The following is a 144,179-nucleotide window of genomic DNA, read 5'->3' on the forward strand; positions in this document are numbered from 1 at the left end:
TAAGTGTATGTACTCTAAAGTTACAGTTAGCAGCAGGTGTCCAAATCACACCCGGCTTAGAATTTGAAGCTTGCTATCAGGCACAGTCACGTGGTAACTAAAATTACCCACAGCTGGGTTGAGAAGTGTTAGCAAATGTTGTTTGAATTCATTGTTGCCCTGGATACAAAACTTCCTAACCCACACAGAGTTGGTAGAAAGAAGACTTCAACATGGCCATGACAACAAATTATCCTGTACACTCCCCTATGCGTTTTCAATGAGGTCTAAAATGCCTTTGCAATGGATTATTCTCGACCATTCCATTGCTATCTTGGCCAGCACCCACTTTGCAAACTATATAAATTTAATCTCCTTAAAACCCATATCCTATCTTGAACTAAGCCCAAATCACATTTCACTCTTGTGATCTCTGACCTGCAATGAATTCCAGTCAATCAACACCTTGATTTTAAAGCCCTCATTCGTCTTTTTAAATCTGACTATGGTCTCTCGCTCCCCATCTCTAGCACATAACCCGCCAGGATTCCTGCACTGCTCCATTTCTGGCCTCTGCACATTCTCAGTTCTAATAGATCCATCATTAGTAGTCATGTCTTTGACTGCCTGTGCTTAAAGCTCCAGAATTCCCTCCCTATGCTTCTCTGGTGCTGTCTTTCTTTCATACTTTAATCTGTGCCTTAAAAGTTTTTTTTTAAATTATATTTTCATAGTTCAAAGTTCAAAATAAGGCAAAGTCTGAGAAAGAACCAATCTGCAAAGGAGGACAAACTGTGCAAATTTAAAAAAAATAAGTAAATAATCTCCCCCTTCTGGTGCCCCTCCCTTCCCCCTTATTCCATGGTCCACTGAGAACATGAGTTGTAGAGTCCTTGAAAGTAAGCCTGTAGGTTGTGGTATTAGTTCAGGTGTTGAGGTGAGTGAAGTTATCCACACTGGTTCAGGAGCCTGACAGCTGAAGGGTAATAGCTGTTCCTGAATGTGGTGGTGTGAGATCTAAGGCTCCTGTACCTCCTTCCCGATTGCAGCAGCGAGAAGAGAGCATGGCCTGGATTTTCAGGCACTGCATGACTTAGTACTGGCAATATACTTGGAACAGTCAGATGCTTTGGAGGGTGCTTAAGATATATTAGCACAAACTGAGCTTCAGTGAGTGACCCCAGTGCCAGAATTGGATGCGCCTTTTGCGCACCTAACATTGGATATTGAGTATCACGTCAAACAAAGAACCTGCAAACTAAATAGGAAGAGTTTAGAGAAAGGGGTGGAAGGGGAGCTGATCTGGAAAGGAGCAAGGATGTGGACATAGAAGACAAGGTGAAGCTGAAATAGGGGGCAATCAGAAGAGCAGCTTTCAAGAACATGAAGAGAATGGAGAAGGAGAAAATTATCTGGAGGAGGGAATGATGGTTAAGCTGATTGCAAGAGAATTGAATTCTGTAGAAGAGGAGTCAAGACTGAGTGGGGATTGATGATAAGGAGGTAATTAGGAAAGAAAAACCATTTGTGGGAAGTGATGGTGAGAAGGAGGAAGCAATTGGAAGGGGATGTGGAAAAGTAGGGATGCAGGAAGCCATTGGCAGGGATTGGTGCTTGTGGATGGTCATGGTGGTCCTCATTTGGTAGAGGGAAGTCATCTTCCCCACATTGCCAAAACACAAGCAATATAATTATTACAAAAAGATAAGCATTTCAGGTTTATTGTCCTCATCTCCTCCTTCTGCTGCCACTCCCCTTTCTTTCATGATCCATTGGCCTCCCTTATCAATTCTTTCTGCAGCCCTTCACCTCTTCGACCTATCCCCTCCCAGTTTCTTGCTTCATCCCCCTTCCTTACCCGCCCACCTTCCCCTTCATCTGGTCTCACTTATCACCTGCCAGCTTGTACTCCTCCCCCTTCCCCCATCTTCTTATTCTGGCTCTTGTCCCCTTTCTTTCCAGTCCTGATAAAGGGTCTCAGCCTGAAACATGGACTGTGTGCTCCTCTCCATAGATGCTGCCTGCCTTGCTGAGTTCCTCCAGCATTTTGTATGTGTATTCCAGGTTTAACGTTTGTTTACTACACATAAAGCCACTAATGTGCTTGTGCTACAATAAATAGAATAATATTTCTATTATTCTAAAATTATGGCACCACATTTCTCTGAACACGAAAGTGAAGATACTCCCAACATGTCAGCACAATTATAAGGGGGAGGAACTCTTACAATCATTTATCCTGATTCCCCTTACCTGCAGCGTTCGTCAGATCTCTTGATTCATCACCAATCACAATCCCTCCTCTGATTGCTCACCCCCTGCCAGCCCTCAATGATTGATCTAATCCTTCAGGTACTAATAATTAGACCAATCGTATGACTGGTGTGGTACAGGTATTCCTCAATTGCTGAACATTCCATTTATAAATTCTAATCATAATGTCATGACTTTTGCATGCGCCTTTGAATTATAAATTTATTATTCATCATAATGAATATTGTGTCACTCTCTTCCTGTGGGAACACAGTAACCCTAAAGCAAGCCTTTACCTTTTACAAAATTTTATTTAACTAAATCTTTCTCTTTCATAAATTTGGACCACCTGTACAACTCATGTATTGTTCCATATGTAACATGGAGCAATGGCTGTGTTTTGTCTGTGTCACGCAATCACCAAAAATGAGGAGAAAACATAAATTCAAGGAAATATTTCAGATTTGGCAATTGATGAAATTTCTTCTATCGTCTGTTAAGAGATCAATAATTAACTGGTATCCTGTATAAGCCTTGCAACTTTCACTCATATCTTTTCTCTCCATTTTATTTTATATAATTGCATTAAGATATGCAAAGAATTGCAGAAGTTTTTAAGAGAATAAAATTCAGGAACCGTCATTTCAGGAAGTGACTAATAAGGAAGTTCTGACTTTCTAAGAGGGTAGAGGGTGAAGTAGAGAAACAAGGGGAAGTTCAGGCCTCAGAGCCACAAACAGTAATGTGTCCTCCTGTAAATCAGTGGGATTAGAACCAGACCAGCACTTTGCCTATCTTGGTTCAATACTGTCTCTGGTGGGGTGGTCCAATGCCACAAGGCTCGTTTCTGTGCTGATTTCATTTGATAGCGAGGCCTGATTGAATACTTTTCCAAACGGTACTAATGTACTCATATTTGTACAGTGTATGTGGTGAGGGACAGTAAAACATAGAGCTAAGTCTCCCTCATGTGCTCTCTTTCAAGAAAGCATCACTTGATTGTCATACCTTTTTCTCATGTTCATCTTCCCCCTGTCTTCCTGCAAACATTCCTGTTCATCACCCTATCTATTTCCCTCTGCTGCTTGCAAATGGAGTATCAGGTACAGCGGATCAGCTGTCAGAAGTCTCTACTTTCTCTCTCCCCCTCTCTCTTTTCAATGAGGCATTCAACCTGAAACATCGGCTGATAATTCCCCTCCATAGTTGCTGTCTGACTTGCTGAGTTCCTCCAGCATTTGGTGTGTGTTATCAGTGACATCTTTGTTCCCTTCTAGGTGATCCTATTTTGAAGAAAATAGTGTCCAATCAATATTTCTTGCTCTGTTACATCATTTAAAAGCATAGCTTATCCAGCTTTTGCATACACCTTTGTATGCACCTTTCCTCCTTTGCACTGCTTTTCTTGAGAATTAGCTGTGCAATATTTGGTTGGCATTTTTATTACATTAGAACATTCACTACACTACAAAAACATTTAATAACTTAAGTCATACAAATTCATTCGACCAAAGGAGGCCATTCAGCCCATCCTGTCCATGTCAGCCAAGATGAACTTTAAATTCAAATCCATTCTCAGCTGTTGATCCATCATCTACAGGTTCAACTGCTCATCCAGACTTTTTCTCTAAATGTAGTGAAAAATTCTGGCTCCACCAATCTTTCTGACAATTAATTCAAAATCCTGTCTTCTTTTAAGCTCATTGGTACATTTTAATCCTTTACTAGTTAACTTGTCTTTATCCCCCTACTGTTTCTAGGCTTCACTTCAGTTAAAACTCCATGCTCGAGAGAAATCAACCCCAGCTGGAGGGTCTCAACCTGAAATGTTGATTGTCCAGTTCCTTCTGCAGACCCTTCTTGACCGCTGAGTTCCTCCAGTAGTTTGTTTTCTGCCTCCAGTCCTCGGAGTCTTTTATTAGAATTAGAATCAGGATTGCGTTTATTATCATTGACATTTGTCATGAAAGTGTTGTTTTGTGGCTGCAATGCATAAAATGTACTTTAAGTTATAATAAGAAATATATACTGCATATAAATAAATAAATAGTGTAAAAAGAGAGTAAAAGTAGTGAGCTAATAGTAATAATTATAGCTGTAATTCTCCAGGTGATACAAGGCGGAATGCCAGGGGGATGTGAGGTGGATATAAAAAGACTTGCGGATGATACAGACAGGTAAAGTGAACAGATGAGGACATGGTAGATGGAGTATAATGTGGAAAAATGTGGGACATTGATTTTGTTAGAATAAAAATAGAAAAGTAGATTATTAAGTGGTGAGAATTGCAAGGTGTTCAGAAGGACCTGAGTGTCTGTTTACACAAATCACTGAAAGGTAATGTGCCAGTATAGCAAGCAGTTAGGAAAGTAATTATTACTGTATGTTGGCCTTTATGCAATAATTAAGGCATTTTAGTGCAATTATATGGGCCCTGGTGAGACTGCATCTAAAAATATTGTGCACAAGCCAAGTCTAAGTATCCTAGAAAGGAGATACCTGTGAAAGAGTGCAAAGAAGGGCTACTCATGGGGAAACTTAGTGTTAACTGTATATAAACAGGTAATGATATTTTGAGTCATTTGTAAAGACTCAAATGCCATGATCCTCAATTCTCTACTTGCTGCCACCTTGTTGCCTCCTTGATGCCCTCTTGCTATCTCCTGCTTACTCTGGCCACTGCCTCCTCACTGCTACATACACATCCAGTGATGCTGTCCACTTTCCCATCGACTTAAGCATATTAAATTAAACAGAAAATACTGGAGTGTCTAGCAGATCAGGTGGAATTTTTGAAGAGAGTTAAAATTTCAAATGTATGCCCATTCATCCAAGATTATTGACCTGAAATGTTGACCCTGTTTCTCTCTCCACAGATGCTGGCAGACCTGATGAATAGTTTCAGCAGTTTCTGATTTATCTCAGCATGCAATCTCTCCCATGCTGTTTTTAAAAGCACTTGTGAGGAATTTGAATGTTCTAATCAAAAGTCAACAGTCACAAGGCTTAGAGGCAGAACTAAATTCTATAACAAAAGATTAAGGTTAAGGCAATGCTTAAAGCTATCCCACCCACTGCACCAAGTCAGGAAACTGGGAATTTCCTCTCATTTGTCTCTTGATGACCACGGTACTTAGATGAATCTGCTTTATCTGGGAATCCCTCAAGTTCACAAACACGCAACTGTAGGTGCTGGAATCTGGAGCAGTGCACAATCTAGTGGAGGAGCTCGGCAAGTCAAACAATATCTGTAGGAGGAAAGAAGTTGTTGCTGTTTCAGGTCTAAACCCTACACCAGGGTTTCTGTCCTTTATGCAAGGATTTGATCCAAAAGGTCAACAATTCCCTTCTACCTGCAGATTCTGGTCAACCTACTGAGTTCCTGCAGCAGATTGTTTCTTGTTTCACGAACATATATCTGTCTATAATAGTTTGGTAACATGATGACAGGGTTGGCAGTTCATTCTGTTCGCATTAGTACAGTTGGAGTCAGTGAGAGGTTTGTAGAGTACCCCAATGTGCATCTGGGGTAGTTGATCAGAATCTGGGGAGAATAAAACGGGATAGTGTATGATTACTGTTAATGTCTCATAATGGTTGGTGCAGATTAAGTGGCCAAAAGCCGTGTTTCCGTGCTATGTAACTATCGTACAAATAAATGTGATTCTTAGAAGCCACTCTCAAAAGAAGAATTTCCTCATTATCTGTACTTTCCACTTAGTGATAGCCTTGAACCCCAGTGTAATGCAATGACAAGCCTGTTTCCAAAAATAGTGTTCAGTAACATCCCAGTGTCCAACAGTACTGTGCCCAGAGTAGTACAGTACCATGGGTCAGTCTGGGTTGGGAGCTGCTGGAGCTGGAGAGGATATCATCTGGAAGTTTCTTCGGAAGTCAAGAATGAGGTACAAATCTTGTGGTTACAGCCAATTTGTTAGATACTAATAGCAAAGAAATAACAGTGAAGCACTGCAAGCAAGTAACACAACTGCAGGTAACTAACCCGAACTAACCAATTCACCCTAAAAAAAGAACCTGCCTCATGCTATCTCTTTATACTGATGGATGAAGATGGATCAGAGAATCTGCTCTGATAAGGACAGCCTGTGAAACAAGGGCTACTATGACGTCTCAGGTTCACAGACAAGGAACTTCAGAAGTACAGAACCAGCTATATTACTGAAGATTCACTAGACATTTACAGACAGACAGGTGATTATACAAACATATAAGCATGCATTAATAAGGTTAAACTACAAGAGAAGTAACTTGTTAGACCGTAATCCAACGGAGCCAAGTTGCAGAATACCAGCACTAAAAGATAGTCTGCAATTCCTGGTAACCTTAGAGGATTTGTAACTCTGGACTACCTCTTCACCCCCGTATTATTAAACAGTTGCATATGACCACTTGTAATGTACCTGCTTTTTCCTTCCATGGAATTCCCCACTGCCTTGCTGTGTAAGGGGAATTCGTTGGTGCATTCGAAGAAGTTGGGACAGTTTATCTTTCTACAGTTAAAACCAACTTCCTCTCAGAAAAACTTGAAATTTCAGTGAGCCCTCTATGCTGTGTCAGCAATAACTTCAGTTGGTCGCACTTAGACCTCTGCAGCAGTACGCCAGAGACTTGGGTACAAAAGTTTGGGTTGATATTCCAGTGAAGTACAAAGAGAAAGTTTTATATTCAGAGGTGCTATATTTTAGATTTTACATTAAACTCAGAGTCAGAATCAGATTTATTACTGGCATATTACATGAAATATGTTGTTTTGCAGCAGCAGTATATAGTGCAATACATAAAAATTCCTATAAATTACAATAAACAGGGCAAAAAGAGAGTAAAATAGTGTGATAGTGTTCATGGGTTCATGGACCTAAGACGTCGAATGTGAGTGTTCACCTCCTTGATGGTAGTAATGAAAAGAGGGCATGTCCTGGGTAGTGAGAGTCCCTAGTGATGGATGTCAACGTCTTGAGGCACCGCCTTTTGAAGATGTCCTCAATGGTAGGAAGCTAGTACCATGAAGGAGCTCACGTTTGCATTAGTGGTGATTTACGGTGGCCAATCAACCTACCAATCCACACTGGAAGACTCTGGAGCACCCAGACGAAACCCACATTTTCACGGGGCAAATGTGCAAACTCCACACAACAGTGTTTGGGGTAGGGGGATGAAACCTGGGTCTTTGAGGCTATGAGATAGCAGATTTATTAGCTGTGCCAGTGCCCTGGCCCCTAATGTCTCAATGTTGAGAATGAGATGTTAAAAATACTTGCCTGGACTTCACTAATGGCAACTAGCTCCCTAACCCTGTCAAGTTGTCTATCTCTTTATTTAACATACTCCTTAAAAGGCTAACACTCGACCAATTTTTGGTCACCTTCCCTCATATCTCCTTATTTGCCCCTGTAAAATTTTGATTGATTTTCCATATATGGATGACCTTTCACTACACTAAATGCACAACATTTTTATGGTTGATGGAAGAACAGATAAAAGGAGGCACAAGAGCCTGCAGATACCAGAATCTGGACCAACACGCGAAAGGGTGGAGGAACTCAGCTGGTCAGGCCGCACCTATAGAGGGAAATAGACATTCAATGTCTTGCATTGAGGCCCTTCACCTGGACTGGAGACAGCCTGTATTAAAAAGCTGGAGGGAATCTGCCCTGGGAGTGTTTCTGTATCTAAACTGTGCTGTATATACCTTGGGAATGTTTGATAAAACAGTGGAAGTTGAACTGTGTCTAACCTATGCTCTGGGAGGGTTTGATGGAGTAGTATACAGGAATTTAATCTGTGTCTAGTCCTTGCGATGACTTCTGTGTAATTTTTGATGTGACAGTGAGGATGGACAATTACACTGCAGGTTTGTAGTCTGTCTCAGCCTTGCTATAGTTTAGTGATGGAGATACATGTCACAATAAAGTTCAAAGTAAATTGCATATATGTCACCATATACAAACCTAAGATTCATTTTCTTGCAGGCATGCTCAGTAAATCCAGGAAATATAATAGAATCAATGAAAGACCACACCCAACAAGACAAATACCCAGTTTGCAAAAGACAGAAAACTCTGCAAATACAAAAAGAAAGAAATATTAATAATAAATAAATAAGCAGTAAATATTGAGAACATGAGATGAAGAGTCCTTGAAAGTCAGTCCATAGGTTGTGAGAATAGTTCAGGCTTTTGGCCCATCAAGTCTATGCTAACCCATTTACACTGCTCCTACATTAATCCCATTTTTATTCTTCGGTCTTATCAATTTGGCCAGATTCTACCACTCACCCACACAGGAGAAACTTACAGTAACCAATTAACTTACCGACCCACATATGATATAGAAACATGGAATCAAAGGGAGAACATGTAAACATGTAAACTGCACCCTAAATCAGCACTGAACAAGGCTGTCTGCATGTCAGCTTCTTCAGGAGTATTTAATGGGAGAATGTAAAAGGACCATTACAACATATTAAACCTGTGCTTCCCCTCCCTTACAAATATTTAATGGGACACGATAGCAGAAGATATTGAAATATTGGCAGTATAGGAAAATAGAAATGCATAACATTTCATCTTGCTGTTACTGCCTATTCTGGTTGTGGTTATTTTTAAGCTAATGGTTTGGATGAACTCTAGCATTTATTCCAGTAACAGTGAAGTGAGGTTTTGTGTAGGAGGTGACCTTTTCACTTCTTATTACAGCTAGTCTTTGGCAAGATCATATCTACCAAGCTGTTGTCATTCTGAGTGCTGAGCTGTTGGTCAACGAGCTATGACATAGCCTAGTGGCCAGGAACATCTATTATGTGGCCCTGGGAAGACAGGATTGTCCTATCACCAACTGTTAAGGAAGCTGGATCTGTATTCTTTGGAGAAAAATTAGGGGTGATGTTACTGAAACATGCAAAATCCTAAGGGGGTCATGTCAGGGTAGATGTTGAGATTGTTTCAACTAGTGGGAGAGTCTGAACCAAGGAGAAATACATACAAGATAAGGGGATGGCATTGAAAATTAAAACATGTTCAAGGTAATTTTATTTTCAAAGTATGTATATGAGATTATACATAGGAGATTAGTGGGCAAAATTAGGGCACATGGTATTGGGGGCAGAGTACTGACATGGATTGAAAATTGGCTGGCTGACAGAAAACAAAGAGTAGCGATTAACGGGTCCCTTTCGGAATGGCAGGCGGTGACCAGTGGGGTACCGCAGGGTTCAGTGCTGGGACCGCAGCTGTTTACAATATATATTAACGATTTAGATGAAGGGATTAAAAGTAACATTAGCAAATTTGCCGATGACACAAAGCTGGGTGGCAGTGTGAAATGTGAGGAGGATGTTATGAGAATGCAGGGTGACTTGGACAGGCTGGGTGAGTGGGCAGATGCATGGCAGATGCAGTTTAACGTGGATAAATGTGAGGTTATCCACTTTGGTGGTAAGAACAGGAAGGCAGATTATTATCTAAATGGAGTCAAGTTAGGAAAAGGGGAAGTACAACGAGATCTAGGTGTTCTTGTACATCAGTTACTGAAAGCAAGCATGCAAGTACAGCAGGCAGCGAAGAAGGCTAATGGCATGCTGGCCTTCATAACAAAGGGAATTGAGTATAAGAGCAAAGAGGTCCTTCTGCAGCTGTACAGGGCCCTGGTGAGACCACACCTGGAGTACTGTGTGCAGTTTTGGTCTCCAAATTTGAGGAAGGACATTCTTGCTATTGAGGAAGTGCAGCGTAGGTTCACAAGGTTAATTCCTGGGATGGCGGGACTGTCATATGTCGAAAGATTGGAGTGACTGGGCTTGTATACTCTGGAATTTAGAAGGCTGAGAGGGGCTCTTATTGAAACATATAAGATTATTAAGGGATTGGACACGCTGGAGGCAGGAAGCATGTTCCCGCTGATGGGTGAGTCCAGAACCAGAGGCCACAGTTTAAGAATAAGGGGTAGGCCATTTAGAACGGAGTTGAGGAAAAACTTTTTCACCCAGAGAGTGGTGGATATATGGAATGCTCTGCCCCAAAAGGCTGTGGAGGCCAAGCCTCTGGATGCTTTCAAGAAAGAGATGGATAGAGCTCTTAAAGATAGTGGAATGAAAGGTTATGGGGATAAGGCAGGAACTGGATACTGATTGTGGATGATCAGCCATGATCACAGTGAATGGTGGTGCTGGCTCAAAGGGCCGAATGGCCTGCTCCTGCACCTATTGTCTATTGTCTATTGTCACCGTATACTACCTTGAGATTCATTTTCTTGGAGGCAATCAAGTAAAACAAAGAAATGCAATAGAAGAGGAATATCAACAAAATGTCGACTGTCCAGTTCCCTCCATGGATGCTGCTTGACTTACTGAGTTCATCCAGCAAATTTTTGTTCCAGAAGAGGAGCTGAGGTCTGGGGCAGATCCCCCATTTTCGTACTGAGTGAACAAAAGTTCCTATTTTCTTCACATCTTGTGTTCTGAACAATCATTCTGCCTTAAATCCTCAGCATATCTGCTTCCTGAGTGCCCACTGCAATATCATATGATCTTATATCATCAGTTTCCCTACTCCTCTGCTTCCAACATTGGGTCAACCCTCTTGGAACTATGGTTGCTACAGTATCCACAACCTCTGCCTTTCCGTTCTATCCAGTGCATGGTTTTAGGCAACATTGCTTTCTAGGTGTGCTGCAATCTTTGCTTGAGATGAGTCCAGATGGGATGCAATGAAAGATAAAAAGAGCAACACACACAAAATGCTGGAGGAACTCAGAAGGTCAGGCAGCATCCATGGAAAGCAATAAATAGTCGATGTTTTTGGCCAAGACTCTTCATTAAGACTGGAAAGTAACGAGGCAGAAGTCAGAATAGGAAAGTGGGGGTTAGGGAAAACAGTACAAGCTGTCAGGTGATAGGTGAGACCAGGTGAGTGGCGGGGTAAGGGGGATGAAGTAAGAAGCTGGGAGGTGGTAGGTGGAAGAGGTAAAGGGTGAAGAAGGAATCTGATAAGAGAGGAGAGTGGACCATGGGAGAAAGGGCACCAGAGGAAAGTTATGGGTAGATGAGAAGAGAAGGTATAGGAGAGGAGCCAGAATGGAGAAAGGGAAAAGAGAGAAGTGGGAGGGAGGAAGAAATTACCAGAAGTTAGAGAAATCAGTATCCATCTCTTGACTTGTGCTTTTCAATAACCTTTTCACGGAGTTGCATGGAGTGTTCTTTTGTCTTCATGGTGTAGTTTTTGCCAGGACACTCACTCACCAGCAGTTGGACCTTCCAGGTACAGGAGTATTTTTACTGCAATCAATTGAAACACCTTGACTGTACACCGGTTTATATAGAGCTAGGACATCTTAACTAATTATGTGGCTTCTAAATCCAGTTGGCTGCACTAGTGATGATTTGGTGTGACTATTAAAGAGGGGTGAATACTTAAGCAATCAATTATATTGTGTTTTATATTTGTAATTAATTTAGATCAGTTTGTAAAATCTGTTTTCACTTTGACACGAAAGTCTTTTTCTGTTGATCAGTGTCAAAAAAAGCCAAATTAAATACACTGTGATTCAATGGTGTAAAATAATAAAATATGAAAGCTTTGAAAGGGGGAGAATACTTTTTATAGGCACTGTAAGTGCAATTATGAAGAAGGCACGGCAGTGCCTCTACATCCTTGGGAGTTTGCAAAAGTTCGGCATGGCTTCTAAAACTTTGACAAACTCCTATAGATGGAGAGTATGTTGACTGGCTGCATCACAGCCTGTATGGAAACACCAATGCCCTTGAATGGAAAGTCCTATCAAAAGTTATGGGTATGGTCCAGTCCATCACAGATAAAGCCCTCTCCACTATTGAGCACATCTATACAGAGCATTGTTGCGGCATTAGGAAGAAGGTACAAGAGCCTCAGGACTCACACCACCAGGTTCAGGAACAGATACTACCCCTCAATCATCAGGCTCTTGAACCAGAGGAGATAACTTCACTCAACTTTACTTTCCCCATCACTGAACTATTCCCACAAACTATGAACTCATTTTCAAGAACTAATCATCTCCTGTTATCAGTTTTATTGCTTATTTATTTATTATTATTATTATTATTATTCCTTTATTTTTGTACTTCCACAGTCTGTTGTCTTTGCACATTGGGGTTGAACACCCAGTTGGTGTGGTCTTTCATTGATTCTATTATGATTATTATTCTATTATGGATTTATTGAGTATGCCTACAGGAAAATGAATCTCAGGGTTGTATATGGTAACATATATGTACTTTGATAATAAATTTACTTTGATCTTTGATCTTGCACTTGTTGTCTACCTGCATTGCACTTCCTCTGTACCTGTAAAGCTTTATTCTGCATTGTTATTGTTTTACTTTGTGCTACCTCAGTTCACAGTGCAATGAATTGATCTATATGAGCAGTATGCAGGATAAGATTTATAATACAAAGAAAATAATAAATCAATTCCAGTTCCAATTTCTCCTTGTGGTGAATTGTGCCACCTGGTGGTGCAAATGAATGAATAATTATTACAGCCTTGGTGCTGGCAAACTGAAATGTAAGAAATAGAAAATTAGAGATCTGTGCAGAGAAAGCATCAGGCTTAATATTTCGGCTTTGGCACTTTTCTTCAGACATTACCAAGTCTAATAAATTGTAGACCAAGAAAATATGGGAGAGAAGGAAGAAATTGAAAGGAAAATCTATGATAGAGTTGAAGGTAGAAATGATTAAAGGAATGATGTCACAAAGCAAAAACAAGAAGTGATGGACATAGGAAATAACCAATGGTAAATCCAGAGGTATTGTGTTTGCTTAAATTTTAAGTTAACTGTAAGTATTGTGGTAATGATTACCTAAAATAGTTGAGAAGCTAAAAATGGGGTTCAGGAGGTGCCTAGTGATATTGTTGCTGGCTCTTCTTTCAACCAAGTGACTCAGGTCCAAATCTCAGGATAGCAAACTGAGTATCAAAGTGTAGTTTAACAGCTTGGCAATGCAGCGCAAGCTGCACTTCCAGAGATGCTAGCTTTAGAGTGTGATATTAAAGATGGGCAGAAATCTCAGCAGTGAATCTGTACACTATGATCTCCCACAAATAGTGACAACAATAGCCAGATAATCACTTTGTAATAATGCATCTCAGAATAAATATTAACCAGCAAGGCACTCCTGCTCAACAGCAAAACACTTAATATCCATCTGTGAGATGCAGCCAGGTGCTCAGTTTAATGTTACCTTCCACTGAGTCAGAGTCATACAGCACAGAACTAGGCCTTTGAGACAACTGGTCCATGGTGAATATATAATGGATTTAAGCAAGTCCCATTTGCCTGCATTTGGCCCATAATCTTGTAAACCTTTCCAATCCATGTACTGTACCCATCCAACTGTCTTACTGGATGGGTAGAGTACAGTACATTGAAAGTTGTTATTGTACATGCCTCAGCCACTTCCTCAAACAGTGGATTCCACATAGATACCACCCTTGTGTTTAAAAAAAAAAGTTTGCCCCTCAAGTCCTTACTAAATTTTTCCCCTCTCACCTTAAATTTTTGCCCTCTAGCTCTTGGTTGCTTAACCATGGGAAATAGACTGAGTGCATTCTCCATATCTATGCCCCTCAAGATTTTGCACACCTTTATAACATCACCTCTCAATCTCCCACACTCCAAGGCATAAAGTCCTAACCTGTCCACCTTTTCCCTATAACTCAGTCCCTCAAGTCCTGGCAGCATCCTTGTAAATCTTTTAGTCACTCTTTCCAATTTAATAACATCTTTCCTATAACAGATAGACCTTTTGGTATCTAACCATTTCCTATTACAGATAGATGCCAAAAGCCTTCTTCTCTGCCCTTTCTACCTGTGACTTCACTTTCTGAGAACCATGTACTTGAAATCCCTCTGTTCTACAACATTTTCTGTGTAAGTCCTATCTTGATTTGATTTTCCAAAATGAAACACCTTGCACTTACCAGAATTAAACTTCATTTGCCTTTCCTTGGCCCACTTACTCAGCTGATGAAGATCCCCCAGTAATTTTTGATATTTTTTTTTCCCTGTCCAGGTGGCGAGTTCTTGGAATGAGCTACCAGAGGAAATGGTTGAGGCAACTACAATTGAATTGAATTGACTTTATTACTTACATCCTTCATATACATGAGGGGTAAAAAAGCTTTACGTTACGTCTCCGTTTAAATGTGCAATATGTAATTTATAGTAAGTTATAATAAATACAACAGGACAGTCAATATAACATAGAAGTACAATTATATCAGCATGAATTAATCAGTCTGATGGCATGGTGGAAGAAGCTGGCCTGGAATATTAATTGCCATCATTTAAGAGGGAAGGGCTTGGAGGGTTATGAGTCAAGCATAGGTGACTAGGACTAGCAGGGAGGATACTGAGGTCAGCATGGACTAGTTGGGCTGAAGGGCCTATTTCTATTAACACTATGACCTTAAATACCATTCAACCTAGTTAGTATTGTCTGTAAATTTACATAGTAATGTGGAAGTCAGTGCCACCACTCACAGCTCCAGCAACCTGGGTTTTGCCCTGACCCTGGATGTGTCTGTGCTTGCACGTTACTCAGTGCTCTGGTTTCCTCCTACATTGGGGCAGTCAACTGGTAGGTTAACTTGCCACTGTAAAATGCCCCCTGTTTTAGGTAAGTTATTAAACAATCGTGCAGATGAGAGGGAATAACTTGAAGGGAAATAAGAGAGGGATTGAAATGGATGAGAATTCTCTGCCAGGAGCTGCCACACAGATAGAATGGCCTCCTTTTGAGCTGTAAAAATAAGTAGAGACTTATCTTAAACAGTTATGCAATAGAATACTTGACATCAGGAGCTGGTCGCTTCAGCAAAGTCAGGAATGGGGACTATGTCTTCATTGTTATAATGGCATCACATGGATGGTGACAGGAGAAGCCCAGCCATGTACTGCCAGCTGCCAAATCTTTCAAAATAGTCTGAATAGTTTGAGTAGACTATTCAAATGATTAAAATTTTAAAATAAAGAAGTCCTCCGCAAAAAGTCATAAATATTTTAAAACACCAACACAATTACGTACAAACTAAAGTAATAGTTTCTTGGAATTGATTTGGTTATCACACATTTCCTTGTACAAATCATTCACCAAAATGATCTCCTCAGGGTTAGATAGCCATCACTTTGGGAGAAATGACACTCATCAGGAAACTGAACATTGTGCACTGATTACAATAATATGTCTAATGTTTACTCGATGGCAGCGATGCATCAAATGATGTTAATATTCAAGCAATGTTTATTTTTGCCCTTGTTGGCGCAGATTGGAGTAATTGGATGTAACCTGCCACCACTGATGAATAATCAGTGTTTTATCAGGAGGACTGTACTAATTTGCTGTATTTTTTTGCTAATTGAAGGACTACTGCTTATGTTGCGAGACCTAACAACCATCCCCAGGACTGACTCATCCAACTCAATCATCTTCAAAAGTCTGCTGGGTCTGCCTAAAATAAAGTGAGTGCTTTCTCCACCATTTAGAGATTGTACGGATGCTTCAATTTCTTGAATCAATTTGTATTTAATTGTCTCAGTGTTGATTGCACTGGCAATACTCCTCTGTTGGAGACATCCTTTTTGACCAAGAATGCCCTTTCAGAATGGATTAGTGTCCTTGGGATAGGAGGCAGAGACTTCTGCAGAGACTCTCCTTCCAGAGGCTTGTCAGGGAAACAGGTCTTACCTGGAACTTGATAAGCCTTTGTTCACAGACTCTGCATTTCCATGACCGCCAGCATATAGATAATTGAAATGTTGTGCAAAGAACTTTAGCTGAGTTCTTGGCCCCGGTCTTCTCTGTCCATGGATGTCAAGATCATGTTGACTTTCTCACCAGATCTTTCCAAGTGACAGTAGTAGATCATTGATATGAAAATTGGTGGTTTTGTTGATAGTGGAGGAGGGGAAACCTAGCTATGATATTTATCTGCTGGTAATCTGGATAGAGCACTGGCAGGTGGAATTCAATTCTAATAGTTTTGACATGATGCACTTAGAAGATCTAACAAGGGTCATCATCATCATTATGTGCCGTGTCGTATAACGTGGGTGATCATGGTCTATGACCATAATTGTTCTTGACAAATTCTACAGAAGTGGTTTGCCACTGCCTTCTGGGCAGTGTCTTTACAAGACAGGTGACTCCAGCAATTATCAATAGCCTTCAGAGATTGTCTGCCTGGCATCAGTAATCGCATAACCAGGACTTGTGATATGCACCAACTGCTCATATGACCATCCACCACCTGCTCCCATGGCTTCACCTGATTGAGAGGCTAAGCAAGTGCTGCACTTTGCCCAAGGTTGGCCTGCAGGCTAGCAGAGGGGAGGAGCACCTTACACCTTCTTTAGTAGAAACGTATTCCCACCCCACCACCCAGCTAATAAGGGTAGAACATTTCTTATGAATGCTAGGGCCTGAGAGATAATTAAGGAAGAAAGGGACCTTGGTGTACAGGTTCCAAGTTCCCTGAAGGTGGCAGCAAAGGTAGCTATCAAAATCAGAAGAAGGTTTATTATTATTGACAGAAGTTCTGAAGTTTGTTGTTTTGAGGCAGCAGAAGAGAGCAAGACATTAAAAAAAAATTACCGTAAGTTACAAAATAAGTAAATAGTGCAAAGGACAAATAGCAAGATAGTGTTCATTGTTTTATGGACCGATCAGAAATCTGATTGGAGAAGAGGAAGAATCTGTCCTTATAACATGGAGTGTGGGGCTTCAGGAAGGCTACAAGATGCTGCCTTCATTAGTTGGGTTAAGACTATAGGACCAGGGAGGTCAAGGTACAACTTTGTCCAATATTGGTAGACCACAGCTGGTGTACTGTGTACAGTTCTGATCACAACACTATCGTTGACAGGATTATACTGGAGATGATGCAGAGGAGATTTATCTATCTGTTGCCTGAGAGGATAGACTGGGTTTGTTTTCACTGGAGCAAAGGGGGCTGAAGGGGGACTTGCAGAGATGTACGGAGTTATGAGAGGCATGGATAGTGTAGATAGTAAGCATTTTCTCCCATGGCAGAGAAGTTTAAGACCAGAGGACATAGGTTTAAGGTCAGGAGTAGAAGAGTTGGAGAGCATGCGATCTGGAACATATTGCCTGATAATGTGGTGGATAAATATACTTCCACAAGATTGAAGAATCATTTCAATGGACACTTGAATCACCAAAGGATAGTAAACACTATGAATTCAGTGAGAAAGAAGGACTTTATGACAATGATTGATACATTATCCATGGCTAAATAAGAGAGATAAGGATGGTATTAAATTGAATGATTTGATGCCATCAATACAAGTATATATTACATGGATTAGTGGTAAACCAGAGGATTAAGATTTTTTTAGAAACCAGCAAAGGAGACAACAGAGTTTTAGAATAAACTAGCAAGTAACGTAAAATGAAATGGTAAGAGCTAAATAAATAAAAAGGTAGAAAGTAGTTACAGTAAAATATGGGCTCCTTAGACAACAAGACAGGGGAATTAGTAATGGAAGAACAAGAAGGGACAGAGATGCTGAACCATTGTTTTGGATTAGACCATAAGACCATAAAACATAGGAGCAGAATTAGGCCATTTGGCCTATTGAGTCAGCTTCACCATTCAATCATGGCTGATCATTCCCCACCTCCCCCACCCCCATTAGCCCAACTACCCGGTCTTCTGCCTGTAACCTTTGATGCTGTGGCCAATCAGGATCGTATCAATCTCCACCTTAAATACACCCAGTGACCTGGCCTCCACAATTACCCATGGTAACAAATTCACCACCCTCTGGCTGAAGAAATTTCTCTGCATCTCCCTTGTAAATGGACACCCTTCTATCCTAAGGCTGTGCCCTCACCCTAAATTCCCCCACCACGGGAAGCATCCTTTCCACACCTACTCTGTCTAGGCCTTTCTACATTCGAAAGATTTCAATGAAATTCCCCCCCATAATCCTTCTAAATTCCAGCGAGTACAGGCTCAGAGCCATCAAATGTTCCTCATATGATAACCATTTCATTCCTGGAATCATCCTTGTGAACCTCCTCTGGACCCTCTCCAATGCCTGCACATCTTAGATAAGGAGCCCAAAACTGCTCGCAAGCAGCCTCGTGCGTGGCACTTTGTCAAAGGCCTTCTGAAAGTCCAAATATACAACATCTACTACATCACCTTTATCTATCCTACTTGTAATCTCCTCAAAGAATTTCAACAGGTTTGTCAAGCAAGATTTTCCATTAAGGAAACCATGCTGACTTTGTCCTATCTTGTCCTGTGTCACCAAGTACTCCATAACCTCATTCCTAACAATTGACTCCAACATCTTCCCAACCACTGAGGTCAGGCTAACTGGTCTATAATTTCCTTTCAGCTGCCACCCTCCTTTCTTAAAGAGTGGAGTGACATTTGCAATTTTCCAGTCCTCTGGAACCATGCTGGAGTCCAATGATTCTTGAAAGATCATTACTAATGGCTCCACAATCTCTACCGCTATATCTTTCAGAACCCTAGGGTGCAGTTCACCTGGTCCGGGTGACTTATGTACTTTTAGGTCTTTCAGCTTTTTGAGCACCTTCTCCCTTGTAATAGTAACTGCACTCTCTTCTCTTCCCTCAACACCTGGCACACTGCTAGTGTCTTCCACAGTGAAGGCTGCTGCAAAATGCTCATTTAGTTCATCTGCCATCTCCTTGTGTCCCCCCCCCCCGTTATTATTTCTCTGGTCTCATTTTCTAGCGGTCCTATATCCACTCTCATCTCTCTTTTTTTTATACTTGAAATAGCTTTTTCTATTCACCTTGATATTGTTTGTTAGCTTGCTTTCATATTTCATCTTTTCCCTCCTAATAATTCTTTTAGTTGCTTTCTATAGGTTTTTAAAAGCTTCCCAATCCTCTATCTTCCCACTAATTTTTTGCGTTGTTGCATGCCCTCTCTTTTGCTTTGACTTCCCTTGTCAGCCACGGTTGTACTATTTTGCTATTTGGGTATTTCTTTGTTTTTGGAATACATATATCCTGCTCCTTCCTCATTTTTCCCAGAAACACACGCCATTGCTGCTCTGCTGTCATCCCTTCCAGCATCTCCTTCAAATTTACTTTGGACATTTCCTCTATCATACCACTGAAATACTGCTACGTCAGACTTTACTTTCTCCCTATCAAATCTTAAATTAAACTTCACAGTGGAAGGCTGGTAGAGTATTCTAATGATAGTAGGTAATCAAAGGGCTACAGGGAGAGAGAAACTTAAAGCAATCTCCATTACTAGGTAAGGAGTGCTGCATAAATTCTGGAGGCTGTCTCCTGGCTGCAAAGTTAGTGATGCACTAGTTGTAATGTACTAAAATTCAGTAGAGATGTCCCACAGAATTGTAAAATCACAAATGTATTGCCAATATTCTGGAAAGGAGGGAGGTAGAAAGCAAGAAACTTTAGGCCAGTTAGCCTGCTGTCTGTCATTGAGAAAATGTTAAGATCTGTTATTTAGCAGGTGATGGCAGAACACGAAGAAAACCATGACATCAGGCAGTGTCAACATGGTTTAATGAAAGGAAAAACGTGTTTGACACAAATTTGCTTTGAATTCTTGATGTAATCAACAGGGCGGATTAAAGGGGAAAATAGTAGATTTCTAGAATACTCTTGATAAGGTGCCACATAAAAGGTATAAATTACCAACTTTGAAAAGAAAATAGAAAAAGCAAATGATTATTTAAGTAGAGTGACTTCGCAAAATGTTACAGTAAGAGGTAATCTGGAGTTTCTGATGTATGATATTTAAAGGATGGGAAAGCTAATGGAAAGTTGGTTGGTCCTTATTGCAGGTGCATGGGATATAAAAGTTGAGAAGTGTTGATGCATCCAAATGGGACACCAATGAGTTTCCACTGGACTGTGTACAGTTTTGTTCTCTGTACTTAAGGGAAGGGCACAGTTGCACAGGAGACAGTGCAGGGCATCACCCATTTAAGATAGAGATGAAAAGGGGTTCCTTTCCTCAGAGGATTATGACACATTGGAACTCTGTACCCCAGAGGACTGTGGAATCAATTGAATACATACAGGCAGAAATCGACAGACATGTGAACTGCAAAGGAGTCAACTGCTATAGGAAAAGAGAGAAAGTGGTGTTAGAATGTAGAATACAGTATAGTACAGGAACAGATACTTCAGCCCACAATGTCTAGTGAACATGATGCCAAGTTAAACTAAATCCCTTCTGCCTGCTCATGATCCATATACCCCCATTCCTTGCATTTTCATGTGCCTAACAGCCTCTTAAGTACCCATATCATATTGGCTTCCACCAATACACTTGGCAGCCCATCCCAAGTAATCTAATCAAATCAAGTTTAATTAACATTCAACTGTACATAGTGAGAGAAAAAAAACATAGTCATGCAAGAAAACACATATGTCATCCAAGACCCTGAGCAACACGTTGGTGATAGTTGGTGATAGTTACCGGCAATCCAGTCTGCCATTCCACTGATCAAACACTGGAGGGCAGCACTAAAGGGAGCGGCCAGCCCCCAACTACTCTCCATGTAAAAAAATCTTGCCCTGTACGGTACATCTCCTTTAAATTTTCATAGACACAATTTTTCCACAGATGACTTCTTCCCTTTCCTTTCCAGTCGTAATGAAGAATCTTGGCCCAAACTGTCAACTGTTTATTCCTTTCCGTAGAAGCTGCCTAGTCTGCCGACTTCCTCCAGCATTTTGTGTGTGTTACTCCTTTAAACTGTCACCCCTCACCTTAAATGCATGGCTCCTAGTACTTGGAATTTCTACCCTGGGAGAAAGATTCTGGCTGCCGATCTTATCTATGCCAGCCATGATGAGATTGAATGGTAGAGCAGGACAGAGCAGCTGATCGGCCCACTCCCTCAGATTTTAATGGTCTTTGAGGCTTCCAGTCCTCCTTGCAGCATCTGTTTTCTCTTGGCGGCTGGTATGGCCGCTGCTGGTGTTAAGCTGCCATGTGTAGTGCGCATTTAAGAGCTGATGCTTTTCTTAGATCAATGCAGATAATAATTGGAAGCTGCTTTGAACTGAGTGTGGCTTGACAGGGGCCTGCTGAGGTACTGTTGTAGTGAATGGGCTAGATGGAAACAATCCAAACTACATCAGAAAAAGTTCCTTTTCAGCAATATCCTGATTTTTATTTGGAAGGAAGCTAAATGAGGTTTAGGACTACACATAGCACAGCCCATCATGGAAGGAATGAAATCCAATTTCTGGGCATTGTCGTCAAACTTACTCCCCTGCCATTAAATCAGTGGAAGCACTGATTTGGTGTAGATGCCTATTGTATTCCCCACTGTAGGCGGAGTGGATTGTTTCCTCTGTCCACTCCTCCATCATACACTTGGCAGTCCAATGTAAGGTCGCAGCTGGACAACCCAACATCTACTTCTGGATTTTGGAATGCACATTCGTGCGTATAAAAATGCTGAAATTAACTTTCTTTGCAAATGCTGGGTTATGGACTGTAGTTTTGATAGACTGTAGATCAAGGTCTCTTTGGGGGCTTTTGCTATTGCTTGCATGGTGGGGAGGGGGGGTGGTGCTCCTGCTGGTGCAGGTGGGAGGAGGGAGAGGGAAGGGTCAATGCTTCTGCTGCTACTTGTGCGTGGGAGGGGGTGGGGCTTTGGGGTTCTGATGTTAGTCATTCATTCTTTGGGCTTTCTTGTTTCGTGGATATCTCTGCAAAGAACAAGCATGTCAAGTTGTATATGGTATACATTAATATTAAATCGAGCCATTTGAACCATTTGAAATGCAGAGTATTGTGACAGCTACGTAGTTCTTGCAGAACCAGGTCATTGACTAAAAATAGTGGACCCTGTTTTGTGGGATTTTGATAGCACCGCTCTGTAGCACGATCTTATGTGTCAAGGGATGGAGAGAAAATTGCCCTCACAGCAGCCATGTTACACATCAAGCTCAAACAATTGACAGTGGTTATTGTAAGACAAAAATTATTATCGCTAGAACTTGGGAAGCAAGAAGTAGAGAGCACAAATTTGGTGTCAGAGGGGAAAAATTTAAAAGGGAGCAGAGAAGTAACCTCTCCACACAGAGTTCGGCACATATCTCGAACGTAATTGAGGCAGGTTGTTCAATATATGTAGTACCCTCTGTGCAAAGAAGTTGCCCCCGATCCTTTTTATCTAGTCCGTACCATACAATTCTTCTGCCAAGTCCCATCAACCTGCACCTGGACCTTAGACCTTCATATGCCTCCCACCAATGTACAGTACCTATCTAAATTTCTCCTAAGTATTGAAATTGACCTTGTACTCACCACTTCCACTGGCAGCTCGTTCCACACGGGCTCCACCATCTGAGTGAAGGAGTTCCCCCTCATGTTCCCTTTAAATATTTCACCTTTCACCCATGACCTCTAGCCGACATCACTGGAAAAAGCTTGCTTGAATTTACCCTATCTATACCCCTCATAATTTTTTACACCTCTATCAAATCTCCCCTTATTCTCCTGTGCTCGGAGTAAAGTCCTAACCTATTCAATCTTTCCCTATAACTCAGGTTCTCAGGACCCAGCGACATTCTTGTAAATTTTCTCTTTTTTCTTTCAATCTTATTGATGTCTTTCCTGTAGGTAGGTGACTAGAACTACACACAAGACTCCAAATTAGGCCTCACCAAGACCTTACACAACTTCTACAACTTCAACTTTCAAATCAATATTTAAAAGACATTTGGACAGGTATATAAATGGGAAAACTTTAGAGAGATATGCATCAAACATGGGTAAATGGGTCCTAATGAAGGGTCTTGGCTCAAAACGCCGACTGTTTACTCCTTTCCATAGATGCTGCCTGGCCTGCTGAGGTCCTCCAACATTTTATGTGTGTTGCTTGGATATCCAGCATCTGCAGACATTTTCTTGTCTTATGGGTATGTAACTCTCACTTTGGCTAGCAGCTTAATATAGGGGATGATAGCTCCCGGCCTGGCCAAACTTAAGAAATCTCGTTTGGGTGGATGCTGCGCGATGTGTCCCCTGTTACAAATCAGTACCACGAAATAACAAACAGTACACAATATGCGATAAAACAACTGAGCTTTATAATTCTTAATTTGACTATATGGTTAGTAAAGAGAACAAAAAAGGAAAAGGGCCCATTCTCATGAAACAGTCTGTTGCACAACGTTGGAGCTCACTGATAAGGCGTTCATCCACCATCAACCTCCTCCGATTGTCGCTGACCTTCAGACCCTCGCTCCAAGTCCACTCCGTCCAAGGTCTACCAACTCTCTCCATTCACGTCTTCTCTCCTCAACTCTCCCCGACAAAAGACCATGAATTCCTGGCTCCCAGGCACACAAGAAAGAGCAACATCCTTCCCATTGGCTAGCGTGCCCCATTATCTCTAGACATAACCCAAACATTGCTGCTACAGAGAAACCATTACCTCAGCAGTGGAACATCACTGAGAAGCCATTACATTAGTAGTGAAACCTTACAGCGTGTTACACTCTCCCCCCACCAAATTTAGTCATGTCCTCATGACGTTGAGATAATTCACCAACCCTTCCTGCAAACCAGATGCACAAGGCAGTGACATAGCTCCCCAAAACGGTCGGGGTCACACTGTGCTCCCCTGGTGCTACGTAGGCCAGCCTATCTGGTGGTCTTCTAATTCTCTGAGACCTCCGCACCCCCTCATCTAACTCTTCAGGTTCAGGTACTTCCGGTCTACCTGGCAAGGCCCCCCCCGACCTATCACTCATCCCCACCTACAACTCGAACCCCGCTGTCCCGTGGCCAAGCCCCGCTTCCTCCTCTGCAGAGTCCCGCTACAACCCAGGCTGCCCACAGCTAGCAGCCCCCCCAACTTCACCTGACTCCGCAGGAGAAGGGCCGGGAGTCTCTTCCTCAGTCAATGGGGAGTTAGCAAAAGGCGGCATATACCACACATCCAGGTCCTCATCCTCCAAATCAGTATCCCTCTCAGGGGTGGGGGCCGGCCTAACCTCGTCTGCTTTGGGTCCTGCAGTTGCTCCACGTTTCTGCAGAGTCCTCTTTCTAGGTGTAGGCTCCAAGTCGGGTTCTGGGTTGACCTGTACCTCTTGTCCCAGGGGCAGCAGGTGGTTCCGATGGAGAATCTTGACAGGTCCATTCCCATCCTCTGGTTTCACCCAGAAAACTGGTTCTTCAGCTCCAACTGAGGCCATTCTCGCAGTAATGAAGGCACCGACACATGCTTCTTCTTCTCTGCCTGAGCCATGTCTCCCTTTTCGGCCACTGACCGAATGGTATCGATGCCCGGATCATCTCGCTGAGCAGCTGCCACTTCCCCAGAACTCAATTCCGGCCGCTGATTTGTCTTCAGAGCAGTCAGTTTACAGTAAACTTGGGGAATGGCGTCATCAGAAGCTCCCAATTGATCCACCGCTTGATCCTGCCCTTCCTTTCCCTCTGTCTTCCTGGTGATGGCAAACTGGCACATGGCCTTCACCCCAGGGGCAGAAACGCTCTCCCACTCATCGTCCATGCCCTCATGCGCTCATCAGGATAAAGCATCAGCGTCAATGTCCCTGCTTCCTGGCCGGTACTTCAGGCTGAAATCATAGGCAGACAACGCCGCCAACCACCTGTGGCATCCAGTTTCGCCGAGGTCAGGATATAAGTTTGGAGGATTGTTGTCCATCTTCACCTCAAATTGGCCCCATAGAGGTAGTCACTCAGCTTATCCACCACCGCCCATTTCAACGCTAGAAATTCCAACTTGTGCAGGGGATAGTTTTTCTCAGAGGGCGACAGACTCCAGCTGACAAACGCAACGGGTCTCAACCCGGTGCCATGATCCTGATACAGGACGCCCCCCAAGCCCTCCAAACTGGCATCCGTATGCAGTACATACGGCATCGGGGGTCTGCAAGAGCCAGCACCGACACTTGGGTCAGCAGCTCCTTCAACAACTGAAAGGCCTCTTCATAGTTTACATCCCACCTCGGTCCAAAGGGCTCTGACAGGTTAAGATACTCTCCGCCCTCCTGTCCTTTTATCCACCCCCCCCTTTCTTCCCCAAGGGACAGTAACTGCACAGAAGCTGAGTCAACAGGTGACTCACTTTCACGTAGCCTTTCACAAACCTCCAATAGTAACCACAGAACCCGAGGAAGGAGCACAGAGTGCTCACAGTCTGGGGCCTTGGCCAAGTGGTAACTGCCTCGATCTTAGCTGGATCTGTAGCTACTTCATGCCATTTGACTATGTGCCCAACATAGCTAACAGACGTTTGGCAGAACTGGCACTTGTCCAGGGAAAGTTTTAACCCTCCAGCTTTCAAGCGGCCCAACACCTTCAGCAGCCTCGCTTCATGTTCTTCTAAGGTAGATCCAAATACTATGAGGTCATCCAGATATACCAGTACCTCAAGCAAGTTCGTATCCCCCACCGTCTTCTCCATGACCTGCTGGAAGGTTGCAGGAGCTCCCGAGATGCCCTTTCGAACTGGAAAAGTCCCGGGGGACATATAAATGCCGCTTTCTCTTTGTCAGCCTCACTCATAGGGATCTGGTAATATCCACTCCTCAAGTCCAGCACACTGAACCACTTCGCACCACTCAGGCAGGCCAGCGCGTCTTCGATCCTTGGGACTGTATACCGGTCAGGGATGGCGCGCCTGTTCAGAGTCCTATAGTCCACACATATCTGTACCTTCCCATTCTTCTTCCGGGCCACTACTATTGGGGACACATAGGGGCTTCGGGACCCGGTGATGATGCCAGCTTCCTTCAACTTACACAAATGCTGCCGAATGTCCTCCACCTCTGCAGGAGCAAGTCGCCGCTACCTTTCTCTGAACGGGGTATCCTCAGTCACCCGGATAGTATGACGCGTGCTCTTGGAACAATCCACATCAAATTTGTCAGTGGAAAAGACACCTTCCAGCTTCAATATACTCTCTACCAGCCTCCTCTTCCAACCCGCAGGAACCGGGGAGTCCCTGAAGTTGAATGACTCAGCGGTCAACTTTCCCCCTTTTTCCAATAGCTTCACACCAGCTTGTCTCACAGGGAGACTAGACATTACCGTGACCGGGAACAGGTGCACCAGGGGCATCCCCTGCTTGAAGGTGACTTTCCTCTTCGTAGTGTTCCTGACAATCACTGCCATCCTGCGCTCCTGTACAACCAAGGGCTTCTGCAATTCGGGCCTCACCAGTACTCCAGCAGGAAATCCCGACTTCCCCTCGTGGTCTTCCGGAGCATCCACTAAGAGGGCTTCGCCCTCAGGCACTCCGGGAAATTTGGGGTTCCCCATCACTCTCACTACTTCCCCGGGCCGTACTACCATTGGCTTCGACTGGGTGAACCACACAGTCTAAATTCAGTATCCTACCCAATGCAGCCACACACTTACTCAAAAGCAGCTCGAAACACCAGGTGCATGGACAATGTTCCCAGAAAGCTCTCGCTCCTTGCAGGCCCCCATGAGCCTCTTCACAAAAGGAGTGTTGGTCCCCACCAGAACTGAAACGCCGCCCTTCTCAACAGGGTCCAGACAAACCAGCACCAATGTATCAAGAACCTCAGACACTCCCTCATCGGCCCCCGAGAACTCCAACCTCACTGACAAATAACCATCGTACAGATAATCACTAGCACTAAGCCCCCAGATCTCCTGTGCCCTGAATGGTGCCAATGGGTAAATGCTTCAGATACCGGTTGTAAAACGAATGGTACAACAATGTGACCTGTGACCTGGTGTCGAGTATGGCTTTTGCATAAATACCCTCTATTCGTAGCGACACACTGAAGCATGGTCCCACTAACCCTTCAGGAATTGGGCCGTTTGCTTTCGGGAGTTCCTTGGTACATTGCTGGGAAAGTGTTCCCCCAAGAACCAGGCTGTTCCCTCACTGGGTCTCCTCTAAGTTTTCTCAACGACTCTCCCTGCTGAGGTACCCGGGGGCTCGCTCTCCTTCTGGCGTGACACCTGCTGCCAGCAGCCCTCCGCATGTTTGTCCCCTTGGGGGATCCGCCACCCCCATCAGCTCCATCATATGGCAGGGGGGGGTGGGGTCACACCCGCTGATAACAGCCGATGTACCTCTGTTCTCAACTCTGCCACAACCTCCTCTACCGCTCCCCGGGGCAGGCTATCTGTGGTCACTTCACCACAGGGGACACTACCGAGGACTGTACCCTGCTGACTGAGTCCTCCCACGCCTCTGCCGCGTTCTCCTCTTCCTGTACCTCTCTGATCAGCTCAACAAAAGACGGAGGGGGCACATCTTACGAGACTGTCAGAGACCCCACGAAATCGGGTCATGGGACTGGGCACCCCTGGCTATCTTGTCCATTCTTAACTGATCCACCTCAGCCGCCTGAATGACCCCTCTGCGCTGCAAGTAATTTGGCTGCCTCTCTAGCTGAAAAATAAAAGCAGAAAACTTCTCCTGACGCATGTTTTGAAACCCCACCAGGAGCTCCACTGGGCTTCCTGTCGGGCCAAAAGCATTGTCCAGTGCTTGCAGATAATTGACAGCTGTCACTACGGGATACCACAACCTGGCAGCTCTCACGTCAGCGGCTCGCCCATTCAAACTTTCAACCAATCCCTGTCGCTTTTCATTATCCGAGCTCTGCCACCCATCTAACAACTGAGAGGCCCGTTCCGCCCACGTCTCGTACTCCTCCCCCCCCTTTAGGGATGGGCGTAATTCCAGAGAATAGGCAGAGCCTGCCATAGCTGGGACTTTGAACCTGGGCATTTTTCCATTTGTTCGCCAGAGAGATAAGGGCAGATACTACTTCAGAATTCTCGCACTCCCCTGGGGGACACAGACTAATTAGACATTCCAAATCTGGTCACTCTTTCCCCTCACTCCTCAGAAATCTCCGCCCCCAGCTACCGCTACGTCAGCGTTTGTCTGTGCCAGCCATTTTATCAAACCTCCGCTCACAATTGCAACTTTAACAGTATTTAACAGGTGAATTAACGATTCATCCAGAGTACAAATATCTACCCCGCTCAGGGTAATCACACATCATCCAATGAAATCAGTCCCAAACGTAGCCCCCACAATTGTAACTCTCGCTTCGGCTAGTAGCTTAATCTAGGGGGTGATTGCCCCTGGCCCGGTCAAATTTAAGAAATCCAGTTTGGGTGGATGCTGCACAATGTGTCCCCTGTTACAAATCAGTACCCCAAAATAACAAACAGTACACAATATGTGATTAAACGATTCAGCTTCATAATTCTTAATTTGACTATAGGGTTAGTGAAGAAAACAAAAAAAAGAAGAGGGCCCATTCTCATGATACAGTCTATTGTGCAATGTTGGAGCTTACTGATAAGGCTGTTCATCCACCATCGACCTCCTCCGATCGTCGCTGACCTTCGGACCCTCGCTCTAAGTCCTCTCCATCCGAGATCTACCAATTCTCTTCATTCACATCTTCTCTCCTCATCACTCCCCGGCAAAAGACCGCAAATTCCCATCTCCCAGACACACAAGAAAGAACATGCCACTCATGGGCTAGCATGCCCCACTATATCTAGTCATAACCCAAACATTGCTGTTACAGAGAAACCATAACCTCAGCAGTGGAACGTTACAGAGAAGCCATTACATTAGCAGTGAAATCTTACAGGTAAATGGGACTAGCTGAGGCAAGAATCTTGGACAACAGGGATGATTTGGGCTGAAGTATCTGTTTCCATTCTGTATGACTCTTATGTCTAGAATATACAGCCTGGGATCCTTGTAGCAAAGTCCTGCAGGTCAACTGGGTCTCTGATGCTGTAAAACCTCACATGGCTACAAGCTAACAGGCTAAACTCATGGAAAACTAGCTGGCTGGGCCATACCCTCTATAATCGTTTTTTCATCCTGGAATAAGCTGTGCTGGCATTTAGAATTCAGGATATGATAGCCAATACTTATCTCTCCTCAAATAAAACAGTTAAACTGACCTTTTTCCTTTAATTTAATTGTTTTTCAGGAATTGGGTGTCACTGGCATTTACTGCCTGTTCCTAACTACCCTTCTACTGAGTCATTTATGATGCTATTTCAGAGGTTACTTAAGAGTCTGCCAGATTAACGGGACTAGAATGATGTAGGACCAGATCAAGTTAGAAAAGCAGATTTGCTTCCCTGATGAAACCTAGTGAACCAGATGAGCTTTTAAAACCATCCAGCAGTTTTGTAGTGAAAATTGCATACACCTAGTAAACACAAAAGATTTTGCAGATGCTGGAAATCTAGAGCAACACACACACAATGCTGGAGGAACCTTGCAGGTCATTCAGCATCTATGGAGGGAAATGAGCAGTCGATATTTCAGACCAAGACCACAAAGGGTTTGATGAAATGTTCCGATGAAGGGTCTCAGCTTGAAACGACGATTGTTTATTCTCCTCCATAGATGCTGTATTTAACTAGTGTAACTAGTATTTTTGTTTAAATTCCAGATTATTCATTAAGCTGCCATGTTGGAATTCAAACTGGATCACTACAGTATATTACTCAATAACCTAACAGTTACATCATCACTATACCCATTATTTATGGGAGCTTGCGGTGCACAAATTGTCTTCTGTGTTTCCTACATTATACCATTGACTTTAAAGTGTGTCAGGGCATTCTGTGGTTCTGAGTTATGTTTTTTATGGTACAAAGTGAGGTTCCACATGCTTCTGTTCAGCTTCGTTGGAACAGTGTGGGAGGTGAGGAATAGAGAGGTGACAGTAGGAGAGGGATGGAGGTTTGACAAACATCCGAGAGCTTGTGTTCAGCTAACTGTTCACCCAGGGTTTTTTCATTGAAGAGGAGACGGGATTGTGAGCAGTGAATACAATATGCAGTATGAAATGGAAAGAAGGAAACCACTCTTTGGATGGTTTGGGTCCCAAACCGATGGGAAGGTTAGAGATAAAAGGGCATCCTCTGCATCTTCAGCAAAGGTAGAGCACAGAATAGAAAACAGAACAGTGGAGGTACAGGTCCTTCGACCCACAATGTCTGTGCCAAACAACGCCATCTTAAACTAAATCACTTTTACCCTCACATGATCCCTGTCCCTCCATTTTCCTTACTCCATCTAAAACTATCTTAAATGTCATTATCATGTCTCTTTTTACCACTAGCCTGACAGCCCATTGCAGATAACTACCACTGTGTAAAAAAAAATTGCCCCATGCATCTCCTAAAAAGATTCTGCCTGTGTGTTTCTCATATTGACAGATTTCTCCTCTCAGCCTCTGATGCTCCAGAGCAGGGGTTCCCAACCTGGAGTCCACAAATCCTAGGTTAATGGCGTAAAAAACGTTAGAAACTCCTGCTCTGGAGCATCAGAGGAAACAACCTCTTCTTATAGTTACTACGCTCAAATTCTGGCAGCATCCGTGTAAACTTCTTCTGTACCCTTCTGAAAGCTTCCACATCCCTTCTGTAATGGAAAATAAGAAGGAGGAGCAAGGCCCTATGCTGCTTCACCATTCAATAAAAGCATGATCGTGGCCTCAACTTCACTTTCTATTGTCCATGACCTTAGTCCTCCCTGTATTCCCGGTTGGTCTTGGATACAATAATCCAGTCCCTACTACTCACTGTATTAGAAAATTCTGAAAATCAACAATTCAGTGAAAGAAGAGTTCACTTTAATATGATTATTAATCTGAAACCATGCCCCTCTTCTGGATTTATCCATAAAGGGAAACACGCTCTTGGGATTGACCTGTATATCATAGAATGACAGTCTCCTTGGAATGCTGAAATGGGATAAGAGGGAAAAACAAATTGATGGCATCATATTGGAAATTATCAAAGCATATTTTCAATTCAAACCAAAAATTCACAAATAACATCGCAAACAATGGTAATTTTGAAGAATATGTTATTGGTAATAATATAGTGTATGTTCGATGGTCTTCTGCTGCTGTAGCCCATCCACTTCAAAGTTTGACGTGTGTGTATTCAGAAATGCTCTTCTGCACACCATTGTTCTAAGGTGTGGTTATTTGCATTATTGTTGTCTTCCTGTCAGTTTAAACCAGTTTGGCCATTCTCCTCTGAACTCTCTCATTAATGAGGCATTTTCACCCACAAAACTGCTGCTCACTGGATATTTTTGTTGTTTCTCATATCATTCACTGTAAACTCTAGAGTCTGTCGTGTGTGAAAATCCCAGGACATCAGCACTTTCTGAGATACTCAAACCACCCCATCTGGCACCAACAATCATTCCATGGTCAAAGTCACTAAGATCACATTTCTTCCCCATTCTAATGTTTGGTCTGAACAACTGAACCTCTTGACCATGTCTGCATACTTTTATGCATTGAGTTGCTGCCATGTGATTGGCTGATTAGATATTTGCATTAACAAGCAGGTGTACCTAATAACGTGGCCACTGAGTGTATAAAAAATTAGCAAATTAACATCACAGTTTCAGATGGCTTATAAGTAAGATCTAATGTTTCGCTTACAACAGGAATTCTGCAGATGCTGGAAATTCAAGCAACACACATCAAAGTTGCTGGTGAACGCAGCAGACCAGGCAGCATCTGTAGGAAGAGGTGCAGTCGACGTTTCAGGCCGAGACCCTTCGTCAGGACTAACTGATGGGGAGCAGTGAGAGATGGTTTCACTGAACTCCCGTCGAAGAGAGGATCTAAACTTCTTCGGTGTAGGCATCACCGGAAGAGGCTTCGCAGTAGTGAATTTAAACGCAAACAACAGGAATTCTGCAGATGCTGGAAATTCAAGCAACACACATCAAAGTTGCTGGTGAACGCAGCAGGCCAGGCAGCATCTGTAGGAAGAGGTGCAGTCGACGTTTCAGGTTCGCTTTTCTGTTTTTCACAAGGAACATGTTTCCAATTGCTCATAAATATTATAAATATGAAATAAGGTTCAGTTGGCTCTTACTGTATTGAGAGGGAAATTACATCTGTGCTGAATGTTTCTTGGCAGCAGTCAAAGTAATGTATAGTTCTTCAAGGAATAATAAATCTAATGTTCACCCCAGGTTACAATTAATATAATTTATAGGGAATGCCTTGGCAATTGATATTAATCCTGTGTGTGTTGTGAAACTAATGGACGATCTTTACCACTATTACTTTGTACAAAACATTGACCATCATTCCACCCCAGAGTTTAGCTCTGGAGTGCCCACCTGTACAGGTGACAGATATAGGCATAACTCTAATGTGAGATTGTGTTTTATGCTTCAAGGACCAAATGTGGAGGTGAGAGATGTATCCAAACTTTGCAATAATATGCAGACATGTGCATTGTTGTCATTTGCACAAGAGTGTGCGTGCCTTTGCAATTTACTGGTTTTGTCTGTGCCTCCAGCTTTGGGAGCTTCCCAACATTCAGATCAAAGAATGCTCCAAAATTCTTTGTTGATGATAATGCTGTATTTAGCCAATTGGAAGTGTTAGAATATACTTCTCTTTGAGAGCCCAGAGCCTTCGTTCACTGTATTTTTGGCAAGTTTCGGAGAATATTGCTGCTCGGTCAGAGACTGCTCAACCCATTCCATATCAGTCCCAGAAACATCAGTGATGGATGCAGGACATCCACTCTACATCCCCATACCCTCTGAAGCTTCCATCAATCACTCTCATGCTTAGAAGTCTGATTCATTTTTGACCCTTTTAGCATTGGCTATCATTGTAATTGATAGGCAATGTTTTGTATGAAGTAACAGCAGTAGCTGTTGCTTTAGCACATGGCCTCTCTGCTGCCAGTGAAGGTTAGTGCTCAGTTCAGCAATTGACATCCCCCTTGGGGTGCACACCTGTACATCTGGTAAGTATGAGAATACTTGTACTTTTGCTACACACACAAAATGCTGAAGGAACTCAGCAGGCCAGGCAGCATCTACGGAAAAGAGTACAGTTGACGCTTTGGGCCAAGACCCATCATCAGGACCGGAGAAAAAAAGATGAGGAGTGGAGTTAAAAGGTGGGGGTAGGGGAGGGAGAAACACAGGGTGATAGGTGAAACCGGGAGGGGGAGGGGTGAAGTAAAGAGCTGAGAAGTTGATTGGTGAAAGAGATACAGGGCTGGAGAAGGAGAAACCTGATAGGAGAGGACAGAAGGCCATGAAGAAAGAAAAGGGAGGAGGAGCACCAGAGGGAGGCGAGGGACAGGCAAGGAGATAAGGTGAGAGAGGGAAAGGGGGAAGGGGAATGGTGAAGGAAGAGGGAGGCCATTACCGGAAGTTCGAGAAATCAATGTTCATGCCATCAGGTTGAAGACTACCCAGACGGGATATAAAGTGTTGTTCCTCCAACCTAAGTGTGGCTCATCGCAACAGTAGAGGAGGCCATGGATAGGCATAACAGAATGGAAATGGGAAGTGGAATTAAAATGGGTGGCACTGGTAGATCCCGCTTCTAACAGGAAACAGTTGAGGCCAGTTCATTGGCTATACTTAAGAGGGAGTTAGATATGGCCCTTGTGGCTAAAGGGATCAGGGGGTATGGAGGGAAGGCTGGTACAGGGTTCTGAGTTGAATGATCAGCCATGATCGTACTGAATGGCGGTGCAGACTCGAAGGGCCGAATGGCCTACTCCTGCACCTATTTTCTATGTTTCTATGTTTCCATGTTTCTTCTGGCGGACGGAGTATAGACGCTCGGTGAAGCAGTCTCCCAATCTACGTCGGGTCTCACCGATATACAGGAGGCCACACCGGGAGCACTGGACACAGTATATGATCACAACAGACTCACAGGTGAAGTGTCGTCTCACCTGGAAGGACAGTTTAGTGCCCTGAATGGTAGTGAGGGAGGAGGTGTAGGGGCACTTTGTTCAGCTTGCAAGGATAAGTGCCAGGAGGGAGATCAGTAGGGAGGGATGAATGGACAAGGAAGTCATGTAGGGACCGATCCCTGTAGAAAGCATAAAGTGGGGGGGATGAGTGAAAGATGTGCTTGGTGGTGGGATCCCATTGGAGATGGTGGAAGTTGCAGAGAATTATGTGATGGATGCAGAGGCTGATGGGGTGGTAGATGAGGACAAGAGAAATCCTGCCCCGATGGAGTGGTGGGAGGATAGGGGGAGCACAGACATGTATGGGATGGAAGAGATGCAGTTGTAGGCAGCGTTGATGGTGAAGGAAGGGAAGCTCCTTTGTTTGAAGAAGGAAAACATTTCTTCAGTTCTGGAATGAGCATCCCCACTCCGTCTGCTTCCCTTCCTCCGCCATCAACACTGGCTTCAACTGCACCTCTTCCATTTCACTCAGGTCTGCTCTCACCCCATCCTCCCGCCACTCCACCAGGGATAGGGTTCCTCTTGTCCTCACCTACCACCCCACCAGCCTCTGCATCCAGCACTTAATTCTCCACATCTTCCGCCATCTCATCACCAAGCACACCTTTTCCTCCACCCCTCCCCCACTTTCTGCTTTCCGCAGGGATTGATCCCTACGCGACTCCTTTGTCCATTCGTCCCTTCCTACTGATCTCCCTCCTGGCACTTATCCTTGCAAGTCGAACAAGTGCTACACCTGCCCTTTCACCTCCTCCCTCACTACCGGGACCCTAAACAGTCCTTCCAAGTGAGGCAACACTTCACCTGTGAGTCTTTTAGGTTATTTACTATGTCCGGTACTCCCGGTGTGGCCTCCTGTATATCGGTGAGACCTGACTCACATTGGAAGACCGCTTCACCGAGCACCTACTCTCCATCCGCCAGCAAAAGCGAGATCTCCCAGGGGCCACCCATTTAAATTCCACTTCCCATTCCCATTCCGACATGTCAGTCCATGGCCTCCTCTGCTGTCGCGATGGGGCCACACTCAGGTTGGAGGGACAACACCTTGTATTTCATCTGGGTAGTCTCCAACCTGATGGCATGAACATTGATTTCTCAAACTTCCAATAATGGCCCCAGCCCCCTCTCCTTCACCAGTTTCCATCCCCTTCTCCCTCTCTCACCTTATCTCTTTGCCTGCCCATCGCCTCCCTCTGGTGTTCCTCCCCTTTTTCTTTCTTCCATGGCCTTCTGTCCTCTCCTATTAGATTCCCCTTTCTCTAATCCTGTATGTCTTTGTCTTTCAGCAATCAAATTCCCAGCTCTTTATTTCATCCATCCCAGTTTCACCTATCTCACCTATCACCTTGAGTTTGTTCCTCCCCCACCCCCACCCCCACTTTCTAACTCTGACTCCTCATCTTTTTCTCTCCAGCCCAAAACATTGAGTGTATTCTTTTCCTGGCCTGCTGAGTTCCTCCAGCATTTTGTGTGTGTTGCTTGGATTTCCAGCATCCGCAGATTTTCTCTTGTTTGTACGGTTGCTATTGTGTTTTATGCTTGTGGGGATCAGATGTATCTCTAACTCTGCAGAGATGAGAGATGTCTCCACACCTTTTGCAGGTGAGAGACATGGACATGTGGATGTGATGTCTGCAGAGACACAGACATTGATATCATGTCTCCACATGCCTTTGCAGATTTATGCATCGTAGGTCTGTGATGTCTGGTGAAGTAAGAGCCCAAAATTCCATCCTCTGAGGCCATAGGTAAGGATATAATATTCAGTGAGCCTAATTTCTGATCCGCATCAGACCAACAGGATGTTAAAAGCATTTGTTTACGTTTCAGACAATGGCCTCAAAAAGGGAATGAATCTATTGAGAGGAAGTGAAGACTATTTAATAAGAATCAGTTTAATCTCACCGTCATATGTTGTGTAATTTGTTAATATTGCAGCAGCAGTACAATGCAATATATAATAAATATAGCAAAAAAACTGGATTACAATAAGAATATATATGTATATTAAGTAGCTAAATTAAGAATAGTAGCGCAAAAACAGAGATAAAAAAGTAGTGAGGTAGTGTTCATGGGTTTCAATGTCCATTCAAAAATTGTATGGCAGAGGGGGGAAGAAGCTGATCCTGAATCACTGAATGTGTGCCTTCAGGCTTGTGTACCTCTTTCCTGGCAGTAACAATGAGAAGAGGGCATGTCCTGAGTGATGGCCGTCCTTAATAATGAACGCTGCCTTTCTGAGGCACCGCTCCTTGAAGAATAATCAATAGTTTGTTGTTGTGTTTTGCAGAACCCAGTATGCAACTGACTGAGCTAACGCAACTGACTGAGCTAACCCAACTGAACCCGATATCTCATTGATCTGAACTGAGGTTGGTCTGATGACTGTTGCGTAGCAACTGTTGCTCTGGACACTTGAATCAAAGAAATGGTTATGTTTACAATAGAACAGGGAGGGGCATTGACGTAAAGCTATCACCACAGTGATGTAGAGGAAGTGCTCTATCATAAAGAGGGAATTATAAAAGACCTTAGGTATAACATACACAAAATGCTGGAGGAACTCAGCAAGACAGGCAGCATCTATGGAGAGGAATAAAGAGTTGATGTTTTGGGCTGAGACCCTTCATCAGAACTGGAAAGGAAGGAGGGAAGAATCCAGAATAAGGAGCTGAGGGGAGGGGAAGGAGTACAGGATGGCAGGTGATAGGTGAAACCAGGTGAGAGGGAAGATAGGTGGGTGGGGGAAGGTGAAATGAATTGAGAAGCGAGGAGGTGATAACTGGCTATTAATTAATATTACAGTTAATTCAAAAGGAATTCCCTTAAAGAAAATGGCAAGAATATGTAACACAAGAAATAGTTCAAAGTAACTTCATTATCAAAGTACATATATGTCACCATGTACAATCCTGAGATTCATTTTCTTGCGGGCATGCACAGTAAATCCAAGAAACTCAATAGAAGCAATGAAAGACCACACCCAACAGGACGAACAAACAACCAATGTGCAATAGATAATAAATTGTGCAAATACAAAAGAGAAAATAAGCAATAAATATCAAGAACAGGAGATGAAGAGTTCTTGAAAGTGAGTCCATAGGTTGTGGGAACAGTTCAGTGATAGGGTGAGTGAAATTGAGTGAAGTTATTCCCTCTGGTTCACAAGCCTGATGGTTGAGGGATAACACTGTTACTGAACCCGTGGTGTGAGTCCTGAGACTCCTGTATCACCTTCCTAATGGCAGCAGCAAGAAGAGATCATGACCTGGTGGTGGGGGTCCTTGATGAAGGATGCTGCTGTCCTGCAACAGTGTTCTGTGTAGATGTGCTGAACGGTGTGGAGAGATTTCCCCATGATGGACTGGGCCATTTCCACTGGACTTTCCATTCAAGGGCATTGGTGTTTCCTTACCAGGCCATGATGCAACCACTCAGTATACTCTCCACCACGTATCTATAGAAGTTTGTCAAGGTTTTAGATGTCATGTCTTTGCAAACTTCTAAGGAAGTAGAGGCGCTGCTGTTTCTTCATGATGGCATTTATGTGCTGGGCCCAGGACAGGGCCTCTGAAATGGTAACACCAAGGAATTTAAAGTTGCTGACCCTCTCCATCTCCGATCCCCCAATGATGACCTTCGATTTCCATTTCCTGAAGTCAATAATCATCTCCTTGGTCTTGCTGACATTGAGTGAGAGGCTGTTGTTGTGGCACCACTCAGCCAGGTTTTCAATCTCCCTCCTATTTGCTGGCCTGTCACCACCTTTGATTCTGCCAACGACAGTGGTGTCATTGACAAACTTGAATATGGCCTTGGAGCTGTACTTAACCACGTGGTCATAAGTGTAAAGCAAGTAGAGCAGGTGTCTAAGCACACAGCCTTATGGTACGCCTGTGCTGATGGAGATCATGGAGGAGATGTTGTTGCCAATCAGAACTGATTGGGGTCTGCAAGTGAGGAAATCGAGTTCCAATTGCACAGGAGGTATTGAGGTTAAGGTTTTGAAGCTTATTGATTAGTTTTGGGGGGATGATTGTGTTGAATGCTGAGCTGTAGTCAATGAAGAACATCCTGATGTTTGCATTGTGAAGGCAAATCATGGGACGCTAGGTAAACATCTGAAGGGGAAAGGAATCCAGAGGAAATGCTGATGGCTGAACTTAATTGGCGTGTGTGAGACTCTTGTGAAATAGAAACACCAGAAGGAACAACATGTTCCAAATGGATTAATGTCCTTTAGTGGACTCCACTGCTGAGAAATTAATTTCCTATGTTTGGGTGCTAAATCCACCATATCTTAGCAACAAGTTGTTGCACTTGGCTTCTGAAAGTTAGTTCAATTGATTTCCACAGCACCTGCACCTGTACAGCCTTCCACCTGTACAAAGACTGACTCATCTTCAGCTTCCACAGATAGAAACCTTTAGCCAAAGGGTGGTGAATTTGTGGAATTCATTGCCGCAGATGGCTGTAGAGGCCAAGCCAGTGGGTATATTTAAAGCAGATGTTGATAGGTCGTTGATTAGTAAGGACATTAAAGGTTACGGGGAGAAGGCAGGAGAATGGGGTTGAGAGGGATAATAAATCAGCTATGATTGAATGGCAGAACAGGCTTGATGGGCAATCAGACATTCCATTTGGAGCTACGTCATGGCAAAAGACTACCAGGTGGATGGAGGAAACAATTCAAGGGTGCTTCCAAAGGCTTCTGGAAATATGCACCGTTTCCTATTTCTGAAAATCCCTGACCCATGCCTGCACAAAAGGAGAATTTTGGATTTCCTATTTTAGCCTCAAAACACACAAAACTGGAATAGAGGCAATTTATCCTTGATCCCAAAGGACCACGTGAAAAGAAAGACTTTTTTCAGCCATAAAATCTATTCAGTACTCTGCATTTCTACAGTTCTGGCTCTTTGCGTCTACTCTTTATTTCACAAATAACGATGAGTCGAAGTACAGGAAGGAGATAGAGAGGTTAGTATCATGGCATCATGCCAAAAGGCCTTTGCTCAATGTTAACAAAACAAAAGAATTTGTCATTGACTTCAGAAAGGGGAGTGGTGCCCTCATCAGTGCTGTTGTGGTTGAGAACTTCAACTCCCTAGGAATGCACATTACCAATAGCCTTTCCTGGTCCAAACATATTGATGTCCAAAGGTTCAAAGTAAATTTTTTTTATCAAAGTACACGTATGTCACCAAATACAACCCTGGGATTCATTTTCTTGCAGACATTCACAGAAAAAAAGGAAATAATAAAATAAATTAAAAACTGCACACAACAAGATGGAAAAACAACCAATGTGCAAAAGACAGCAAACTGAAATATAAAAAAACAAAATAATTACAATAATAAATAAATAAATAAATGATACATATCAAGATCATGATACGAAGGATCCTAGAAAGTGAATCCATAGGTTGTGGGAACAGTTCAGTGATGGAGTGAGTGAAGTTATCCCCTCAGGTTCAAGAGCCTGATGGTTGAGGGGTAATAACTGTTCCTGAACCTGGCAGTGTGGGTCCTGAGGCTCCCCGTGCCTCCTTCCTGATGGCAGCAGCAAGAAGAGAGCATGGCCAAGAAAGCTCTCCAATGCCTTTACTTTCTCAGGAGGCTAAAGAAATTCAGCATGTCCAGTTAACTGTTATCAATTTTTATAGATGCACCATAGAAATTGTTCTGTCTGGATGCATAAAGGCTTGGTAGGTTAGGAAACTGCAGAGGATTGTGGACAGAGCTCAGCACATCATAGGAACCAGCATTCTCTCTGTGGGACTGTCACTACTTCTCACTGCCTCATTTGAGCAGCCAGCATAATCGAAGATCTCATCCACCCTGGACATTCTTTCTTCTCCCCTATCCCATCAGGCAGAAGATACAAAAACCTGAAAGCACATACCACCAGGCTCATGGACAGCATCTATCCCACTGTTACTAGACTCTTGAACAGACATCTTGTTTGATAAGGTGGACTCTTAGCCTCGCAATCTACTTCATTATGATCTTGTGATAATAATAAACCAATATCAATACCACACAATTTGCACAGTTTGTCTTCTTCTGCGCATTGGTTGGTTGTCAATCTTTGTGTGTAGTTTTTAATGGATTCTATTGTATTTCTTTGTTTCTCTGTGGACGCCTCCAGGAAATATACTGAAACGCCTCTCAGGGTAGTATATGGTGACATATATAGTATGTACTTTGATAATAAGTTTACTTTGGACTTTGAATATCATTGATGACTAAACATTGTTTGCCGTCTGTGCCCTAAATCTGGAATTCCTTCCCAGAATGGCTCTTTGCTTCTTTCACTTCCTTAAAGGATCTAGAGTTTATAAGGAGCATCTTAAAGAATGCTAAAACTGTCCTAATCTCCTTGCATATCAAGTAACACTGCTGTGCAATTTCTTCAGATAATTTACTGCAATTTGTTTCTACTGCCAGCTGTTAAATATTCAATAAGCAGATCTAGCTCCATCCACCTAGGCGTGGTAAATTACGTAACAGACAGGGGTAAACTCTTCACGTAAAACTAGTTCACCAAGTTTTACTCAGTGGAGTTGGTGATCTGAGTCTGTAGAATTTCCAGCACTTGTTCATCCTACAGGCTACTGCAGTTTTAGAGTTTCACACAAAACATTGGAAGTGAAGCGTGCTGTTCCTTACCTCAGGACTTCTGCTGAAACTGTATTTTGTCAAACAAAAGCTTCAAAACTCCAGGAATGGCTTCCCATCAGGTAGCTACTTTTACTCATTTGTCTGATTCATCTGCAGGTCTCGAGAGCAAAATGCCTGTTTCAAGAACAATTGGACAATTTCTTGCTACCCCAGTATTAAGTCGAGTTTTAAAACAAGCAAATGAGAATGCCTTAGTGAGTGTCAGGATTTATCATGTGTTACTGCTCACTACCTCTTCGTGCTTGGACTCAATCAGTTGGTTTAAGCTTGTGTGTGCAGATAGATAGAAGCAGAATCTGAAACAGAACTTGCGCAAGTCTGTTTGCTCAGGATTTGGTGCATGTCGGAATGTGTGCATGGAATCACTTCCAAGGGCAGGGTGGTTTGTATGGGGGTTAAGTCAATTGAGTGTACAAAAACTGGGTGTTGGAGAGTGTGGATACGGCTGGGATATCTAGAACCAGGGATCATAGACTCAAAGTAAGGAGTCTGACATTGAGGACAGTGATGCATCTATAGGATTTTCTACCCAAGTGGGCTACAGAGTCTTAGTTCCTCAATATTTTCAAGGCAGTTGATGAATTTTTAGATGTCAAGTGAATCAAAGAATATGGGGATTGTGAAGGAGAGTGAGGCTTCAGCAAGAATAGGCAGAGGCACAGATACGAAGAGGTAAGCATTTTTTTTTAGTACAGAGTTAGGATGGAATGCTGCTCCAGTCACATGTGGGAATTCTGGATACTTGACAGTTTCCCTGATGACAATATCTGCGGCAAGTGCACCCAACTTCGGCATCTAACTGGCTGGGTCAAGGAGCTGGAGCTGGAGCTGGACAAACTTAAGATCATGCGGAAGGCTGAACACATTATAGAATGAGACTTTCGAAAGTGAGAAGGGGTAGGTTCAAAGGGGATGTGAGGGGTAAGTTTTTTACAAAGGGAATGGTGGATGTCTGGAATACGGTGTCTGGTATGGTGGTAGAGGCAAATACATTTGAGGCTTTTGGAGACATTTAGATAGACACATGAATGTGACAGACATCCCACCCTGCAAAAACTCATTTCAAGGAGGTAGCACCATCAATTTGTGGGAGACTGCCGGGAGAAGTGGGATGTCTGCAATAGAGTAGCTCCTTAGCAGCTAGTTTAAATAACGTTAGCTATGCTAATGAACGAATGACACCTGTTAAACTCACCTCAACATGTCTTTTACAGTCTTAACCCACCATGGGCAATAGAAAAGTCACTGTTGCAAACAGTGCAGCGAGCAACACTGTCATTATTTTTGACCCCTATTAGGCAGGGGTGCACTTTAGTGTAGTCTGGGGTGACGTACGTTTTATATTTTTTTTGGAACACTGCCACTCTGACTTTTTTTGGAACTCTCTCGCTCTTGCTCTTGCTCTCGCTCTCTCTCTATCACGTGTGCTCTGTCGCTCGTGGTCGCTCTCACTTGTGCTTGCTTTCTCGCTCCTCTCACTGCTTGCGCTTGCTCGCGCTCTCTATCTCTCTCTCTCTCGCGCTTGCTTTCTCACTCTCACGCGTGCTCTCTCTCTCTCTCTCTCGTCGCTCTCACTCGTGCTCGCTCTCGCGCGCTTGCTTTCTCGCTCTCTCTCTCTCGTGGTTGCTCACTCGCGCTCGCTCTCTCGCTCTTGCTCTCACTCTCTTGCTCTCACTCGTGCTTGTTTTCTCACTCTCACTCTCTCTCGCGCTTGCTTTCTTGCTCTCTCTCTCGTGATCGCTCTCACTCGCGCTCGCTCTCTCGCGCTTGCTTTCTTGCTCTTGCGCTCGCTCTCTCGCTCTCTCTCGTGCATTCTCTCACACTCGGTCTCAAAAAATTCAATTTCCAGGACATTGTATAGAATTTGCGGGCATCAGGGAGCCACTATTAATATGCGGGAGACTCCCGGAACTTCCGGGAGAGGTGGGATGTCTGATGTGAGGAAGATGGAGGGATATGGAAATTGTGTAAGTACGAGGGATTAGTTTTTAAGGGTTTCTGGTTTACTTTTTAGCTGGATCGGTGCAATGTTGTGTGCTAAAGGGTCTGTTCCTGTGCTGTACTGTTCGTGTTCTATGTACGAGTAAAGTCTTGATGATATTGACTGGCAGAGCAGACGCAAGGGGCTGAATGGCCTACATCTGCTTCTATTTCCTACAGCAGTGCCTGTACAAAGGACAGACAGTGCAGAGGCAAGAGTTTAAGCATGAGAGAGGGACCAGGCACCAGGGCAGAGTTGATGGACAAATTAGGATCAGTAAACAGGATATATCTGTATGGGGCCCAGGTCTGTTCATCCTTCTGCACAGATACTGCCTGACTTGCTGAGTTCCTCCAGCATTTTGTGTTTGTTCCTCTGGATTTCCAGCGCCTGCAGAATCTCTTGTGCTTATCTGTGTATATGTAGGCTGGGGTCTGTACACCATGTATGGTAAACTTTGTGCATGGAAAAGGCTTCTGTGTGGAGTATGTACAGGAGAGAATACTCATGGGGTAGGATCGGAGTACAAAGCCCAGGAAGAGTTTTATTGATTTGTGGGATTGGTAAAGCTAACACGTTTTGTTTGACCATTGGAAAACGCAGTGCCAGGGAGTAAAAGTTTGTGATAGTAAATCAGGAGCTGGTTTATCGAAGATAGTGTTGAACTTCTTGAATCACGATGAGGTTGTGTTCATCCAGATATGGAATATGAATAAAATTTGTGGATTTTTGGAGAACTATGTGTGTGTGAGTCCATAAGGTTATGGGGTGAAATTGTTTTTCTCTACCCATAATCTTACACCATGCATATCCCTCTATATGATCACTTGTCCTGCTTGCAACCCCTGACCCCAGCCACGTCACCAGCATTCCCCCTCAAAAATAATTGTGTTCCCCTGTCTCGGCAATGGAGGAGTATTCGGTTACATGCCTGAACCATGTTTTTCACATAGTGGAAGTGTTGAGTGGAGTCAGAATATTAGTCATTGTGGGACCTGCTGGGTTGTTTAACCTGTCCTGTTGGAGTTGGCATTTGCATGCCACAATTATTACTTCCCACTTACAGGCCAAGTTCAAATGCTCTCTTAGCCCTGCTCATTGTGGCTCCCGACCACATTAACTGACAGAAGAGAGAATTTATGCATAGGAAAGATCTGTTAACAGGACTAGGACATGTGAATGAGAGAACTTATACGTGTAAATGTGCCTGAACATTGGCAGGCTCTATAGACCCAATAAGGTCTTCAGCTTTTCTGAGGATACCTAGAATATTTATAATGACATTGTGCATATGATACAGTTTATTTGTAGAGGTGTACATATTTATATGCAGGTGATGTTTGGATGTCAGTGCTTCTCCATAGCAAATCACCATTGCAGTCTCTGGTCGCATCATAGTTTTATTGATTTGGAGCTGGCCTCTGTTGTGACTGTGATCAAAGTCTGAAGCTGGTGATATATAAGTTTTTATTCAGCACAAGTAGGCATCATCCTGCAGACACTCTCAGAAGCTTACAAACTCAAAAGTACATCAGATTTTTTACACCCTTAAGATCAATGGTAACAGTAAGTGATTCAATACAAGTTTCAACGTTACAATGACATCGTTTACTTCAATACCTTGGATTGACAATGCTTACTTTGAATTACATATCTACAGTAGGAAACACCTCTGAATGTTCAAATACCTTGACCAGGACACTCCCCAGGACTTACACAATGGTGCAAATTATTTCAACCCATAGTTGATGCAGGACAATTAACACAACCCCATTGTCTTAACGTTTGGCTAACGTATGTGCAATTTCTTAGTCTGTGGAGCAGCCCATGGTTGTAACTTCAATTTACTGCTTGCAGTTTACAAAAAACACTGAAGTCTAATTACAAGCTTCTTGAACTTATTTACATTTACAATAAGAACTGAAGCATAGTTCTTGTTCGAATTAATATCTGCTATATTCACGCAACTCCAGAATACTCCCTAACAGGCTCCTTTTTGACTGCAATTGAAAATTACAGTCAGTCCACTGTATTTTGGTCACTTCCCCTGCCTCTCAGTTTCCCGGCAGTAATGGAGTTAAGATCAATATCAGCAACATACACTTAATAATTGCCTAATTGGGTACAGGCTGTATTCTGACCACTCAGTTAACTGATAATGACAAACAAAAAGGCTGATTCCTACCAGAACAAGCTCCCACTTCTCTTAGAGAAATCAAGGTGGCACAGAAGCATAGTGGCTAGTGTAACACTTTACAGCACCAGCTATCAGGGTTCAATTGCAAACTCTGTCTGTAAGAAGTTTGTACGTTCTGCTGTTGACCGTGTGGGTTTCCTCCTGGGTGCTCCAGCTTCCCCCCACATTCCAAGCATGTACAGTTAGGGTTATCGAGGTATGGACATACTTTGTTAGTGCCAGAAGCATGGCGACACTTGTAAGCTGCCTAGCATAATTTTCACTAATTTGATTTGATGCAAATGACGCATTTCACTATATGTTTCATGTACATGTGACAAGGAAAGTTCATCTTTATTTTTAATCTTTAATCAGCCAAGGAACTGATCAACCAAGGGCCTTGGATAGGCCAAAAATATATATTCACAGGACATGGCTATTTCAGAAGTATTAAAAGTTGGCCACATTGCTGTGAATCTGTGAGTGGAAGTCATTTTCTTTCTCTAAAACACAGCAAGACAGGTGGACAACCAGATAGTTTCCTACTCGGTATGTTCTTGGATTGTGGAAACCAGAGGACCTAGAGAAAGCTCCTGCATTCCACAAGGTTGAGGTGCAGAGATTCTTTACAGAATGGCATCAGAATTGAACTTCGAACTCCAGAACACCCTGAACTGTAATAGTACATTTCCACTGATGCTCCATTGTACAGATTGTACCAACTGAAGAGCACCTCCTTTCCTTACAATAATGTACAGTGGTTCATGTACAACCGCAGAGAGTCATAGAGAAGTACAGCACAGAATCAGGCCCCTTGGCCCATTTAGTCCATGCCAAATCCATTTAAACTGCCTATTCCCATTGACCTGCACCAGGACCATACCCCTCCACACCCCTCCCATCCATCTACCTATCCAAACTTCTCTTAACCATTGAAATCGAGCTTGCACTGGCATCTCATTCCACACTCTCAGCACCCTCTGAGTGAAGATGTTTCCCCTCACGTTTCCCTTGAATTTTCACCTTTCACCCTTAACCTATGACCTCCGGTTGTAGTCCCACCCAGCCTCAGTGGAAAAAGCCTGCTTGCATTTACCCTTTTTATGCCCTTCATAATTTTATATATCTTTATCAAATCTCCTCTCAAAACCTATACTGTGTAGTTCAATGCCAGTTTCATTAACACCTTAGAGTGAATTGTTTCTCAATATTGATTGGTTTATGTAGGAGTTGTTGTCAAGTTAAATGTCTTGTGGGTGCCCCCATCAAATGTCAAGAATAAGGTGTTGCTATGTACAGCAGCATTCTTTGGAATCTTTATACATGAACTAACAAAATTAACAAATTGAAAAGGCCCCACCATTCCCATTCAGGCATTATTGCTACTTAGCAAATAAACATGAAGCTTGACACAAGAATAATGAATGTTCACTGATGGAACAGGTCCTTCTAATGTGTTGAATATCAAAGGAAAACTTTAATACACACAAAATGCTGGGGGAACTCAGCAGGTCAGGCAGCATCAATGGAGGGAAATAAACCACTGATGTTTTGGGCCGAGAGACTTCATCAGAAAAAAAAAACTGTGGTTACTAGAAATCTAAAATGAAAACAGAGAATGCTGGAAGTACAGCAGGTTAGACCGCGTCCGAAAAAATGAAGTACAATTAATGTTTTGATTGAAGACTCTCTGTCAGAGCTGAGGAGACAAAAGAATTAACCTGCAGAGATAGCGGGGAAAAGAATGTTTTCATTGGGTGTGTTATCTGATCGATGAGCAAATGGGAGCAGTTAGGGAATGAAAACACGGACAAAAGAACATTTACAAAGATGTACGAGCTGTGAGCTGCAGAGGAGGAAGACACAGCCAAGATTTCAGGTTGGGCAAGTCCTGAAAAGCAAAAAAAAAAAAGAGGGTGATGTTTAGCTGATGTGTTCACATGCAAATTTCACTGAAATGGCTCACTCAGTACCACAAGTTCAGAAGTTCATGAATTCTTAACAAAAATTGATAAGTTTTCCTTGAAATATTAATGCTATATTCCCATTGTTTAAGAATGGGACACATATCCAGGTCTCACATATGTGTCCCATTCTTGAATGATAGAAATACAGCATTAATACTTCAAGGAAGACTATCAATTTTTATCTGAAGCACTTGATCTAGTCACACATACAAAAAAGAGATTCTGCAGATGCTGGAAATCTTGAGTGTTACGTACCCCGTAACTGGGTTGCCCAACCAGCAGAAATGGATCACTCAGTTGGAGTCTGGATTACTAGAACTAAGAAAGTTTTATTAAAGAAACAAGCAACACAGTACTCTAATCAAAAGGATAATAAATGCAACAGTTCAGCAATGATAAACACACATGTACACAGAATTAAGATAACAGGATCAATCAAGCTCTATCGTTGTCTCGGGGTAAATGACCAGTTTCAAAGTGACGCAAAGTTCAGTTCAATTTAGTTCAGTTCAGTTTGCAGTAATCGCTGCCGTGGCGATGGACAGTGGGGGGAAGGAGAGAGAGAGCAAAACGAATGAATACTCAAGGCTTCCACACAGACCTTCGCAGTCAGCTTTCGGGCGAGTCCTTTGTGATGTCATCTGAGGTCACCGACCGTGACCCCTCCGTTTCCAGATACGATCGTTTCCCTGCGGTGAACCTGGCACCCAGGCAAGGGTGGACACACACCAGGTTCCCGCCGATCGTGCCTTTCCACCCTGTGCGTCTATGGCCCGGTACTTCCCACCGACTTGTGAGAGACGCACCGCTTCCAGGGTCTTGTTACCTCGGGTGTCGTGTGTGTCCTGCCTTAGCGAACCTGTCCCTTTTTATCCCCCTGCTGGGGTATCGCCTGTCCATCACTTCAAACAGTTCAGGGTTCAAAGGGGGAGCCGATCTTGACAGCTCTCCTTCCTTCATTAACATCTCCAAATACTGCTCCATTGTTTTCCTTATCTCTCTCTCTCTCCTGAAGACAGGTGGCAGACCAACTGCTGATTCCACTGGTGCCAGCCCAGGCCAGCTACATCTTAATCTATGTGTATTCTTGTCACATGAGCAACACACACAAAATGCTGTAGGAACTCAGCAAGTCAGGCAGCATCTCCCCTATGGAGGTGAGTTGATATTTTTTGCTGAGACCCTTCATCAGGACTCATCTAGTCCAAGCATCAAATCCAAGGGGGTGCTGCAATGTCAAAAGCTTTGTCTTTCTTTTTCAGAGTTAAACTGAGATCCCACCTATCCTCACAGGTCAGTGTAAAAGTCTCTGTGAGATTAGCCAAAAGAGCCCATGAGAGTTTTCTCTTTCAACTGTCCAATATTCATCTCTCAGTCAACAATAATAAGAAGTCCATATTATGTGGTCATTTTCCTATTACAGTTTGTATAATCTTGCATCAGGAAGATAGAAGAATGCAGGATTTGTGACAGAGAGATATTGAGTCTTAATTATCAAAAATATTAGGTGAAGGATAAGTCACAGAGTTATAGAGCAACACAGCATGGAAACAGATCTTCCGTCTAACTCATCTATGCTAACCAAGGTGCCCATCTAAGCAAGCCTCATTTTCCCACACTTGGCCCACATCCATCTAAACATTTTCTATCTATGTACCTATCCAAGTGTTTTTTTAAATGTTGTTATTATATCTGCCTCAACCACTTCCTCTGGCAGCTCATTCCACAACCCCTCTTACCCTCTCACCTTAAACTTCTGCCCTCCATTTTTTGATTTCCTTTCCTAGGGAGAAAAATCTGTGTGCATTCACACTACTGTACCTAGGGGTATGACCCCTCATGATCATATGTACCTCGATAAAATCACCCTGCACTCCAAAGAATAAGTTGCTTGCTTACCCAACCTCTCCTTATAACTCAGCTTCTCAAGTCCTAGCATCATACTGAAATACAGAGCAGGAAAAGAGGCATCTGCAGAGAGAGGAAGACAGTTAATGGTTCATAGCCATGAACTTCTATCAGAACTCTTCAGAGGATCACTTTCTAGCTTCTCTCCATTAAAGTGGTCTGGGATCTTTTCTAGGAAAGTGCACTTCCAATCGTATTTCTTCACATGAGCTCAAGAATACAAAGGGGAAGTTAAACTCACAAACATCAAGCCAGAAGTGTTTATCATTCCGAAACAGCAAAGTTGAGTCTGGTTCCTATGTTCTAGTCCTTCCTGGGCCAATACTATTGACTAGGTACACATCCTATACATTAGTGTTTAGCATTTCTAAGAGAAGGGATTATATATTTACCAATTTAGTTTCATCCAGATTCCCCATATGAGCTAGTCCCATTCTAAACAAATGTATCTTTGTATGTCCATATAGTTTGAATAAATCACTTCACTTCAGCAGATGTCTCATACACAAGCTCCCACAAATAGCAATGTGATGAGGATTGGATGTTTGAATATAGGCTTTGGCCACAGGATTAATATTGACCAAGACACTGGTGAGAACTTCTGTACCCTTCTTTAAACTAGTGCCAAGGTTTAAAGATTAGATTAGCTTTTTTTATTTGCTACATGTACATCAAAACATGTAAGATCATTTGTGTCAATGACCAGCACAGTCCAATTATGTGGGGGCAGCCCACAGTTGTCGCCATGCTTCTGGTGCCAACATAGCTTGCGCCCACAACTTACTAACCCTTCCTAACCTGTTTGTCTTTAGAAAGTGGGAGGCACCCGGAGCACCCTTAGGAACCCACATAGTCACAGGGAGAAGGTACAGACATCTCATAGACAGCAGCGGGAACTCAACCCCGATTACTGGTGCTATTGTTATGCCAACATCCCTGTGTAACCGTTGTTCATTTCCTCATTAAAAAGTCATTATTTGTGACACTCGGTAAATTTCACACTGGAATTTCAGTATGAACATTTCTATTCCAATATCTGGAGTGTCATTTGGAACTTTTTTTTGACTCAGAGGTAAAGCATGCTGCTAATTGGGCCACAGCTAAAAATAGGTTGTCTGTCACCTGTGCTCTTTCAGTGATGTGTAATGACAGTTCTGCCAGCCTATGTAACTAATTGAAGCCCAGAATCTACAGGTAGCCTTGCAGAAGCTTCCAACAAACTTCTAAAATCTAATGTCCTCTGTGCTGCAAACTTCCATTTCTCTGCAACCTTTCGTTTCTAGGTGTCAGTTCAACAAGATCCTTTGCATGGCGTGAAATCCTCTGAGCAGCCAGTCACAGACACCATACTAAGAAGCAACATCTGCAAGATTTCAATTAACCTTTTAAATATTATACTGTTCAATATTAAAATTGGACTATACATATATGATAAAGTTAGAAAATTGAATAAATATTTATGTAAAGGAACTAAAATACAAATCATTGCAATAATTTTTTTAAGATGAGAGGTTTCCAATCAACAGTTGAGTTGAAGTTGCTGTCTGTTTCACAAAACAATAATATAAATTGACAATAGTTTTGCCAGTGTTACTGCCATTACACCTGGTCAAAACTGGTGTTGCCTGTGGATTGATTTGCAAATCATATGGCATGCTCTAATATCTGAAAACATGAACAAAATCCCCCATTCTTAATGAGTTGTGTGATTTAACCATGGTTAATTAAATCAGAAAACTAGCTTCCAGCAACTAGATTGAAGGTGCACAGATTTTTTAAGACTTAAATTAATTATCTTACTGTCTATCTCTGCATGTTACTCTTTCCCTTTCACCATGTTGCTACAGCAGTTTTGTCAACAAATAAATTAATTTCCATTTCATCTCTTCCTCTAGACCAGCGGTTCCCAGCCTGGAGTCCATGGACTCCTTGCTTAATGGTATTGGTCCATGCATAAAAAAGGTTGGGAACCCCTGCTCTAGATTAGTGTATTTTGTTTATATTTTAATTAGAATGTAAAGTACATGAAAATACTTTCCACTGTACCTTTGCATCAAAAACATGACAAAGTCTGCAGATGCTAGAAATCGAAAGCAACACACACAAAGTGCTGGAAGAATTCAGCAGCTCAGGCAGCATCAAACAATTATTTCATTCTCATTTACGGTGGAAATGGCATTAAACAATCTTGAATCTTGAGGAGAGGTAAAAGGCTAGAATGGGGAATAGAAGAAGAAGGAGAAATCAATGTTCATGCCATCAGGTTGGAGGCTACCCAGACAGAATATAAGGTGTTATTCTTCCACCCTGAAGATGGCCTCACCCGGTAATTCAACAGGCTCTCTCCCTAATGAGGGAAAACGAGGTGCCCCCGTTTCACAGTGAGAGGGGAGACATAACAAGCAGCTCACCGATTTAGGATGTTAAAAGTCTGTTGCGTTGCTTTTCCGAGCTCTGCACCCAGAGAGTCAGCCCCAGGAAGGCACAAGTCTCTGGAAACACAACCCCCGGCAGCTAGCCCGCTGCTCCCGATATTCCATGCTCTCCCGCGATGCCTCAGTCAGGAGCACCGACCTTCAGTCCGCCCATCTCCAGAGCAATGAAAATCGGGCACGCTGAAGGCACACACATCAAAGTTGCTGGTGAACACAGCAGGCCAAGCAGCATCTGTAGGAAGAGGTGCAGTCGACGTTTCAGGCCGAGACCCTTCGTCAGGACTAACTGAAGGAAGAGTGAGTAAGGGATTTGATAGTTGGAGGGGGAGGGGGAGATCCAAAATGATAGGAGAAGACAGGAGGGGGAGGGATGGAGCCAAGAGTTGGACAGGTGATAGGCAAAAGGGGATACGAGAGGATCATGGGACAGGAGGTCCGGGAAGAAAGACGGGCGGGGGGACCCAGAGGATGGGCAAAAGGTATATTCAGAGGGGCAGAGGGAGAAAAAGGAGAGGGAGAGAAAGAATGTGTGCATAAAAATAAGTAACAGATGGGGTACGAGGGGGAGGTGGGGCCTTAGCAGAAGCCAGAGAAGTCGATGTTCACGCCATCAGGCCGGAGGCCACCCAGACGGAATATAAGGTGTTGTTCCTCCAACCTGAGTGCGGCTTCATCTTTACATTAGAGGAGGCCGTGGATAGACATGTCAGAATGGGAATGGGATGTGGAATTAAAATGTGTGGCCACTGGGAGATCCTGCTTTCTCTGGTGGACAGAGCGTAAATGTTCAGCAAAGCGGTCTCCCAGTTTGCGTCGGGTCTCGCCAATATATAAAAGGCCACATCGGGAGCACCGGACGCAGTATATCACCCCAGTCGACTCACAGGTGAAGTGTTGCCTCACCTGGAAGGACTATTTGGGGCCCTGAATGGTGGTAAGGGAGGAAGTGTAAGGGCATGTGTAGCACTTGTTCCGCTTACACGGACAAGTGCCAGGAGGGAGATCAGTGGGGAGGGATGGGGGGGACAAATGGACAAGGGAGTTGTGTAGGGAGCGATCCCTGCGGAATGCAGAGAGAGGAGGGGAGGGAAAGACGTGCTTAGTGGTGGGATCCCGTTGGAGGTGGCGGAAGTTACGGAGAATAATATGTTGGACCCGGAGGCTGGTGGGGTGGTAGGTGAGGACCAGGGGAACCCTATTCCTAGTGGGGTGGCGGGAGGATGGAGTGAGAGCAGATGTACATGAAATGGGGGAGATGCGTTTAAGAGCAGAGTTCCGGCCTGATGGCGTGAACATCGACTTCTCTGGCTTCCGCTAAGGCCCCACCTCCCCCCTCGTACCCCATCTGTTACTTTTTTTTATGCACACATTCTTTCTCTCCCTCTCCTTTTTCTCCCTCTGTCCCTCTGAATATACCTCTTGCCCATCCTCTGGGTTCCCCCCCCCCCGTCTTTCTTCCCGGACCTCCTGTCCCATGATCCTCTCGTATCCCCTTTTGCCAATCACCTGTCCAGCTCTTGGCTCTATCCCTCCCCCTCCTGTCTTTTCTTATCATTTTGGATCTCCCCCTCCCCCTCCAACTTTCAAATCCCTTGCTCACTCTTCCTTCAGTTAGTCCTGACGAAGGGTCTCGGCCTGAAACGTCGACTGCACCTCTTCCTACAGATGCTGCTTGGCCTGCTGCGTTCACCAGCAACTTTGATGTGTGTTGCTTGAATTTCCAGCATCTGCAGAATTCCTGTTGTTTACGCTGAAGGCACGCTACTCTTCCAGGCCACATCCTTGGGATATCAAAAAGTGGCCGGTTGTGAGACCCTGAGAGCAGGTCCCATTCCCGCAAAGAACCAAAGTCAGAGTGTAACTCCAGGTCAGGGTCTTCAAAAGAACCTTGAAAAGGAAAAGAAGAGATATCAAAGATAGAAATTGAGCCCCTTCCTTTCCAGTCCTGATGAAAGGTTTCAGCCTGAAACATTGACTGTTCATTTCCCTCCATAGGTGCTGCCTGACTTGCTGAGTTCCTCTAGCATTTTGTGTGTGTTGCTCAAGATTTCCAGCATCTGTGGGATGGTTTTTAAGTTAATTTATCTCAAGCTGCGAGCTAAATCTGAAATGTCCCAAGTTCTGTGTCAAATGTAATGACCCTGTGACCATGTCAAACAAGATCTTACAGCCCATTTCTGTGATTTGGGTAACATTGTGTAGTCAAAGATCCTTTCTTTTGATTGAATTCCATTGAAGGGTGTTCTACCTTGAAACTCTTGGAACTGATCTGAAAGCCTACCCATCCTGAGGGAGTGAAAGCCTACACTCTGCTGGCTCCGTATCCTTCTTTATTTTAACTCCCCATGCAATTTGGCTCCAATTTACAACCCAACTCTGATTGATTGATGCAAGGAACACTCAAATGCCATGCTGGTTGGGCAGAAGAAGTGGATGTGGGTTCAATATCAACATTTAAGAGAAATTTGGATAGGTACGTGGATGGGAATGATAGGGCGGCCATGGTCCAGGTACAGGGCAATAGGACTAGGCAAAATAATAGTTCAAAACAGACTAGATGAGCCAAAGGGCCTGTTTCTGCGCTGTACTGTTCTATGACTCTAAGAGGCAATAAATGGTACCTCTCACAACCATAGGAACCTCTGAAGACCTTACAGTCAATTAAGTCCTTTGAAGCGTAATCAGAGCTGTAATGTCAGAATGCAACTATCTATTCCCACAAACCCCAATAAGATAGACCAGATTGACAGTGTTAAGTGCTGGTAGAAAGTCAAATATTAGTCCGAATGCAAGGTATAACTTCCTGACTCTTTGTCAAAGGTTGCCATTAGACTTGTTTATATATGAGAAGGCTGAAGGGGCCACAGTTATATATCTCACCCAAAAATGATACTTGCAGTAATAAAGCACTCACTCAATGCAGCACTGGAGTGTTAGTCAACATTATGTGCTCGTCCTTTTGGTCTAGTGCGCGGTATCTGATCACTTAAGGATTGGATGGGCAAGCTCTTGGTGTGAACACTGTCTAGCTAAGTTGATTGATATTCTTAACATTTTGTATTTTCTTACAGTTTAGGGGGCAACTATTTGACCCTTCAGAATCAAAATCAGGATCAGATTTATTATCATTGGCATATGTTGTGAAATTTGTTGTTTTGTGGCAGCAGTGCAGTGCAATACCTAAAATATACTATAAATTACAATAATAAATGTAGTGTATATTAAAACATCTCATAAGTAATACAAAGAGAGAGCAAACGTAATGATGTAATGTTCATGTGTTCATTGTCAGTCTGTGCAGTCGCATCCATTCCTTCACTTGTTTCCCTGATAGCTATCTTTTCTCATATTCCTGTCAGCTATCATCTTCCAAATCCCTTCTTCACCTGCCCAGCCTATCCCATAATTTTCCTACACTCCACGAACAACACGTGCATGGAACATGGGATGAAACTGAAACCCATGATGTCAGAAGGTGGACATAAAAACTCTACTCAGACTGCACCAGAGTTGGATCAAGTTTGGTCAGTTGGTCATTAGCTGTCACTGCTTCAACAAGTTACCAAAGCATCCTATCCATACCATCCGTATTACAGGGGAGCTACACTCCTAAAAAAAAAGCATCTGTGCTTGAATTTCTGTAACATGAACCCTTGACAAAAAATTGCAACATTTGTTGTTTTTTTTTATTTTGTGTTCATTTTGACTTTTTTCTGATATAACTTCTGTAAGATCAAATTTTTACTCTGTATCTCAAAAATTTTAATAGCGATTTATGAATCTCATATTGGTGACTTTCTATCTCTGACTAGCTGTGGCACGGGGGGGTACACTGTATGTCCAAGTATTAATTTTGAATTAAAGGGATCAGTGGACCCCACAGTGGTGATTATAGGAAATGAGTGAAATTAGTACTTTACAGTTAAATTCCTTCCTTTTATTGCCCTGTTATTTCAGAATTTTTATAGCGATTATTTGCCAGACCACATTCAACCACCGGCGTATGGAGATTCACGAGAAATATATCCACCACCTCGCTACCAAAATCTACCACAAAACCAACCCCCTTACATTAACGCTGGCCGCTACCCTGCTCAACCTTACCCCAGCACCGGACCAGCACCATACCAACCCTACTATATTCCGGCTCCAGCTCCAAGCCCTCCTCCAACTCAAGTCACCCAAAATAAAGGTAGGTTGCGTCTGTGTCTGTGTTTGTGTGTATGTGTCTTTAATAAATGTTTGTTGCTGTACATGAGGGCATTTACATTTCTGAATATTTATTTGCATATTTGAACATCTAATATGTTGATATTTGCATTAATGGACCTAATAAAGCTAGTGAATGAATATAACAATTTTCCTGATTAATAATGTGTCCATGTATATAACTGAATATGGATGCATATTTGTGAGAGTAGTATGGGTAGTGTAGCAGTTAATGCTATTACAACACCAACGATCGAGATTCAATTCCGCCGTTGGCTCTAAGGAGTTTATGTTTTCCCCATGACTGCATGGGTTTTCTACGGGTGCTCCAGTTTCCTCCCACAGTCCAAAGACGTATGGGTTGGGTTTAGTAGGTTGTGGGCATGCTATGTTGGCACCAGAAACATGGCGACACTTGTGGGATGCCCCCCAGACAGTCTGTCCTGTGGTTGGAGGCCCATCTATGTGAGTGCTGGAGAGATGGGTTTGTTTTGCTGCTGTTACTTGTTGCATGTTGGCTACCTGTTGTTCTGCTGAAAATTGTTGGCCTGCTATGCTGATGCCAGAATGTGTGGCAATACTTGCAGGCTGCCCAGCTCATCCTCAGATTGTGTTAGTTGTTAACACAAACAATGCATTTCACTGTATGTTTTGGTATAGATGTGATTAATAAATAAATCTAATCTAAACTAAGGAAGGGAATAGTTCAGGATATATTTTGGAAAAAGTTGGATAAACATGAGGAAGAAATAAATGGAAGATTTTGCCAATAGGATCGGATGAGGTGGGAGGAGGCTCACACTAACATAGACTCCTGTTTAGACCAGCTAGGCCAAAGATTGTTTCCTGATCTTGGTTCTTTGTAAGTAATGCCATTGAGTTCGACCTGCCCACTGTACACTTTATTGGTAAACTTCTATTGCAATTTTCCATGTGTATGGAATATGTCAAAAGCACGTTAGACAACCAGGAAATTTGCTATGGACATTAACCAATGTGTATGTTCATTTTTACAGAGAGTGGTGGTTCTGTGGAACACATTTCAGATGTAGAAATAGAGGCAGATACTTTAGGGATACTTTTGAGACAGGCACATGGATGAAAAAAAATGGAGAGCTATGTGAGAGCAGAAGGTTAGGTTGATCTCGGAATAGGTTAAAATGTCATCACAATGTTATGGGTCGAAGTGATGTACTGTTCTGAACTCTGTTCTATATTTAACTTAGTCACAAGAAGTTGCAGTCTGTTACAAGTAATCTTCTGGAAGAACTCAGTTGGTCAAGCAGCATCAATGGAGGGAAAGGAAATGATGGTGTAAGAATGGAGAGAGGAGATGCCCAGTATAAAGAAGAGGGAGGAAGTTAAGTAGGTACCGTGCACAATCCTGATTTGATGGAGACAGACGTGAGAAGCACGGAGGAACTTCTGGAGAAACTTCTGAAATGTCCGCTTCGCTGCTGCTGCTACTGTGCGATCGAGAATCTCCGGAGGGGAAGGCCCCAAATCCTCGGCTTTGCCTATTGCCTGTTGCCGGGGCCGGGGTCAAGGCGCTCGGCAGAGATGGTGCTCGGTGCTCAGTGTCAGAAGGCTGGTCGGAGGCTCGAAGTTTTCGGACGGACTCAAGAGTCGGCTGTGGTCGGGTGCTTCCAGGGTGCTGCATCGGCAAATTTGCGGCGCTGGAGGTTCATGGCAGGGAGAGTTTTCTCCCTTCTACCATCTGCGTGAGATGATAGCACTTTCGAGAGACTTTGAGACTTTTTTTTACCGTGCCCATGGTCTGTTCTTTATCAAATTACAGTATTGCTTTGCACTGTTGTAACTATATGTTATAATTATGTGTTTTTTGTCAGTTCTTTTAGTCTTGGTTTGTCTTGTGTTTCTGTGATATCATACTGGAGGAACATTGTATCATTTCTTAATGCATGCATTACTAAATGACAATAAAAGAGGACTGAGTGTCCTCATGATCTAATCTAATCTAAGTGGTGAGATGGGCAAGAGATGAATAGTGGATTGTTGAGGGCAGTGGAGTGCGGTGGAGGTGAGAGATGGTGGCCAGGTAGTGTCAGGTGCGGAGGGGCAGAATGGAGTTGTGAGGCAGAGGCAAGTGAATGATAGATGAAAGCTGATGGGAAAAAGGGAAAAAAGTAGATGGAGCCAGGTGGGGTGAAGGGAGGGTGAAAGTGGAGAATTCTGGGAGGGTGATATGCAGGAGCATTACGATTACCTCTGCTGAAATCTGATTAATAAGGAAATTGATAATGGGAACCATTAGAAGAGAGGTGAAAGGGTGATGGACTCAGAATCAGATGGGGGACGGGGAGGGGAGACCCAGTGGGTAAAATATGTGCCTGATGGCAATAGGAGGGGTCTGTGGGCAGGAGAGGTATGGGAAAGAGCACAAAATAGAGGAGGATCGAAAAGGGGAGCATACTGGAAGTGAGTGATACCTGGTTTTAGTCTGTTACTCAGTGCAATTTCCACTTCCTTTCAGCTCCAAAGTCTTCAAATTGCTGCGACCTAAAGAGGAGGACCTACTATTGTATCATCTCCCTGTTTCTAGTACTTTCTGCACTGGGCATCGGTGCTTGGATCGTCTGTAAGTAACTTTGGCTATTTTGGGATATAGAATTAGTCAAGGAAATTGGAGATGAGGTACAAGATCAGCCGTGGCATTATGGAATGGCAGGTGTAAGGGGTTCAATGGTTTATTCCTGCTACTGTTTCTTATTTCCAACAATTCTGGTTACTCTATAACCATAGCTGAAAAGCCGGCCATGATGGGAACATATGCACAGAAATACACAGAAATTCAGTCCATTGAACTTGTCCCACCATACAATTTGGATATTATAATTAGATTTCTGTTCCATTAACTTTGATTCTGTAAAACCTCAAATTTTACATGACAATAAAACCATCTTTCAGTTTTAAACGATCTAATTCTAGATTTCCACAAGCTTTTGTGTGAAGAACTACTTCTTGCCATTATCTGGTCATCATACGCCATGTACGGAGCCCCCAACAGCCGATCCGCTGTTTCCGATGTTCCGTTTTCTCCCATGACGTTTCAGTTGGCAGCAACAGCATAGAGTTGGGTTGTCCACAGGGCTGCGAAGCCTTGGAACCCCAAAGACGTGCTCATCTTCTAGGCTGTGTCCTTGGGATTTTGAAAAGTGACCAGTCGTGAGGTCCCCGGGAGCAGGTCCCATCACTGCCAAAAAACCAAACTCCAAGTCAGGGTCTCTGACACAACCAGATCCACCCTAATACATCAAAGGTAGAAATTAAGCTGCTTCCAAAAGCGAGCTCAAAGGTGTCACTATTAAGTGCCTTTGCAGCTCCATCCCACATGTTAGGTACACCTGTACATCTGCTTGTTAATGCAAGTATTTACTCAGCCGATCATGTGGCAGCGACTCAGTGCATAAAAACATGCAGACATGGTCAAGAGGTTCCATTGTTGTTCAGCCTAAACATCAGAATGGGGAAGAAGTGTGATCTGAGTGACTTTGACCACGGAAATAATTGTTGGTGCCAGGCGGAGTGGTTTGAATATCCCAGAAACTGCTGATGTCCTGGGATTTTCACGAGTCTCTAGAGTTTACAGAGAATGGTGCAAAAAAACAAAAAACACCCAGTGGCCAGCAGCTCTGGCCAGTTGTGGTCGAGAGAGGTCAGAGGAAATTGGCCAGACTGGTTCAAGCTGACAGGAAGGTGACCACACGTCAAATAACCACACGTTACAACAGTGGTGTGCAGAAGACCATCTATGAACACACAACACATCAAACCTTGAAGTGGATGGGCTACAGCAGCAGAAGATCATGAACATACACTCAATGGCAACTTTATTAGGTACACGACATACCTGATAATGTGGCCACTGAGTGTAGTTTTTCCCCGTCAAACCAATCAAATTGTTCAGTCATTCTTGGCATCTCAATTAGATCTTTCATACTCAAGGGAATAAATTTCCAGTCTGTGCAACGTCTGCTCACAATTTCCTTTGTAAACTTTCACAAGTACACATACATCTCACAATGTACAGAAGGATTAAAGATAAAATTTATTCGTCGTGTACATTTTGCATGTTTTACAAATTTGCTGTGGTCTGTCAGCATGACAGGCAACAAAAACAAACGAGAAAATCTGCAGGTGCTGGAAATCCATGCAACACACACAAAATGCTGGAGGAACTCGGCAGGCCAGGCACCATCTATGGAAAGAGTACAGTCAACATTTCAGGCCCAGACCCTTTGGCAGGACCTGATGAATACTCTCCCACATTTTTTGTGTGTGAGGCAACAAAAATAACAACATTCAACATTTACAAAGAACAAAGAATTATATAAAAAATAAAGTTAGAGGTTAAGGTATGGATATGGAATAAATACCAGTATGCATTTACAATGTAAATAGCATTATAAAAATGGGTTAAAGTGTTTACTGTGCATTGCAGTGACTGACGTAATACATTGAGGGGGGTGGGGAGATAACTGGAATGGTTGATCAGATTAACTGTCTTGGAGAAGTATTTTTTAAGATGGTATGAAGTTTTTGTTTAAGTAGCCCTATAGTGCTTTCCAGAAAGGAACTTTTAGTAAAGGCAGTTTACTGAGTGGGTCATGTCCACAATAATATTTCCTGCCCGTTTCTTCGTCCTGGACACACACAAGTCCTACAGTGATGGTAAACTGTAGCTAATGACATTTTATGTTGCCCTGACAGTTTGCTGTAGTTTTTGTATATTGTGGGAGGATGCTGCATCAAACCAGGCTGAGGTGAGGATGCTCTCTATGATGGCAGTGTAGAAGTCTCCCAAGAAGTAGTTCCTGTGCTGAGACTTTTTGTTAATGAAGGAGATATGGTCCTGTGAAATAATGATGCTCAGGAATCTGAATGTTGAAACTGTTCTAACTGTAGAGTTGCTAATGATGAGTGCACGTTAACAAGTTACTTTGCTTTCTCTTGCCAGTCAAGTTCTTAGTGGATAGTCCAAAAGGATCATCGAGCAGACGCTGCTCAAACCCAATAATCCACTGCAATGGCATCAGTGATTGTAAGGACAACAATGATGAACTGGGATGTGGTAAGATGCCTCAATCCACAGTTACTCATCAAGTATCTTTCATTGTAATGAAATAACTTAAATAAACCAGTATTTACTTTACTAATTCAGTCCGATTCAGTGGAGGGGAATCACAGCTGGAGATCTACGCGTGGAAAGACAAACAATGGTTACCTGTTTGCTATACCGCCTGGAGTCAATCTTTGGCAGACAGAACATGTCAACAACTGGGGTTCCAAAGGTATGTCGATCAAGTATCTGGAAATAGGGTACAGGGTACTCAAGGAACAGCTTACACAAGATGTAACAGGAAGGGAATATAGAGGGCTTTATCTGGTTGGCTGCTGGTGACTAGTGGTATTCCACAGGGGTCAGTGTTGGGACTGCTTCTTTTCACATTATATGTCAATGATTTGGATGATGGCTTGGTGGTCAAGTTTTCAGATGACCTGAAGATAGGTGGAAGGGCAGGTAGTGTTTGGGAAGTAAGGGGTCTGCAGAAGGACTTAGATTGGGAGAATGGCCAAAGATGTATCAGATGGAATACAGTGTAGGGAAGTGTATGGTCATATGCTTTGGTAGAAGAAATAAAGGTGAAGACTATTTTCTAAATGGGGAGCAAATTCAGAAATCAGAGGTGCAAAGGGACTTGGGGGTCCTCATGCAGAGTTCCCAAAATGTTACCTTGCAGGTTGAGTCAGTGGTAAGGAAAACAAATGCAATATTAGCATTCATTTTGAGAGGACTTGAACGTAAAAGCAAGGATGCAATGCTGAGGCTTTATAAGGCATTGGTCAGACCACACAGAGTATTGTGAGCAGTTTTAGGCCCCTTATCTAAGAAAGGATGTCCTGGAGAGGATCCAGAGGATGTTCACGAGAATGATCCCAGGAATGAAATGGATTTGGTATGAGGAGCATTTGATGGCTCTTGGCCTGTACTTGCTGGAGTTTAGAAGAATGAAGAGAGGGTCTCATTGAAACATATCGAATATTGAAAGGCCAAGATAGAGTGAATGGGAAGAGAATGTTTCCTATAGTGGGAGAGTCTAGGACCAGAAGGCACAGCCTCAGAGTACAAGGACAATCACAAACAGAAATAAAGAGGAATTTCTTTAGCCAGCAAGTGGTGAACCTATGGAATTCATTGCTACAGGCAGCTGTGGAGGCCAAGTCATTGGGTATATTTTAAGCGGAGGTTGAGAAGCTCTTGATTGGTAAAAATGTTAAGGGTTACAGGGAGAAGGCAGGAAAATGGGCTTAAGAGGGATAATAAATCATTCATGATGGAATGGCAGATTGGACTCGATGGGCCAAATAGCCTACTTCTGCTCCAGTGTCTTATGGTTTTATGGTATAAGTCTGCTGCTGAGGTGCTGGGTGTATGAGGATCTGCATTTGGAACTGGGTTGTAGGAGATACAATTGGGATACTGGGTTAGGAAAGTCAAGGATTTGGATGTAGGTACAGAAAGTAAAGGGTGAGGGCCCGAAGGTCAAGTCAAATTAAAAGCAGAATTTGACAAAATGGTGGTTTAAAATCTTTAGTAAATAAATGCTGACATCTTGTGATCAATCCATGCTTGTCTAAGTGATCGTTAACTCCCTCCCTAATTATCTTTTATACTACTTTCCCCACCTCTGATGTTAAACTGATTGACCTTCGGTTACTGGGTTTACCCTGCACTCTTTTTCTGTATCAGGCCATACTATTGTAGTTATCCCATCCTCATCCACACCCCTGTACTTATCAGCATTTGAGTATTATAGCCAAGGCCTTCTAATTTCTTCCCTTATGAGCCTCAGCAGACTAGGATGCATACCCATCAAAATCACACGATGTACAGTATCAACTTTAAGTGTGGCTGGACTTTCTGGAATCACCTCTTTATCAATTTTGGACTGTCCATGATCTTAAGTCTACTTCCTTTGTAGGGATCCCAGTAACATCTTCTTTGGTAAATACTAATCATCGAGTACCTCAGCCTTTATGAGTAAATTTACTTTTCAGTCCCTGTTTGGCTCTATCTCTCCCCTTATAAATCTTTTACTGATTGTATGCCTGTAAAATATTTTTGCATTCCCTTTTGTAACTACCACCAATTGTTGCTCATGCTCAACCCGTCTGCATTTGCTAGTATAAATCTGATTTTCACTTATTAATTTGCAATAGTTTTGAGGTTTTGTGACAGGACTTGCATTTTTCCACAGAAAATAAATGTTATTCAGCTTCCTGAAGATCATCTTATGCAATTGTTTTTCAGTTCTTACAACAGCTATAATATAACTGCAAAGAAATCTCCAACCCTTGTGGTCAACACAACAGAAATAGGGACCAATATACAAAGTATGTTGAGCTACAGGTATGTATTTGGTTGTTGAATAAAATAAGATCATGGCTGTTAAGCTCCTTGGAGAGGTTTGTCGTAATGTTATACAGAGCAGAAACAAACCAAGCCAGAGATGACCATTTACACTAAACCTACATAAAGTTAAATCTACTCTCCCCACGTTCCTGTCAACTCTCTCCTAGATTCTGCCGCTCACCTACACACTAGGGGTTATCTTCAGAGGCCAATTAATCTGCCGGCTGTGGTAGGAAACTACAATACTAGAGTTTGTCTTCATTGTGAAATGACAACAATGAAAAATAACAAATAATTAAAATAAGTAATTGCAGGCGGTTAAATTATGAGATTGAATTGTCACTTGAAGACACACAAAAAGCCAGGAGAACACTAACCAATAAATCATATACACAAGAGATTCTGCAGATGCTGGAAATCCAGAGCAACATATAAGAAAATGCTGGAGGAGGTCAGCAGGTCAGGCAGCATCTGTGGAGAGGAATGAACACGTTAGTGTTTCAGGCCAAGAAGTTCTGATGAAGGGTCTTGGCTCGAAATGCTGGCTGTTTGTTCCCCTCCAGCTAATGATGTCCTGCTGAATTCCGCCAGCATTTTGTCTGTGTACACTGATCAGTGATTCATGGAGAAGGAGAGAACCACCCAGTGTGTGGGTCTAATCCCCAAAGACAAGGGAACATTGCCCAGTCACTCCATGGTAATTAGTAATTGGTTTATTGTAGTCATATGTACTGAGATATGGTGAAAAGCTTTGCTTGACATCCATATAGGTCTTTTTTTTATTATTAAGTGCAATCGTGAACAATAGCCAGATCAGAAATGCTGATCAAGTCAACTAGTTCCCAAAGAGAACTCTGATAGGCCAGTCAGATGGTTCACTGATGCTCAGCGATAGAACACAAAAAAAATCATATGTACAATTAAGAAACATTAAAAAATAGTAGAAATACTGGAGTCATGATCATGATGAAGTCTGCTGTCCAAAGAGATTGAAGGATAAGGTTGCAGGGTGACAAAACGTGACAGGAGCACTTGGAACTGAAAACTAATCCCTACCGGGAGAAAACAGCACCTGTTCTTTCCGCACTGTTCTCCAGCAGTTTAAGGACTAAGTCCAGCCGGAACATAACTCACAAGTGCTCTTGAAAGTCAGGTATTAACCCTACCTACCAACAACCAAGCATTGCCATCCTGGTCCCCTTCATGATAGCTTATGAAGAAGCATGCGACTTCCCCTCCCAGAGATGATAGGTGTTTGAGCACTCTACACATAAATACATTGAGGAAGTACAGAATGAATTGGGGACCGAAGGGCCTGTACTGTGCTGTAGTATTCTAATGAAAATCAGCAACAGAATGCAGTATGTAGTGTTGCAGTTACAGAGAAAGTGCAGTGCAGCTAGTCAAATGAGGTGCAAAGGCCATGATAAGGTAGTCTCATGCAAAGGTTCTGTTCAAGAGGCTTATTACAGTGAGATAGAAACTGTCCTTCAACCTGGTGGTACATGTTCTTAAGTTTTTGTGTCTTCTGCCTGATGGAAGGAGTGAAGAGAGAATGACTGAGGGTGAGAAGGGTCTTCGATGATGTTGGCTGCTTTTCCAAGGCTGTGAAGTGTAGACAAAGTCAATAGATGGGAGTTTGGTTTTCGTGATAGAACTCGACTATGTTCATAACTTTTCGCAGGTTCTCGGGTTCTTGCCATACCAAACTGTGTTGCATTTGAATAGGATGTTTTCTCTTCTGCATCTGTAACAATCGGTGAGGGTCATTAAGGACATGCGGAATTCCCTTAGCCTTCTGAGGCACTGGTATGCTTTCTTGGCCATGACATCTATGTGGATGGACCAGGACAAATAATTGGCAGTGTTTACACCAGGAGCATGAAGCTCTCAACAATTTCCCCTTCAAACTGGAAGAGAGCACCAGCCAATGTGTAGAACTGAGCCCCAAGATACCAGGGAGCACTGCCAAGAGACCAGCCATATTTTCTTCACTTTCTGTCTGATGTGACATTGTGAGTATAGCTGACTAGATGCTCTGCCTGCACCAGAGTTCTGGTCCCATTCTGGGGTTTACCTGTCCAGCTAAGGACATTGAGATATTGATTGGGCTTCTTTGCCTCACTATCCACACACATATTAAATGTAATTAACAGTGTATTGTAAATATTTAAAGCCCATGAACTGAACGTCAGAATCAGTGCCTAGAGCAGAAGAAAACGCTTGCAATTTTGGGAGAAGTAACCAAATTGTTTCTTAAATACACGGAGAGTCACTATTCAAATATAGTCATTATAGCTGAAAAAAGATTGAAAAGATTTTATTGAACGATTTTCATTTTTATTCCACATTGCATCTTATTTAATATAAATATATCACATAGGTCAAAACTGATTTTGCTTCTTCACTGATCTGCAATGACCTTACCCAATGTTGCATTGCATTAACCAGGAATGATTTGCCCTCTCTTTCAGTTCCCAGTGTTCCACCAACAATGCCGTCGGTCTCTATTGTGTTGGTAAGCATAATCAAGCTCGAGTTAAAGACTAAAACTTGGTATGCTGGGAAGAAACTAATTTTCTTTTAAAATCTACCAATGCTGAGCCATAGGTTCCTTCAGTCCTAGACAGTTACTAGTTTTGTCTGCTTGGAAGGTAGGTTAAGCACAGGTTAAAATTGAAATGTCCCTTTGCATTATCGTGTTATATACTCCTCTGCACTGTTCTAATTTTAAACATTGATATACATTGGTAATGCAAGATCATATCATTACTGTATTTTATTAACATGAAAGAGTTAAATATATCAATGACAATAAAGTACTAATAATGTAACTTTGCAGGGGACTGAGCAAATTAATTTAGTATGTAGTCCAAATAAATCGACCTGAGATACAAAAAAGTTGATCAATATATAATTCCAGTATAACTACTAAGCCTAAAATGAATATAAAAACATGGTATGTACTGTATGAAGCCTCTCCACCTGTGAATGGAAAATCTGTTGAGGGTCACAAATAAGAACACATACCCTAACCTGTGCTATGTACAATGTCCCTGGAATATACTTTTAATTCAAGAAGTTAGGTTTAAATTTCTTGCCGATATTTAATGAGTCTAGAAACTTGTTTTGCTTTTGCAATCAATATAAGAACATAAGACCATAAGATATAGGAGCAGAATTAGGCCATTTGGCCCATCAAGTCTACTTCACCATTTCATCATGGCTGATCCATTTTTCCTCTCAGCCCCAATCTCGTGCCTTCTCCCCTTATCCCTTCATGCTCTGACCAATCAAGAATCTATCAACCTCTGTCCTAAATATAAATAACTTAGCCTCCATAGCTGCCTGTGGCAACAAATTCCACAGATTCACCATTCACTGGCTGAAGAAATTCCTCCTCATCTCCATTCTAAAAGGACATCCCTCTATTCTGAGGCTGTGTCCTCTGGTCTTAGACTCTCCCACCATAGGAAACAGCAATAAGAACAATCTGTAATGGAAAAGGATAAAAATGACATCATTTTAATATCATCTTTTTGCATCTAGATTGTGGTAGAAGGTTCAAGACATCATCCAGAATCGTGGGTGGAGCACCTGCCCGACTGGGAAAGTGGCCCTGGCAAGTTAGTCTTCAATTCAAGTCGCGGCCAGTGTGTGGTGGATCCATCATCTCACATGACTGGGTGATCACCGCAAGTCACTGCATTTTTGAGTGAGTAACAAGGTGAAATTGGTCTTTAGTCATGGTATAAAGCAGATAAAAGAGGAGAAGATCTAGGGGGTGTTGTGGGGAGAAAGGTCTATGTATGAATGCATTGAGAGAAGCCACTAGTAGAAGAGTGTATAGACCATACAGCAGTAGTTATACTGTAGGACAGAGTATAACTGAAGGATATAGCTTAGCTGGAGAGCACATGCATCACATGTATAAGGTCCAGCGTTCAATCCCTGACAATCCCTCGCTGGTGACCGTGACCATGAATTTTGAACACTGAGGGAAAACTCCTGGAGAAGTCCAGCTGCAGAACGGATGCAGGATCCAAAACTGATGTTAGCCCAAGGTGTAGGAAGCTGGGAAAGTGACATCTGATGTTTCTACAGTCTAATCGGGATTGCTTCGAGTCGGTGGCCTGGGCCGTATTCAAGGACTCATCAGTGGATCTGACCGAATACACCATGGTTCTCACAGATTTTATTAAAACAGGTGTAGATGAGTGCTTCCTCACAAAATCATTCAGAATTTTCCCCAACCAGATGTCCTGGATGAACTACGAGATCCACAACCTGCTGAGGGTCAGGTTTGAGGCATTCAAGTCCGGTGACCAAGAAAGTTACAAGAGGTCCAGATACGATCTCTGGATAGCCACGTCATTGGTGAAGTGGCAATTCCAGGCTAAGCTTGAGTCAACAAAGGATGCTTGGCAGTTGTGGCAGGGCTTGAATACTATCACCTTTTATAAAGTGAAATCAAGCAACATTGGTGACAAGAGGGCTTCACTTCCAGATGAGCTCAATGTTTTCTATGCTCGTCTTGACCGTTAAAACATGGAGGAATCATCACAAGTTCCCACAGCCCCCAATGACCTTGTTATTTCAGTCTCTGAGGATGATGCGTGAGCAGCCTTCAGGAGGGTGAACCCACGAAAAGCATCCAGCCCAGATGGGGTACCTTGCCAACTTCTAAGAGCTTGTGCTGATCAACTGGCTGGACAGTTCAAAAAAATTTTTAACCTCTCACTTCAGATGTCTGAGGTACCCACCTGCTTTAAGCACGATTCAATTATACCAGTGCCTCAGAAAACCATGGTAGCCTGCCTCAATGTCAGTCATCCAGTAGCACTTACATCCACAGTGATGAAGTGTTTTGAGATGTTTGATGAAACATATCAACTCCTGCCTGAGAAGTAACGTGGATCTGCTCCGATTTGCCCACCAGAGCAACTGATTCACAGTAGATACCATCTCATTTGCTCTTCACTCAACCCTGGAACATCTGGACAGCAAAGGTGCACACATAAAGATGTTCTTTATCGACTACAGACTAGAGCAGCCCCAATGAGCTGAATGACCTAACTCTGCACTGATGTCTTATCGTCTTATTAGGGGCTTGTAATAATCATAGGTGATTTTATTTATCATTTAGGTTGGATACATCAAACTGACAAATCTGGAAATGAGAGCAAGTTCATATAATGGGCTGATTCCTTGAAACAGTATGTCATGAAATATTGGTTCTATATTTCTCAGAGAAAGCTATTTTAGATCTGGTATTATGTAATGAGACCAGATTAATTAATGATCTTATATTAAAAAGTTTCTTTTGAAAGAGTGATCACAGAACAGTAAATTTCAATTTCAGTTTGAGAATGAAAAACTTGGGTCTGAAACTAGTGTCATTATTTAAAATAAATAAAGGCAATTACAATGATAAAAGGACAGAATTGGCTTAAGTGGACTGAGAAAATAGGTTAAGGAATAAGATGGTAAATCAGCAGAAGCAGATACTTACGGAAATATTCATTAAATCTCAATTAAGGTGTAATCCTGTAAGAAAGAAAGGTTCTCTGAGAGGGATGCATCACTTTTGCTAATAAGGAAATAAATGATGGAATGAAATTATTAAAAAAATGCAAACATTGCCACAAAGATTTGCAGTAGGTTAAAGGATTAGAAAATTTTCAGAACCAGCAAAGGAAAAAGATAGAATATAAGAATAAACTAGCAAATGAGATTAAAACATAGAGTAAGATTTTCTACATGTATGTAAAATAGAAAAGAGTAGTTACAGTAAATATTTGTCACTTAGATGTTGAATCTGGAGAATTAATCATGGAAAAGAGGAAGTGATGAGATTATTTCTCTTCATGATGAAAAACGTAAAAAATATCATAATGAAAACATCCCAAGGGACTTTGGGAAGAGAGGAACATTATCTCTATCACTTGAGAAAAGAAAAAGGGAAACAAACGGGGGCAAAGGCCAGCAGGTCTCCTGGACCTGATGGCAGAATCCTGAGATCTGAAAGGAAGTGGCTGTAGCAATGGCGGTGGCATTAATTGTAATCTATCAACATTTCCTGAATTCCAGAGGTTCCAGTGAACTGGAAAGTCACAGATGTAATAAAACTATTCGAGAAAGGAGACAGAAAACAGGAAGCTATTGCCCAGTTAGCTTGACACCCAGCATTGAGAAAATTCTGGAATTCATTATCAAGTTGGTAATAGCAGTGTATTTAGAAAACCATTAGTCAAATAAACTTAGTTCTATGAAGGGGAAATTGTGTTTGGCAAATTAGCTGGAGTTTTGTGGATACAACAAACTGGGTCGATAGAGGAGAAGTAGATCATAGAATGTATTTGGATTTCCAAAAGCCATTTGGACTAACGAAAAGATGCAATGTAAAAGATTCTTGCATAAGGTAAGAGGTGCATGAGAGGAATGTTATGGAAAAGAAAGGGACTAACTAACAGAAAATGGATAGTTGGACTAACTGGAGCTTTTTCCAATTGGTTATCAGTAACCAGTGTGGTTCCACAGTGATCAGTGCTTGGTCCTCAACCCTCTACAATCTATATTGATGACTTGGATGAAGGGACTGTGCATACTGTAGGCAAATTTGCTATGGGGGATTAGCAAGTTATGAGAGGACATAAAGAGCCAACAAAGATATAGAGATAGGTTCACAGTTCCCTCTAAGCTGTGCGGGTGCGCAGCCACACAGTAACTGAAATGTTCCCGTGCACATCACCTTTGTTGCTGCGCAGCTGGAATTTTCTTTTATGTAATGTTTTATTAAAGCGCCACACAGATTTCAAATTAGAGGGAATATTGTATAGGTTAAGTGAGTGAGCAAGAATTTGCTAGATGGAGTATTAGATGAGAAAACTTTGGAAAGAAGAATGAAAAAAAGAAGCAAATTATTATTTAAACAGAGTGAGACTACAAAATGTTGCAATAAGAGATCTGAGGGCCATAGCACGTGAAACATAAAAAGGATCATTGTAAATGCCACAAGTGATTTGAGTGGCTGAATGAATGGTGACACTTATTGTAGTAGCATGGAGAGATTCTGATGCAATTTTACAGGGCACTGGTGAGACCACCCCTAAAATAGTGTATACAGTCTCTATCTCCATATGTAAGGATGTATATCCATTTCAGGCAGGACAGAGAAGGTTTCCTATGTTGTTTCCTGGGATGAAGTAGCTGGTGGATGAAGAAAGGTTATAGAATAGAATGAGAAGTGGCATTATTGAAACATAAAGGTTCTAAGGAGGTTTGACAGGATGGAAGTGGGAATGTGTTTCTCTGAGTGCTGATATCTAAAACTAAAGGGATAGTTTCAGAATAAACAGATTGCCTATTTCAGATGGATTATGAAGAAGAACTTATTCTCCCAGAGGTTTGTGAATCTCTGGAATTCTCTACTCCAGAAAGATATGGAGATATGGAAAAATATAAATTACAAAGGAATGAAGGGGTATGAGTAGAGAGTAGTAAAGTGGCATTGAGGCCAAGTCCTGATCAATCACGATCTTATTAAATGGAAGAACATTCTTGAGGGGCAGATGCCTGCTCCTGATTCTTACGTTCTATCTCCTCCAGTAGAGGATACGCCCAAGGCTGGAGTATTGTTCCCATTTCCACTTGGTTCCACAAGAAAATGGTCTAAGAACATGTCAAACCTTTGCTTCGTGGCCTTTGATCCATGGTGGAGATAATATTACTGACATCTTGCTCAGTCCTTGGGATAAAATTATAGAATAGGGCTTTAGTAATGTCATTGGAGTACTTGACAGGACAAATGAAGCCTTGCCAGTTTGGGGATCTGTTTCCATGCTGCTTGCCATTGCAGTCAGCCAGACTGGGGTGAGAGAAGTGGGAATAAGCCAGGGAGAGACACACTCATAGCTTTTGTAACCAAAATCATTTATTTCATTGCAGTGAGGAAGCACTTAACCCATCCAATTGGAAAGTGTACAGTGGCTTCATTTCACTACACCAGCTCTCAAGCGCCACTTTGAGATTTGTCTCAAAAATCATCACTCACGAGAACTACAACAGAGACAACAATGATAATGATATTGCTTTAATGAAGCTTACCCACCCACTGGAGATAACAGGTAATGTTTTGTTGAGGCCATTAGGCTAAGACCAATATCATACTGTTTCATTATTTTAACAGTGTGCTGCAATAACAATCTGCTGTTTACAGATTGAGCATTGGTGTAACGATCCATTTATAGTTAATTTTTGAAATACCCAGTTGCAATCCTAGATCAATTTGATTATTAAATTCAAAGTAAATTTATTATCAATGTACATACATGTCACCATATACAACCCTGGGATTAATTTCGTTTTCTTGCGGGCATACTCAGTAAATCCAAGAAACGCGATAGAATGAATGAAAGACCGCACCCAACAGGACAGACAAACAACAAATGTGCAAAAGACAACCAACTATGCAAGTACAAAAAAAAAAGAAATAATAATAATAATAAATAAATAAGCAATAAATATCGAGAACATGAGATGAAGAGTCCTTGAAAGTGAGTCCATAGGTTGTGGGAATAGTTCAGTGATGGGGGAAGTGAGGGTGAGTGAAGTCATCCCCTCTGGTTCAGGAGCCTGATGGTTGAGGGGTAATAAATGTTCCTGAACCTGATGGTGTGAGTCCTGGGGCTCCTGTACCTTCTTCCTGACGTCAGCAGCAAGAAGAGAGCATTACCTGGGTGGTGGGGGTCCCTGATGATGGATGCTGCTTTCCTACGACAGTGCTCCGTGTATATGTACTTAGTGGTGAGGAAGGCTTTACCCGTGATAGATTGGGCCATATCCACTACTTTTTGTAAGACTTTCCATTCAAGGACTTCCTACAAAGTGTCATGCCGAACCTTCGCAAACTTCTAAGGAAGTAGAGGCGCTACCGGGCTTTCTTCGTAATTCCACTTACGTGCTGAACCCAGGATTGATCCTCTGAAATTATAACACCAAGGAATTTAGAGTCACTAATCCTCTCCACCTCTGATCCCCCGATGAGGACTAGTTCATGGACCTCCGGTTTCTTCCTCCTGGTCAATAATCAGCTCCTTGGTCTTGCTGACATTGAGTGAGAGATTGTTGTTGTGGCACCACTCAGCCAGATTTCCAATCTCCGTCCTTTAGATTCAAGATTCGAAGTACATTTATTTATGCAGTATACAATACCGGGATTTGTCTTCCCGCAGACAGCCACAAAACAAAGCAAAAATAAAAGAACAAATCACGCAAATGGTGAAAAATAAGTAAAAAGCACAGAATATAAAACATCAAACTACAAAGTCATCAAAGCAGTCCACTAATATTCAGTTTACTTCAGTTCAGTTCAATTTAATGCTATTTTGTTCAGTCTGCAAGCTGCTGCACCAGTCCGCCCTGATCAAATCCGCACAAAATGGCAACAAAAAGTCTAGACACGTTTATTGTCACTTAAGTATATACATGTATACTATCAAATGGGACAATGTTTCTCTGAACTAGAGTGTAAAGCACAGTAGTACACATAACACACATATCACACACAATACCTTAGGATGAAATCTACAAATGAATTACACAAAAATAAACAAAGTAAAGTGCATAAATTAAATATTGTAGGGTACAGTACAAATTATCCGGTGACACTTCGAATGGGATGTGGCAGAGTTCAGAAGCCTAATGATCTGAGGGAAGAAGCTGTTTCCCATCCTGTCTTTATGCATCAGAGTCTCCTGCCTAATGGTAGAAAGTTTTTTTTTTATTAAGATACAGTGCGGAGTAGGCCCTTCGGACCTTTGATCTACGCTGTCCAGCAATCCCCCAATTTAATCCTAGCCTAATCATGGGACAATTTACGATAACCGGTTTAAGATGTCACTATTGAAGACGTGCGACAGCTTACTAGAAGTTCAAAAGCAAAGGAACTCGATTAAAAGCATTACTAATTAAACTTTTTAAAAGTAATTTGTGGTGAACTATTGCCACAAACAATGAAGCAGTGAGTGAGGGCAAAGTGAATTCGAGATGCACTGCAAAATCGGTGCACTTGGATTTGGAGCCTTGCTGGTTGGAGTGATCGATTCGGAGTTGAAAAGACGAGGCAGAGGAGTTCTGATGGCTATCCAACTACCCTGGAGCGTGGGTAGGTCGCTCTAGGCACCAAGCCGATTTGGAGAGGTCGAGAATGGCTTCTTCGGCAGCAAAATCTAGGGCTGAAGTGAATTGCTGGGCGAAGTGTTCTAGGCCCAGATCTTAATGCAAGGCACGATCCGCTATCTGGACAATTTAAACGCCAGCCCAGATAGACTGGAAAGGCAAGGTTTTGAGAGTTAGGCAAAATTGGATCACTCTGGGCTGATTAGGAGAGATTGAGAACAGTTTCTTCAGCAGCAAAATCTAGACCCAGAGCAATTCACTGTGACAGAGCTGGGGTCCTAATGTGGCATAGGATCTGCTGTTTGGGCAATTTCAACGCAGGCCCACATGGTCTGGGGGCTCCTTTCCCTGCAACGCTAAGACTGTGAGACTGCCGCCGGCTGCCGTCCTTCTTGTCTGTGAACTTAGCGGCAATTTGCCCCGCTAATATGATGAACTGAATACTGAGGCTTTGGGCCTACTCCGGGCTGCTCTGGGGATTTAGATCTAAGGACTCAATTTGGTTTGGAACGCTGTTGCTGTTGCCCAATTCTATTGTATGCATAATTTGTGTTTTTTTCTCTTTCTCTGTGCGCACTGGGATTTGGTCTCTGTGTTTTTAAATCAGGTTCTTTTGGGTTTCTTGCTTTGCAAAGGTTGCACAATTTATATTCTTTGATAATAAATGTACTTGAATCTTTGAATAATCAATTAACCTACCAACTGGTAGGTCTTTGGACTGTGGGAGGAAACCGGATCACCCAGAGGAAATCCACACAGTCACGGGGAGAAGGTACAAGCTTCTTACAGGCAGCATTGGGAATTGAACCCAGGTCAATGGTACTGTAAAGCGTTGTGCTAACCACTACACTACCGTTCTGCCCCATGGTAACGTGGTGTCAAAGAGGATGTCTAAAAGGATGTTGAATGGATGGATGGGATCCTTGACAATACTGAGAGAGCAACCAGAAACCAAAATCACATCACCATGTGAACCACAGTGTCACTTAAACCTTACCCAAGATCCAAGACTCTGGCAACACCCTAGGGCAACATCAAGCAAGACGAAGAGAGAGATGATCGAATGCAGGCATCTTCCTCTGGGAGCAACAAGCAAGAGAGAGACAGGTCGAATGCAGCCAACTTCCTCTGGCAACAGTGAGCAAAAGGGAAAGAGAGTCCAGTCAAACCCAGACATTTGGCACCGAACACCCGCTCGCCTTCCGCTCTTGTCCTTGTTGATTTCAATCTTGCTTGCTGCTTTAATCAGCGGTATTGGTGAGAAATGGAGCTGATCATGGGCTTGTGCCCTGTCTCCAGGCTTCTTGGCCTCTAGGCTGCTCATTTCGCTCGAAACCTCACAGAAGTCCCTTGATGACCACAAGGCGCCAGATCGCGCTATTGGCCCAAAACACATCAAAAAAAAGTAAATCACAGGCTCCAATATTAGTAGAATCATATTTGAAAGAAAAAGAAAATGTAAAAGAAGTGAAAGAAGTAGTTTTGTGAACTGTCTGAAGGATGTTGCCTTTGGTCACATTGTTCACTGGTGCCATCTTCTTCAGAAACTGGAAGTCTGAAGATTCAGCCAATGACAGTAGTGTTGTCAGCAAACTTAAATATAGCATTGGAGCCGTGCTTAGCCTCACAGTCATAAGTGTAAAGCAAGTGGTGAAGCTGTGATGATGGATATTGTGGAGGAGATGTTGTTGCAAATCCAAACTGACTAGGATCTGTAAGTGAGGAAATCAAGGATCCATTTGCACAAGGAGGTATTCAGGCCAAGGTCTGGAATCTTATTGATTAGTTTTGAGGGAATTAATGCTGAGCTGTAATCAATAAAGAGCATCCTGATGTATGCATTTTTGCTATCCAGACGTTCTAGGATTAAGTGAAAAGCCAATGAAATGGCATCTGCTGTTGACCTGATGTGACGATAGGCAAATTGGAGAGAATCCAAGTCATTTCTCAGGCAGGAGTTCATATGTTTCATCACCAATCTCTCAAAACACTTCATCATAATGGAAGCAACACACATCAAAGTTGCTGGTGAACGCAGCAGGCCAGGCAGCATCTGTAGGAAGAGGTGCAGTCGACGTTTCAGGCCGAGACCCTTCGTCATCATAATGGATGTAAGTGCTACTGGACGATAGTCATTGAGGCAAGTTACCATGTTCTTCTTAGGCACCGGTATAAATGAAGCCTGCCTGAAGAAGGTGGATACCTCAGACTGCCAAAGTGAGATTCACCAGATATCGGTGAACACTCCATCCAGTTGATCAGCACAGGTCTTTAGTACTTTAGTAATATTATATCAATTATTAATATTTCAAGCAAATTTTCATACTCATGGGAAGAGCAGTGGAGGGGCTGTTGAATGTATCCTTCTAAGTTATACCCGTGTTTATCACCAAGGGTGTGTGTGGATGTAAAATTTACAATGCTCCTGCATGCTGCTGATGTATCATGCATGGAGAGCACGGATATGCACAGTGACATTCCAATGCCAGACATTGCATACCTAGACTTTTTCAGACCGCTGGTGCAAAAGAAACCTTTAAATGCGCCTGTGAAGTCTGTTTATTTACAGCTAGGGCTCCCTGTACAGAACCCAGCATAATATTGGAAACCATAAGACATAAGACATAGGAGCAGAATTAGGCCATTCGGACTATCATTCCATCATGGCTGATTTATTATCCCTCTCAACCCTTCAAATACAAATGCCATTTCCAGAAAAGTTGGGATATTTTCCAAAATGCAATAAAAACAAAAATCTGTGATACGTTAGTTCACATGAACATTTATTTAACTGACAAAAGTACAAAGAAAAGATTTTCAATAGTTTTACTGACCAACTTAATTGTACTTTGTAAACATACACATATTTAGAATTTGATGGCTGCAACACACTCAACAAAAGTTGGGACAGAGGCATGTTTACCATTGTGTTACATCACCTTTCCTTTTAATAACACTTTTTAATCGTTTTGGAACTGAGGATACTAATTGTAGTAGATTTGCAATTGGAAATTTTGTCCATTCTTGCTTGATATAAGACTTCAGCTGCTCAACAGTCCGTGGTCTCTGTTGTCTGATTCTCCTCTTCATGATGCGCCATACATTTTCAATAGCAGATAGATCTGGACTGGCAGCAGGCCAGTCAAGCACACGCACTCTGTGTCTACAAAGCCACGCTGTTGTAGCCTGTGCAGAATGTGGTCTGGCATTGTCCTGCTGAAATAAGCATGGACATCCCGGGAAGAGATATCGCCTTGATGGCAACATATGTCTCTCTAAAATCCTAATGTACGCCTCAGAGTCAATGGTACCTTCACATACATGCAACTCACCCATGCCGTGGGCACTGATGCACCCCCATACCATCACAGATGCTGGCTTTTGCACCTTTCGCTGATAACAATCTGGATGGTCATTTTCATCTTTGGCACGGAGAACTGGACACCCATTTTTTCCAAAAACTAGCTGAAATGTGGACTCATCTGACCACAGCACATGGTTCCATAGTCTTTTGGTCCATCTGAGATGAGTTCAGGCCCAGAGAACTCGCCGGCGTTTCTGCATAGAGTTGATGTATGGCTTCCTCCTTGCGTAATACAGTTTCAAGTTGCATTTCTGGATGCAGCGACGGACTGTGTTGAGTGACAATGGTTTTCCAAAGTACTCCCGAGCCCAGGTGGCTATAATTGTCACAATAGCATGACGGTTTCTTAGGCAGTGCCGCCTGAGGGCTCGAAGATCACGCACATTCAACAGTGGTTTCCAACCTTGCCCTTTACGCACTGAGATGTCTCTGAATCTTTTCACAATATTATGTACCGTAGATGTTGAAAGACCTAAATTCTCTGCAATCTTGCGTTGAGAAATGTTCCTTTTGAACTGACTAACAATTCTCTCAGAACTTTGGCACAAAGGGGTGAGCCACGACCCATCCTTGCTTGCAAAGACCGAGCCTTTGATGGACGCTACTTTTATACCCAGTCATGATACCTCACCTGCTACCAATTAGTCTGCTTAATGTGGATTCTTCCAAACCGGTGTTACTTGAATATTCTGTGCACTTTTCAATCTTATTTTAACTCTGTCCCAACTTTTGTTGAGTGTGTTGCAGCCATCAAATTCTAAATTTGTGTATATTTACAAAATACAATTAAGTTGGTCAGTAAAACTATTGAAAATCTTTTCTTTGTACTTTTGTCAGTTAAATAAAGGTTCACGTGAATTAACATATCACAGATTTTTGTTTTTATTGCATTTTGGAAAATATCCCAACTTTTCTGGAAATGGGGTTTGTATATCTATTGACTTGGCCTCCACAGCCACCAGTGGCAAAAGTTCCACACTCTGGCTGAAGAAATTCCTCCTCACCTCTGTTCGAAGGGGACATCCTTATATTCTCTGGTGCCCTCTGGTCCTAAACTCTCCCATTATTGGAAAGCAGCTCCAATATCCCTGAGAAATTACCTTTCCCCAGGATACAGTTCATCCTTGGATGAATTGCCTCATCCCACATTAAGCTTATGTCTCCCTATCATCATAACAACTCCACTCTCCATACAAACTGGCCTAGTTCCCTCAACACTCAGGGTGCCCTCACTACCAAGTTTCCACACCCGATGCAATGACTGATGACCACCACCAACACACACTGACATCACCTCCCTCACCCTCATTGAACCTTGCCAAACAACCCTCACATCATCTTCAACAATCTTCCCAGAACTGCTTACTAGCCTGAGCCCCGACCACTTTCCAACCCCTTTACTCTATGACACCCAAATTCTTGTCAGCATTCACGGGACTGAAGAACAAATGCTCTCCTTCAATCTTACAACATGAAGCTACAAATAGAAATTTGTAGATTGGAGTTCATAATTCAAAGTATATTTATTGTCAAAGTATGTATACGTTATATAACCTTGAGATTCGTCTCCTTACAGACAGCCACAAAGCAAGAAACCCAAAAGAGCCCATTTAAAAAAAGCAACAAACACAATGCACAGAGAGAGGAAAAAAAACACAAATCATGCAAACAATAAAAGGAAGCAACAGCATTCAAAAGGAAAGTGAGTCCATAGACACGTAGCCCAGAGCAGCCCATTCGAATATAGAATGGTGGTCTCTAGTGTTGAGGCCTAGAGAAAAGCCACTTAAATTCCCTATGAGTCATCCTGAATGTGCACGTGTGTAAAATCACTCTAATTATCTTTCGTGTAGTGACAGACATCATCTGTTTTCCAGATAAAGTTAGACCTGTCTGTTTGCCATCCTACAATCAGGAATTCACAGGTGGAACGCCTTGTTGGATTACAGGATTTGGTCGCGTAGAGGAGAGTGCAAGTAAGTAAGGGTGTCTCTGAAGGCATCAAAGCACTGGGGAGCTTTGTTCCCCTGTGCTGTGAATGTAATTTAGCACAGTGACTTTAATTAGCCAAAATGGTGCTGGATCCATTGCTGTTTGTCATCTACAGTATGTTAATGATTTGGATGATAATGTGGTAAACTGGATCAGCAAACTCCAAAGATTCAAAATACATTTATTACGAAAGTATTTCTGCAGTATACAACCTTAAGATTCTTCTTCCTATAGACAGCCATGAAACAAAGAAACACTATGGAACCCGGTCAAAGAAAACATCAAACACCCAACGCGCAAAAACAAAAGAACAAATTGCGCATGCGGCAAAAAAAAGCAGAAAACGCACAGAATATATAGCATCAAAACCACGGTTATTGAAGCAGTCTAGTTCAGCTCAATTTAGCATTGTGCCATTTATTGACCGCAGGCCGCAGAGCCAGTCTGTCCTGATCAAAACTGTGCAAAACAGCAATAACAAAGGAATAACCAGAACATAAACATAAACTGCAGAGTCCAATCCACAAACCACGTCGATTAATCCTCCGCCAGCATCGAGCGATAGGGAGAGAGAGAGAGACTGGTCAAATGCAGGCAGGTGGCGCTGAACACCCTCTTGCCTTCCACTCTAGTCCTCGTTGATTTCAATCTTGCTTGATGATTTGATCGGCAAGAAATGGAGTTGATCATGAGCTCGCGCCCTATCTCCAGGTTTCTTGGCTTCCAGGCCGCACACTCCGCTCAAAACCTCACCGAACTCCCTCAGAGACTGCAAAGCACCAGATTGCTCAACCCGCCTGAAAATGTGTGGATTACACCAAGACTGGGGGTGTAGTGGACATCGAGGAAAGCTACTAAAGCTAGCAGTGGGATCCGGACCAGTTGAAAAAATGGGCTGAAAAATGGCAGTTGGAATTTACCACAGTCATGAGGAGTGAGGGGTTGCATTTTGGGAGGGCAAACCAGGGTAAGACTCATGCAATGAATGGTAGGGCACTGAGGAGTGCAGTAGAACAAAGGGATCTGAGAATACAGATCCATAATTCTTTGAAAGTGGCGTCACGGGTAGACAGGGTCATAAAGAAAGCTTTTGGCACATTGGCCTTCATAAATCAAAGTATTGAGTACAGAAGATGGGATGTTATGTTGAAGTTGTATAAGACATTGGTGAGGCTTAATTTGGAGTATTGTGTGCAGTTTTGGTCACCTACCTACAGGAAAGATGTAAACAAGTTTGAAAGAGTACAGTGAAAATGTACGGGGATATTGCTGGGACTTGGAGGAAATGAGTTATAGGGAAAGGTTAAATATGGTGGGACGTTATTCCTCGTAGAATGAGGGGAAATTTGATTGATGTATACAAAATTATGAGGGGTATACAATGGGTAAATGCAAACATGCTTTTTCCACTGATGTTGGGTGAGACTAGAACTAGAAGTCGTAGGTTAAGGGTAAAAGGTGAAATATTTAAGGGGAACGTAAGGGAGAACTTCTTCTCCAGAGGATAGTGCAAGTGTGGATCGAGCTGCCAGTGGAAGTGCTGGGTGCAGGTTTGATTGGAACATTTAAGAGAAGTTTAGATAAGTACATGGATGGGAGGGGTATGGAGGGCTATGGTTCAGGTGCAGGTCGATAGCAGAATCACAGTTCAACATGGACTAGATGGGCTGAAGGGCCTGTTTCTGTGCCATAGTGGTCTATGACTCTAAAACAAATATTGTTCATTCCTTCATGGGATTTGATTTGAGAAAAGTAAGGCAGCTGTTTTAATTAGGCTCCCCAACATTCCTGCTTTTTTTGTGTGGGTCATCCTCTTGCCTATTGCTTCTTCATTAGGAAGGAAGGGCAAAGAGCTGAAGTTCTTATTGTAGTAACACCGCTCCCCCCCTTGACTTTTGGCCAGCAGTTCTTGTCAGGGCATGAACAGCATTAGTGAATTCGGAACTGAGAACTTTAGTTATAACACCTTTCCACATGTAAGTAAAAGAAATGTTCAAAATAAGTTTATTATCAAACTACATATATGTCACCATATACTACCCTGCGATTTACTTTCTTGTGGGCATTCACATAAAAATAAAGAAATGAAATAGAATTTATGAAAAACCATACATAAGCAAAGACTGACAAACAACCAATGTGCAAGAGAAGACAAATAGTGCAAATAATAAATAAATGAACAAACAAAAAAAAAACTGAGAACATGAGTTGTAGAGTCCTTGAAAATGAGTCCATAGGTTGTGTTCAGTGATCAGTTCAGAGTTGAGGTGAGCCAACGCTGGTTCAGAAGCCCAGTGGTTGAAGGGTAATACAGGTCGACCTTCACTAATCCAGCACCATTGGGACCCGAGGAGTGCCAGATTACAGAAGGATCACATTAAGCATAATCAGTGCCAGATTATCGAAGGAACCGGATTACAGGTAGTTGGATTAGTGAAGGTGGACCTGTAATTGTTTCTGAACCTGGTGGTGTGGGACCTAAGGCTTCTGTACCTCCTGCCTGATGGTAATAACGAGAAAAGAGTTTAACCTGGATAGTGGGGTTTATATTCCCTTCATCTCTGTACACCCTGTAGATTCTTGTGTTGCTCCATACCTGACATCCTGCTAAAAGCAGTCAAAAGTCTTTCTCTTTCCCCTTTGAAACATTCCTTATTAGTCAGGTTTTTGATAATGTCCTCATATCATTTTCTGTGGCCAACAGTTTTAATTACTTAATTTTATTGTGAATGCTCTAGGTTTGTTCGGATTTATTAAAGGTGTGGTGAAAATGCCTGTAGCTCTTCTTGTATAATATATCTTTTATTGATTTTGTAGCTTATTACTTAACATTTGGTTGTGACATTTGGCATAATAACTTTACCTCAATTGTCTGAAGCAAACTTAAAACTGGATGTTTGCTCCATCCCACCCCCACCTGCCCCACTTGAGTTTAACACCTTGTGTAATGCATTTCAGCCTCAGTCTCCAACACCCTTCTGGAAGCTCGTGTTAACATAATCGATAGAGCGACCTGTAACCAGAGAAGCAGCTACGGTGGACTTATAACAGATCGCATGATCTGCGCTGGCAACCTCTCCGGGGGAGTCGATTCATGTCAGGTGCGAGTGGCCCAGGATTGGAATCTGTATTGGACTGATGAGCTGGAGGTCCATTATGATGGCAATCACAGTGTCAAGTAAATTGCGTCTGATCATTGTCCAGCTGCTGATTACTGTAGGGGGGAGGGGACACTAACTGTTTGTTAGTGATCTCATTCACAGGGGCAGACATTCCTTGAAATGGTAACATGTTATTGCAAGGGAAGTGAAATGCTTTAAGGTGCCTTGGGTCAATAACTCATGCAAAATCTGCAACCACAGTTAGCAGAGAACTCCCGCAGCACTGGTTTGGAGTGTCTGGAATTTGAGTTTAAGTCTTCAGAGTGGGATATGAAACCCAATCATCTAGCTCGGAGGTGAGGGAGTGCCACCCCACTGAGTCATGGCAGACAATGGCTGCAATTCCAGGGACTGTTGTACTGTTCTGTGTTCTGTTCGATAAATAGATCCTGCCTCTAATCTTTATTCCAACCTTCATCCAAAGATGAAAAGGGCTGTATGAAAAACAACTCTACGATTCCTTGAAAAAGGCCATCACATTCCACAATTTAAATATAAGATTAACACACACAAAATGCTGGGGGAGCTCAGCAGGTCAGGCAGCATCTATGGAGAGGAATAAACAGTTTATGTTTCGGGCCAAGATCTTTCACCAAGTCCTGATGAAGAGCCTCGACTTGAAACGTCAACTATTTGTTCCCCTACATAGATGCTGCCTGACCTGCTGAATTCCTCTAGCGTTTTGTGTGTTACTCTGGATTTCCAGCATCTACAGAATCTCTTATGTTAAGAATATAAGGTTAAACTTCCCATCATTTCAATGTGGAATAAATGGCTAATATGTTGTAAACAACCCCCAATGCTCTCCCTGAACCTGAGATCCGTGCTCCTACCACCTTAAGTCTAACTGCAAAAATGTTCTTTTTAAACCCCAGGGTGACAGTGGTGGGCCTCTGGCATGTGAGGTGTCTGGAACCTATTACCTAGCTGGAATTACAAGCTGGGGTATTGGCTGTGCTCGGGTAAACAGGCCAGGTGTTTATACACGGGTGACGCAATTCACAGACTGGATCTTCACACAAATGGAGGTAACTATGGCACTCATTTCCATGGTTGTTCACATTTTGTGACAAAAAACAATCTTCTATTATGAAGCCTTTCAATATCATAAACTAGCCTAGCATTTTTAACAGAACAATGGCTGGGTGAAGAAAATTCTGGAGTGTGAAAGGCAAGGACTGGATAAATAGAGAAAGAACAGATCTGAATGAGGTTAAAGTAAGCAAGTTCTTGAGTTTTTTTTGTTTAATATCAAGCTGCTGACATGTCAAGAACTAATGATAGTCGGAGAGCATACTGTATGGGACTTGGTGTGAGTTTGGTTATAATGGCAAGGTGTAGAATGAATATCTTTGTGTTGGAGATGCATCCTTGCTGTTCTCAGGCTTAAGGTTAAGGAATTTAGGCCAGTGAGGATACTCAGCAATGTATTTCCAAGTTAGGGTGGTGTGAGATGTGGACAGCAATTTGCAGATGGTGGTATTCCTATGTACCCAATGCACCAGTGCTTTTCCAAGTAGAATAGCTAGGTCTCAAAAAACTTTTGAAGAAATCTTGGTGAGTTGAGGCAGTGGACTTTGTAGATGGTGCCCACTGAGGCCACATTAAGTCATGGATCATAAGACCATAGACCATGAAATATAGGAGCAGAATTTCATGGCTGATCCTTTTCTCTCTCAGCCCCAATCTCCTGCCTTCTCCCTATATCCCTTCATGCCCTGACTAATCAAGAATCCATCAACCTCTGCCTTAATTATACCCAGTGACTTGGCCTCCACAGCCGTCTGTGGCTATGAATTCCACAGATTCACCACTCTCTGGCTAAAGAAATTCCTCCTCATCTCCATTCTAAAAGAACACCCCTCTATTCTGAGGCTGTGTCCTCTGGTCTCACACTCCCCTATCACAGGAAACATCCTCTCCACATCCACTCTATCAAGGTCTTTCAACATTTGATAGGTTTTAATGAAATCCCATTCCCCCCGCCATTCTTCTGAATTCCAGTGAGTATAGGCCCAGAGCCATCAAATGCTCCTCATGTGATAAGCCTTTCAATCCCAGAATCATTTCTATGAACCTCCTTTGAACCCTCTTCAACATCAGTGCATCTTTTCTAGGATAAGGGGCCCAAAACTGCTCACAATACTCAGTGAGGCCTCACCAGTGCTTTATAAAGCCTCAGCATTACATCCTTGCTTTTATATTCTAGTCCTCTCAAAATGAATGCTAGCATTCCATTTGCCTTCCTCACCACCAACTCAACCGGCAAACTAACCTCATGGAGGAGGGAATTAATATTAAGTATGGACATTTTGATGCCAGTCAAGTGGGATACTACCGTATTTTTTGAGTCTGTCCAAACTACAATAACCCATCACACTCCTGAATAATAGACCCACCCTTGAATATCTGGGCTAGATGTGCCTGATTGAGTGTGATATCTGTGTCTACGACAGGAGGGAGTATTCTCGATTGAGCCTGCAGTGAATCATGGCAGAATTATTATATTGTGGAAGTTATTCATTGTCAGTCTGTAAGAATGGGGCTATTTTATGAACAGCCAGTTACTGTCATTGATCCTTAATAATGTGCAATGTTAAGTTGCATCCTTCCCAAACTTAACATCTTGTGTTTGACTTTACAGGGTAACAAGTAATAACAAGGTCTGCCAGTGAACACACAGGAAGCTACAAGCCATGACCATTAGCCCCAGACTGTGTCACTTTTCCTAAAGACATTCATCTGGGCAGGTGACTTTCTTCCATTGGCTTGTTAGGCACGGGGAGTCTCTATCGAGAAGAGTTCATTTTGGTTGTGAGGTGCAGATTGACTCAATCACAGGGAGGAGTTCTGCAAATATCAACCAGTGATACACTTCTACACTTCACCCAGATCTTCAATCAAACCAATTTTGTCTACCTTTCACCACTTATTACTTGATTGTGAAAAATCCTTCAGATTGCCCAAGATTATTAGATGGGACTTTGTATGTTTAAAGCTGCGTCTCCTTCCAGAGGTCACAGCAGAAAGGTTCAATTTGACATCCAGGGCAGAAATTAACTTGTAGGTCAATCGGCAATCCAGACAGAAGTTACAACTAAAATTGCAGTTTTCTTTGGAAGTGCTTTTTCTTCAAGTCCCATTCAAAATTAAATGCAAAATTTGTCATGGACCAGAGCAATTGACCAAGACATATTTTTAAAGAAATTTGTTTTAGGTCATTCTTCTTCTCAGTATAATTTGAAAGTGCTAGTATTTTGTTAGTATTTTTAATAATAGTAATTTAATTTTAACATCTAATAATACATTTTAAGAAATAGACAGAGCCATTTACTGGTTCTACTGAAATACAATCAGCTTCTTAGGAATTTAGAAATATCACTTTCATAAACCATTTAAAATGCTTGTTAGCATCCTGTTGACGAAGAACTAGTTTCATTTTTAGGGGTTCGTGAAGGATCTGCAAGTGAGTGCAACCAGCAGAAATACTGGGAGGGAGTGGGGTAGTTGGGTGGACAGAGCCTGCTTCCAGCGTATTTTGTTCTAAATTTACTCAAAATGTTGCAGAAACTCAGTTTAAATCAAATGGATTCTGCATTTCAAATTCTATTATGCCAATATAGGACAAAGTGCGGAAAATTACAGTTGACTGAAGCCTGTGGTCTAAGATTTGGAATAGATTGGCTCTGGGGCTGAGGGTGCTTTGTCCTGGAACTCATAGGAGGTTAGACCAGGATACCACACGATTCAGTTCAATTATCAGTGAGCGGTGTATGAGTGGGGCAGGAGAGAGGTCTACTTTCCTTCAGGACATTTTTATCAATTGAATACTAGGACATAAGAAATGGGTGCAGGGATAGGCCACAAAGCCACTGAAGGCATTTCTTCATCTAACATTATGGCTGAGTTTCCGATCACTTTCTGTCCCGATATTTTCCCTGAGCATCAAAGCACATTTGTGTCTTCTGATGGATCTTGATTGCCAATCTGTTAAAGAAAAATACAAAACATTACCAACAAATATATGACTAAATTTGGGGAGTTTAGGGCTTTTTAATGTTGGTTTTCAATGAAGCTATTGGTTGTAGGTAAAGGACTTTCCCTTTCTTTTATTCTACAGTCTATAACAGAACCTTGCTGAATGGTACGTGCCAAGTTTAATTTTGAATCTTGATCATACTTATTTTATTTAAAAGACAGCAATACAACTGGTGCCTCACCGTTTCTGTAAATTGCATTCAACCCTGATATTCATTCTGTCTATGTGGAGTTTGCATGTTCTTTCCCCTGGGAGTTCCTGCTTCCAACCACATGCCAAAAGGTTGGTGGGTTAATTGGCCAATGTAAATTGCTCCTACAGTGTGCATGAGTGGTAGCATCTGAGGGAGTTAATGGAAATGTGGAGAGGAAAAAGTGGGATCAGTCTAGTATAAGTGCCTGATGGTTGGTGCAGACTCTATGGGCCTGAGGGCCTGTCTCCATGCTTTGTGACTCAATAATTCACTCTGTGAGACCAAGTCCTGCTCTTACTCCATTGGTGTATGAGCTATCATTATTATAATCTTCAGCTTCCTCCTCCAAAGGCAATTCTAGCTTTGTTTTTCTTCATTACATACATACAAGTGTGAGGGGGCAGAACTTTAAAGTGTTTGGAGAGAAGTATAGGGGAGATGTTAGAAGTAGTTTTTTTTTAAGCAGAGAGTAGTGGATGCATGGAATGCACTACCAGGGATGGTGGTAGAGGTAGATACTACTAGGGACATTTAAGAGGAGACTCTTAGACAGGCACATGAATAAAAGAAAAATTGAGGGCTATGTGGCAGGGAAGGGTTAGATAGATTTTAGAATAGGTTAAAGGGTCAGCACAACATTGTGGGCCAAAAGGCCTGTACAGTTCTATGTTATATTGCACTCAAGTAAGGGTAAAACATGACAAAAACAACAAGTATTTGCTCTTTTATATCACGTTGATGCTGTAAAATGCCCCATGATAATTTATTGGGTAATTATAAAACAAAAAATATAACACCAAAACATATAAGGAAATTTCAGGATGCAACCATTGGGTAAAAGAGGTAGAATTTCAGAAAGAAGGGAGTGCAAGAGAAAGGATGACATAAAGGAGAGAACCATGGGTTCCAGGGAACAGCAAGCACAGCTGCCATTAATGGGCCAGAGTTACTGGAGCACTGAGTACTATGGACGGGAGAGGTTACACAGGTAGGGAATGGGCCTTGGAGATACTTGAGAAACAGTATTAGAGTCTTAAAATGGAGATGTTCTGCACTAGAGCAGAGGGCAGAGGGGTGAACGGGATTGTGAGTATTTAGATAAAGACAGCCTGGCGGAGAAATAGTGGCCTTAAGGCTAGAAGCTTAGCAAGGTCACTAGATATTTGTTCCCAACTGATGCCAACCAATGTTTATAACCAGGCTTATTCCAGGCTAGTCAAGGGTTTTGCTAAGAATCAGAAATGCCTCTGTTCTTCCTCAAAGTATTCTGCCCATTTTAAGAGAACAGTTGATTTAAGATGATGCCCAAAGTGATTAATAGAATGATTAAATCAAGCATCTTATATTTTCAATCTAGATATGAATTCCTACGTTTTCAATCTAGATATTAATTCCTGCGTATTTTTATTTTATTGAGAGGATAATTGTCTAACAGTTTCCTGCCTTGAATGTGGCAGAAAGCCGGATGTATGTATTTCTATCAATGTTAAAAATAATGCAATGTCAGTACTGATCATCACTCTCGTGAATTTGATGATTCTTTTGTTTGCTTGAGAACAATTTTCTTAATATTTGTTTGTCTATTGAAGATGTTTGTAATGTTTTGACACCCCTTCATATCCTATGTTCACAGAACATCGTGAATACTTTAGGAATACAACTCTAATGCTTAGTATTAGGGTTAGATCCAAATCAGATTAGAGAGAGAGAATGATTTAAACCAAATACCAGCCTTACAATAAAGTGCTATTATTCCCATTGACATGATTGTGAAACTCCTGGGATATTACCTATAATGCATTTCCAAGACAGACTTTCAGTTCCTCAGTGAAGATGGATAACAAGTAGGAAGGAGGGAACTGGAGAGAGGAGAAAAATAACATTATGCTTTTTCAGTATAGTTTACAAGGGATCTAAAGTCTATTGGTTCATAATTTGGTTTCCAAACCACTTCAGTCCAAACGCCTAATCTTCAAGCACTTTCATTTGACTTCCCTAACATTCTGTGATTGAGAAGATTGGTAAGTACCTTCCTTGTGAGATGCATTCAGCCCTAATTCACTCCCAATGAGAAGTCATCTTGTTGCGAGCTAACATACATCTCTCACATCACACGAACTGCTAATGTTTAAAAGATTTTGACATAAATCAACTTATCTGCATGTGAAAGAACTAACATGGACAAGGGTTATTGGGCACATAGGAACATGAATATGATATTCAGTCTTTTGAGCTTATTCTGCCTTTCAGAGAGACTGTTAGTCATTGTACCCTAACCCTTAACAAACTAATCTTAACTAACATTTAGCCAACCTAAATTTGCCGATCTTAGATTTAAATGTCATTGAACTAGCATCTATTATGTTTTGCAGGAGCGACATAACCCTTCCCGCACACTTACAATATATTACAATATTGATTCCTGGGATGGCAGGACTTTCATATGATGAAAGACTGGATGAACTGGGCTTGTACTCGTTGGAATTTAGAAGATTGAGGGGGGATCTGATTGAAACGTATAAAATCCTAAAGGGATTGGACAGGCTAGATGCAGGAAGATTGTTCCCGATGTTGGGGAAGTCCAGAACGAGGGGTCACAGTTTGAGGATAAAGGGGAAGCCTTTTAGGACCGAGATTAGGAAAAACTTCTTCACACAGAGAGTGGTGAATCTGTGGAATTCTCTGCCACAGGAAACAGTTGAGGCCAGTTCATTGCCTATATTTAAGAGGGAGTTAGATATGGCCCTTGTGGCTAAAGGGATCAGGGGGTATGGAGGGAAGGCTGGTACAGGGTTCTGAGTTGGATGATCAGCCATGATCATACTGAATGGCAATGCAGGCTCAAAGGGCCGAATGGCCTACTCCTGCACCTATTTTCTATGTTTTCTATGTTTTCTATATTTCCTTTGCACAACAAAAATCCTAACTTCTCTAGTGAATCACCTGTCTTGAAATGCAACTCCACAAACGTCCACAATCCATCCTCCCTGTCTTCAAAGGTATTAAATTACCCACAAATGTGAAGCATGTACATTATTTATATATGGTTGGTTGGATATATTTTTTCTATTCTCTCTGATTAATGAAGTAATCAAATAAACTTTCTTCCTTAAAAGAAAGGGGTAAGAATTGGTTGAGTTAAGCAATAGAATTGTGATCTTGGACTCCTTATGAAGTGTAGAAAATATTGATTGACATCTAGTGTTGGCAAAAATTGCTGGAGCACCAATAACTTGTAAGCAGAATATATTTGAAATCAAACTTGAATGTGGAAAGAAAACTGGGTTATTGGAATTATTGAGAATCTGTATTGAATTGTTATTTTCTTCAGAAAATAGAAAGTGAGATATATTTTCATTCATATTTGGTGATATTTCTGTTAACTAATGAGAAGATGGTAAAATGTAATAGGAATCTATATCAGTTAAAATGGACCATTTTTTGTTCCCTTATCTTGATCTTCAAAGGAATATCAGACACTGGCCAGGCTTCTAGTCTCAGGATTTGTAGCACAGTTCTGTTTTTAAACTGGGCAAAGGCCATCCAGCCTATCAAAACCTTTCTGTCATTCAATTAGCATATGGCTGATCGATATGATAACACTTTATCCACTTTGGTTCTATAACCTTTAGTAAACTCAGACAGCAAAACTACTCTCATTCCCAACTTTGCCATTTTCAATTATACTTTATACTTTATTGTCGCCGAACAATTGATACTAGAACGTACAATCATCACAGCGATATTTGATTCTGTGCTTCCCACTCTCTGGATTACAAATAGTAAATATTAAAAATAGTAAAAATTAGTAAATATTAAAAATTTAAATTGTGAGTCATAAATAGAAAGTAGAAAAATGGAAAGTAAGGTAGTGCAAAAAAGCCGAGAGGCAGGTCCGGATATTTGGAGGGTACGGCCCAGATGCGGGTCAGGATCTGTTCAGCAGTCTTATCACAGTTGGAAAGAAGCTGTTCCCAAATCTGGCCGTACGAGTCTTCAAGCTCCTGAGCCTTCTCCCAGAGGGAAGAGGGATGAAAAGTGTGTTGGCTGGGTGGGTTGTGTCCTTGATTATCCTGGCAGCACTGCTCCGACAGCGTGCGGTGTAAAGTGAGTCCGAGGACAGAAGATTGGTTTGTGTGATGTGCTGCGCCGTTTTCACGATCTTCTGCAGCTTCTTCCGGTCTTGGACAGGACAGCTTCCATACCAGGTTGTGATGCACCCTAGAAGAATGCTTTCTACGGTGCATCTATAAAAATTAGTGAGGGTTTTAGGGGACAGGCCAAATTTCTTTAGTTTTCTCAGGAAGTAAAGGCGCTGGTGGGCCTTCTTGGCAGTGAACTCTGCTTGGTTGGACCAAGTCAGGTCATTTGTGATATTGACCCCGGGGAACTTAAAGCTTTTGACCTGTTCCACTTGCGCACCACCTATGTAAATTGGGTCGTGCGGTCCGCTACTCCTTCTGAAGTCAACAACTAATTCCTTCGTCTTGCTGACGTTAAGGGATAGGTTATTGTCTTCGCACCATGCCACTAGGTTCTTAATTTCCTCTCTGTACTCAAACTCATCATTACCCGAGATACGGCCTACAATTGTTGTGTCATCAGCAAACTTATGTATTGAGTTTGATGGAAACTTTGTACACCCATGATTGTGTAGCCGTGAGTACAGCAGGGGGCTGAGTACACAGCCTTGTGGGGCACTGGTGCTCAGAGTGATTATAGAGGAGAGCTTGTCCCCTGTTTTTACAGCCTGGGTCCTGTCTGTGAGGAAGTTGAAGATCCAGCTGCAGATCTGAGTGCTAAGGCCCAGGTTCCGGAGCTTAGGAATCAGTTTATTTGGAATGATGGTATTAAAGGCAGAGCTGTAGTCAATGAAAAGGAGCCTTACATATGCATCTTTATTCTCCAGATGTTCTAAGGAGGAATGTAGGGCCAGAGAGATGGCATCTGCCGTTGACCTGTTGCTCCGGCAGACGAATTGCAAAGTGTCAAGGTTGACCGGTAGGCTGTGGTTGATGTGTGCCATAACCAATCTCTCGAAGTACTTCATAGCAATTGATGTCAGAGCCACAGGTCGATAGTCATTCAGGCATGTCACCTTAATCTTCTTCGGCACTGGGATTATCATTGCCTTCTTAAAACACGAGGGGCTCTTAGACTGAAGCAAGGAGCAGTTGAAGATGTCAGCAAACACTCCAGCTAGCTCGCTTGCACAGGCCCGGAGAACCCATCCTGGGACGCCATCTGGGCCCGTCGCCTTCTTTGGATTTATCTTCAGGAAGGCCCTTCTAACGTCCTCCTCGGTGACGATGATGCCACCAGGTCCAGTTCATCCAGAGGGAGCAGGACACTCCTCTTCTGTTCGAATCTTGCGTAGAATACGTTAAGTATGTCAGGAAGAGAAGCGCCACAGTTATTGATATTCCCAGCCTTTTCTCTGCACCCAGTGATCTCATTTAGACCCTGCCATAGTCTACTGGCATCCCTGTGGTTAGCCTGGGCTTCCAACTTGGCTCGATATTCCCTCTTGGCGCCCTTAATGGCTTTCCGGAGTTCACAGCAGGCCAGGCAGCATCTCTAGGAAGAGGTACAGTCGACGTTTCAGGCTGAGACCCTTTGTCAGGACCTCTTCCTAGAGATGCTGACTGGTCTGCTGCGTTCACCAGCAACTTTGATGTGTGTTGCTTGAATTTCCAGCATCTGCAGAATTCCTGTTGTTTCCGGAATTCACGCCTGGATTCCGAGTAGCGACTGGTATCCCCGGACCTAAAAGCCGCAGCTCTAGCCTTTAAAAGGGACTTGACCTCATAATTCATCCAAGGTTTCCAGTTAGGGAATACCCGGATCAACTTGCGAGACACACAGTCCTCCGTGCATTTCCAAATAAAGTCTGTGACAGCTGAGGCATACTCATCGAGGTTAGCTGCCAAGTCCTTGAATACTAACCAGTCCACCGATTCAAAGCAGTCACAGAGGACCTCATCCGTTTCCTCCGTCCAATGCGACACTACTTTTTGACACCGTGACCTCCTGCTTCAGTTTCAGTTTGTAAGCCGGGAGGAGGAGTATGGCCTGATGGTCCGATTTTTCCGAAGTGAGGTCGTGGGACAGAACGGTAGGCATCCTTGGCTGCTGTGTAGCAGTGGTCAAGTATATTCGGGCCTCTACTGGGGCAGGAGACATGTTGGTATAACTTTGGCAGCGCCTTTCTGAGGTTGGCCTGGTTAAAGTCCCCGGCTGTAATGAGCAAAGCCTCCGGATACCTGGTCTCAAGTTCACTGATGTTGGCATACAGTATGTTCACAGCACACTCCACATCCGCCTGGGGGGGAATGTAGACCGCTGTCAGTATGACTGAGGTGAATTCCAGTGACAGATAGTAGGGACGACACTTCACCGACAGGTGTTCCAGGTCCGGGCTGCAGGAGCTTGTCAGTGCCACTGTGTCCGAGCACCACGCAGTGTTGATCAGTAGGCAGACACCATCTCTCCTTGTCTTGCCCAAAGACGCCATGCAGTCCATCTGATGGATCGAAAATCCCTCCGGTCGGATGGCACAGTCGGGGGTGGAAGGGGAGAGCCAGGTCTCGGTGAAACAGAATACACAGCAGTTCTGCATCTCCCTGCAGTAGGTGAGTCTCCCTTTAAGATCATCCACCTTGTTCTCTATGGCTTGCACATTAGCTAGTAGGATGGTGGGCATAGGGACCCCGAAGCCCCTCAGCTTCAATCTGACCAGCAGCCCAGCTCTTTTCCCACGCTTCCTCGGTAAATAGTGCATCTTTCCAGGTTTCCATCGATATAGTGTGTTGTTGTCAGCTCTTTGAGGTAGGTGGAAGCATCCCGCGGGGATCGATCGGCGGCTCGCGTCGTCGGGCACTCCTGGTCGGGCCGAGTGACGGGGGAGGCACAGCTGCCACTTCCAGCTGTCGGGGGCCCGGGCTGTCGATTGGGACGGGCCCTGAAGCCAACAATTAATCCTGGATGGCTGGGCTCCTGGCTGAAACAAGTCCTTAAGCCGAGTCATGGTTATGGAGGCCTCCACTCCAGCCGAGCCTCGGGCTCGATTTCCGAGGTCGGCGGCGGAGGCCTCACTTCCAGCAGCTGTGGATGGCCACCAACGGGGCTTTACAGTGGTCACTCCGGGGAAGCGTCTGGGGCACCTTGAGTGTGGTCTGCTCCGGAGAGGTGTTGGTCTCCAAGCGCTCCACGTGTCTCCGGGAACGTGGTGGGCCTCGTTGGTCGGGTCCAGGTGCGGTCCAGAGTTTAAGAAGCAGTTCTGGCGCGGTGGTCTCCAGCTGGGTCAGTTGCTTCTCCAGGGTGTTGTTGATCTTGATCTTGCTAAATTGGAGGCTTAGAAGGGTTTCTGGGGTATAGGATAGTGGAGAGGGCAGTTTGCTCGGGAGAGCACGCGCAGAGTCGCCCGTTACCGGCGCCATCTTTAACTGATTTTTAATTGACCCATCTCCCTGAATGTAGAAACTCTAATTTTAAGGTAAGCACTAATTTTCACACTCTGCCATGGCGCGCTCTCACTCTCTCTCTCGCTCTCTCTCATGGTCGCTCTCGCTTGCTTTCTCTCGCTCGCTCGCTCTCAAAAAAATTGGTTTCCGTGATATTGTATATAATTTGCGGGCATCAGGGAGCCACTATTAATATGCGGGAGACTCCCAGAACTTCCGGGAGAGGTGGGATGTCTGCTCTGTCTTAAATATATTTAATGACATCAACTCTACTGCTTCCTTGGGCAGTCCCAGTAATATCTTTGCTCTAGGAGCACAACGGGGGTCCAGGATGGAGAGAGCTGAATCTTGGGGTGGGGGGGGGAAGAGTCAGAGAGGGACAGAGTGGGTAGGCAGGTCCTCGTAACCCGTCTGGAGGGCTACAGGCTGGTGGGTGGGTGGATGGAGACAACTTCTACTCACAGCCCATACTGCAACTTGACAGAACAAGAGAAAAACTGTGACAAAGTTAGGCCAAGGTTGACCATGGGGGATAATAGTGGTCAAGATGTTAAAGGTAGCAGTTAGACAGTAATAATACAGACAAAGGAATGCAAAATATTGAGAAATGCTGGAGAGATGCCAATGGGATAAACTATATTAATGAAGAAATTAAAATGGAACTTTTATTAAAGATACAGCAGAGGTGGCTAGTTCTGATTCTCCACTTGAAAAAGAACATAGCTGGAGAGAATTAAAGACGATGTTAGAAAGAATGTCTTCTTTTGACAGGAATAGGTTAAACAGATTGCTTGCCTCAGGATATTGCACAGAACTAAACACTGCAAGAGTATTGGCATGAATAGCCTTTGGAAATCAGCTGCAGCTCAGCCAACTCTGTCAGTCACAGGGTATGTATTATGACAGATCTGCCCTGTGCAAAAGCGGTTAACCATTTTGTATCTTCAATATGTATCCCTCAGACCTGGCTCAATCCCTGATTCCTCAGCTAAAATAATAAAATAGTGTGACAAATCTCAAATCGTATGTTTTTATGTTCTTTTAGAGTGGAAATGGCTAATTCGAGAGGCATAATTTTAAGATGATTGGAGGAAATTATAGGGAGATGTCAAAGGTAAGTTTTTTTACATGGAAAGTGATGAGTCCTGCCAGGGGTGGTCATAGAGGCAGATACACTAGGAATATTTAAGGAACTCATAGATATGGATGGTAGAAAAATTAAGGACTATGTAGGAGGGAAGGGTTAGATTAAGGTAAGTTAAAAGTTAAAAGGTTGGCACAACATCATGGGCCGAAGGACCTGTACTATGCTGTAATATTCTCTGTTCTATGTTCTGTCCATCTGCCCCATCTAACTGCGAGCCCACTCTTCATTTTACAGTTAAATACAAAATGCTGGAGGACCATATCTGGTCAAGCAGCTCAGCACCTACCTGATGAAGGGCCGTGACCCAAATGTTGACTCTTTATTCCTCTCCATAGTTGCTGTCTGACTGGTTGAGTTCTTCCAGAATTTTGTGTGTGTTGCTCTGGATTTCCAACTCCACCATGGACGATCCCAAGCCCGGCTGGCAACCCCACCCTGTATGAAAAACAGAGCTACAGAAATGCCAACAGTAACACTAAAGACATGGTTCCTGGGAGAAGAAGGATCTTCACCTAGAAGATGTATGAAGTTGTGTGATGAAAGCAGACACAGGGCTTCTATTGGCCCAGGACAGAGAACTCTAGTGAGCTGCTGTTAGCGGCCTATGCCCCAACAGGTGTGACAGACTTTGGATTTCTAGCATCTGCAGAATCTCTGGTGTTTCTAACTTTCAGCTAACTTATTTTTCTCTCTTTCTAAGCTGAAATGTTAACTCTGTCTCCGTTTCTACAGGTGCTGCCTGACTTGCTGAGTGCTTCCAGATTTTCAGTTTTTAATTTCAGAATAAGTTAAATCTGCAGGTTTTTAAAAATACTTCCAATTACTTTTGAAAATAAGGTGTGTCTCTATGGACCAGAACCTGACTCCATCTGTAGAGTTTTGATATCATTAATAAAATGATTATTATTAACAAAACAACATTGATGGCAGCACAAGACCTCAGCAGTTCTAATGGTGTGGACTGTTCATTCACGTTGATAACTGGCAAGCAATTATCAGCTACAGGAGATCCATGACACCCAAATACCTTAAAACCACTGAGCAGCAAACCTGTAAGCATAAAGTTCTAACAGAAAGTCCAAACTTTCAACCAACTTTTTGAACAAAATCCAAATAAATGACAGAATAGAAATAAGTTGAAATATCACCATCAAACTTTAGCAAGACAATTTAATTTAATTTCCATTATTTGAGCTGGAGGTCTGTAATTAGTGGTGTTCAGCAGGGATCTATGCTGGGACATCAGCTGTTTGTGATGTATATAAATGACCTGGATGAAAATATAGAGTGGTGGGTTGGTAAGTTTGTGGATGATACCAAGATTGGTGGAGCTGTAGATAATGTAGAAAATTAGCAAAGAATACAGCATGATATAGATCAGCTGCAGATATGGGCAGAGAAATGGCAGATGAAGTTTAACCCAGATAAATGTGAGGTGCTGCACCTTGGTAGGGCAAATGCAAGGAGAGAGTACACTTTTAAGGGCAAGTGCCTTAACAGTGTTGCTGAGCAGAGAGATCTTGGTATCCAAGTTCATAACTCCCTGAAAGTGGCTAGATATGTCGATAAGGTGGTTAAGAAGGTATGTGGAATGCTTGCTTTTATTAGTCGGGGATTGAGTTCGAAAATCAAGAGGTTATCTTGCGACTTTATAAAGCTCTGGTTAGGCCACATCTGGATTATTGTATACAGTTCTGGTTGCCCCACTCTGGGAAGGATGTTGAGGCTTTAAAGAGGGTGCAGAAGAGCTTTACCAGGATGCTGCATGTGCTGTCATGAGAGGCTGGATAAACTTTGGTTGTTCTCTTTGGAACAGCAAAGGCTGAGGAGAGATTTGGTAGAGGTTTATAAGATTATGAGAGGCACAGATAGAGTGGACAGGGAGTATCTGTTTCCCAGGCTTGAAATGGCTAATACCAGACGGCATTGAGAGTGAGAAGGGGTAGGTTCAAGGGGGATGTGAGGGTTAAGTTTTTTTCACTCAGAGAGTGGGGTGGATGCCTGGAATGCACTGTACGGTATGGTGGTAGAGACAAATAGAGGCTTTTAAGAGACGTTTGGATAGGCACATGGATGCAAGGAAGATGGAGGGATATGGACATGGTGTAGGAAGGAGGGATTAGTCTATTTTAAAATCCATAGCATATGAAATGAAAATTTGGATGAAATGAAAATCTGTACAGTAGATGACATTTTCAGGGCCAGAGATTGATAAACAGTAATTATTACTTAGTATGTCATTGAAAACTCAATTACACTTCATTCAAAGAGGGAAAACAGTTTAGTGATTTTCCATTGTTAAAGTCTTTTTTTCAATTTATGGCTTCTACGTTGATTACATCAACAAAGACAGCAACAGGTCATCCTAGGAACCAGACCAGAAACTAGTTTAGCAACCAGTACAAAAGTCTTTGAACTAAAATGTTAAAAGGCTTGGTAAAAGTATTGGTTTACACTGATGAATAAGCAGACTAGTAATCTAAAAAACCAGAGTTCAAGTCAACTTGAATTCAGTTATAGCATAAAAATGAGAAATAGGATTGATATGGCAATGAACAGCATTTTACTAGAGGGGTTAGCTTGCCCCATGTTATGAATTGGAAACATGCATATTGGCTTTTGAGCAGTAATCAACATAAGCTAACCAAGCTGCTTATAATATTCATACACCAGTGCTTCTAGTCGTTGAAACTGGACCTGGCTGAGTGTTTGATATAATCAGGACTGGGTTACTTGGGCTTCAGTGTTGTTCTACTGTCCAATCATATTATAAATAATATGGATCTGTCCACTTCCCTACCTTCCATAAGTCACAGGGTCAGAATTAGGCCATTTGGCCCATCAAGCCTGCTCCGCCATTTGATCATGGCTGATTTATTATCGCTCTCAATCCCATTCTCTTGCCTTCACCCCATGACCTTTGAATCAAGAACCTATCAACCTCTGCTTTAAATATACTCAATGACTTGACCTCCATAGATGTCTACGGCAATGAATCCCACAGATTTGCCACCCTCTCCCTAAAGAAATTCCTCCTTATCTCGGTTCTAAATGGATATTCCTTTATTCTGAGGCAGTGTCCCCTGGTCCCAGACTCCCCCACTACAGGAACCATCCTCTCCACATCAACTCTATCTAAGACTTTCAATATTTGATAGGTTTCAATGACATCCCAATAATATAAAATCATTTACAATTTATTGGAATCAATACTGAAAGTAATTGATAAGGACACCAAGGACAACTTCTCCAAATTGGGATGTTTTACAAGAGAAAGCAGAGCCTTGGCTTGGCATCTCCTCTGATATCATAGCAATCCCTCAGCACTGCCTTATGCCTGGTTTCCTTCCCCAAACTGAACATTGGTGAACTGAATAGGGTTCAGTACCATGGTTCCTACGTCTAGCTTTTCATGGGTCCTAAGACTAGCCTTCAATCCAGATTTGGACCAGTTGCATTTACCTTCCCCAGCTATTATGATGGGGTTTCAGTTCACACCCATTTCATTGCCCAGGACCATGAATTAATATGACCACAATTGTTCTGTCCTCCATATCAATTTGATCACTCCCATTCCTTTATACTTAAGGACACAGAGGAACAAATGAAAATGTACAAGAAGAAATAAGGAACTTGCAAGTTTTTTTGGGGGGAGGGGGGTGATGTGACTGCAGGGAAGGACTGTTGGTCCTTCATTACGAATACCCAGCTTGTGGGTGGCTGCTCTAACTCCAGCGAGGTGCAACAGCTCCGGGGGTCGCTGCCTGCCTCCCTCCCCCTCTGAGCTCCCTTCTCGCGGTCTCCCTCACACAGCCCGTGTGGGATGGTGATTCTGGCGCAGGGACACGGAGCGAATCCCTGAAAAACCTCAAGGCTGGCAGAGCGAGACCCTCGTTCTCTCCGCCCCACAGCCGTACCCTCTCCTCCTCACGCACAGTCTGTCCGCCGCTCGTCCGTAAGGGGATTTCCCTCGTTTCGCTTTGATAGGGAGGAGTGTGCAGCGAGGTAAGACTGTTTCCCCCAAAATAAAAGGGGGGAAGGAGAGGGGAATCAGTTCCTTTGATTAATCTCCGCGAATTGTGAAACGTGTTGAACGTGTGTATCAGAATGGGTTTCGGCGACGAGGAATCTTCTGTATTTGTGTTCAGCCTGGATTGTAAATGAGCGGCTGTGGACGCTCGTTTATATGTCGATTGTGATTTTTATCCCACTGTTAATGTGAAATACAGGGAATAGACCCCAGGGTGGGGTGGGTTGATTTTGTGGGAGCTCGCGGGACAGTTGGATTGTAAATGCTTCAGCGATTTCGGTGGGGGGCGGGGGGAGGAGGTGACAATCTGCTTCCAACTTCCATCTTGTTGCCCCTTTCTCCTCACCCCCCCCCACGGGCGCATGTGGCTGGCCGTTCAGTTTTGCCCCCACTTCCTCCCGTGAAGGGTGTTGACCTTCCGTGGCGGTAAACAACAGGGGAGTCTTGGCTTGGACACGATGAAATTTGTGCGGAAAAAAAAATACACATCAAATATGATTTATATGGTTGGAATATGTATTTATCTGTAGCACTTTCGGAAGAAAACCACTGTCTAGAAACGTCTCTCCGTGAACGTGACCGGGAGTTAAATGCATTTTGAGAATAGAACTGCCATTTACTTACAAACAAACGTAACTGGCCTTGTGTTTGGAGAGACTGTCAAGCCATCTAATTCCCCCACCTACCCATCCCCTGACAACCTGTTCCTTGTTGTGAATCCTTCTCATTCCATCCAGCTCCTGTTGAGCGCTGCTTTGGAGCTGGTTTGAAGTGGATTTTTCCCCTCTTATCACGGTTCCTTGACAGGCGAGGGCGAAACTTGTCACGTTGCGTTCACGCCCAGTGTTGGGGGTGGAAGATGCCTTTTTATTACCGGGTTTAATCGGGACTAGGAATAAGAGGTATCTTTACTTTGCCTTGAGCATTCCTTTGCGTCAGACGTTCTGTAGGATTTATTCCCGGGCATTTGCACGTTTTTCTCTCCCGGAGTTGCAAATTGCAGTAACGATCAGATTAAAATGCAAGGGCGCGGTAGAAATAAATGAAAAGTTATCCTGGTTATCAGCAACGGATCAATATTAAAATCCGTTTAAATGTTATTCCAACAGGCAACAGTTTTTTTTTACTTTGTCACGGACGGCAGGATCCACGCCTGTTCTCCTCTGACGGGGAACGATAAACTTGTCCGAATCTAGACTTTCCGATTAATAGACTACCACTTTCGCTTATTTCCCCACTAACTCAACGCCTCCCACTTCCCCACACACCCAGCACATCCCCATCGTCACACCTCAGTCCTCACACCACACTACAACCTTCCACCAGACCATTGCTCTCCTGCCCCTTCATTCACAACCAGCCACTCCCATGCTCATCTCCCTCCCTCCTCCTTAGGCTTTTATCCACCCCTGCCACTCTAACCCCCCACTTGCCCCACCCTGAACCCAACTCAGTCTATATCTTAGATCCTCCCGGCAATCCCATTTATCAATTCCACAATTCACACTGTGAGCCCCTTCTCCACCCCACACTGATGATGTTTTATGCTGTGCCAAAAATTATGCATTAAGATGAATGCCTGGCAAACCAAGAAGAAGAGGTTTAACATAAACACAAGAGATTCTGCAAATGCTGGAAATCCAGAGTAATGCACAAAAAAAAAATCTGGAGGTCAGGCAAGATCTATGGAAAGAGGTGACGTTTCTGGCGAGACCCTTCATCAGGACTTGCAACCTGACCTACCTACTGAGTTCATTCAGCATTTTGTGTGTGCTACAGAAGAGGTTTAAGTACAAATTGTGAGGGCACTGATTGTTCAGCACTGATGCTGTGAACTCTGCGCAAATGTGAAATTAGCAGCTAGAATGTGCTGCCAAGGAGCTTGGTTGAGGTTGGACAGTGGACTTGGATAAAACTAGGATAATATGGACAAAATTGTATTGCAGGTCCTTAGCTGGTTTGAAATTATCCTGTGATGCTGAGTGGAAAGTGATCTCTCCCTTTACCATACTTTATTTCAAGATAATCAGGAGTGCTACATAATATTCTATTTTTACCAGGATCAAGTTCTGGACCCTCTGGGTTTCTGTTACCAGCTAAGTCAAAACATTTCCAAACACTACACTGACAGTTCTCTAAATAGTACCAGAGAGTCATTTACCATAGGTGCTCTGAATGTTGGTATATATTTCCCAATTTCTTTGTGTCTCCATTACCACACATGATTCCACAGATGAGAGGACATAAAGACATATTCATTGTTGGGTTGTATATTGGGCTTCCTTATTCTCGTTCCTGTCTGTATTTTTTTTTGAGATACAGTGTGGTAACAGGCCATCCAGCTCAATGAGCCGTAACCACCCAATTACACCCAGTAACCTACCAACCCTTATGTCTTTGGAATGTGGGAGAAAATCAGATTACTCGGAGGAAACCCACGCAGTCAGGGGGAGAATGTACAAACTCCTTATGGACAGTGACGGAACTGAACCAGGGTCTAAAGCATTATGCTAACCACTGCTTCTGCATCTTCCCTGCAGTAAGATTCAGATAAAAGCACAAAGTACAGAGGCCTGCAGGGAAGAATCTCCAAATTTTATTGCAATGCAGTACAGTTCCAACTTGCTTTAAACTTTAAATCCAAGGAGTACTCTTAATGAGGAAGGAGAGTTCACTCATCGGTTTCACTAAGCTAAAGGAAATCACTTTCAAAAGCACTCCATTGTAATTGAACATTTGGAAGAAGAGAGAACAGAGGGCAGAGATGCTCAGGAAGGGAATTCTGGAACTGAAGTCATTACAGCCAGTGGTGGATCCTGAACTGGAGGAGCCCAGTGACCCTAGTTTGTTAAAGGACTGGAGAAGGCTATGGAGCTAGGAAGGAGCAATGCCCATAAGGCTTTGAACCAGAGAATTTTAAAACCTTAATGAACTGGGAGGACAGTTAGCGAATGGGTGACGAATGAACAGTTCTGGGTGGAAATTATGATGGAGGCGCCAAAATTCCAGGAAGACTGGTTCATGGAGCTTGGCATGTTCTCCACTCACATAGATCTGAAATATTTCTATGGGTTTGGTAGCTCCTGATATTACTCATGACTGACTTGGAGAAACAATTGAATTTCTCACAACACATTGTCAAGGCCACCTTGAGACCAAACATCCTCCTGGTCTCAGAGGCAGCAAAAATACATCATCCTGCTGGAGCGGACAGTGCTGTGGGAGGAGCATCTGGAGGAGAGCCATGAGAGGAAGCTTGTCACGTACGAGGGACTGGTCAGCAGAGGCAGGGATGGAAGGTAAAGTGCATGCCCGTTGAAGTGGGCTGCCGGTCTTCGCTGAACAGTCTCTTCCCAGAGCCCGCAGCATATTGGATGTCGCTGGTACAAGGAGGCAGAGAGTCATCGGCAACATCACTGAGGCAGCAGAGAAAGCCCCAAGATGGCTCTGGATGAAGGGAGCGAGTCTAGGGGGATCTGCAGCACATGCTACCTGAACACAAGTCATCAGCCATGGCTGGATCATCTGGGTGAGGATGTCTGATGTTGAAAGACCCAAAACACCCAATGACCCCAGGTTAATGTGTTCAGAGCATCGTGAGATGTATTTTTCCAATGAATGCTTAGATAAAACTCCGATCGTGCACATGCATGGCTGGAAGTGGATGTTGATTAAAGAACCCTATCAATAGCCACTCATGAGAAATAGTGAGATTAACATAGGCAGGAGCTGGTTGTTTAAACTACTAATTGTTAAAGCTGCAATATTTAAAAGTTAAATATTTTCTCGCAAAGTGATCTATTAACTACTACTGATCTAAAACGCTAGCACCAAATATGAGCAATTACCAGCAAAAAATCTCATTTCAAGAATGAATTGTTGTTGGAGACTTTTAAAACACCAGATTATATATATATTTTTAAAATACTTCTTACATGTCATTGTTAACATGAAAGTGCATAATTTCAAAGTGATTAGAGGAAAGTATGGGGGGGTATGTCAGAGAGTGGTGGGAGCATGAGATGGTGGTAGAGGCAGATACATCAGGGGCATTTAAGAAACTCTTAGATCAGTGCATGGATGATAGAAAGATGGAGAGCTATGTGGGAGGGAAGGGTTGGATTGATCTTGGAATAGGTCAAAATGTCAACACTACATCAAGGGCTGAAGGGCCTGTACTGTGCTATAGTGTTCTGTGTTCTAATTTGGACACTCCTTAATTCTGCTGGCTGCGATGTCAGCAGCCTTAGACCTGACCTCTCAAGCTTCCTCCCAGAAATCCCTGTTCCTCCCACCCACCTTAACATGCTTAAACCTATCCCTCTCAAAGCATTTGATCATAAAACCTTCTTTTGCAGCTCAGTATCACATTTTGTTTGGCGCTTCTAGAAACCCCCAAGGACATTTTTTTCCTCTAAAACACACGTATTGGTTGAAGCAGAATTTTCTTCTCCAGGTACACTCCAGTTCCTAATGGTCCGTTAGGCACCAGCTTGCCATAACAGGCCGTGGTTTGACCTCTTAATCCAAAGATTTGTGCACAAAATCAAGAATTCTCTGCAGTGCAAAAAGAAATTATGAATTTATGATGATCAGACAATTTGCTCCTATGCATAGATCCTTATCAATGGTTTAGTGCGCAAATGAATTTGAGTATTGACTTTATGTTGCCTGTGCATTTATTCCTTTCTCTTTCTTTTCTGTTTATCAAAACCAGAAAATCCACAGATGGCCAGCCAAATCCTGAAAGGGAACAGTTGTTAATATTTCATGTTGGACTCTTCTGCATAGGTGGTCTGTTTATCCAGGATGTTTTATGCTATCAGTTTTTTTTCTAATTTACATTTGTTGCGATGCAGACTGATAGATCAAGTATGCAACGGCCAGTGTCTGGGTGTGAGACACCATTTGTATTCTGTTAGTGTGATGGTTCTATTTACTTCAAGACCTTTGCTGCAGACTGAATCTATAATGGAATCATCTGAAATAAAACAGTCATCGTCCATCTGTCATGGGTGGTTTGAGGTACCATAACCAAATGCCCATTAAATCAAATGGTGTTTTGTAGAACCAATCACCAGCTTGCTTGAGGGTTACACTCAGGACTCCCACACCAGTGGGAGAACTGAATGGCTCTGGATCTACACCATTCAGCCACATTCAAAGTTCAAAGTAAGCTTATTATCAAAGTATATATACAGTATGTCACCATATACAGCCCTGCGATTCAGTTTTCTACAGGCATTCACAATTAAATACGAAGAGATAAAATAGAACCAATGAAAAAAACTACACACAAACAAAGATGGACAAACAACTAATGAGCAAAAGACAACAAAAATTGGGCAAATACAAAAAAAAAACATAATAATAGATAAATTAGTAATAAATAATATCAGAATCAGATTTATTATCACCAGCATGTGATATGAAATTTGTTAATTTAGCAGCAGCAGTTCAATGCAATACGTAATCTAGCAGAGAGAAATAATAATAATAAATAAAATAAAACATAAATAAACAAGTAACTCAATGATGTATATTGAATAGATTTTTTAAAATGTGCAAAAACAGAAATATTGTATGTTTAAAAAAAAGTGAGGTAGTGTCCAAAGCTTCAATGTCCACTTAAGAATTGGATGGCAGAGGGGAACAAGCCGTTCCTGAATCGCTGAGTGTGTGCCCCCAGGCCTTGCTATCTCCCACCTGATGGCAACAGTGAGAAATATCAAGAACATGAATTGTAGGGTTCTTGAAAGTAGGTTGTGCAATCAGTTGGGATCTCTATGTTCGAGTGAGTGAAATTATCCACTTCACTCCTCTCCTGTCTGACCAAATAGAGGCTATAGGGAAAATGTCAGAAGCAAACAGTGGCTCCAACCAGATCAACTGAAGAGATATTGGGATTATAAACACAGAAACATAGAAAACCTACAGCACAATACAGGCTCTTCGGCCCTCAAAGCTGTGCCGAACATGTCCTTACCTGAGAAATTACCTAGGTTTACCCATAGCCCTCTATTTTTCTAAGCTCCATATAGCTATCCAGAATTCTCTTAAATGACACTATCATATCCGCTTCTACCACCGTCACTGGCAGCCCATTCCACACATTCACCACTTACTGCGTAATAAATAAATAAATAAACAACCAACCAACCAACCCACCCCTGACATCTCCTCTGTACCTACTTCCAAGCACCTTAAAACTGTGCCCTGTCGAGTTAGACATTTCAGCCCTGGGAAAAGGCCTCTGACTATCCACACGACCAATGCCTCTCATCATTTTATACACCTCTATCAGGTCACCTCTCATCCTCCGTCGCTCAAAGGAGAAAAGGCCGAGTTCACTCAACCTATTCTCATAAGGCACGACCTCCAAACTAGGTAACATCCTTGTAAATCTCCCCTGCACCCTTTCTATAATCTCCACAGCTTTCGTGTAGTGAAGCAACCAGAACTGAGCACAGTACTCCAAGTGGGGTCTAACCAGGGTCCTATATAGCTGCAACATTACCTCTCGGCTCCTAAACTCAATCGCACGATTGATGAAGGCCAATGCACCATATGCCTTCTTAACCACAGAGTCAACCTGCGCAGCAGCTTTGAGTGTCCTATGGACTTGGACTCCAAGATCCCTCTGATCCTCCACACTATCAAGAGTCTTACCATTAATACTATACTCTGCCATCCTAGTTGACCTACCAAAATGAACCACCTCACACTTATCTGGGTTGAACTCCATCTGCCATTTTTCATCGCAAATTTACTAACCCAACCCTCCACTTCCTCATCCAAGTCATTTATAAAAATCCCAAAGTGTAGGGGTCCTAGAACAGATCCCTGAGGCACACCACTGGTCACTGGCCTCCATGTAGAATGTGACCCAGCTACAACCACTCTTTGCCTTCTGTGGGCAAGCCAATTCTGGATCCACAAAGCAATGTCCCCTTGGATCCCATGCCTCCTTACCTTCTCAATAAGCCTTGCATGGGGTACCTTATCAAATGCCTTGCTGAAATCCGTGTACACTACACCTACTGCCCTACCTTCATCAATGTGTTCGTCCCATCCTCAAAAAATTCAATCAGGTCCATAAGGCACGACCTGCCTTTGACAAAGTCATGCTGACTATTCCTAATCATATTATATGTCTCCAAATGTTCATAAATCCTGCCTCTCAGGATATTTTCCATCAACTTGCCAACCACTGAAGTAAGACTCACTGGTCTATAATTTCCTGGGCTATCTCTACTCCCTTTCTTGAATAAGGGAACAACATCCCTAACCTTCCAATCTTCTGGAACCTCTCCCATCCCCATTGATGATGCAAAGATCATTGCCAGAGGCTCAGCAATCTCCTCCCTCGCCTCCCACAGTAGCCTGGGGTACATCTTGTCCAGTCCCGGAGACTTATCCAACTTGATGCTTTCCAAAAGCTCCAGCACATCCACTTTCTTAATATCTACACACTCAAGCTTATCAGTCTGCTGTAAGTTATCATCCCTACAATCACCAAGATCCTTCTCCACAGTGAACACTGAAGCAAAGTACCACATTAAGTACCTCTGCTATCTCCTCTGGTTCCATACACAATTTTCCACTGTCACACTTGATTGGTTCTATTCTCTCTCATCTTTTAATGCTATGGTAAAGGAGATAGAATTGTGATCACTATCTCCAAAATGCTCTCCCACTGAGAGATCTGACACCTGACCAGGTTCATTTCCAAATACCAGAGCAAGTACAGCCTCTCCTCTTGTAGGCTTATCCACATATTATTTCAAGAACCCTTCCCGAATACACCTAACAAACTCCACGCATCTAAACCCCTTGCTCTAGGGAGATGCCAATTAATATTTGGGAAATTAAAATCTCCCATCATGACAACCCTGTTATTATTACACCTTTCCAGAACCTGTCTCCCTATCTGCTCCTCGATGTCCCTGTTACTATTGGGTGGTCTATAAAAAACACCTAGTAGAGTTATTGACCCCTTCCTGTTCCTAACTTCCACCCACAGAGACTCCGTAGACAATCCCTCCATGACTTCCTCCTTTTCTGCAGCCGTGACACTATCTCTGATCAACAGTACCACGCCCCCACCTCTTTTGCCTCCCTTCCTATCCTTTCTGAAACATCTAAACCCTGGCACTTGAAGTAACCATTCTTGCCCCTGAGCCATCCAAGTCTCTGTAATCGCCACAACATCATAATTCCAAATAGTCTAAGCTCATCCACTTTGTTCATAATACTCCTTGCATTAAAATAGACACATCTCAAACCATCAGTCTGAGCGCATCCCTTCTCTACACCTGCCTAACCTCCTTCTCGCACTGTCTATTATTGCAATGATATGCAATAAGCAGGAGACAGTGTGAGTACAGTATTTAGTCATTCATTCAGGTGCCTTGCCGTTCGGCGTGGGCGATCATGTCTCCCCATCCATCACGGTCCTTGACCTTCCGAATTGTAGTTGTTGCCTCCCCTGTTTCTAACCATGATGTTATTCCATCTATCGTTTTCATTCTGTCTGTCTCTGCTTCTTTTTCCTTCCAGCTTTCCAGTTGTAAATAAATGTTCTAATGTCTCTCTTCGCATGATGTGTCCAAAGAATTTTGGTTGCTGTTTTCTGATTTTTTTAAGTAATGTACGTTTTGTTTTCGTTCCCTGTAGAACTTCTTTGTTGGTTATCCTGTCCGTATATGATATGCATAGCATTCTTCTGAGGAACCACATCTCTGCTGCATTGATTCTTTTTTCCATTGCATTTGTGATGGTCCATGACTCGCAGCCATACGTCAATATAGGAAGAATGTAGCAGCTGAGAGTTCTAAGGCAGATGTCAATTGCTATTTTCTTGTTCGTTAGAATGTTTCTCATTTCTGTAAATGCTGTTCTTGCCATGGCTATTCTTGCTTTTATGTCTGTTTCGCATTTGCCATCAGATGATCCAAGGTACTTGAAGTTGTGAACTTGTTTCAGGATTTCATTTCCCAATATGATCCTACAGTTTGGGATATCAGGTTTCTTTGATATTACCATTACTTCAGTTTTCTTTTTGTTTAAGGTTAGGCCAAGTCGTTGGCTCTCTGTGTTAATGGTAGGTACTGGTTTCTGTAAATTTACTTCACTGTTTGCTATCAGTACTGTATCATCCGCATAGCGGAGGTTGTTGATATTGTATCCTCCTATACTTATTCCAAGTAGGTCTTGTGTGGTTCTTATGATGTTTTCACTGTACAGGGAGAACAGGTCTGGTGATAGAACACAACCCTGTCTGACTCCTCGCTTTATTCACAAATCTCGTTGTCTATCCGTATGGCTGTACTTTGTTGCTAGTAGAGGTTTAGTATTTAGTATTGTGAATCAAATGCAAATTAAGTGGAATTAAGTCAAATTAAATGCAAATTTATGCTCACTTTGACTGTCAAAACATGCAGGAACCTTCATGACTCCCGCTGCCCCCAGTGACCTTGTGATTTCAGTCTCTGAGGCCAAAATGAGACCATCCTTCAGATCTGGCCGAGTACTAAAGATTTGTGCTGATCAACTGCCTGGAATGTTTACTGATATCTTTAACCTCTCGCTTCGGCAGCCTGAGGTATCCACCTGCCTCAAGCAGGCTATAATTATACCAGTGCCTGAGAAGAACTTGGTAACCTGCCACAGTAACTATCGTTCAGTAGCACTTACATCCACTGTGACGAAGTGCTTTGAGAAGTTGGTGATGAAACATATCAACTCATACCTGAGAAGTGACTTGGATCCACTCCAATTTGCCTACCAGAGCAACAGGTCAACAGCAGATGCCATTTCATTGGCTTTTCACTAAATCCTGGAACATCAGGACGGTGAAGGTACATACGAGGGGTGATTGATAAGTTCGTGGCCTAAGGTAGAAGGAGTTAATTTTAGAAAACCTAGCACATGTATTTTTCAACCTAGTCCCCTCCTACATTTACACAGTTATACAGCTCTAGTTACATGCACATGCAGTTCAACTCTTTGATTATGCAGAAAGTTTGAAGTTAATAACTCACCACCTTTATTTTCATTTTTAAAATCTTTTATTAATTACTGTATTATTAAAGATCAACAAAAGTACATTAAGGTAATCAAGTCAATATGTACAATGAAGAATTAAATTAGCAAATAACTGATTAACAAAGCTAAGCAATATATCAATAATAAGAAAAAAAATAAAGTGTTAAGAATATTTTTTGAAAGAAAAAAAAGAACCCCTGCTAACTAAGAGGAAAAAAAACCCCTACTAACTAAAAAAAAAGGGAGAAAAACCCATTGGGAGCACAACCCTGGAGCTATACGTCATACAAGCTTCCATAAAAGAAAAACATCAATCCGCCAACTCAAATCCATTTAAACAAAAATCTGAAGGAAACCATGTTAATTAACTCAAATCAGATGATAGTAGCGGATAAATGAACCCCACCTTTTCTCAAAATCAAATCGAGGATGAAAAGTTCAACTTCTGATTTTCTCCAAACAAAGACATAGCATCACCTGAGAGAACCATTGTATCAAAGTAGGAGCAGAAGCATCTTTCCATTTCAACAAAATAGCCCTTCTGGCCAATAATGTAACAAATGCAATTACATGTTGGTCTGATAGAGAAATACCATGAATATATTGAGAGATTATACCAAACAAAACTGTCAATTTATTAGGTTGTGAATTAATTTTTAAAACTTTAGAAATTGTAGAGAAAATAGATTTCCAAAAATGTTTCAATACAGAACACGACCAAAACATATGTGTCAATGTAGCTGTCTCGGCTTTACATCTATCACACTGACTATCAACATTAGGAAACATTTTAGACAGTCTCTCCTTTATCAAATAGTAACGATGTACAATTTTAAATTGAATTAAAGAGTGACTGGCACAAATTGAAGAAGAGTTAACCAACTTCAAAATTCACAACCAATCCTCTGTTATCAAGGTCATGTTAAGCTCTCTCTCCCAATCTTACTTAATCTTAAGTGAAGGGTAATTATGCTGTTGTAATAATAAATTATAAATTTTCCCAAGAAAACCTTTCACTAAAAGGTTCATTTTTAAAATAGTATCTAACGGGTCAGAATCCTGTATATATGGAAAATTACAAACTTATCAATCACCCCTGCTGTGGACCACTTTCTGGAGATCCAAGGCACCGACTTCTACAAAGAAGGGATCTATCTGCCCCGTGACCATTGGACTAAGTGTGTAAATGTAGGGGGGAACTATGTTGAAAAATAAATGTGCTAGGTTTTCTAAAATTGACTCCTACCTTAGGCCACTAACTTATCAATCACCCCTCGTACATCAGGATGTTCTTTATTGCCTACAGCTCAGTCTCCTCAATAAGCTCCAAGACCTTGGCCTCAGTACTTCCTTCTGCAATTGGATCTTCGATTTCCTCACTTGCAGAACCCAGTTTGAATTGGCAACAACATCTCCTCCACAATCTCCCATTAGCACAGGTGCACCACAAGGCTGTGTGCTTAGCCCCCTGTCTGGTGGAGAGTATATTGGTGACATCATGGCCTGGTACGGAAACACCAATGCCATTGTGTTCCTTGGATTTACTGTGAATGCCTGCAAGAATCTCAGGGTTGTATATGGTGACATATATGTACTTTGATAATGTTAACTTTGAACTTTGACTTATTTCAGAGCATAACATTTTAGAATAAGAGTTAATAAGGCTTAACTTGGTAAGTGTGGAATAGGTGGAAGGAAGATGAGATTTCTTCTGGCTTTCAGTTTCCAAATCTCTTCACCATTATGGATTTCTTTACCTTCTGTTGTGGACTCCATTATAGAGACAGATTGCAGACACTAGACAATTCCTTTATTATTGTATCAGACACCTACTGCATTGATGAATGGAATGAACTTCGTTCTTCAGTTTGTTTGACAACCACTATGTTCCTAGTGCTTTTAAACAACTCCACATTAACTGGCCAATTTCCATTTTTCTTACAATGTTAAGGTAATTTTGCCACTTAATAATGTTGCCTTTATGTTTGTGACTCTCAGTTGGAATTAAATCTCACAGACACAAATTTCTAAAGCAACTGCAAGGATTCAAGCTTGCTTAGAGCCAAAGATATACATTCAGAGAACAGCTATTATTTAACACATTTGTACATTTGAGCACATCAATTTCTGTCTATTGTGTGAGATGGTTTGTAAAGAGCAAGCTTCTGCAAATGGTTGTTTTATAACAGGGGTAGGCAACCTTAAGCACAAATGATTTTCTAGCATGCGTTATTCATTAATTTGAGGCAAAACATAACTAGATGTATTTAAATGGATAATTCCCATATTTCAAGTCTTTAAATGGCATTTATCTGGCCCACCGTCCGCTCATTAATGCGCGATCCAGCCCACAGAGGCAGAAAGGTTGCTGACCCCTGTTTTATAATGAATGAGATGATCATTTTTAATGTTGGTGGTTGACAAACAAGAAGTTAAAAAGACTATATGCCAACAAAAAGCAACAAGGTCTTGGAAATATATGATATCTCTGCTCAAGTTCTCAAACTTGTCAAAGAGATACCTAGAACACAAATTCTTATCAGAATCAGGTTTATTATCACCGGTGTGTGTTGTGAAATTTGTTAACTTAGCAGCAGTTCAATGCAATACATAATATAGAAGAGAGAGAGAGAAAAAATAAATAAATTACAGTATATGTATACTGAATAGATTAAAAAACATGCAAGAAACAGAAATAATATATATTTAAAAAGTGAGGTATTGTTCAAGGGTTCAATGTCCAATTTAGGAATCAGATGGCAGAGGGGAAGAAGCTGTTCCTGAATCGCTGAGTGTGTGCCTTCAGGCTTTTGTACCTCCTACTGATGGTAACAGTGAGAAAAGGGCATACCCTGGGTGCTGGGAGTCCTGAAAAATGGACGCTACCTTTCTGAGACACTGCTCCTTGAAGATGTCCTGGGTACTTTGTAGGCTAGTGCCCAAGATGGAGCCAACTAAAATTACAACACTCTGCAGCCTCTTTTGGTCCTGTGCAGTAGCCACCACCCCCCATACCAGACAGTGATGCAGCCTGTCAGAATGCTCTCCACAGTACATCTATAGAAGTTTTTGAGTGTATTTGTTGTCATACCAAATCTCTTCAAATTCCTAATGAAGTATAGCTGCTGTCTTGCCTTCTTTATAACTGCATTGATATGTTGGGACCAGGTTAGATCCTCAGAGAGTTTGACACCCAGGAACTTGAACTGCTCGCTCTCTCCAGCTCTGATCCCCCTATTAGGATTGGTATGTGTTCCTTCATCTTACCCTTCCTGAATTCCACAATCTGCTCTTTCGTCTTACTGACGTTGAGTGCCAGGTTGTTGCTGTGGCACCACTCCACTAGTTGGCATATCTTGCTCCTGTACGCCCTCTCGTCACCTTCTGAGATTCTACCAACAATGGTTGTATCATCAGCAAATTTATAGATGGTATTTGAGCTATGCCTAGCCACACAGTCACGGGTATATATAGAGAGTAGAGCAGTGGGCTAAGCACACACCCCTGAGGTGCACCAGTGTTGATCGTCAGGAGATGTTATCACCACTCTGCACAGATTGTGGTCTTCCAGTTAGGAAGTCGAGGATCCGATTGCAGAGGGAGGTACAGAGGCCCAGGTTCTGTAACTTCTCAATCAAGGTTGTGCAAATGATGGTACTAAATGTCATACATAGGGACTGGAAAGAGATGGACTTGCCAGGGGACCGCTTATACCTCACTGTGGTGATCTTAAACTGGTCTCTCTGCTAACTGCCACAGGGAGTTTCCACCTCCAATGACTTAAATAAGCAATCGAAGGGCTCCCTCTGAATCAAAATTAAGAAATCCATCCATCTAGGCTAGATTTGTACTGTGTACAAGAGATATCCTAGAGAAATCAAATGTTCAAAGTAAATTTATTTTCCAAGTATGTATATGTTGCCAAATACTACATTGAGATTCATTTTTCTTGCAGGCATTTGCAGGAAAATAAAGAAATACAACAGAATTTATGAAAAACTATAAATAACAAAGGCTGAGAAACAACCAATATACAAAAAAAGACATTGTACAAATAATAATTAAAAGTAAATAAATAATACGAGAACATAAGTTGTAGAGTCCTTGAGAGTGAGTTCATAGTTTATGGAATTAGTTCAGCATTGAGGTGAGTGACATTATCCACACTGAAGCCTGAAGATTGATGGGTAGTAAGTGTTACTGAACCTGGTTGTGTGGGACCTAAGGCTCCTGTACCTCCTGCCGAATGGTAGTAGTAAGAAGAGAGCGTGGCCTGGATCATGATGGTGCATCATACATTGCCAATTTTGACCGTTCAAGGTTCTTTGACTCCATCAGATATCACAAGACCCATCTAGTTCCAATTTCCGGCTTTTTCCCCATATCCCTTGATACCCTGACTAATTAGATACCTGTCAATCTCCTCCTCAAACACCCTCAATGATTGGGCCTCCACAGCTGTATGTGGCAACGAATTCCACAAATCCATGACCCTCTGGCTAAAAAAATTTCTCCTCATCTCTGTTTTAACTGGGTACCCTCTAATTCTAAGACTATGGCCTCTTGTCCTGGACTCACCCACCAAGGGAAACAACCTTTCCACATCTACTCTGTCCAACCCTTTCAGCATTTGAAACGTTTCTATGAGATCCCCTCTCATTCTTCTATACTCTAATGAATACATTCCAAGAGCCGACAGATGCTCCTCATATGTTAGCCCCTGCATTCCAGGAATCATCCTCGTAAATCTTCTCTGAACTATCTCCGACATCAGTATATCCTTTCTAAGATAGGGGGCCCAAAACTGCACACAGTATTCCAAATGAGGTCTCACTAATGCCCCATAGAGCCTCATCAACACCTCCTTACTCTTATACACTATTCCTCTTGAAATGAATGCCAACATAGCATTCGCTTTCCTCACCGCCAATCCAACTTGGTGGTTAACCTTTAGGGTATCCTGCACGAGGACCCCTAAGTCCCTTTGCACTTCCAATTTTTGAATTCTCTCCCCATCTAAATAATAATCTGCCCGATTATTTCTTCTTCCGAAATGTACAACCGTACATTTGTCAACGTTGTATCTCAGCTGCCATTTCTTTGCCCACTCTCCTAAACCGACTAAGTCTCTCTGCAACCTTTCCGTTTCTTCAACATTTCCTGCTCCTCCACCTATCTTGGTGTCATCCACAAACTTAGCCACAAAACCATTTAATCCATAATCCAAATCATCGATATACATCGTAAAAAGAAGCGGCCCCAACACCGAGCCCTGCGGAACACCACTAGTAACCGGCAACCAATCAGAATAGGATCCCTCTATTCCCACCCTTTGCTTTCTGCCTATCAGCCAATGCTCCACCCATTCCAATATCTTTCCTATAATTCCATGGGCTCTCATCTTATTAAGCAGCCTCATATGCGGCACCTTATCGAAGGCCTTTTGAAAATCCAAATACACAACATCCACAGCCTCTCCCTTGTCAATCTTATTCGAGATTACCTCAAAAAATTCCAATAAGTTGGTAAGACAGGATCTTCCCTTCATGAAACCATGCTGGCTTCGGCCTATCTTGTCATGCACCTCGAGGTATTTCATAACCTCGTCCTTGAGGATTGACTCCAATATCTTTCCAACTACCGATGTCAGACTAATAAGTCTGTAATTTTCTTTTTGCTGCCTCCTTCCTTTCTTAAATAGTGGAACTACATTTGCGACCTTCCAGTCCTCCGGAACCATGCCAGAGTCTATTGATTCCTGGAAGATCATTTCCAATGCTTCCACAATCTCCAAAGCCACCTCCTTCAGAACCCTTGGGTGCACCTCATCCGGGCTGGGAGATCTATCTATTCTTAGTCCACTTAGCTTCCCAAGCACTTTCTCTCTAGTTATCTTGACTGTACCTAATTCTATTCCCTGGTACCTCTGGCTATCAGGTATATTGCTCATGTCTTCCACTGTGAAGACTGATGCAAAATACTCATTCAGTTCCTCCGCCTTCTCTTTGTTATCCATTATAATTACTCCAGCATCATTTTCAATCGGTCCCAGTTCTACCCTTGTCACTCTTTTACTCTTCATATATTTAAAGAAACTCTTAGTATCCTTTTTTATGTTAATCGCCAACTTCCTTTCATAATTCATCTTTTCTTTCCTAATGACTTCCTTAGTTTCTTTCTGTAAGTTTTTAAAGGTCTTCCAGTCCTCATTTTTCCCACTAATTTTTGCTTCCTTGTACGCCGTTTCTTTTGCTTTTATTTTTGCCTTAATCTCTGTCGTTAGCCACACTTGTGCCATTTTTCTATTCATGATTTTCTTTTTTCTTGGAATATATTTTTCCTGCATTTTCCTTATTTCTTGTAGGAATTTCATCCAATTCTGCTCTGCCGTCCCTCCATTTAGTTTACTTTTCCAATTGGCTTGGGCCAGTTCCTCTCTCATACCACTGTAATTTCCCCTGTTCCACTGAAATATCGATACACCTGATACCAGCTTCTCCATTTCAAATTTGAAACTGAACTCAAACATATTATGATCACTACTTCCAAGAGGTTCCTTTTACCTCCAGCTCACTAATCGCCTCAGGTTCGTTACACAGCACCCAATCCAAAACAGCCGGTCCCCTGGTGGGCTTCTGGACAAGTTGCTCCAAAAAGCCATCCTGTAGGCATTCTACAAACTCCCTCTCCTGAGATCCATTACCTTCCCGACTTTCCCAATCCACTTTCATATTAAAATCCCCCATAATTATCTTGACATTGTCCTTCTGACATGCTTTTTCTATTTCCAGCTGCAACTTGTAGTCCACATCCCGACTGCTGTTTGGAGGCCTGTATATAACTGCTATTAGTCTCTTTTTACCCTTGCCATTTCTTAATTCTACCCATAAGGATTCTACCTCTTCTGATCCTATGTCCCTTCTTTCTATTGATTTGATATTGTTACTTACCATCAGGGCCACGCCACCCCCTTTACCTACCTTCCTATCCTTCCTGAGGAACTCCTGAAATTCTGAAGCTAGAAGTTCATCTGCATCTTGCATCTACCTCATTGTGACATTAATCAACAGGTCCACAGTACACTCAGTCTTGGGGCAGACTGATATTCACCAGGGCTGTATTAGCACTTGAACATTTCACTCAACCTTACTCACGACAGTACTCTATCTCACCTCCAGGAATCCTCCCCATTGAGTGGTGCATAGCTCCAGGACAGATCAGAAGCTGTTCAGCTTACGTTGCCTGCACTCTAGAACCAAGGTCACCAAAAGTTCAGTGATCAAGCTGCAATCTACAGACAGTGTTTTCAGATGCACTTTCTATGAGGCTGAGCTCCAAGCTATCATTTACTGAAGCAGATGAGAGAATGAGCTATCTGCTCAACATTTGAAAACCAAGGACCCAAACCATTCTTCCCTTGCTCTCCAACAGCAGTTAGTGTGCACACCATGATGCAGCTGTCCAAAACATTGGTTAGACCACTCTTGGTGCACAGTGTACAGTTCTGGTTACCGCAGAACCGGAAGAATGCAGTAGCAACAGAGTGAATGCAAAAGAGATTCATCAGGATGTTGCCCGGTGTTGGATCCTGATGCTTTTGCGATCCAAAGGTTCTTTGGAAGTGAAGAATGAGGCATTAAACTGTTGCATACAATCACTTTATTAAGTGTTACAAGAGCAAAGAAGACAAAGGGAGAAGAAGCATGAGGAGAGTGAACAAAGGTGGTCTGGCCTTCTTATGCCCAACTACTGAAAACAGTAAATTCCATTGGTAACATTAACCAATGATATAGCCAGATTTAAGTAATGTAACATCCACCACAAGATGTTTCTAGAAAAATACAGTGGCAATTGTAACAAATATATATGTGATTATATACAAACACAAACAAGCATAAGAAAGTCAAACTCAAAGTAACAATTCCACAGCACAATCCAGCACTGGAATGGAGGGCTATACTTAGAACCAGATTGGATTATCTTTGTTTATTTCCATTGGAATTTGACCTTATAGAGTTGACATCTCTGAGGGTTTACCTTCTGGAGTTTTACAAAATTATGAGAGGCTTAAATAGGATGGATAGTGAAAACCTTTTTAAGAGACTAGAGGGATGTAGAACTCAAGAGCACAGGTTTCAGATGAGATGGGAGAGATATATTCCTTCCTGCTCCAGAAGATACTCTGAATCCAGCAGCAGGATTCGAGCCAATGTCAACGTCCTTTCCCAGGACCATATTCCCTGGATCATGAACTCTATTCAGTTATTTTGACCCCCAACATTGGACTCCTTAAAGTGACACTCTTGTCCAGATCCATCTGGGCAAAATAATACCAGATGGAAAGAGATGGAAAATATTCTCAGTGTTCTCAGTATCTTGCAAGAAGTGTAATATTCTTGTTGACACATGAATCACCCTTGACCACTTAAAATGTAGGGGGTACATTTGGGAAGGCATGGAATTCCTTGATTCTGTTCATGGGGAGCACATGTTGGAAATAACATAGCATCTCCAAAGGTTCTTACACACCCTTCTGATCAAGTACCTCCTACCCCACCTGTGACAGACTCTCCAAGTACCAAATTAGCTTAATCAGCCAGCTGAAAACTGGAGAAGAAGCAAGTTACCTCTGATTCTTAAGAAGGGAAACAGACTCCAGAAGACAGTAGAGAACCACTGTCTTCTTCAAGTAGTGTCATAGGACCTGTAATAAGCACTTGCAAACAGGAATCAGAATCACAATCAGATTAAATTTGTTGTTTTGTGACAGCAGTACAGTGCAATAGATATATGATAAGAGATATATTTTAAAAATAAGTAGTTCAAAAAGAAGCAAAAATTATGAGGTAGTGTTCATAGGTTCATGGGCTATTAAAAATGTGATGGTAGAGGAGGAAGAAGCTGTTCTTAAAGTATTGAGTGTGTGCCTTCAAGCTCCTGTACCTCTTCCCTGATAGTAGTAATGAGAAGAGAGTATGTCCTGGTGATGGGTGTCCTTCATGATGCATGCCAACTTTTTGATGCATCGCCTTTTTGAAGATGTCCTCAATGGTGTGGACTCTGGTGCCCATGATGGAGCTGGCTGAGTTTACAACCCTCTGCAGCTTTTACTAATCCTGTGCATTGGCCCCTCTACACTAGACAGTGATACAACCAGACAGAATTCTATCCGCAGTACATCTGTAGAAATTTGCTAGAGTCTTTGGTGACATACCTAATACCCTTAAACTCCTAATGAAATACTGTATCACCACTTATGTACCTCTTTCGTAATTGCATCAATACGTTGGGCCCAGGATAAGGAGAAGAGGAGCTCTCTCTAAAGTTTCATCTGAAAGACTGCTTCTCCAACAGTGTCGCACTCCCTCAGCATTACACTGACTTTACACTTGATTCTCTGGAGCACGATTCCAGTCCACAAGCTCATGGCTCAGAACTGCAACTCATTGAGCCACGGATGGGCAAAGATAGAAAGTGAAACAGCTGCTGGAAATCTCAGTTAAAAATAGAACTGCTACTCTGATCAAAGTCAGTTCTAATGTAGGTTCCTTGGCCTAAAATGTTAACATGATTTCTTTCTTCACATATGCTGCTTGGCCTGCTGAGTGCTTCCATCATTTTTGATTTCCATTTCACTTGCATAAAGTAATGGGGCAGTGAGGAAGAGCAAGCATAATTGGATTGAAATTGGATCCATCTTCATTTGTATAATATCATTTCCTTCTGCCCTGCCCTTTCTCAAGGCAAGTTTCAACATTCTTGATGCCTGAGATGTTTCTATGTGACTGGAATTACAACTATACCTTGACTCAAACAGGAAGCATGCTCAAGTTACACCCATGACGTATGAATTAATGGAAGCAAACTATAATCTAAAGTAATGGTAAGAAAGCCATGTGAGCTAAGATCTGCATCCCAGTTCCTCAAGCAATAGAGAGTCATACAGCACAGAAACAGGCCCAACTTGTCACTGTTGACCAAGATGCCCATCCAAGCTAGACCGATAACCTTCTGAACTTTTCCTATCCCTATCTGTCCAACAGTCTTTTAAGAGTTGTCATTGTGACCTGCTTCAACAAATTCTTCTGGCAGTTATACCACCCTCTGTTCCTATCAAATCTTTCCCATGTCACTATAAACCTTTGGATTAAGGATGAAAATACCCCATATTTAGTGCTATGTGGGAGCACATTGGCATTTTCTGTTAGAGAGGTTGTAAAAGTAGCCCAGTACAAGAAGCGCTGAATGTCATTTGGTAAAGTTCAGATCTAGCACTGGGCACTGCTGAGGGAGCTTCGTTCTATAACTAACTCATGGTACAACAGGAGAGGGCAAAAGGACTTCTTTTAGTTAATTCCTTTTCTGCGAATGTTTGATGCATCAATGTAATTTCAAATTTTAAAAAAACATTTAATCACCTCTAAGTTATGTCTGATGGATTACCTCCTTGCCTTTATATTCTATTCCCCTTGAAATAAATGCCAACATTGCATTTGCCTTCTTTACTACACACTCAGCTCTTGAGCCTTGTATGAGGACTCCTAAGTCCCTCTGCACCTCTGATGTTTGAACCTTCTCCCCATTTAGATTATAGTCCACACTAATGTTCCTTTTACCAAAATGCATTATCATACATTTCCCAACACTGTATTCCACCTGCCACTTTTTTGCCCATTCTTCCAATTTGTCTAAGTCCTGTTGCAATCGCATTGCTTCCTCAGCACTACCTACCCCTCCACCTATCTTTGTACATCCGCAAACTTTGCCACAAAGCCATCAATTCCATTATCCAAAAGCAGAGGCTCTGTTGTGCTTTCTTTGCAATTATATTTAAATAATGGGTGCAGGACAGGTCCTCTTGGATAGTGACACCCTGGAATTTAAAGTTACTGACCCTCTCCACCTCTGATCCTTTGATTACTGGCTCATGGACCTCTGGTTTCCTCCTCCTGAAATCTACAATCAGTTCCTTCGTCTTACTGACCCTGAGTGAGAAGTTGTTGTTATTACATCACTCAGCCAAGTTTTCAATCTCCCTCCTGTATGCTGATTCATCACCTTCTTTGATACAGCCCACAACAGTGGTGTCATCAGCAAACTTGTCTATGGAGTTGGAGCTGTACTTAGCCACACAGTCATAGGTGTAAAGCAAGTAGAGCAGGGGCCTCAGTACACATCCATGCCGTGCTCCTGTGCTGATGGGGATGGTGGAGGAGATGGTTTTGCCAATTTGAACTGACTGGGGTCTACAAGTGAGGAAGTCCAGGATCCAATTGCTCAAGGGGTTATTGAGGCCCAGGTCTTGGAGTTTACTGATTAGTTTTGAGAGGACAATGGTGTTAAATGCCAAGCTGTAATCAATAAAGAGCATCCTGATGTATGCATCTTTGCTGTCCAGATGTTTCAGGGTGGTCACGTCTCATCTTCCTTCACTGTAAAGAGAAAAGCCCTAACTCACTCAACCTATTCTCATTAGATATGCTCTCTAATCCAGGTAGCATCCTGATAAATCTCCTCTGCACCTTCTTTAAAGCCTCCATGTTGTTCCTATAATGAGCCGATCAGAACTGAACACAATATTCCTTACATTCTTTCATCTGGAGCCTTTCAGGTCACAGACCTTCAAGTATGCAGTGGCATAACTAATAGAGCTGCTGTCTCACAACTCAAGTGACCCAGATTCAATCTTGAGCTTGCCTGCTCTCCCTGAGACCATATGAGTTTTCCCAGAAGCTCCTATTTCCACCCACACCTCAATGATATGCCAATCGGTATATTTGCCTCTGCAAATTGCTCCTAATGTGTGGGTGAGTGGTAAATCTGGGGAGTACTGATTGGGTGTGACATGGTAAGGCTTTCTACCTTGACTATTTTGGAAAGCAGTGATTTCCAGAGCCCAACCATCCTCAGAGTCTTAATTGTTCCTCTAATCCTGCTGCCAGTTACTTTGATCCCTCAGTTGAAGTTAGTAGATCTTTGCTGTTTATTCTTTCCTGAGTAAATACCTGAATTAAGTCTTACTGCAGCTTCATGTCGGTCAAAGAAAGCAACAACTTATCCAGTTTTTCCCTCATAGCTAGTATTTAGTTTGGAGTTTTATATTTAGAACTTCAATTTAACTTGCATCAATACTACTAGCTGTAACTAGTTACTTCATTAGCTGAGGCTGAGTCAGTACCGAGGGAATCTGGGTGTGGTTTAAGGGTGTAGAAAACTTAAAGCAGAGGCTGGGAGACTGGAAGGAGAAAAAGGTGTGGTTGGTATTGGAAATGATGTAGAAGTCAGTGCAAGGAGGTATTCTGTGTAAGGGGTGACAGCACATGCGAGGGTTTAGTTTGTCACCCTGTTACAGAGAAGATGTGAAGGCTTTGCCAAGATTATAGAAGAGGTTTACCAGTTTACAACCTGGATTAGAGTGTATGAGCAATAAGGTGTGGTCGGACAAACTTGGTTTGTTTGCTCTGAGGCATCAGAGGCTGAGAGGAAATCTGATAGAAGTTTATAAGGTTATGAGAGGAATAGAGAGAGTAGACAGTCAAAGTCTTTTTCCCCAGTAGAAAAGTCAAATGCTGGAAGGAATGCATTTAAGATGTTGCGGGAAAGTGTGGGGTACGTTTTCACACTGAGAGTAGTGGGTGCCTCAGACAGACTGCCAGGGTAGTGGTGGAAGCAAATACAATAGTGATGTTTGTGAGCTTGTTAAATGGACACTTGAATATACACAGAGAATGGTGGGATATGAATCATGTGTAGATAGAAGAGATTTACTTTAATTTGACATCATGTTTGGTGCAAACATCAAGGGCCAAAGGACCTGATCTTTTGCTTCACTCTTCTTTGAAAATGATGGAGGATTTAGCTGGTTTTAGGCTTTCAAATGCCAAATGCATTCTCTTAATTCTGCTTTTGGAAGGCAAGCTTGAGTTGAAATATGAAATAGGACTGTATGTAGTCTGAGATGGCTGACAGACATCGCTGAAGGATTAAAGCTCCCATTATTGCATTGGCTGGCTGATTACTGTTTCACCCTCCCTCTGTCAATATCCTGGATCATCCATTTGAAAGGCTGTTCTGTAGCAAACCCAGTAGCAAGCTTACAAAAACACAGCATGACAGCAGCAATGTACATTATATTCTGAAAGGTTCTTTTCATATAGCAGTCACTGGACATCCTGCACACGTTCAGTCCATAAAGGAAAGGGCAGGGATTCATATGTTTCTTAAAAGCCTGAGGCAGCCATGCAGTTCCCAGCTGCTACACTTAGCGGGTTCCCTTTCACTCTGCCGCGATGGCAGGACCAGGAATATATTGTGGCTCCCTTGCCGGGAGAGATATCGCAAATGCCAGTCATCATTTGTAGCACTCTACCTGTGCAGGCTTGAACACAGAAACAGTCCGCTGCAGGAGTGTGGCATTGGCCGAGGTATTGCCTTACCAATGAAACATCTGGATATTCCACTATTGTCTCCAGTACCAAATCACACAGCATAATCAGAATCAGGTCTTCAAGCTCCTGTAGCTTCTCTTCTACGGTGGTAATGAGAAGAGGCCATTCCAGAATCAGAATCAAGTTTATTATCACTGACATAGGTTGTGAAATTGGCAGCAGTATGATGCAAGACATAAAAAAAAATCACAATAAGTTACCATAATAAATAAATATGTGAAAGAGGAATACAGAGGTAACGTTCACAGGTTCATGGACTGTTCAGATCTGATGGTAGAGGGGAAGAAGCTGTTCCTAAAATGATAAGCTGTGGGTCTTCAGGCTCCTGTACATCCTCCCTGATGGTAGTAATAAGATGATGGCATGTCAGAATCTGAATCAGATTTATTATCAAAGCTCATAGTAAATTTATTATCAAAGTATATATATGTCACCACCTACAACCCTGAGATTTGTTTTCTTGCAGGTATACTCAATAAATCCACAATAAAATAATAACTATAACAGAATTAATGAAAGACCACAACAACTTGGTTGTTCAACCACTGTGCAAAAGGCAACAAACTGTGAAAATACAAAAAGAAATAAATAATAATAAATAAGGAATAAATATCGAGAACATGAGATGATGAGTCCTTGAAAGTGAGTCCCATAGATTGTGGGAACATTTTAATGATAAGGCAAGTGAAGTTATCCCCTTTGGTTCAAGAGCCTGATGGTTGAGGGGTAGTAACTGTTCCCGAACCTGATGGTGCAAATCTCGAGGCTCCTGTACCTTCTTCCTGACAGCAGCAGTGAGAAGAGAGCATGACCTGGGCGGTGGGGGTCCCTGATGATAAATGCTACTTTCCTGTGACAGCATTTCATGTAGATGTGCTCAATCATTGGGAGGGTTTTACCCACGATGGACTGAGCCGTATCCATTACTTTTCGTAGGATTTTCCCTTCAAGGTCTTTGGTGTTTCCGTACCAAGCTGTGATGCAACCAGTCAATATACTCTCTACCACACATCTATAAAAGTTTGTTAAAGTTTTAGGTGTCATGCGGAATCTTCACAAACTCCTAAGGTAACAGAGATGCTGCATGCTTTCTTCATAATTGCAGTTATGCGTTGGGCCAAGGACAGGTCTTCCAAGATAGAAACACAGAGGAATTGAGAATTGCTGACCCTCTGCACCTCTGATCCTCTAATGAGGACTGGCTCACGAACCTCCGGTTTCCTCCTCTTGAAGTCAATAATCAGCTCCTTGGTCTTGCTGACATTGAGTGAGGGGTTGTTGTTGTGGTACCACTCAGCCAGATTTTCAATCTCCCTCCTGTATGCTGATTCGTCGCCACCTTTGATTTGTACTATAATTTACAATAAGTGGTATATAAAAATAAATAGTGAAAAAAGACCACAAAATAGCAAGGTAGTGTTGATGGATTCATGGACCATTCAGAAATCTGATGATGGAGGGGTAGAAGCGGTTCCTAAAACATTGAGTGTGTGTCCTCACGCTCCTGTACCTCCTCCCTGATGGTAGCAATGAGAAAAGGGTATGTTCTGGATGGTGATGATCCTTCATGCTGGATGCTGTTTTCAGATGTTTTTAATGGTGGGGAGATATGCCCATGATGGAGCCAGCTGACTCTGCAGCTTCTTTCAATCCTGTGCGTCGGAACCACCATACCAGATGGTGATGCACCAGCCAGAATTCTCTCAACGGTGCATTTGCAGAAATTTGCTGGTCTTTGGTGACATACCTAGTCTCCTCGAACATCTAATGAAGTAGAGCCACTGGAGTGCCTTCTTCGTGGTTGCACTGTTTCAGTAAAGATCTGGAACATTATCCCATTGGTTCACATTCATCTTTCATTTAATTTTACCAAAAACAAAAAGCAGTATTTTGCTCATAATCTATTTGCTGTTTATGGGACCTTGTTGTGCAAAACTTTACTCTCATTTCAACTCTGCCTGCATTTGAGAAGAACTTTAATTCACTTAGGATGTCCTGAAGGGGATGTAAAAGGGATATTCACCATATCAATGCAAATCTTGTTCTGCTTTGTTGTAACTATGGTGCTGGGAGACCAGTCAAGCATACCCTCCCTCTGAGCCAGGATGCTGCTGTTCACGCCTTCCATAACCAGCTATGATTGTTAATGTTTCAATTTGTCCAAGATCCCTCAAATAAGGTTTGCAGCTTAATCCTTTTATCTAACTCATATTGTAGTGGGCAATTAACCTCTTTGAGCAGCAAACACAGAGAGGTAATTGCCCAGCAATTCATGCCTAAATCTTTTTGTTGGGTCACTTCACAATTTCCTAATGATTGACATTAACATAGAGAAATTCAGAGGCAGAGTGCAGCACACTCCCTCTACTGACTGGGCTTTGTCATTACTCTGTGTTGCTCTGAGGTAAAGATGTAACTTGGTCAAATTTATTTCAGGCCGTCTCCGCAAATTGCTGAGTAGAGCTCAAGGCCATTAGGCCTCTAGGTCGACTCAGATTTCTTATGATTCATTCACATGATAGAACATAGAACATTACAGCACAGCACAGGCCCTTCAGTGCAAGATGATGTGCTGACCTTTTAACCTACTCTAAGCTCAATGTAACCCTTCCCTCCCACATAGCCCTCTGTTTTTCTATCATCAATATGTCTAATATTCTCTAAAATGACCTTAATGTATCTGCCTCTACGAACCGGGCAGCGCTCTCTGTGCAAAAGTTTACCTCTTACATCCCTCCCATTACTTCCAATCACCTTAAAATTATGTCCCTTGTATTAGCCATTTCTGCCATGGGAAAATGTCTCTGGCGTTCCCTTGTCTATGCCTCTTATCATCTTGTACACCTCTTTCAAGTCTCTTCTCATCCTCCTTTGCTTCAAAGAGAAAAGCCCTAGCTCGCTCAGCCTATCCTTATCAGACCTACACTCCAATCTAGGCAGCATCCTGGTAAATCTCCTCTGCACCCTTTCTAAAACTTCCCATCCTTCCTATAATGAGGTAACTAGAAATGAACACAATATTCCATGTGTGGTTGACATTGCCTTGTGGCTCTATAATGAAAGCCAATACACTGTACGCCTTCTTAACGACCCTATCAACTTACACAGTAACTCTGAGGGATCTACGAACATGGACCCCAAGATCCCTCTGTTCCTCCACACTGCTAAGAATCCTGCCATTAACCCTGTATTTCACCTTCAAATCCAGCCTTCCAAAGTGAACCACTTCACACTTTTCCAGGTTGAACTTCAAATTATGAAGTGTCTATATGAGTATATAGGCATCTGTTAATCTCGTGAGACCATGGATTTGTGCCTTGGAAGGTTTACAGGGCACAGGCCTGGGAAAGGTTGTATGGAAGACCGGCAGTTGCCCATGCTGCAAGTCTCCCCTCTCCACGCCACTGATGTCCAAGGGAAGGGCACTAGGGCCGATACAGCTTGGCGCCGGTGTCGTCGCAGAGCAATGTGTGGTTAAGTGCCTTGCTCAAGGACACAACGCGCTGCCTCAGCTGAGGCTCGAACTAGCAACCTTCAGATCACTAGACCGATGCCCTAACCACTTGGCCACTATATGAGTAAGAGCACCAGAACTGAGAGAAAGTTCCAGATGGTCAACCAGTTCATTGTTAAGCAAGGAACTGATCTTTCATTGTCACAGCTCCCTGCCACATTTATAATATTAAAAAGATTGTCACATTTCATCATATAAAAATCACATCTCCTCACACCCTTGTCAGAAGATGCTAAACTGCACAGTTGGCAAAATATTACCTTGGCATCCAAAGCCCTGAAACAGCCTGGGAGTAAACGGTCTTGACCACTTTAATATTTCTAATCACAGTCCAAAAAAGCTTAAATAAATTTAAAATGTTAATCATTTCATTCTGATGAAGGCACTTCTTAGATTTCTAGTTGGCAATTAAACCATGTCCAAACTGCAGACATACACTCCGTGGCCAATTTATTAGGTACCCTGTACACCTGCTCGTTAATGTAAATATCGAATCAGTCAATCATGTGGCAGCAACTCAATGCATGTAGACATAGTCAAGAGGTTCAGATGTTGTTCAGACCAAACATCAGAATTTGGGAGGAAATGTGATCTGAGTAACTTTCACTATGGAATGATTGTTGGTGCCAGATGGGGTGGTTTGAGTATCTCAAAAACTGCTGATCTCCTGGGATTGTCACACACAGCAGTCTCTAGAGTTTACAGAGAAATGGTATGAAAATCAAAACAAACTACCCCATGAGTGACAGTCCTGTGGGCGTAAAGGCCTTGTAATGAGAGATGTCAGAGGAGAATGGCCAGACTGGTTCAAGCTGCAGGAAGGTGACAGTAACTTAAATAACCATGTGTTACAACAATGGTGTGCAGAAGGGCATCTCTGAACGCACATGTCGAATCCTGACGTAGATGGGCTATAGCAGCAGAAGACCATGAACATACATTCGCTGGCCACTCTAGTAGGTATAATAAACTGGCCACTGAGTGTATTTATGCATAGGCAGGGTATCTTTCACACTCTTAAATCTAGAAAACCCACTCTCCCTTGTATCACTGCAAGGAGTCACTTGCAAAATGATGAAATGGAGAGAGAGGAGAAGATGTGTCTGGTTGTAGAATCTCTTTATTGCTCACAGTAATGTCCACTGCACAATGTAGTCTCCTGTATTCAATGTGCACAATGTGGTCTTCTCTACACTGGAGAAGCAAAGGCAGATTGAGTGATCACTTTGCAGAACACCAACATTCAGTCTACAGGGATATCTTGAGATTCCTGTAACCTGCCACTTTAATTCCCCACTCTGACCTATCAGCCTGTTGTCTCCTGTACTGTTCAATGGAAAATCACTTCCAACCACGCTGCTCACAATGCATCACCTGGAATGTCCATAATTCTTCATCAAATTGAGTTCCCACAGGCAATCTAGAAAGTGAACAAGCCCTGTTAGAAAACTAAGTGTCAAAAATGATCGAGTCAAAAATCCTTTGTTTCTGAGCAGCATTCACTTCCCTTCAGAATTTCTCCAATATGTTTTTATCACTCACTGATGTGAATGCTGAAAAGAATTTTATTTATCATTGTTCCACTGCGGTTACTCTCCAGAATTTCGGTCTCAGTCACGCTTGAATATTAATCTTCACTACCTGGAGATTCCAGGACAATAGTGGAGGGTTGGCAGATGAAGGCTGTGTATAATGAACCCACTCAACTGAAGCAGCTTTTCCATTGAGCAGAGACTGGGCAGAAAGCCAAGTCATTTTTCTTATTTGAAAAATTGATGGCTTCTTTGAATATGTCGAGGAGACTTTCCATCACACGAGGAACATGGCATTCTGATGCAGCCCAGATATTACTAGAGTGGAACCAACACACAATCAGCCTCTCCCTGTCGACAGGATGACCTTCACTGTAATTTGCTCTTGTGTTCTTGACCCTTCCCTGTAATTTCCTATTTCTCTTTTTAAATCCAAAAAAAATTAAATCCAGAGCATTCTAGAAAGCAACATCTTATCCTGCAAGGTGAGTAACCAACAAGTGAGTGATGCTCTCAATCTCTGATGACATTTCACTTTTGAACTTAAGGTCATACTATCTTTATTTGCTCATAGATTCCTTTATACTTCTTCCAATTAAATTTGGTGTTCGCAATGTGGTCTCAGCACTGGAGAAATGAAACGCAAATTGGATGATTCTAATGCTCATCAAAAACTCACAGAACAGGAATAGCGTGGGTTAGTTATCAAGCAAAGTACCTTCTATGCTCCTCCACCAAATGATCCCAGGGTAGGTCTAAGTTAGATACAAGGCAAAACTCCCTGCATTTTCCCCCCTCAAATGATCCCAGGCATAAATTCTAGACTGCTCAATTAAGTTGTTCCTGGTTGGATAAAGTGCAAAATCTCCTATGTGCTGGCCTAAGGCTTAAGGTTTTCAAGATGTTCAGGATTCAATAAGGAATGAAGAGAGAACTAATTCCCCTCTTTGGAAGAAACGAGGACATTGAGGCATTTTTATAAAATGAGTGGGAAGGTGACTGCATATTTTTCTTCACAGTAAACCTGTATAATTCTGCCCCAAGTTTCTGTTAAAAACAGAGCCCATCTGTGACATTGAAAACTGAGATTATTGTCATAAATTATGCAAATCAGTTAAAGATTCTAGATCCAATATGGTTCAGTGGTTTTCATCTCCAGGTTAGCAAACATCTTGCAGAATAGATTTCCTTCTGTAATATGAGTGGCCAGTCAACAAACTGATAATCACATGTGGTGTAACCTGGGAATTAACACCAGAAGAGACTGAAAGAGAAGTGAACTCCAATAATCCGGCATCTGACTGTTCAGAAATCCTCATGGGTCGACATCTGGGTCATTCATTAGACCATAAAGTAAGCCAGGAGTCCAGAATGAAAGCAGTGTGCATGGCCAGAACTGGGAACTATTTTGTGCATTGTCTGTGCAGCCAGAACTGGTCCAGTGCACCAGGGGTCAAGAACGTGAGGAGGTTTGCAACTGGAAATGGAATCTGGAGTGCTTGTATATTTTCGATTGCCTTTGAACCCATTGGGTCACTGGAAAATAACTATATAATCATACTGTGGAATGCATAAAATTGAAGTGCAATAAATGCAGTGTGTTTATGTATTAATAGGAGTAACATCCAAGAGTCCAAGAAAACCCACTAGTGCAACACTATCAAAGCCCCGAGGATGCTGAAACATCAGAGCTTTTACTGTAACTCTGAAGGGAAAAATACTCCAGTTTACAGAGCAGATTTAATTGTACCATGAGATCATCCATTGATTAAAGGTGCGTTAGGATACAAGCATATTGATTATGTTCTCATTCACGAATATAGAGTGACTGTGCTTAACACACCGAGCACTGAAAATCAGCACGAAACAATAAAGAACAATTGTCTTATCAACTTCTATTTTATGGGAGAAAACAGGATGGAGTCCACTTCATTTTTGTTCAGTAGGCAGAGACTTTGTCCATTGTATCTGGCTGAAACTCCATAATTATGCTCTTCTTGGTCTCACTGTTATAAATATTAAGCATGTCACAAGGATTTTTAACACCTCTCTCATTGCTTGCTGTCTCCAAATTAGCAAGTAAGTATGTCAGGGAATAAATTAATCACTGGTTTATTTATTCACTTTTTAAAAAAAAACAAATTTATGGATATTTCTCACTACTACTCTTTGGAGTCCAGGAATCAACTCTAAGCGTGGATAAGTAATCCTACCCAACCACAGGGTGTGACTTCCACATATTAGTTACTAATTTAAAATCAACTTCATTATGTCACTAAGTTGTGCAGATGAAATAAACAATGACTGTAACTGAGTTGTATGCTCCTGGTTAATTTGTTAATCTTTCATACTCATTTTGTAACTTATCTGAATCCATGATGTCTTTTTTTAGCATTCAGAGAAAATTAAGGACCTGAAGGTATGGCAAGAATGCAGAAATTAATCTAGGGCAGCACAGTGACGCATCTGGTCCAATCCTGATCTCTGTAGAGTTTGTATGTTCTTCCTGTGACTGCCTGGTTTCCCTCATGTGCGTCAGTTCCCTCCTATATCACTAACAGATGCAGCTTGGTAGCTTAACTGACCACTGTAGGTTGCCCTTAGGGTGTGGGTGTAGGTGAGCAGTCATGTTTGAGGGGAGCCAATCAGAACATGAGGAAATAAAATAGGATTAATGTAGGATTAGTGTAATTGGGTGGTTAGATTTTGGCCTGGAATTGGTAGGCCAAAGGGTCTGTGCTGTGTAATTCTCTGGCTCTGTCTCTTTAGAAGTGGTTTCTCTCAAATCGAATTGAAGATAACCATGCATGAAAAAATGTTCAATGATTATTTCAATATAATTAAATGGCAGACTTCCCACCCTGCAAAAACTCATTTCAGGGAGTTAGCACCCCCGTCCCCCGCAACCCCATATCCACCCACCCCTGTTGACCTCCAAGGGTGTTTGTAATACTTTATTTAGTGGTTTTGTCTAATCTGTAAACCAAGTTGGATATATGCAGAAAATGTGGCATTAAAATATGTACATATATTATATTATCATGTTTATTCTATTACAACTTTAAGCAAGTCTACAGGGAGTTTGGCGTCATCACGTAGGACATCAATAGAGTAGCTCCTTAGCAGCTAGCCAGCTAGCTTAAATAACGTTAACTACGTTCATGAACGAATGACACCTGTTAAACTCACCTCAACATGTCTTTTACATTTTAACTCACCATGGGCAAAAGAAAAGTCACTGTTGCAGACAGTGCAGTGAGCAACAGCGTCATTATTTTTGAGGTTGACTGTAAAGCCCGCCCACAGAGAAAACTGATAGGTCTACTTAGCATGAAGAGAGACCAATCAGGATGCTTACTCTCGCTCTACCTTTCCCTCTCTGTCTCCCTCTCAAAAAAATCAATTTGCGGGATATTGTATATAATTTCCGGGTATCAGGGAGCCACTATCAATATGTGGGAGACTCCCGGAACTTCCGGGAGAGGTGGGATATCTGAAATGGAAAGAGGTGAGAGGATATTAATGCAGTACATAGAAAATAGGTGCAGGAGTAGGCCATTCGGCCCTTTGAGCCTGCACCGCCATTCAGTATGATCATGGCTGATCATCCAACTCAGAACCCTGTACCAGCCTTCCCTCCATACCCCTTGATCCCTTTAGCCAAAAGGGCTATATCTAACTCCCTCTTAAATATAGCCAATGAACTGGCCTCAACTGTTTCCTGTGGCAGAGAATTCCACAGATTCACCACTCTCTGTGTGAAGAAGTTTTTCCTAATCTCAGTCCTAAAAGGCTTCCCCTTTATCCTCAAACTGTGACTCCTCGTTCTGGACTTCCCCAACATCAGGAACAATCTTCTTGCATATAGCCTGTCCAATCCCTTTAGGATTTTATACGTTTCAATCAGATTCCCCCTCAATTTTCTAAATTCCAACGAGTATAAGCCTAGTTCATCTAGTCTTTCATCATATGAAAGTCCTGCCATCCCAGGAATCAATCTGGTGAACCTTCTTTATACTCCCTCTATGGCAAGGATGTCTTTCCTCAGATTAGGGACCAAAACTGCACACAATACTCCAGGTGTGGTCTCACCAAGGCCTTGTACAACTGCAGTAGTACCTCCCTGCTCCTGTACTCGAATCCTCTTGCTATAAATGCCAGCATACCATTCGCCTTTTTCACCGCCTGCTGTACCTGCATGCCCACTTTCAATGACTGGTGTATAATGACACCCAGGTCTCGTTGCACCTCCCCTTTTCCTAATCGGCCACCATTCAGATAATAATCTGTTTTCCTGTTTTTGCCACCAAAGTGGATAACGTCACATTTATCCACATTAAATTGCATCTGCCATGAATTTGCCCACTCACCTAACCTATCCAAGTCACCCTGCATCCTCTTAGCATCCTCCTCACAGCTAACACTGCCGCCCAGCTTCGTGTCATCCGCAAACTTGGAGATGCTGCATTTAATTCCCTCATCCAAGTCATTAATATATATTGTAAACAACTGGGGTCCCAGCACTGAGCCTTGCGGTACCCCACTACTCACTGCCTGCCATTCTGAAAAGGTCCCGTTTATTCCCACTCTTTGCTTCCTGTCTGCCAACCAATTCTCTATCCACATCAATACCTTACCCCCAATACCATGTGCTTTAAGTTTGCACACTAATCTCCTGTGTGGGACCTTGTCAAAAGCCTTTTGAAAATCCAAATATACCACATCCACTGGTTCTCCTCTATCCACTCTACTAGTTACATCCTCAAAAAATTCTATGAGATTCGTCAGACATGATTTTCCTTTCACAAATCCATGCTGACTTTGTCTGATGATTTCACCGTTTTCCAAATGTGCTGTTATCACATCTTTGATAACTGACTCTAGCAGTTTCCCCACCACCGATGTTAGGCTAACCGGTCTATAATTCCCTGGTTTCTCTCTCCCTCCTTTTTTAAAAAGTGGGGTTACATTAGCCACCCTCCAATCCTCAGGAACTAGTCCAGAATCTAAAGAGTTTTGAAAAATTATCACTAATGCATCCACTATTTCTAGGGCTACTTCCTTAAGCACTCTGGGATGCAGACCATCTGGCCCTGGGGATTTATCTGCCTTCAATCCCTTCAATTTACCTAACACCACTTCCCTACTAACGTGTATTTCGCTCAGTTCCTCCATCTCACTGGACCTTCTGTCCCCTACTATTTCTGGAAGATTATTTATGTCCTCCTCAGTGAAGACAGAACCAAAGTAATTATTCAATTGGTCTGCCATGTCCTTGCTCCCCATAATCAATTCACCTGTTTCTGTCTGTAGGGGACCTACATTTGCCTTAACCAATCTTTTTCTTTTCACATATCTATAAAAGCTTTTACAGTCAGTTTTTATGTTCCCTGCCAGTTTTCTCTCATAATCTTTTTTCCCCTTCCTAATTAAGCTCTTTGTCCTCCTCTGCTGAACTCTGAATTTCTCCCAGTCCTCAGGTGAGCCACTTTTTCTGGCTAATTTGTGTGCTTCTTCTTTGGAATTGATACTATCCCTAATTTCCCTTGTCAGCCCCGGGTGCACTACCTTCCTTGATTTATTCTTTTGCCAAACTGGGATGAACAATTGTTGTAGTTCATCCATGCGATCTTTAAATGCTTGCCATTGCATATCCACCGTCAACCCTTTAAGTGTCACTTGCCAGTCTATTTTAGCTAATTCACATCTCATACCTTCAAAGTTACCCTTCTTTAAGTTCAGAACCTTTGTTTCTGAATTAACTATGTCACTCTCCATCTTAATGAAGAATTCCACCATATTATGGTCACTCTTACCCAAGGGGCCTCTCAGGACAAGATTGCTAATTAACCCTTCCTCATTGCTCAATACCCAGTCTAGAACAGCCTGCTCTCTAGTTGGTTCCTCAACATGTTGGTTCAAAAAACCATCCTGCATACATTCCAAGAAATCCTCTTCCTCAGCACCTTTACCAATTTGGTTCACCCAATCTACATGTAGATTGAAGTCACCCATTATAACTGCTGTTCCTTTATTGCACACATTTCTAATTTCCTGTTTAATACCATCCCCAACCTTACTACTACTGTACACAACTCCCACCAGCAGTAAAATGGGTAACGTAAGTGAGTTGGGCCAAATGGCCTCTTTTTCTGATGTAAATCATATAACATAACACAGGCTAGTTATCAAATCATCTTTTTGGCATATACTGCAAAACATGGTTATATATATTGCCTTTACCATCTGGATGCCTTCATGTAGAGATTGTGTGCAGTTCTGGTCACCCAGCTACAGGAAAGGTATCAATAAGATTGAAAGAGTACAGATAAAATTCACAAGGATGTTGCCAGAAATTGTGGACCTGAGTCATAGGGAAAAGTTGAATAGCTTACAGTTTTATTCCCTGGAGTATAGGAGAATTTGCAACATTTAAAAGCCACCTCGGTCAGTACATGTATAGGAGAAATGAAGACCGCTATGGACCAAATGCAGGCAAATGGGACTTGCTCAATGGGCAACATAGTCAGTGTGGACAGTTTGGGTTGAAGGGCCTGTTTTGATGTTGTATTGTTGTAGCGTGGATGAAATTACCGGAGAGACAGAGTCACTGGTAGATACAAAGCAGCTTCTTTATTCAACACAACAAGGTACAGCAGGCATCTTACGGATGGAGACGCTTTCCGCAGAAAGGTCTACTATCTCAATGTGGACTTGATATTTATATGCTAAACACAAAGGCAATCGCTACTTAAAAAGTTATAGACAATGCTTCCTATTGAAGCTACATACAAAATATCACACCATCCTTTCCTTCCGACGCCAACATGTCTGGGATGGTATCCACAGCCTTTAGGAATGTAAGTTAAGTCTATGAATCATTTATTTGGCATTTCCCGTGCTAACATAGAAGACAATTAATATTTATAACGTATAGCTAATACTGTCTTCGAAACTACAGCATCAGGTCAAACTACGGCGAGCATCTGGTGTTCACACCCTTTTAGGAAGCACATTGTCAACAGTTAAAATAGAAGTCTGGTGGCCAAAGTCATTTAAGTGTAAACAAATCATCTACCCAAAAAACTCACTCTAACAGTATGACTCAATGATTCTATGAGAATGAGCAGAGGTTTGAAAGAGATGTGTAAAATTCTGAAGGGTATAGATAGGGTAAATGCAGGTAGACTTTTTTTTTCACTGAGATTGAGTGAGACGAGAACTAAAAGTCAGGTTAAGGATGAAAGGTGAAATATTTAAGGGGAACCTGAGGGGGAACTTCTTCACTCAGAGGGTGGTGCCACTGTGAAGTAAGCTACCAGTGAAAGAGGTGCATGTGGGTTCGATTGGACAAGTACATGGATCCTCCAGGTGCCGATTGATGGGACTAGACAGAATAACAGTTTGCATAGACTAGATGGGCCAAAGGACCTGCTTCCATGCTCTGTAACTCTTATGAGAAACGGGATAGATTTGATAGAGATATACAAAATTATGAGGCTTTTTTTCTTTGTAGTCCTCTATGACCTCATGACTCTATATTGATGCTCTGAAGAAATCGGTCACCAATAAGCATATTTTCTATCTGTTACCACAAAGAGCCCATTGTGCCAGGAAAGTAGTGGATATAATGCAGTCAGCTGATCCATCAACATCCTAGCCAATGGCAATGATACATGAAGAAATCCAGAAAATTACAGATAATTGATACAGAAGAAAAGGACACTATTGACTCATCATATTCCCTCGCCCTTCCCTACAGCCCTCTGAACAATTCCGTTTACCCATTTGAAAGCAGTTGCCTACTCACTTTCACTCAGTTAGTAGCTATTATTCAGTCTTTTCTCCCCTACATTCACATTTGTGTTTAGGATTTTTGCCGAACTCTAGCCATCTTTCAAAGGAAAGTCAGTTTTATTTTAGTCTCATGGTAAAGAAACTGGAGATTATATCAAGAAGAATTCTAACAATCAATCGTCCTGATCCTCTTGTTAAAGAAGTTAGATACAGATCAGAATCGTTTAATATCACTGTCATATGTCAAAAAAATTGTTGTTTTGCAGCAGCATTACAGTGGTAGACAAAAAATTACAATAAAAATATACCTGAATATAAAAAATTAAATTAAATAAGTAGTACAAAAGAGAGTAAAAATAGTGAGTTAGTGGGTTCATTGTTTATTCAGAAATCTGATGATAGAGGGGAAGAAGCTTTTGCTAAAATGTTGAGTGGGTGTCTTCAAGCTTCTCGACCTGCTTCTTGATGGTAGTAATAATAAGAGATCACGTATTTGGTGATGAGGATCCTTAATGATTGATGCTGTCATCTGAGTCGTTGCTTTTTGAAGATGTCCTTGATGCTGGGGAGGCTAGTGCCCATGATGGAGCTGGCTGAATTTCGCAATGCTCTGCAACTTTTTCCGATCCTGTGCAGTAGCCCTTCCATACCAGATGGTAATGCAACCAGTTAGAATGCTCTCCACAAACAAGAGAAAACCTGCAGATGCTGGAACTCAAAACAACACACACAAAATGCTGGAGGAACTCAGCAGGCCAGGCAGCATCTCTGGAAAAGAGTAAACAGTCGACGTTTCGGGCCGAGACCCTTCTGCAGAACTGGAGTCCTGATGAAGGGTCTCGGCCCGAAACATCAACTCTACTCTTTTTCATAGATGCTGCCTGGCCTGCTGAGTTCCTCCAGCATTTTGGAAATGCTCCGCATGGTACACCTGTAGAAATTTGCGAGAGTCTTTGGTGACATACCAACAATCTGGGTGGCCATGTTATAGAACACCTTCACAAGCATGACCCTGGGTGGCTGTAATCCGTAGTTTTGATTTTCCATCACTCCTACTCCAACCCTTGCCTTTGCCCTCATGCACTGTTCCAACAAAGCCCAATGTAAGCTCAAGGAACATTTTACCTTCTGTCCCCACACACAAGAGGGCTTAACTTGGACTACAACTGATTGATGAGTCATTGGCACTCATTTCACAGGCCAACTGAATCCAAAACAGCACCTTAAATTTGTGATCATATTGCCTTACTTCTGTCCATTCTGGGCCATAGCTTCGCCTGAAGTCTCACAGAAGTCATATTTTCAGCAATGGAGAAAAATCTCTATTTTGTGGGGTTGGGAGGAAAGGGGTGACTGGAACTAGTGACCTAATATAGAGGTGACAGAACAACCCTCTGATCATCCCACACTGATCCCCTGAAGATAATCAGGGAAGTAAATAGTGGGGGTTCCATGTACACACCCAGGTCTAACTTTAGATCCAAACCTGGCTCTCAGTGAGATAGAAACACATAGGCCAATTGTAATTCTAGTGACTATTTACAGGAGCATTCTCTGGGTTTTTTTCTTTAATGATCCTCGAAACCACAATTAAAAAGTTTGATGATGAAACTAAAATAAACTAAATAATTGAAAGCTGTAAATTACAGAAAGTTAGCAATGGATTAGACTGGTCAGGTGGACTGAGAAGAGGAAAATAGAATTCAACATGAGACTAGAACTAGAAGTCATAGGTTAAGGGTGAAAGGTAAAATATTCAAGGAGAACCTGAAGGAAAACCTCTTCACTCAGAGGGTGGTGCGAGTGTGGACCAAGCTTCTGGCAGAGGTGGTGAATGTGTGTTTGATTGCAACATTTAAGGAAAGCTTGGTTAAGTATATGGATGGGGAGGGCACTGAGGTCTGTGGTTCAGGTGCAGGGTGATGGAACCAGGCAGAATAACAGCTCAGCATGAACTAGATGAGCTGAATGGTCTTTTATGTACTGTAGTGCTCTATGACCCTATGTAGAGAACTCTGGGGTAATGCATTTGCGGAATATGTAATAGAAACATAGAAAATAGGTGCAGGAGTAGGCCATTCGGCCCTTCAAGCCTGCACCGCCATTTATTATGATCATGGCTGATCATCCAACTCAGAACCCCGCCCCAGCCTTCCCTCCATGCCCCCTAACCCCCGTAGCCACAAGGGCCATATCTAACTCCCTCTTAAATATAGCCAATGAACTGGCCTCAACTGTTTCCTGTGGCAGAGAATTCCATAGTTTCAGCACTCTCTGTGTGAAGAAGTTTTTCCTAATCTCGGTCCTAAAAGGCTTCCCCTCTATCCTCAAACTGTGACCCCTCGTTCTGGACTTCCCCAACATCGGGAACAATCTTCCTGCATCTAGCCTGTCCAATCCCTTTAGGATCTTATACGTTTCAATCAGATCCCCCCTCAATCTTCTAAATACCAACGAGTACAAGCCCAGTTCATCCAGTCTTTCTTCATATGAAAGTCCTGCCATCCCAGGAATCAATCTGGTGAACCTTCTCTGTACTCCCTCTATGGCAAGGATGTCTTTCCTCAGATTAGGGGACCAAAACTGCACACAATACTCCAGGTGTGGTCTCACCAAGGCCTTGTACAACTGCAGTAGTACCTCCCTGCTCCTGTACTCAAATCCTCTCGCTATAAATGCCAGCATACCATTCGCCTTTTTCACCGCCTGCTGTACCTGCATGCCCACTTTCAATGACTGGTGTATAATGACACCCAGGTCTCGTTGCACCTCCCCTTTTCCTAATCGGCCACCATTCAGATAATAATCTGTTTTCCTATTTTTGCCACCAAAGTGGATAACTTCACATTTATTCACATTAAATTGCATCTGCCATGAATTTGCCCACTCACCCAACCTATCCAAGTCACCCTGCATCCTCTTAGCATCCTCCTCACAGCTAACACTGCCACCCAGCTTCGTGTCATCCGCAAACTTGGAGATGCTGCATTTAATTCCCTCATCCAAGTCATTAATATATATTGTAAACAACTGGGGTCCCAGCACTGAGCCTTGCGGTACCCTTGCGGTAATGGAAGCCAACTGTAGATGACCAGAGGGACTTAGACGTCTATGTCCATGGAAACCTTGATACAGCAAGTCCGATGAGTTGCCACAGAATATTTGAGTTTAATGCTTGATGTTAGAAATGGGAACCTTCTTCCAGAACCTCTACAAAGGAACGGTAAGAGCATAATTACTACCCCTAGTGTTGAGAGGATTTGAGAGGTTTGAGGAAATCTGCAAGGATGCTAACAGGGTTGAACCAATTTCATTACAAGAGGCACTGACTCTGCTGATTTTTCTTGCCATCATCATAATCATTATGCATTGTGCCGCATGATGTGGTTGTTCTTGGCTAATTTTGCTACAGAATTGGCTTGCCATTGCCTCCTTCTGGGTAGTATCTTTACAAGATTGGTGACCCCAGCCAGAGATTGCCTGCCTGGCATCAGTGGTCTCATAACCAGGACTTGTGATATGCACCAGCTGCTCATACGACCATCCACCACCTGCTCCCATGGATTCACATGACCCTGATCGAGTCACCCTTGGGCAGGTGCTACACCTTGCTCAAAGGTAACCTGCAGGCTAGCGGAGGGAAGGAGCACCTTACACCTCCTTTGGTAGAGACGTATCTCCACCCTGCCACCGAATTTCTTTACCCTAGAACAGTAGAAGAGAGCAAGCTGAGGGGAGGGCTACAATAATTGTGCTTAAAATTAAATTTTTCCCCCTACGTTTTTTCACAAACTTAGAATCAATCAAAGTGCTGCAAAGGTGATGAACATTTGAACTTGTGCTCACTAGGACAATAGTAGAATCAGCATTTTTAGACTAACATTGAACCTGCAATGAAGTGGAGTTGTTGCAATGAGTAGAAGAACAAACTTGTTGGAGAGCATACCCTACTCTCACCATGTTTGTGTGCTCAATATGTGTGAACCTGTGATGACATCAAGGGATTCCTTTGCAATTCACTTGAACAATGATTTACCAGTCAGAATTCAAGTGGGAGACAGAGTTGCTGGCTTTGCTTGGCTATATTCTGGAGATGTTGTCACATGACCATTTGCCTCCTACAGACCCGCCTCCTGTCATTGGTCTCCTAACTTCCCAATTCTTTTCACACCTTGACTTCCCATCAGCATTCAGGAATCAAATTGGCTTTTCATTGCCTAACTAATGACCTACAATATCTTTGTATCCAAATAATCCAAACTGATTGAATTTTCTTAAAACTGCATTGTTTTTATTACCCAGGTTTTGCTGTTGGCACAATCTTGGAGATACACCTCTGGTTTCTTAGGATTGGCTTGGGATATTAAGGAACAGAAGAAAGAGATGTATTAAACAAAGTCTATGGTAATCAAACAATGCATACAAAATGCTGGAGGAACTCAGCAGGTATGGCAATATCTATGGAACGGAATAAACAGTCAGTAATTCAGACCATCCTGATAAAGGGACTCAGCCCGAAACATCAGTTGTTTATTCATTCCCATGGATGCTGTCGGACCTGCTGAGTTCCTCCAGCATTTTGTGTGTGTTGCTTTGGACCTCCAGTGTCTGCGGAATCTCTTGTGTCAATGGTCACCGAATCTAGCTTCCCAGTCGTCTGGGTTTAGCACATTGATCTCACTGTGTGCAGATGCGCTGAACCAATCGCACCATTCTCGGAATTTGGTTGGCCACATTTACCTGTTCTAAGAATCCTTTACATTTTAAATTCCAATCTCTTTGTTTTCTAGACACCATGGAAGTGTACTTGTTTGTTCTGTTCTGCGGGCTAATTCAAGTAGCTGGTAAGTGATATATCCAGGTAACTGAGGGCTGTAGTATGTATCTCCACTGCAATTGCTGTTTGTCACTAGGATGACCAGCCGAGTGACAAACAGCCTGGCATTAATAAGATGGAACTTGTGTTCAAAACAAAGTTCCTAAGCACATGTATAGCTGCATGTCTTCTCCTGAATGAAAGGACACTACAAGAATCGAATTGACACTCTCCCCTTTGTGCTTGCAGATAACTTGACAATCACTGCCTGGGTTTCATTGTGTGGAAAGAGCATATGCTTGTAAACTCAACCAACACATCAAAATCATTCAATGGGCACCTAAATGTTCTCTCATATTGAGTGAGGGGGTGTATTGAAGACTGGTCTCCCACAGAAATCATCCTTGTTGTCATCCTTTGGTCTTCACAATGTATTTTTAGAGTCTCAGCAATCTGAACTAAGAGTCACAGGTCTGACTACAACATTCTAAAAGCAGCAAGGGCTCAAACACTATCATTGTGTGTGATCTGTGGGAGTATTGGTCTTGCACTTCGCTGAGTTAGTCCAGGGGTTCCAAATGCAAAAGCTGACAATTCTCAGCATAGGTGCCAATAAGCTGTGTAGAAGCATGGAAGTCCATCACTGGAGTTGCCATGGACATCCAGCAGCTGAGGAGAATCTTGTTGAGTTTACCCGACTTATTCCATATATATATAGTGTATTCTGGTTAACTGGGACACATCGGGACCAGTACATTTTGGCTCAATTAAGCATCTACCCAATTAACCGAAGTTTCATGGGAATAGTTAAACATGTGTTAAAAAGACAAACTACCATTTAACTGAGTAACAAATGATGTATTTAAATAAAATACAGAACAAATTAGAACACTGATAATACTACTACTGGACTATAAAACTGTAGTTCCTAATAGTTATCGATGGAGGAATTCATCCACACTGTGCGCTGCCAAGTTGTTTTAACTGACTGTGAACATATCAGCACTGGACTGCCTTCAAACAATATGTTCAAAGACTGCATCCTCCAAATCTTTATTTTCATTGTAACATTCAAAATGAGTGTCAAAACCTACAAATTCTTTGTAGTTCCTAACTTTTTGAACTTGTGAAATTGTTTCATTTTCACTCCCAGCCATTTCTGGCATTAAGTCTGAAAGTTTGAAACCGCAGTGAGCAGAACAGTTCTGAATTGTCTTACTGCTTATTTCTCACCAACTATCGGTGACAAAAATCACTGCATTTTGAACATGAACACACATAACTGATGCTATTTAAAACCTATTCACTCTAAGCACAGTGTAGTGTTTAGTGGCCACACAATATACACGACTGACACTAGTTAGAAACTTTGGCAACAGTCTCATGGCCAAATTAAGTGGCGTAGTGTCCCAAATAAATAAAGGGAATCCTAGCTATTTTTTCAATTAGTTTTTGTTCTTTATGAGTTGTCCCAAATAAGCAGTTGCCCTGATTAACCGATGGCTCAATTAACACCAGAATCCACTGTATATAATACATATAAATACATTAATATATATACATATATACACACACACACACTATGTGTATATTTTTTTCTGTGTGATTCGGAAATATTGGAAATCTGACAGATTTGACAGCTGCAAAGTAGGGAGTGTGGTTTTGCCACCTGTCAACAGCTTCCAGTGTAGTTTTGTGAGCAAGTCTGTTCCGACCTACATAAATCTCCTGTTTACAAGGTCCAGGCTTCTGCCACAGCCTAGGGCCCTCCTATTTGAAGCATCAGAGCCCATGAGAAAGCATTTCAGTATTCAGCAAAGCTAAGTTAGGGAACTGGGGAAAATACAGGCCATTATGTCTCAGCCTCCAGTAATGTTTGGGGTTGTTAGGTCTTATATTTCTCTGTAAGAACAAATTCACAGTGTTCCAGACTATGAGAATATCCAGATACAATTTTTAAATGTGATGATGGAATCAAAGAGATGCTCTGCATTGGATTATAGTACCTTAGCATTCATCTGCCTTATCATTTCTGCTTCACAGTGCTTCAGTTCATTGCCCTCCATCTTTGTTTCTCACACTTGGCCTCTGTTCAGTCTTTGTCACTGCAGTGGAAGCCACATCTGACATTCCTATAATTTCCTGCAGAAGGAGACCACTGCAGCCAGTGTGCCACACTGGCCATCAGAGCACATCCATCAGTCTCACTCCCCACATACCTCCCTGCAATCCGTTCTCCTTCACTCGCCCATTCTCCTGCCACCTGTCTACATGGAGCAATTTACAGTAGCCAGCTAACCGACCATCACATCCTTGGGACATGGGCAGAAACCGGAGCATCCAGAGGTAAAAGCACATGGCCACAGAGAGAATATGGAAGCTCCATATAGACAACCCCCAGGGTCAGGAGTGAACCAGGATGCCACATCAGGGCTACCGCCTGCAGTCCTGATGGATTCCTATTTTAAACACTGGGACTGTGGTCAGGTCAATACATGATTCCACATTGTTCATGTGTATTACTCAGAGTAGGTTGCATTCAAACGTGTGCATCTCTCTGTATCTGCAGTACAGCATCATTTTTGTTTGAGTCACTTAACACACTGTGATGTGGCCTCATTCAACAAACTAACCATACTGCGTTCTTACTGACCTATTTTCATGCTTTGTATACCACGTAGATATCATTCAAATACTTGTGTGGTCCTGTCTCTCTGGTTGTCTCTGTTCTGTTCTGCCATTGAATCCTTCATTTATTACTGTACTGAGTTTCTACAGAAAAGCACTTGAGCACTAATCATTTATGCATATGGCCCGTACATGCATTGTACCCAAGGCACAGAATGATACTTGTGGTGGCCCTCTGTTGGTCAGGGTTGACCATGGATGCTGCATTCCAGCTGGCTGTGTCAAAGTCATTATGCAAGCCAGGGCAGTACGATACAGAGAGTAAGCTGTTGCCCGTGCAGCAGGCTCCTCCTCTCCACACAGCTGATGTATCCGGAGGAACGGAAGAGACCATTTGGCACCCCCAGCATCGCAGGATTGCCAGTCATCATTGAACTCAACATAGGGACTCTAGCTCCAGATTTTACCCTTGGGGTTTACTCCCAAAGCTTTCCTTATGAGTGTGTACAGCCGCAAGGCAGTGGAAGTTTGAGATCAGAGTTTTCCTTCTCCTAGATGAGCTGCCAACCATGGCAGACGAGCCCCATCTTCCCAGAGTGACTGGTTTTAAGGCCTCAATAACCCACCTTTGCCCCTTCTGTCAGCAGAAACAGTTCAGCCTGGCTTAATAGCTAAGCCACAGGTAAAGACCAGGAGCTGGACTGGGTTGTCAGGGGCTATTTGAGATACACGCCATTGGGAGCATTTCATAGGTAGTGGGAGTTTATCCCCACTATCTCCCTTTCCCTTCCCCCCCACCCCCAGCTCTGACAACTGTAAGGAATAAGGAATAACACTTGTAAGGTTGTCCATTTTATTGAATTTCTATTTCAATATTCAAGATTGTTTAATGTCATTTCCAGTACAAAAGTGTAAAGGAGAACAAAATAATTGTTACTCCAGATCAGATGCAGCACAAAAAATCACATTAATAAGATAGTTTATATACATGGACTGATTGTATGTACATAAAGTGATGCTAAGTACAGGAGTATCTGTACAGAAGTTGACTCTGACAGGAAATGATAAAGAGTTGGTAATTTGTGGGGGTGTGGCTGTGACGGTGTGGGTTAGTGGGTGGAGGTGTTGACTAGCCTTACTGCTTGGGGAAAGTAATGGTTTTTGTGAAGACCATTATCAATTGGAGTTCTATTTTATATTGCATAGATCACTGACAATGCTTTTCTTTGCAGTTGCTGGGAACTCGACTGACATGGGTAAGCTTCTCATTTTACTGTTTACTTCTCCTTCTGGTGTATCTTTCTCTTTCAGATGTCACTGGACAGCAAATTTTTCAGAAGTGTTACTTCCTCAGAAATAGCTCTTATTTATGATAGAAATTGAAACTGAACACAACTATAATTTCAGACTACTTATATCACGTAGGAATTTGGAGAAACAGCAAATTAACGTTTATTGAATGAAATGCATTGAACTGCATAATGGTGCTGACACTTTGCAATATTTCAACTAAGCTAAACATGTTCTGTTGATGATTTTCATTTGCACTTGGTGTCTCACACTTCTCACTTAAGTGTTCAACAATAATCAGCCAGCATTGATGGATTCCAATTGCCCTGATACTGTTTCTCCATGACCATAACATCCTGGTGAAACCTTCCACCATACTTGTCATGGCGCAAGATTTGCAGGGAAGTCTAAATGGGAATGCAGAAAATGAATCCTTATTGACATGTTGCACTTAATGGTTTTGTATGCTTGAAACATGTTGTCAACCAGCTGCATGTAGTTTGGTGCTCTGTAGTTGCCAAGAAAGTTTTCAACAACATCCTTAAATGCCTTCCATGCAATTATCTCCAGTCCCACTCGAAGCCCTTCAAATTACTTGTCATTGATGACCCATCCCGTTTGAATTGTGGACCAAAAATTGTGGACATCATCTGTCTCAAATATCAAGATCCTT

General features: G+C 42.4%; 2 protein-coding genes across 6 annotated transcripts in view; both read left to right on the forward strand.

Moving 5' to 3' along the window:
• Window positions 1–40,644: 40,644 nt before the first annotated feature.
• Window positions 40,645–89,134, forward strand: LOC140212761 (transmembrane protease serine 13-like). Of its 2 annotated transcripts, XM_072283944.1 has the most exons (13): window positions 40,645–40,814; window positions 55,180–55,414; window positions 57,926–58,030; window positions 60,410–60,523; window positions 60,614–60,743; window positions 62,765–62,863; window positions 65,341–65,384; window positions 66,416–66,581; window positions 70,814–70,992; window positions 78,287–78,385; window positions 81,360–81,502; window positions 82,438–82,590; window positions 84,207–89,134. In XM_072283944.1, the coding sequence occupies exons 1-13, from the start codon at window positions 40,800–40,802 to the stop codon at window positions 84,216–84,218; spliced, it is 1,494 nt and encodes a 497-aa protein (XP_072140045.1). In that variant the 5' UTR covers window positions 40,645–40,799; the 3' UTR covers window positions 84,219–89,134. The 2 variants fall into 2 exon arrangements, with proteins under 2 accessions (XP_072140045.1, XP_072140046.1); XM_072283945.1 differs by lacking the exon at window positions 78,287–78,385.
• A 2,592-nt stretch (window positions 89,135–91,726) lies between these two features.
• Window positions 91,727–144,179, forward strand: part of LOC140212762 (FXYD domain-containing ion transport regulator 6-like) — a 64,270-nt gene continuing 11,817 nt past the window's right edge. The window contains exons 1-4 of one of the 4 annotated variants that reach the window (XM_072283947.1): window positions 91,847–91,909; window positions 92,302–92,426; window positions 139,563–139,616; window positions 143,449–143,472. In XM_072283947.1, the coding sequence (XP_072140048.1) occupies window positions 92,321–92,426; window positions 139,563–139,616; window positions 143,449–143,472 (184 nt within the window). In that variant the 5' untranslated portion in view covers window positions 91,847–91,909; window positions 92,302–92,320. Of the gene's footprint in view, window positions 91,910–92,301; window positions 92,427–98,148; window positions 98,410–139,562; window positions 139,617–143,448; window positions 143,473–144,179 lie in introns of those variants that run through there. The other 3 variants (XM_072283946.1, XM_072283950.1, XM_072283951.1) reach the window with 3 other exon arrangements.

This window comes from Mobula birostris, chromosome 20, assembly GCF_030028105.1.
Source record: "Mobula birostris isolate sMobBir1 chromosome 20, sMobBir1.hap1, whole genome shotgun sequence".
In the NCBI taxonomy this organism is placed as follows: Eukaryota; Metazoa; Chordata; class Chondrichthyes; order Myliobatiformes; family Myliobatidae; genus Mobula; species Mobula birostris.

What these genes read in the sequence shown, in the direction of transcription:
- LOC140212761 (XM_072283944.1), top strand. An exon ending in CAAAGTATGTTGAGCTACAG is followed by an intron (nt 62,864 to 65,340) that starts GTATGTATTTGG and finishes CCTCTCTTTCAG; the next exon opens with TTCCCAGTGTTCCACCAACA. An exon ending in GCAAGTCACTGCATTTTTGA is followed by an intron (nt 66,582 to 70,813) that starts GTGAGTAACAAG and finishes ATTTCATTGCAG; the next exon opens with TGAGGAAGCACTTAACCCAT.